The sequence below is a fragment of the Sinohyriopsis cumingii genome, chromosome 1 (genome assembly GCF_028554795.1).
Source record: "Sinohyriopsis cumingii isolate HCF-2022 chromosome 1, ASM2855479v2, whole genome shotgun sequence".
In the NCBI taxonomy this organism is placed as follows: domain Eukaryota; kingdom Metazoa; phylum Mollusca; class Bivalvia; order Unionida; family Unionidae; genus Sinohyriopsis; species Sinohyriopsis cumingii.
In genome coordinates, this window is record NC_142961.1 from 111,826,639 (window position 1) to 111,960,612 (window position 133,974).

Below are 133,974 nucleotides of genomic sequence, written 5' to 3' on the forward strand. Positions count from 1 at the left end.
TACTTTAGCAAATTAGGGACTATATGCACATCAGCACGTTCAATATTGGAATTTAATTGGAATAACACTCGAATTCAGTTGGAACTTCATGCATTTGAACTTGTAATAGAACTTTTGGGATTCTTTGGGATTTAATTCACAATACTGTAAGTTCACTTTTAAATGGTCACTTTGTATTCTAAGGAAATTAATTATTTGTTGAACTTAACAAAACTTGTTGGTTTTCGTTCTTTTCTGTTACTTAGTGTAAGACCATAGAGTCGTAATTATATATATATATATATATATATATATATATATATATATATATATATATATATATATATATATATATATATATATATATATATAATTTTTATTTATTACACAAGAAACAGTAAGATACCTATGCTGGGTATATCTTGGACTTGCCGTTAACATGCTAACTGAATGTAAATGTGAAGTATTTAATGTAGCGCTTCAATAATAGTATAAAATTATCAGGTAAATCAAGCAGATAGTAGACTATGACAGCTTGCTGTGTGTTTCGGTTGTTTTTGTGGCGATTGGTTAATATCGGCATAGTATTTCTGTCTATTTTGTTCAATCCATTATTTCTATCATGTTTTTGATGCATTCTGTAGTTTTCTTTTCTTATTTTACTGTATTTCGTTTCTAACATGCTCTGAAAAATCTCTGTATTTAATGCGTTTCCCACATAAACACTTAGAAGTGTAATCATGCAATTCTTCATGCAATTAGTGTTATCTTTTCGACTTCCAAAGTCAAGTTGTTTCTTAATGTGCAATATTTCCAGAACTACAGTAGTAGCACTTTGTGAACTCAGTTTATTGTTGTAGAATAATTTCAAATATTTTCGAGTCTGTCTACAACAGCAGGTTGGGGGAGTGGGGGGTGGGGGGTGGGGTAATTTCATTTTAGAGTAGATGTATGCCGAGAGTTTGATAATTGTGATGTTTCGAATGATTTATTTATTGTTGTGTGTAGGCGGAGCCCACCGAACAAGATGTGAATTGCTAGCATATATTTATTTACTATGGTTTAGAATTGTCAGAATATGTACTGATAAGGCCTATTGTGTACTACTTATTAGTTATGTAACATTTTGTCGTCGGTGATATACATCATTTTTTCTACACAAGGAAATCAGCTGTTTAAGGCAATGACAGCTTATCTTATCAGATAAGATATAGGAAACATTTTATTTCCTTATTCTTTTTTAAAGATTGCCCGGTGCGTATGTAATCATGACAAACCATAATTGTGTGAATTTGAAAAATCATCATACAGTCGACGAACACGTCTAATCCTACTAAAATATGTCAAGCCATTTGTTTTATTCTTTCTACACACGGCCTTCAGTTTTAACAAGAATCAACGGCTCTTCATTTCATGGCTCTCAGAACTCTATTTTTCAGGAAGGTTGTCGTGGTGGTGGGGGTCACATTTCCGACGTATTGATTCTATACTACGACTTAAGGTTTAGGAAGTAAACTTTCCAGAAAATTCGCTCATCAAAAATATGTATTTGGCAACATAAACATGGCCGAAGGAGCTACACAGATTGTGAGAAGCCAAAGATCCGATATATTAACCTACCTACGCCTTGACGGATCGATCAGGTATTTCCTTGTTTTGTCATAGCGACATCGGTTGGATTTCAAGAGCTGCCTCCCTTAGAATGTAATGCCAACTGACCAGTAGGGTGTAACATTGTACATCGGCCAAAAATTGTGGAGGCAAATGACTTCAAAGAGATATTTTGTAAGATTAACATCAAAGTATGATTACATACCAGACAGAAGCCATAACAGTTGTATTTGATAGAAGGGGTGTATTTGTACAAACACGGACCGATAATGGAAAGCTGCTTATTTATGACTCCATTCAAGTTGTGATCCGCCAATGTGTAGATACGTTAACATATCGGAACCTTGGATAGCGAAGATGGGTTAGTATATGTATATTGCGGTCTTGGAATTTAGACTCAGCTCTGGGGATTGTGAGACCTTCGGGTGAGAGCACGACCCGGTTAGAAAGTCGTTATTATTTATTAACTGTAAATGTTGGAGGTGGAGGGTGATTCTAAGAGTTTGGCTGGTTGTAGACAATCAAATGGGCCACGGTGATTTTTTTCGAAATGGGGAGGGGGCAATTCAAAAGAACATATTAAGCGTCAAGCGGATTTGAATGGTAGTTTAGCACGGGGGGGGGGGGGGGCTGGGAGAGACATAAATCTTATAGATCACGCAAGTGCGAACTCCAGTCACGTAATGGATTAGTGAATGCAAAGTGTAGAACAAATCTGATCTTGAAGGTTAGAAAATCTTTGTTCATCTAACCTTGTATCAATTGCTGCTGCAAAAAAAAAAAAAGATCATGAAAGTAAATGAAATTCAGGTGAGTAAAATCAGATTTCCACAGTCCTATGTCGAGATCTAAGAGACACAGATAAAAGTCATGTTCTGCTGACCTTGTGATTCATCCTAACAAATCACAGCTTTCTACTTTCTGAAAGTGATACTAGTCATTCGGAACACATCAATACTAACGGTATCTCTCACTTAAACAGAATGCAACTCTTCATCATATATGCTACTAAAATGAAGTAGACTGGCAATTTCATAGGTCACAAAACTTTTAACTTTTATCGGTGTCTGTCAGATCTCCGCGTAGAAGTGAAAACGTAAAATTTCCATAATATTCTCCTTCCTGTCTCGCTAACACAGCGGAATACAATGATGCTAATAAAATATATTAATCCTCTGAAATGTTATCAACGCTAACTTTTCCAGATACATGTTCTATGCTTCTATTTCTTAGGTACACGTCTAAGCCGGTTTTTATCAGAGATATATTGTGTGTCATCTCCCCCCATGTCAGTGTAAACTTCAAAGGGGCATCATTCCAACTCAGTGAAATTGACTTGGGTAGCTTAACACGGTCCTTAGAATGTCAACTTTTCATTTTTTTCAAAGAGAAATTGTTACGCACTGTCGTTCACAGATTCCGAGCTGTCTAAATCTGATGAAAGGAATTATGTCTCTGGGAAAAATTAGAGACCGCTGCCTACGATTGGGCAGAATATATTAGGGCTTACACTTTAGAGCAATCAGACTTTAAAGTGACGACCTTAGTCGAAATTATTTAGTCTGAAAATTTCCTGGAAGGAGGAACTGTAGCCGACTCCTGGGAGGCATAAAGAGATTAGTGCTTTCCTCTTTAAACACGAAAGGGACCAGATGGCCGTCTTGTAAAAAGAAAGACAGGGTTTAGTGCTATAATGCACAAGTTCTGAAAGAGAACAACAATAAGGTACGCAATTGTAGTTTTGCGTAATATTCTATTATTTGATTGTTTGTTTTATGCAAATGGGTTTGCTATGACTAGGTTTCCATATTATGTATAGTTTATTCAATTTCATGGAAATGTATTGATGCCAGAGTTGTTATGCAATTTATTTTATTTAATTTCATGGAAAGTGTTGATGCTAAAAATTTTATGCAATTTACCTTTTAATTATACAGTTATTAGTTCATTGGTAGAATTGATTGCATGCGATCCGCTGGAAGCGAGATCAATGTCCTACGGTACTAAATCAGAATTTACGCAGTGTGTGGAGCCAGCATGCTCTGAGTAACGTAAGTGAATTGTATGTACCTCTAGAGAGTGGGGTATACAGAATTAAGGGGTAATTTTGTCCTTTAAGGAACAGCTTTCTGGGAGAGAGACGATACAGTCTGAAGACATAAGTCCAGGGGAAAGAAGGGCGAGGTCAGAATAAAAGGACCAGGAAGTCCATGAAGGGGAAAAGCACAGAGCTTAGGAAGGATGAACTAGGGGACGTTGATATACAGTCAAAAGAGAGGAAAGTGATGCAAATTAATCGTGGACATTGTGCTCTTTTCACCTGTCGTTATGATGATGAAATAAACCTAAATTAGACACACCTGTTAAATTATATTGACATAATCTAACTTGAATTGGAATTGTCGTTATTAATTTTTTCCGATTTAAAAAAAATATATTTTCAAAGGAGGCTTGTATTGCTTTATTTCTTCCAAGTATTCTCGTTCAGTTCTCTCTTGAAATTCCTTTCTTCTTTCACTCCCGCCGGGATATAATATCGATGGAGGTCATCATCTAGATAACGCCAGCCAAATCCAATTAACCACCTCTCTTACTAAGAGAGCGACGTTACATAATGTAAGTAGCTTTTCCAAAGGTACCAGATTTAAAGTGCCCTTTCCTATGCGTACATTATAAGCCACTTTATTCCCACGTATACATTATATGCCGCTATATACCAAGTTCACACTTTAAGTCGCTCTTTCCCAAGTATACGTTCTAAACTGATCTTTCATAAGCACACAATAAGAGATTCTCTTTCCCAGGTACACCTTCATGGCTGCTCTGAACCGCTGTTTCACGGGCATAAGCTGCCCTTTCCATGCATATCTTGTACGCAGTTCTTTCAATGTATATATTATAAGCCATTCTTTCCCAAGCATTCAGTTGTAAACAGCACTTTCTCATAGATGTCCTTCTACATTTTAACATGCTTTTCTATGTATACAGTGTCAATCGCTTTTTTACAGTATAAGTTGCTCTTTCGAATGCATAAGCAACTTTTTTCACAGGTATAATTGTAAATAACTCTTTCCCAGGTACGTATTCTAAGCCGCTCGTTCTCAGGTATTCATTGTAAGCCGCTCTTTCCATGGTATACATTTCGGACTGCTCTTTGCAGGGTACACATTCTAGACTACTCCTTGCAGGGTATACATTCTAGACTGCTCTATGCAGGGTACACATTATATACTGCCCCTTGCAGGGTACACATTATATACTGCTCTTTGCAGGGTACACATTCTATACTACTCTTTGCAGTGTACACATTCTATACTACTCTTTGCAGGGTACACATTATATACTAATCTTTGCAGGGTACACATTCTATACTACTCTTTGCAGTGTACACATTCTATACTACTCTGTGCAGGGTACACATTCTATACTGCCCCTTGCAGGGTACACATTATATACTATTCTTTGCAGGGTACACATTCTATACTACTCTTTGCAGGGTACACATTCTATACTACTCTTTGCAGGGTACACATTCTATACTACTCTTTGCAGGGTACACATTATATACTACTCTTTGCAGGGTACACATTCTAGACTGCTCTTTGCAGGGTACACATTATATACTGCTCTTTGCAGGGTACACATTCTATACTACTCTTTGCAGTGTACACATTCTATACTGCCCCTTGCAGGGTACACATTATATACTGCTCTTTGCAGGGTACACATTCTATACTGCCCCTTGCAGGGTACACATTCTATACTACTCTTTGCAGGGTACACATTCTATACTGCCCCTTGCAGGGTACACATTATATACTGCTCTTTGCAGGGTACACATTCTATACTACTCTTTGCAGGGTACACATTCTATACTACTCTTTGCAGGGTACACATTATATACTGCTCTTTGCAGGGTACACATTCTATACTACTCTTTGCAGTGTACACATTCTATACTACTCTTTGCAGGGTACACATTCTATACTGCCCCTTGCAGGGTACACATTATATACTACTCTTTGCAGGGTACACATTCTATACTACTCTTTGCAGGGTACACATTCTATACTGCCCCTTCCAGGGTACACATTCTATACTACTCTTTGCAGGGTACACATTCTATACTACTCTTTGCAGGGTACACATTCTATACTACTCTTTGCAGGGTACACATTATATACTACTCTTTGCAGGGTACACATTCTAGACTGCTCTTTGCAGGGTACACATTACATAATCTAGACTGCTCTTTACCAGGTATACATTTTAAGTTGCTCGTTCCCATGATTACATTATAAGCATACTTACATATGCGTCTGATTTTATGGGGGTTTCGTTTGGCTTGTTTGTTTGTTTGTCTATTATAGCCTGAAGTTAGTTTTTATGTTTAGAAAATCCAATGCCATTACTACTACTAAGTCCTCTGGCATCCAGGCAACCGCCCCGTCTGCCTTCCCCCCGTTAATACGCTACCGACAGATGCCATCGTGTACTATTTCTGTAGTTGTATTCGTTGTGTGCTATCCGTCCTGCCTGTACAGGCTCAAGTGGCTGTGAAATTGATTTCTTAACATACATATACAATTATTCTTTGCGATAACAATGATAAAACAATGTCGATTACAAAACTAACAGCATATAATAGGGACTTCTAAGGCAGGTACTCAGTGGAAGGTGGGTGGAGAGGGTAGAGTACCCTTTCAGCTGCAATACTGTGTTCGCTCCCAATTAAAGGCAAGACAAAAATTAATCAAATAACATGGGCCGTGTGGACAGACAGAGAAAGCAAAATGAAGCGACAGTATTTGAGGGACTAAAATCTCAGCCTCTTCCGCTCTAACCTCTTCAGGTGAGGTTAACATAGTATTTGCCTCAGTTATGCTAACATATTACAAGCGGAAACCATAAGGGAAATTTTTGTTTTACCAAATTTATTCAAACAATTTTGAAGAAAGTTAAAAACAAATTCCGAAATCTGTCCATCTTAGATTTACGTCCTTACATTTCTGCTAAATTTTGTTGTTTTCTTTTTCTTTTTTTCTATTTTTTTTATAAATGATAAATCTATTACTTTTAATGGAAAACTAAGTGCGGATATAGCTGTTAAAAATTAAGATAAATCATATATGACACGATATAAAGCAAAGAAGTTCTTGCCGTTGAGGGGCACCTGGATCGTATTATGATCGTGCCTGTTCATTGATACACAAAAAAGGTATGGCGTTTCCCATTGGTCCATTCAAGTAACTCATTTAAAACACAATACAACTACATCATAGACTGGTACTAACAGCTTCCTCGCTTGGCGCTTAGCATTAAGAAGTTAATGGTAGAACTGGTCAGACTGGTGTCAGGATAATATGACTGGGTGGGACATCATGATACATGTCTGCGGCATGATGTCCCAGTGCTAGACATCACAATAAACTGCCACATTGCAGACATCGTAGCAATATGACTGAAAAAGTGTTAAAGCTACGTTAAAAATCCAAATCACACACACACACACACACGCACGCACACACACACACACACAAATCATAGACATTGATAATTATTAAAACAGGTTTATCATTCAATGGCACAGTTACGCTGCCCTTACATAACGAGAATTACCTCTTAAATAAACGAAACAAATTGTGTTCGATCGAAGGACATAATCGAAATACGCTTTGTTTATTTTATGACGTACGTATATCCAGGTACTCAGTGGAAGGTGTTATTTCGGATTAGTCTTTAAAATGTTCAAGACAGCTAATAAATTATACCATGCGAGATTTCCTATTTTAGCAGCTGTGAGCAAAAATAGCAAAGACGAATTTAGAGTTTTCCGAATATAGAAACTATCCAAACATGAATAGATAAGGGTATACAACTATTGAAATCCGCTTCAACGCCTGATTGTTCCGCGCTCATAAGAAGTTAAAGGCGCATATTGTTGACCTTCTTGCCGGAAAAAGAAGAGAATTCAAGTGATTGTAGGATATGCCTTTTGATTTCCTTTGCCCGCTTTTTTCCTGATATGCTTTCAAATCATTCAATATTAAAATGTGAATGTAAAGGATTACTTGGCTGTATAGGCATAAACAAGAAGAAAAAGTACACTGCTTCTTCAGCCAAGGACGTTGCTTCCGGATGTAGAACCATTGTCTTGTCGTCTAAACAGGTTGTATAAAAACGAGAAAGTCATTGATTACATGAACGTTAGATTAAATGCCTTGATAGCACATTCATAATCCGCTTTTTGTTGCTGCGTTGTGGACAGCCAGTGGCTTTCTTATCAGTTACATTACAGGGTGTTACATTCAATAGCATAAGTACAGTATATTTGTTTCTTTTAAATCCTCAGGTAAGTGGTTGTGTTTAGTATTTGTCCTTACAAGCAACGTTATTAATTGGCATGACCTGGGTCTATCATATACATTATACAGTTGCTGTACATTTATATTCCAAATATAAAGCTAGGTCATAAATAAGTATGTATAACACGTCCAATTCCATTTATTTTGTATATATATCAAAAATTGGACTGAACATCAATGCGAAGGGGGTGGGGTGTGACACTTAATTCTCTCTATCAGTACGAGTGAATCCGCCATTCAAAGATTATCACATGAAAGTCATGAACATTATTAAACCTTTAACCACCTTTTAAAAAATAAAAATCAACATGTTATTTCGTTTGGTCTGGTTGTTTTTCTTCAAGTAAGATTTTTTAAAGTAATTTTTTGTGGTGGAGGGTGTGATGCAAATTTAATTGACGTAATAAAATTAGACCTGAAGATAACATCGTGATTAAATGATCCAACAGGACACAAGAGAATCTCCTTTTACAATAAAGGTGCACCCACCCCAATGTGATAATAACATTAATATATCTCCTATTAGATCGATACGTTTCTTTTATATATAGTCGTGATAAATGTAAAAATTCGGGGAATGGTGATGGTACAAACTGGTCTGACATATCACTAGCAGCGCAGAGAATTTCGTTCAAAACTGCAAGCTCAATAAATCTGTCCAAAAGAAAAATCAACAATATAGTCAGACCTCAACCACGTGCCTTCAGACGACACTTATTTTGCAGCAGAATTATTCAATTAAACCTTTTCTTTTCGAGTCAAAACGTACAATTTTAACTAGTCATTTTCATTTGAGCTTTTCATTAATCTTGTCAAAACACTCGACTTATAATCCAAGTAACAGACAGTTCCCCGGTCCCGACTGTGTCAAAATAAGTATAGAAATAAATACGTAAATAAATGTGTAAATAAGAAATTGAATGGATGGTGGTTGGGTGGATGGATGGATGGATGGATGGATATAGTTGTTATATTAAAAATTAGAACATTAAACCTTCGGCTGAAGTAAATACATTGTAACCGTCCGGTGTTCGTTCACTCGTTTATTTTTTTACTTTTAAGAAAGCCTGTAAATAATTAATCAATGAGTAATTGAGTAAGTAATTGGATAAATAAATAAAATAAATAAATACGAATAACTGTCTTAGGTGATGTAAATACTTCTCAACGATCCGTTGTTCGTTCGTTCCTACCTTCCTTCTTTCGTTTCTTTTTTTGTTTGCTTTTGCAAATGAGAAGCTTCAGAGACGATAAACATGCCGGTGTCTTCGTCTCATATTGCAAAAGAAAATGTCACATGCAATAAGTTGGAGAAATAATACATCGTGAGAATATAAATTATGTGAGCCACTTCACAACTGATTATGATAAAGTTTTTGGATGAGCTGGGAAATTACCTGGGAAATATAAAAGCTACTCAGATCAGTGATAAAATTGAAGTATGATATTTTGGATTGTTTTTAATATGTCACAGGCACGAATGTATTACTTTACATACAGAAACTTAATATGTATATGAACCATTGCAAGTCGTTCCTAAAATGGTGAATAAGTCCTACGCTTGAATCCAACGTGAACGTGAACGTTTGCAATATTCGGAAATTCGAAATAGCGGTGTTCGTTATGTAATGTTATTTTAACTGTAGTATTTTTTTTGTCTCCATAATGATACACCACCGTAAATGTTGACAGACGTCATGACTAATTAATACTATCAAAATAGTGGTGTTGAAGTATTTATGAGCGTTGAAGTGGTGTTAAATTAATTAATAAAGTTTATCTGCTTAATATTATAACAGTTTATTTGCGTACATGCCTCATGTACTATTATCACAATCGAGCGAAGTTGGCCACAATTTTTACATTGTAATGAAGTATCACAAAACTGAGTACGTGCCTAAGCAGCAGAGAGGGTGAACAGACCATAAAATTCCGACAAAACAAATAAAACAAACAAATAAAATCATCTCGTAGAAAGGTCAAGATTTTTACAAATGAACTTTTCCTTGAGATGTTTTATTTCTGTAATGACCGATTGTACTAATAAAACCTCAGTTCGAAATACTATCTGAAAAAATAAAGTACTCTACGTGTTTATTTATTTCTTGTTTATTTTTTTGACGACCAACGTTGGTAGGTACCCTCTCTGCTGCTATTAATTTACCACCATACCAAGTTTGATGAATATTTTTCAACGCGTTCTCGCTGTCGTTTTTCCTCATCTGTTTCATTTTCATCTGTTTCATCTTTATTTGTTCTATGTTTCAAGTAATATTCAAGTTCTGATGGTGGTTTTTCTATTTTTGGATTTATGTTCTTTCTTTTTCTGTAATAGTTCATCAAACTTCGATATCGATCTCCACCGCAATTTTTGCAAATCTGATATAATCCTCTAACGCCGTTGTTACATCCAACACAACTTCGTGGACCAGCATGAGGATTTTTCTTTATAAGATAATTATGTTTCTTGCAATATTCTCCACGGCATTTTTTATTACATTTGTTAGTGGTTCCTTGACGCAGCCACGCACAGTTGTTCATTATATTAATGATATCTGTTTAATTAAATTTAATTTTGTCATCACCCCTGTTACCCAAATATTTTATCAAGACCCACACGATATCTTGTTCTTGGATCATGTAAATTTATTGTTATAAATCCATGTGGAGTAGCTTGCGCTCGTGAGAAGAAATTTTTGAATTTAATTATATCCATGTCACCACCACACCAAGTTTGATGAATATTTCGCAACGTGTGTGTGTCTACGCCATTAAACACAACTAAAATGTTGCAGTTGTCTCTGATCACCTTCGGAATTTGTGTATATCGTTGAGTAACATAGATCACGTCTGTATTTTTATGTCTACCTCGGAAAATATTCTGGCTGGATTTGATTGTTTATCTAGCATCACATCGTCGTATACAACTAAATTATTAATAAATCCGTCTATGGAATCTACGGATGGTGCTTCATCAATATCGGTTATAAACTCTATAACATCATTATCTTCATCCAGTAATCGTGCGTTTTCATTGAAATCTTTAAGTACATCATAACATCGTTGATCATCAACGGATGGTGCTACTAAATATAATTTATCCCATTTCAACCATCTCATTATCAGATTAAGTAATAATTGCGTCTTACCCGATCCAGATGGTCCTATGATAATCATTCTGATGGAGTTCGGTAGCGCAGGATGGTGCTTAACTGGCTGTCGCTGCCGAGTTGCTGAGAAATCAATTATATCCATATATGTTATAACATGAATCTATATTGTTTACGCTGTAAAGTTAAAACTCCAACCACTGATTTAGCTACGGTTATAACAAAAAATAAAAAAATAGCGTACGGTGGAAAATGTTCTGTATGCGGTAGAAAGAAATTTTCGTTTTTACCTAATAAGCGCGGTGGTGATATTGCTAATTTGATGTCAAAGTTTCCAGGTGCTCCATGGGCTAAATACAGTGGAGAAAAACATCTACCCGGATATAATTATTGCGGTCCTGGTACCAGACTTGATATCAGGCTCGATAATCAGGATCAACCAAAACCAGGCGAGGAACCAATAAACGCTATTGATCGAGCTTGTCATGCTCATGATGTAGCTTATAAAAGTCAAAATCTACAAGATAGGCATATTGCAGATGTGAAATTAATTCATGCATTAAATTCTATAAAAAATAAAAATATTAGAGAATCATTAGCTAATTGGTTAGTAAGATCCTCGATGAAAGGTAAATTAGCGCTTGGAGCTGGTAATTAATAATGGAATTAATTTATTATTCACCAAGAGGATACTGGAGAGGCAAAGCAGCAATTGGTAAACTCGCTGATGCAGCAGCGGTTAAACATTCTACTGCTAAAGCGTGGTTGTCCAGGCAGGCAATATGGCAAATTTATCTACCACGTCCTAAACAAATTCAGTACGCGTATTTCGAAGTCAGTGTTCCTAATGAAGTTCATCAAGCTGATATTCTGTTTTTACCGCATGATACTGTGCGTGGAAAAACGTACAAGTACGCGTTAACCGTAGTTGATGTTGCAAGTAGATATAAAGAAGCAGAGCCGCTATCAGCGAAAACATCATCTGAAGTAGCCGATGCGTTTGAACGAATTTATCAACGAGGTGGTCTGCGATGGCCACAGCTACTACAGGTTGATCCTGGTAAGGAATTTCTTGGTCCAGTATCATCACTGATGAAACGACATAATACCAAAATACGACGAGGTCATACTGCAATTCACCGTGATCAAGCAATTGTTGAGCGATTTAATCGAACACTTGCTGAGCGGTTATTTGGATATCAATACGCGAGGGAATTTATTCAGGATAAAAGATCTCGCGAATGGGTGGCAAGATTACCAGGCGTGATAGCTGCATTAAATAATGAGATCACACGAACAACCAACATGAAACCCATTAGCGCGGTCACAAAAATAAATATACCAACACAACGAAAAGATGTTGGAAAACAAAAAATATTAGGTGATGTCACAGTCAGATATTTATATGAGCCTGGTGAACTTGAAGGTGGTAAAGCGAGAGCGACTGATCCTATTTGGAGTGTTACCACACACAAAATATCTACCGTGACAAGATCCACTGGGAGAAACGCAGGCGTTTCCAGACCTGCAATCTACAGATTAGATCCGGCCGCTCCTCAACGTGGATTTACACGTGAACAACTACAAATAATTCCCGCGGATACACAACTACCACCGCGATCACTTCAGTGATTTCGATCACTTAACTAGCGCTAGCGCTAAGGGTGCCTGCACCCCGACGTCGATTACACTCAAGACAGGTCAACATGGTATTTTCTCGTATATGACCGCGACTATTATCTTTTCTATCTACGGTAAATTGTCTTGAATCATTACTCGAATATCGCCATAACATTATACAATTACAACTGGTGCAATGATTATTCTGCTGCTGTTTTAACTCAATAATAAATTCAACATCAAGATCAAAGTCGTGTTTATTTTTTTTATCAGATTGTTTGTATCCGATTAATTTTTTTCTTATTATATCATCATCGATGATGTTAAATTTATCAACGATTTCAGGAATTATGATTCTACGTAATTGAGATATATTTCTGACCCTCGATACCGCTAAATAAACTAAATTTGACCACTCGATGCGATCGTCTACAATCCAGACTCGTGTATCAGAAATAGTTAATCCCTGAGACGAGTGGATTGTCATAGCGTATCCCAACACCCATGGAGATTTGTCAGCGTGTAATGCATCTTCGACCACACTGATATCAACGGCGACAATATCATTTAATACGAGATTCTGTTTCCTTAACTCTGTCAAGGGTCCTGGAATATCAACATTAATATTCTGTTTTCGTGTATCTGATGGTCTATAACACAACGGTACGGGTAATTCTGAATATTTTTCTTTATGTAGTTGAAATAACTGCTGTTGTAAAGCGTCTCTGATTATTTTTCTACTTGCTACGATCAAATCGGTGGGTCTCCATAAATTCAAAAAATCACTCATTGATGTCTCTGAGATCACTCCACGTATTATTTCACACTGAATTTTGTTTGATTGTAATCTGATTAATTTTTTAAACTCCTTCAAATTTGCATCAAGAGCTCTATGATCATCATCTATTTCTTCGTAATAATCAACGAAATTTTTTAACCAATCATGTGGAGATGGTCCAACAAAGGGCGGCGGTTGACCATGATCGCCACACATTATTATAGCGGTATTTTTCGTCAACAACCAATCAAGAAACGTTTTTAATGTATCCAATGAGACCGTGCATATCTCATCCCAAATAATTATTTTAGGTATATATTTTTCTCCCATCCGTTCAGGAGTCCATGTATCTCCGCGCCACCGAAAGAAACTATGATACGTACACGATTGTACTTGCCGCTGTTTCATCTCACGTGCAAGTCTATGTGTGGGTGTCAGCACGATCATATCTGAATTTCTAAAAACATTAATCGTTCGAGTTGTTTTGCCGCATCCACCAGGTCCATTGAGATATACTGTCTTATATCTAGTTATTGGATCACTCAACGATGGTGCTTTCGACATTTCTGATATTTTATTACCCTCACGATAAAAATCTCTCATTGGAACATCTGCTGATTCTGTATAATTGTGTAATAGTTCCTTTTTTATTCTCCACGAACCCCATCGTTCATCATTACTTGTAAATTTCATAACAGATTTTAAATATTTACTCGAAATATAAAATGAGTCTGTTGCGACTCTGACTGCGGTCTCAGGAAATCTATTAATCATCGATAATAAATTTATAGAAACATAAGCCAACATGGAAGATCTTAGATGAATATATTGCGGGGATACGTCATTTATGTAACTAACGATCGTACCCAATTTTGTTCCGTCGGATAAATAAACACTTTCTCGATTTACAAATATATTTTTCGCTGTTGTATCAGCGATTATAAAATCGTACTCGGCATCATCTAAAATTAATCGTGCGTGATGTCTTTTATAATCATATGCACCACCTTGAGTAAATTTACCTATAATTTTTCTACCGAGATCTTTTGCGGTTTTGAGTTTATTAGGAATATCATCTTCGGAAACATCAGGATATTTTTCCTTAAACTCGCTGATAACTTCAGAATCTGACATGGGCAACCAAACTTTGGTCTGTGCATGATATGATATAATTGCCTCACTGACCACCAACGATGTCAGTATCATACAATCTAGCATATATCGCAACAAAACTACAGGTGCCCAACGTTTTTCACAAAAATGTCTACCAAACCAAACATAACAAATCTTGTGAAGATTTTCGTTAAACTCGAATGATTCAATACAGGCGAATCCAGTCAGATCAAAATCAGGTAATGGTCCATTAATTGCCACTCGCGTCATCTCGTTTGTTGGGTGACCAAATCTTTCAAAGTACACAGAACAATCTCCGTATCCCAGAAAACTTCCTGGATAACATGCAACCATATCAACCGAAATAACATCATTGTAATTATATTTGGTATTCCATAATCCGCCATGTCCATATTCGACGCAACTTGCGCGTACGTCCTCGAGTAAATCAAATCGTGTTGGTTTCCATGAATTTCGTTCTCTGGCGAAATGAGCCGCAACAGATGGAACGGTAAAACAATTAGTTAGTAATTTGTCAGTATTTTCTGCGTGCTTGCACTGTAAAAACGTCGCGAGATTTTTCATCTCGTCATGGAGGGATTCTGTTCGATATATTTCACCGTTTGGTTTGACAAACTGATCAAATTCACCTTCTTCATTACTTTTAAATAACCATACCGATACAGGATCGGTTTTACTTATTTCGTTGATAAAATCAAACATACTATCTGTGGGGTAAAATCTAACAGTTCGATCACGTGGAAATATTGTTACTGCGTTAGTCCATGCGTGCGCGTTATGATCGATAATATTTATTGGAGCTCCTTTCGATTTATATTTCGATTGGTACAGTACTTCTCCCGTTATTGTTGCTACGGTTATTGGAAATTTTAATATTTTTCCTAACTCAGCAACATCTTTTATTGTAGCACCGGTATCCTTAACTGAATCAGCCCACGAGTTTATTTTTTCACGCCTTAAATCAGTTAATCCATTTCCACGCATCGCGTTTGTAAAGTGTTCTATTACTCGTTCGGTTACACAATTTAACCTTGAAAATTTCATCGGCGCTAGTTTATCAACGTTGGGTTTTTTATTTATCTCATAGATTCCATAAATAACCGCTGTTACAGGATACGCTCGCTCATAATACGGTTTGTCAATACCCGTCAGTAGACCCGGTCTGGAATTTTTTCTTAATATGACAGTTTTATTATTGCCAAGGACAGGATCATATTTGTCACGGATAATCCAACTACCTGTTTCTGTTAATACAATAAATTTTACTCTGAAGAAATATTTTTGATTGCCCTCGTATTCAGCGATGTAGTTAATGATAGTTGCCGCTCGCTTGTCGTTCATTGTGGCGTCCGTGACTTTGTCAAGGCGTATGATCTTGAACGTTGACCATGTATGAGATGCACCATCCGTGTAAAATTCTTTCTTGGCGTCGTGAATTTTCGAGATCAGACTTTTATTTTTCGGATCAACCAAATCTCGTACTGGCAAGTCAGAAGATAATCTGTCAAGGTTGAATTTATATTTAACAGGCCTAGTTTGAGATAATCTCTCAAACTCGTTCATATAATTAAAACAAATATTTAAAATAAAAAATATTATATATATATATATATATACAATGTCTCAATGCAGATGGTTGATGATCGGCTCAGTAAATCGATGCAACAAATCCTGCAGAAAGGAATTTTGTTGGATACACTCACAAAACATACGACGAGGAAGTCTAGGACCAATACCATGTCTGCGGTGTGGTATTGGAGTGCGAGGAAAAACAGAATTATGTGGAAAGTGCGGCGGAAAACGGTTCAGAGAACTTAAAAGATATTATGACAAAAAAAATAATAGCGGTGAAAACGCTATAAAATCCGTGGAGGATTATATATCAAGATTTCAGACAAACAATGATTTAAACAAATAATATTATTATAATGGAGCAAAATATATTTGTCCCACATCCTGTCATAACAAACTATGAATCAAATATTAATGGTATCATCAGACACTGCAAGTTGAAGAGACCAGTTGGCGTTGTTTCTAATACTGGCTATCTAATGTTTACTGTTGGGAAGAGAAAACATTATCTATGTCATAGATTTACGTATGAATGTCATAATGGGATGATCAATGACGGTCTTGTTATTGATCATATTGATGGAAATCCTCAAAACAATAATTTATCCAACCTTCGTGTTGTCACACGAAGCGTGAACTCTGCATGTGGTAATACAGGAAGATGTAAGACATTTTCTAGAAGGGCGGTAAATTCCACAAACATAGAAACTGGCAAAGTAATTATATTTCAGTCTATGAACGCGGCTGCGAAATATTTTGATATTAACTCGCGTGTGGTAAAATACGTCGCAGAAAATATAACCAGATCTACTTTCTCGAAAAAATATAAACAGAAAATTACCTTTCAGTATCAATAATTATCATCACCACATTATTAACTATCATCACCACATTGAATTAATTTTTTTAATTTATGTCACAGTATGTCCTCCATACACTACTGAATTTTTGATTATATAAAAGGGAGATTACTTTGTAATATATAGTTTTCTTCGTAGATTTTTGATTTTTTATGATCGTAATTAGTCAGTTTAACTAATTACATCGTAATTAATTACTCGTAGAAGTATTATTTATGGTTTTTAAATATTTCCCATCATACAACATTACGAGAAATCATGATAATGTTATTGATCCGCAAGGAAGCTGTGTAGGTACAGAACAGAAACCGTTGTCATGGTAATCGATCTGCAGGTGTGTTCATGCCACTGTTATTATTGATTCGCAGTCTGCTTAGGAAAAACGCTGTTTTATATTCAGAAACTGTTGTTATTCAGAAACTGTTGTTATAAATACAGAAACTGTTATTATTCAGAAACTGTTGTTATAAATACAGAAACTGTTATTATTCAGAAACCGCTGTTTTAGTGTAAATATTGGTTCCTTAGCTATATAGCTTAACTATATGTTAACTTCCGAAACATATGTTCGTAACAAGGTTTGATAGCTCAATCAGTATGGTATTGGACTGTGACGCTCGCGGTCCAGGATCGAACCCCCATGGCTGACAATTTGTCGGTGGTGTGCGCATAATTGCGATTTTTATAATAGTGGGGGAACCGCAAAACCCCCCGCTCAGCAAAATTCAACCACAATATTGACTTGTGGTTGATACATATTTTCGTATCACCCACTGGATTAATTATTGTGGGTGGGATTTTTGCTGAGCGTATATGTTTGTACTGTCCTTAGTTAAGTTATATGTTTGTGCCGTCCAATGCATAATCTGAGCTCGCTAATACACTCGATAGGGGCTCTTCATTCATAATCTGAGCTCGCTAATACACTCGATAGGGGCTCTTCATTCATTGTATATAACCATTTCATTGTATATATCCATTTCATTGTATATGTCCATTTCATTGTATATATCCATTTCCTTAGTTAAGTTATATGTTTGTGCCGTCCAATGCATAATCTGAGCTCGCTAATACACTCGATAGGGGCTCTTCATTCATAATCTGAGCTCGCTAATACACTCGATAGGAGCTCTTCATTCATTGTATATGTTGTGCTGTCCCTGAAACATCCCGACGAACTCGCTAAACACTCGATAGGGGTTCTAGGGATATTTTTTTTTTATTTTAAAGATTTATATATTATATAATGAACCATGAAAATATCAATTATGTAATTGTTGCTATTAAAAAATTGAAAAAAGATGGAATTAATATATCTGATGAACTTAATCCTGAAAAAATAGTTTCTGACTTTGAGATTTTACAAGAACGTAAAACCCAGGGGACACACACACTATCATCTGAATACAAGCTCATGAAACGGATTCAGGCGGCAATGTTTCAGTCGCTAGCTACCGTAGAAGATGATCATGTGAAGGAGTTCGTTCCCCTCTCTGCCGCCGTAGAAAGAATTAAATCGTTATTATCCCACGAGTATGAGGCAAAGAAAACGATTAGTACTCGTATAAGACAATTAAGAAAAATTATGTTAGAAAGTAACTTCGTTACTGGTGAAACGATCCAGAGTAACTTCGTTACTGGTGAAACGATCCAGAGTAGTAATTCCGATGAAGATGACTGAGATCTTTGATCAGAAATATTATTTCTGAATTTGATGGGTTAGTTGGTACTTAGATTTATGCAATTTATAACTCTGATTGGCTAGTTGGTACTCAGATTTATTTATTCATAATTTTGATGGGCTACTTGGTACTCAGATTTATTATTTACTGAATTAATTTGTTTTTTTTTACTGAAATTTAACAAAATTGTGCAAATTTCTTAATTTTGACTACCATTTACCCCATCAAAAGCATAAAATTGTACAAATTTCTTAATTTGAGTACCATTTACCCCATCAAATTTACAAAATTGTACAAATTTCTTAATTTTACAAATTATTTATTCACTGAATTAATTTATTTATTTCTGAATTAATTAATTTATTTACTGAATTAATTTGTTTTTTTTACTGAAATTTAACAAAATTGTACAAATTTCTTAATTTTGACTACCATTTACCCCATCAAAAACATAAAATTGTACAAATTTCTTAATTTGAGTACCATTTACCCCATCAAATTTACAAAATTGTACAAATTTCTTAATTTGAGTACCATTTACCCCATCAAAAACATAAAATTGTACAAATTTCTTAATTTTACAAATTATTTATTTCTGAATTATTATTTATTTATAACTCTGATGGGTGAGTTGGTACTCAGATTTATGCAATTTATGACTCTGATGGGTGAGTTGGTACTCAGATTTATGTGAAAATGATCAAATTTTCAGAAAAAAATAAAACATTTTAAAAAAGATGAATTACCTCATCAGATATATTTATTCGACTTTGATGCAGGAGTGCGCCGGAGTTCATCTAACTGTTCTTGTGTTAATAAGAAATCCTCGTTTCCGTGTTCATCAATGACTAAATTGCTCTGTGTTTTGTGAAAACGCGCGTTTTCAAGTGTATAAAAACCCTCACGTGCTGGTACATTACTGGATCTTTAATATCAAAGATCTACGATAAAGTCTTACGACTTTACATACAGATTTATTACAAGTTCTTCTCCACGTATGTCAATTAAGCGATTAAGGTGGTCTGTGAGCTTAAAATTGATTCGTGTTAACATATTATTGTGACACCGTAAATACACAGGATTAGTTGGTTCTTGCACGATTAAACTTCCAGGGGGAACTTGTGGTGTGAACGTGTACAGGATGTATCCTTGTTGAGCTTGATTTGATCTTCCGAGATCTATTTGATAGCTGCCATCGATTACGTCACAAACCAGATTGACCGCGACCGTCGGTGTTATATTAACGATTCCCGGAGATACGTGTCTTCCGCCGCCATGTGGATCATTATCATATCTAAGAACAGTTGGATATGGTGCTAGTTTTCTCCATGCATGGAGTATTTTAGGAAAAAACTCATCAATGACATCATTGACAGATTTTCTTAACTCGGTTACACTATACCCGGGAAATTTAAAATTTGGTACATCTGCTTCTGTTAATTTATATTTTTCTAACCATTTATATGCATCAAAATATATAAATGATTTTAAACTAACCATCGCTTGAACTATTCGGTTATTAAAATATTCCATATCTGATATAAGCTGATTTAATATTTCCACACGCGTGATGATTTTTTCACGTGATGACGCTGATATATCAAAAATATGTTCGTTAAAATATTGATTTAGTTGATCTAGTTGTTTTTTACATTCTTGATTGATTTCCTGAAAATATTCAATAATATCACCTCGATGAAGACCAAAAACATTTCCTGTTTCCACCTGATTTATAAAAATCCATGCCTCAATATCATCGTGAAAGATAAAATGGCTAAACATTGATTTACTTTTTAAAATACGTAGTTTTTCCCCGTATGATGGATTAATTTCATGATATGATTGCCTATCCGTGACATAATCAGACTTTTTCGGTTCTGGTGGTCCTTCATACACCCGGGGAATTTCAGGCCAACCTAGTACGGATCTTATCGTGGATTGATAAATATCAACGGCATAATCAGGCGAGTTTATTTCAATCGTCGAGGACAGGGTGGGTTCATGAACATTAATTGATATTTTTGATTCTTTTCCTGTTATTGATTTTATTCTACGTTGAAATTCCTCACTGATCTCTTCAATCTCATAACTGCCAGTTGGTATTCCAACAACAACCCAGTCAGGTGTTCCATCGGGTTTATTTTTACTAGCGAATACAAGCGAATTATTTGCTGGTGTACCATTAAATGATTTTGATCTGATATTTGGCCAGCTGTAATATACTCGTAATTGTGCTAGTGCTATTTCTTTTACTGGAATTGCAGTAGGAAAATTAACACTAAATTCAGGATTAATTGAACTTACCGAGATCATCGTTATCTTTGGCGGAGTTGTGTTGGTCACGATCTGCTGGAGTAATTCTGTCATTATTGATACTTGTATCTTTAATACCGATACCTTCGTCGTATATTTTGGTTATCATTGAAAATTCGAAATCAGATATAATTCCATCACTGAGACTTGCTGATAACAACGAGGATAATTTCGAGTATGCTACCGTCGCTGTATGTAATTTTATTTTGTAATCGGATAATTTTTCGTTCGTGCAAGTACATATTTTTTTTGTGATGATATTAAGCACACCTGCAATAGTTGTTGCTGCTGAAATACAAATAGTTACAGCTACTGGTGCCATCGTTGTCAACGCTGATAATATTACACCGGTTCCAGCAACAACAGCGGATACTGAATAAACAATCACATCAACGATAACCAATCGTCGTCGATATTTTTTTACTTTTACTGTATATTGATCGACTTGATCTTTTAGCGCCGCCTGCCATTCACGCTCTTGATTGTACCTGTATTGTGCACCATCCATATATTTGTATGCAGTAACCAATTGAGGTGTTTCAGCTACAAATTCCAAACACCACCAGAAGGATGTTGCGGTTAATTTCTTATCAGCTGCTTCCAGAATAAATATTTCCTCGTTTGCGCTATTTAATACAACAGATACAACCCCGGAAAACCTGTCGGTGGAATGACGCCATGGAAACGTTGTAAATATTTCAAATTTTGCAGCACTAAACACAGACAGCCTGTACACGCCAGTGACTGTTGCGGTATATTTGATAGTATTATTTTGTTTTGACCATGTTGCAAATCCCGATGATACCGTGCATACGATGTTTGTGATATGCCCGGGAGTTATTTCAGCTGGAATTTTAATCAAATTGGTTTTATTGATAATCTCAGGAATTCCCGCTATGATGTCTAGCTGTGTTCGTTTGATCGTGTCTAGGTCAGTTTTGATATCAGAAAGTTTTATATCGATGACGGAAGGAGTTCCAAAGAACTTATTTATGGCATCATCGGTTTTCTGAAAATTTCTTCGAAGCCTTGTAAACGCGCCCGTGTGAACGTCATACTCGGCCCGCAGCGTGGATAGTTTTCCATCCACGTCGTCGACGTATAGTTTGTTTGCGACGTCGTTGTCAGATTTTGGAGCTGTTACAGCTACTATTTTGTTCCCGTTCATGCTAAGTTCACCTGTCATTGTGTCACCGGTGTTTCTCACGCGATTAGCAACACTTTTTGCAATTTCATCTCTGATGGTTTTAAGTGACATACTTGAATCTCTGATCCTACCACCGTCAGTAAACACGGGAATATTATCCGTAACTGCACCAAGTACTCGTCGAACTATATCATTCCATTTGATATTGCTGGTTTTTAGTTTACCATATCGATCTTGAAAAATAACAACTTCATCTGGGTCAACTCCAGCCAGGTTCATGATATCAGCAAGGTCATCCTTAGTCGCATACTTTGACAGATCAACGTCGCCGGGCTTTTTCTTAACGCGTGAAGATCTTCCGTAAATGTCAACCATTATAATAAGACCCGTTGTTTAAAACGCCTTACGCGCAACAAATCGGTTGCTTGTATAATCGTGCACGACTTTATGTGGCGGCCTGGATGATTTTGATATAGCGTCGAGTACATTAATTACTTCACGGCCGCATATTGGCGGATCTGTCATTGTTTGTGTGGGTAGCGTTGAATACCAAACTTTGGAACCTCTGGTTGTTGCGTGAAGTGGTGCGACATACTTGATAAATTCAACAGGTGGAGCTAACCCGTGCGAATCAAAATAAACAATTCCACGTGGATCAACCGCGTATGATACCCAATGAGTACCAGGTCCAGAACGTTCATCGAGATTAATAATACCTGTTTCTAGTTTGTTTGGTTGTTTCGGTAATTGATCTCGCATAAAAACACCTCTAAAGGCAGATATTTTTAATTTTTTAGCGGCATTAAGTAAATCAAAATTTGATGCTGGAACGTCTAACGAAGTGACCCTGGAAGCCTTAGGCCTCTCCCCCAACGAGATCCTGGCAATCTTAGACCGCGTCCCTTTTTTTTTTGCTATATCGTCCACCAGTAATTTTATCAAAAATTTTTTTACCCGCCGCTCCAGCAGCACCTAACGCGGCTGCTTTTGCTACGGCTGGAGCAGCTGCAGCTATTAATGCCGGAATGGCCGCGAGAAGTGGGAATATACCACCGGTTTTAACCATGTCTTTGATGGCGCTCGGGGAGAGATGGAATTGAACTCCAGTTTTTGATTCTAGGGCTTTATTGAAATGTTTAATCTGATTATTTGTCAACGATAATTTGTTTGGACCACCACTAATCTGATCTCGTTTTAGTGATATTTTAGTTCCGCATTTGTTGGCGGTTTTTGATTGAAGCTTTTTTACCTGACCGGGGGTCAGAGTAACATTAACATGACTATACGACATTTTTTATATAAATAATATTTTTTCTGAATAATTAAAGATTTTCCACTGGTGCATCAACGACCCTCATTCGACCACTACCACCTTCAAGTAACATGGCTTTGTCGCTAAGTATGACCGCGATCGCTCTGTAGAAGGCACCACCAGGTGCTGGGTTAGTAACATGAGCTCGAAAGTGTATATCAACAACAGATTGTTTGGATAAATCAAGATGTTCTAGTGAAAAATAATAAATCGGATATAGACCTGTAAAATCTAATTGTGATATTTGCAAACCGGTATCTATATTTTGATCACGTCCCATGAATGACATTAAACGATGATATGCGCGCGCTACATGATTTTGTGCATAATTTAGTTGTATATTTTCTGTTGGTTCTTGATGTCCATTTATCCGTAAGGAAACTTCATTAACTCCAAGGTTATCAAATATCATATGCGAATGTTCTTGATCATTTATCCGGTCAATATTTTGCAGCGCAATAAAAATATGTCGTGGTGCAGAAACACCCTGTTGTGATGCTATATGCCATGTAAATAAACCATTAATATTGCTTTGAGCAGCATCTGTGGTTACTGTTAACCATGATAGCAATGATTTACCACCTTGATCCATAAAAGATAGTAATTTTTGTTCCTCAGTAATAGATGGAGTCATTACTGGCATCCACAATGAAAGTTTTGATATATTTACTTTACCTTCACCAACAACATCACCTCGCCAGATTGCATCATTATCATCACCTTTTCTTACGAGCACAATTGTGTGTTTAGCTCCAAAGATGACTTTTCTAACATTTCTGCAAAATCCAAAGATGTGAGATAATGGAATTGCACACGAAAAATTTCTATCATTTCCTAACAGCGTTGCTCGGCGTGTTGCAAATCCTAGGTTGTAAGTCGTACTAACACTTTTTATAATATCAAAATCAGCACCCGGTCTGTCTTCGTGTTCAAAATCAACCGGTTGTGGATTAGATGCAGTAACTTGAGGTGTCTGTAACTTAATATACTGAACATGATCAGCGTTGTTGGTAATATCCTTGGCAAACATCATTGTTGGACCAGCTGATCTTGTAAAGTCGTCAGAATATCTCGCCAGACCAATTATTGTTGTAGCAACATCAACATCCTTCTGAATTGATTCAATATTTTTTCCATCAATCATGTATGTGGCGCTATCAAACAACGCCATAATCCCGTTGTTGACAAAACCAACACGTAAATTAGCAGCATATGGCGTATTAGCTACAACATTCGTTACAAGTCTACCTTCTACTTCAATAAACGCCTCAGCGGGCAAGAAATATCTACTTGTATCATGAACCTGTAATTCGATTCTCCCCCGCTGATTTGGTAGTCTTGCGTCATAAGAATAAAATTGATAATCACGTATAGATTCATACTTAAGGACAGGTGCCTCCATATCAAATGCTGGGTCTGATTCGCGCCTGAACATTTTTATTATAGTTACCATTTTTCCAAATGATGATCATCGTCGACGAAGACCGCTTCCTGCTATTAAATTTGCTGTTATATTTTTTTCTGCTTCTTCAGATATCGCCGCTAGTTTTTGATTTGCAGCTTGATTTATTATTTTACTAACACCTGCAGGCATCACCTCAGTACTTGCCAGTTTCACCGGTGGTTGTTGTTTTCGTCGCAATAATCGTGCTAGTCTTTCTTTGATCGCCGAGAACGCCTTACCAGCAACATTGACAATTGCACCAGGAGCTTTATCACGAACAATATCAATAGCCTTCATCGATAATTGTTTTGCTACAGGTGCTACTTTTGGAGCTATCCTTGTAAATAATCCCCGAATGACATCACCAAGTCCATTTCCGTAAATAACACTATAGATTGGTAATCGTGAGTTTACCGCTCTGACCTGTGCGGGTTTGCGATGATTATTATGCACAATCATCTTATTTTATTTACCATTTATCTAATCGCGGTGACTAATCATCAACGAGCTCATCAATAAGTTCTCGGTAAACGCCGATATCCATGATACCACCTTGAAATAGTCGCCGACAAATATCAGCTGCTTCATTAATTATTTCTGGTGAATTATTTCCGGCACGTTTTCCTCCTATGAGAACTTCTAACCGTGACACGTCATTGATGATATTATCAGGACATAAACCAGATCCTGTTTTAGGTTCATCTTGAGGTGTTTTAAATACTGGTGGTTGCATTACCGGAGTAAGTACTTCAGTGGTGGCCGGGGGTGAGTCACCTTCTCGAAATCCATGTGGTGAATCTATCGGTGCAAATGTTATATCCGGTGCAGAAATTTTACGTAAAGGTGAAGGAAGTTTCCGCTGGGGTGATTTAAGTGACTCTTTAGCCCTTTTAATTTCCGACTTCAACCTTTGCTGCGGCGAAGAAGATTGCTGTTGTTCTATTTGTTGCAGAGGTGGAGGAAGCTGATACTGGGAGGACTCTCCTTGTCCTAGTTGTTCCCGTCTCCCTCTAAGTCTATTTATTTCTTCATTAAATCTTTTAAATTCTGAACCTCTAGCTTGTTTTTTTATTGTAATATACGCGATATATCCATTTAATGAAATCATCATCATTTGTTTTTCCATAAAAGGGTTTTAAAAAATTAGATTTATCAGATATATTATCTAATATCATCTTAGGTAATTTCTCTCTTTCAGTTTTTCTAATTTCCTCAACAACTCCTTCGTTAAATCTTGCAATTAATTTTAAGCTTTCTCCTGCTGATTTGGATTTAGATGCAAGTTTTTTTCTCACATCGGCGACTTCAGTACGAAGTTCTCCAATACCTTCAAGTATTTCCTCACCAACAGGTGGAGGTTGAGCTGCAGCTATGTCAGTTGGAAGGTCTCGTAAAATCTTCTTTGCCTGTTTAGTTCTTCTTGCTATTTTTTCTGATACCGGAAGAAGATCTTCTTTGATGACTGTTGTAACTTTCTCAGTAGCTGCAGTGACGGGCTTAAACAGTTTTTTAGTGTCTTCTTCGTACTCAACTCGTGCTTCTTGCTGCGCTTGTAGATTTTTTCTAAATGAGTCTCTGACAGGAAGAAATTTTTTACTTGTTTCTAATCGTTCTCGTGCTGTTCTTGCAGTATGAGATTCTGGATGTATCATTTTATTATAACATAATAATTTAATTAATATCAGCAGAAGAGGAGCAGCAGAGAGGGTACCTACCAACGTTGGTCGTCAAAAAAATAAACAAGAAATAAATAAACACGTAGAGTACTTTATTTTTTCAGATACTATTTCGAACTGAGGTTTTATTAGTACAATCGGTCATTACAGAAATAAAACATCTCAAGGAAAAGTTCATTTGTAAAAATCTTGACCTTTCTACGAGATGATTTTATTTGTTTGTTTTATTTGTTTTGTCGGAATTTTATGGTCTGTTCACCCTCTCTGCTGCTGCCTAATTAGAAACTGAATCATTTTTACATGGGCTACCCGAGGAAACTGACGAGGATAAAATGGCAGCTAGCATACAATGAGGTTTTCACAGTCAGGCATTCCAAGCATCCATCTACACTCTTCTGATGAAGGCGAGCTGGATATGTTGCACTGGAGAGGGGAAGCAGGAGAGAGTTAGCTATAGATGATGAACAGGAGATGGCGAGCTGGAGAGATCGTAGGCGAGCTGCGTAAGGTGATCAGAGGACGAGCTGCAGACTGAGAACAGAAGAAGCTGAGCTGGAGTAATCGATAATTATTTTTTATTTTTTATTTTTATAGGGGAATAAAATGATTGATAATTCGATGAGGAAACTCTAAATTAAAAGGATCGATTTTGTACCTTCATTTTCAGCTTACTCATTTTTTTGTATTTTATGAATGGACTACAACTGTTTGAAGAAGTTTATGAAGCTAGTTTTATATTTTGCTGAATTAACCAAGGACCACGTGATTAGTTCAGGTTTCTTTCCAGACATTGTATTATACTCTCGATGCACCTCGGTACAAGACTTGATGCGAATCAGCATTTTGGTGTTAGAGATGATGCGCAGCTTTGTGATGTAGGCAACTCGTATATGAATACTCGAACATCTCTAGATCACACCTTGTATTTGGAATGTGATTAACTAGTGAATGAGTACAAAAAGATCATTACCCTACACCTTGTATTTGGAATGTGAACATTCCTGTGGGTGTGCGATAACTTTTTTAGGTCACACAGACTCTTTGGAATGAGACTGTCTGTGCTATAGAGATGATATGTTATTGGCTATTCATTTTATCATTGTTACATTTTGGTTTAAATCTTTAAGAACTGTGAGAAATTTGTCAGTCGAATTGATGCTTGCGTAGCATCAAAGTCGTTCCAAAATCTTTAAATGTTCTAAACTCAGTCTGTTTTACTTTATCACTTTCGAAACTTTAAAGTAGGGGGGGGGGGAAGCCTAGAATTCACCATCTCTGTACTACTTGAGTCCACAGTATGTTCTAGTTTAAGGATTTGTAAGGTAACTTTATCAATTTGAGTCATATTGCTTCAATGTCTGCAGTGTGTCAGTTTATACTGACGTTTAGCACTGGGGCACCATGCCGCAGACATGTAGCATTATGTCCCACCCAGGCACAATATCTTGACACCAGGCGGACCAGACCTAACAATAGTCTCTTAATGCTGAGCGTCTAGCGAGGCAGCTGCTAGTGCCATTTGTATGTCTTTGGTATGACTCCTGCATCCGAGGCGGATGCTCTAACCACTAGGCCACTTGATTGGTTCCATAATGCTCTGCCGCCAAAAGTATTTATTGGGGGTCCATCGATTTTGTATATGTACGTAAATACTTTCTTCACAATAATCTGTCGTTCAGATGAAAGAATTTTGGTGAAAAGTTGAACTGAAAGGAAGTGTATGGATTAAGCGAGTCCAATAATCGAATGTTGGACTGTGCATGTATTACAGTATCCGTAACTAAGTAAATATGACTATTTTGTAGATATTTGCAATGTTTAAGGTAACGAAAAGTTGAAACGATCCAAAATATATTTTACAATACACTTTATTTAAGATGAGATATTCACGATAGGATTTTCATTTTGGCGCATTATATATATCAGAGGTCTACTCTGATTGTCCACAATAGAATAATAACACAGGTGTGATGAACGGTCATTTTATGTGTGATATCGTGTACAGATTTTTGATCAAGGTAAACGCGGCTGATATGAATTCTGTTGACACCTGTGTCGGTAGGTAAGCTGCCAAGCCACAATTGATTGCTGTTAATCAACAGTTAATTATTAATGCTTGGACTACAAAATACCTTTGATTAGACAGTTAGAAGTTTTTAATTATGTTTGATTACTAGAGATTTCTGTGAAATTGATATCAACATAGATTTACAATTGCTGATAATCTAATAGACATTTTAATGAATTTAAACAATAAGTTGTTTGTAATACCACTGTAATTATAATATGCACGAGAATATATTTGATTATGTTTATTTGTATTTTCCGTTGCTTTGTTTTACGTTGCCGCCTTGATGTACCAAATAATTAGTTTTATTTATCGATACTTATACGTGAACGGCAGTAATCCGCAGATAGGTATATTCACGTTTATGGCTTCTCAGTAGGATAAGACATTTTCTCCTTGAAAGACACAGCAAACTATTTTATAACAGTTACATACAACCCTATTTAGACTACTGTTATACAGTTTGGGGTAATTCAAATGATAAAAACATAGCAAAGCTGGCAAATCTTCAAAAAAGAGCATTAGCACTAATATCAATCCAGAATGAAAGCAAGGAAAATTGAGCTGGTAAGTTAAAAATAATTACCTATTGAAGACAAAATCAGTTTGAGAAAAGCTAAATTAATGTACAGGATATCCCATAATAGTGCTCCTGGATATTTACAATCAGTATTCCAGTATAGGCTACCTGGTAATATACTCCCCACCTACGATCCATGTCTACCAAACAGTATAAAATTCCCAAACCAAATAAGGATGTTTTTTAAAAAAAAGTTTTCAAAACTCTGGAACTCTGCTCTGGAATAGTATTCCAGTTGAGATTAGAAATGCCCACTATATTTCTTTCTTCCAAACCCAATGTATCCAGTGGCTTCGGAGATGCAGCTAAAATAAAAAAAATTCCTTTGTATGAGGGCCTCAAGGTAGATTAGTTCTTAGCTAATAGTTTTACCTCTTTAAATAAGGTCATTATTATGACGGTGGTGATGACGACGAAGATGATGATGAAGGAGATGTAGGCGGTGAAAAAAGAAGAGGGTATTATTTCAGAATTACAAAATTGCTAGACCAGTCAGACAATGAGCGAAAACGAAGTGATAATTACTTTTCATATCTTAAAAAAAGTACAAATCTAGATCGTGTCCAATTCAACAGCTTTAAGAGAGGTGATAGAAACATTGTATGAGTTTAACATGAAAGAAACCGTGTCAGCTACAAGAAACACTTTCTATATGCTTTCAAGTTTGACTAAGAGTGTTGTCAAAGCTAGTTGTGTTAAAGACGATCAATAAAGAGAATAAAAGTGCTATTTTGTTTTATTTCAAACATCAAAAGATTTACTCCAATGATTCAGAAAAGATATATCTTTATAGATTACTTTCAGTAACGTGGCTAAATAAAGAAATCGGTTAACTGCTAAACGTGCAGTACAAACTGAAGAGCTCGTAACTTAAATCTACAGTGTTTCGACGGAAAGAGATAGAAAATTCATGGAAAACAATGTTCGAGTCAAACCAACATAGAGTGACCCAATATATATGAGCATGCTATAACAGAGTCAACCGTAGGTATATATCTGAAAACATTGATACACTTGAAAGGATACTACAATAGATGCACACTGCTGACAAGGAAAGTACCTGCCAGATGTTCGACCATAACGCTTGTTGATTACACATCAAGATAATTTCCCAGGCATTAAGTATGATCGGAAAGTTTTATTTTGTCTTAATCAGATGACACAGAACAGCAATTAAGACATCCTGATTACGATTCCTAAAGTTCAGTTGCCTACACAAATATTAATTAATTGATGTAGATCAAATTAAATGGACAATAGATGAATAATATACTCGGAATTGAAAGAATGATTAACTGGACATAAATTACACAAGCAGAAGAGAAAAAAAGATTTACCCGCTGTTAGACACACATATGACTTTGGATAGGCAGACGTTATTGACATGAAAACATATATAAAAAAGAAAACACAGGAATCCAGTGATATATATTTTCCTACAATACACATAAGATGAGAAAGTAAAAACACAAATGGGAAATGACGTATTTGGTGTATTTATTGAAATATTCAGAGAGAGAGAGAGAGAGAGTCCCTGAAAAGAAACAGTATAATGAGCAAAACGAAATTTACTACAGGAAAGTGAAGAAATTGCTCGAGGAGGAAAATACTGAATACCTCTCTACATACTGTGACAAAAGAGACATATAAACTCGAAAGGTTTAACCGAATTTGGAATATATATATATATATATATATATATATATATATATATATATATATATATATATATATATATATATGTATGTATGTATGTATGTATGTATGTATGTATGTATGTATGTATGTATACCTAGCCAATTATTACTCGACCTTGGGGCCCCGAGTGGTCTAAAGCGCTCTTAGTTACGGATCACTGCCATCTCACCTCTGTCTGCGTAGGTTCGAGTCTCGGAATCGGCCAATGTGGGTATGTGAGAAAGCTTGCCAGTAGCTTCTCGAGGGTCTTCGGTTCTTTCCGGGGATTTCCCGGGTTCTTCCTCCACCATTTATACTGGCCGCCATGTATAGCCTATCGTGTGCTGAAAAATGGCGTTAAAACCTACAACAACAAGAACAACAACAACAACAACAACCTTAGACCTTAATTCATCCTATTTTGGGGCTTGTGGTTATGGTACATAAGAGGTAGACGATAGTTACTGTTAGTCGTGGCCTGGGTTCGATTCCTGGTTGATACAAATTTAAGCTCTGTTAGATTGTATTGGTGTATATATCTGTGAATTTTGTACATTTCTATAGTATCTGTCTAGTTTGATTCTTTTATTCATTTCCATGACCTACCGCCAGACATGCAGCTATGAAATGTTAAAAATGTTACAGAGGAAATTATTTTTAAATCAACGTTATTAGATGGATTAAATCTATCATCTCCAACTGATTCACTAATCTGGAACTAAACGTAAAATCTGTCAACTGATTTTATTAGTTCTAGAACACCTTGCTGTATTAAAATACAAGTAGGTAATCCCACAATCGTCTGTTGTTATTCACACTGGGTAGCTAAGCTAATAAGCTAATTTTACCCAAATCGCATGCCAAATTATACTATGTATCTATCCAGACAGTCCTTAGTATCAAATTAAAGTGTAGTTATTCAAACTGTTTACCGTGTGAAAAACATGTTTCTTTTCTTCTCCACATCTATCACACGCAGGAAACTCGTTATTTTTCAGAAGTCAATTTTCATGCTTCCTAATACCGTTATGGATGCCGATTTCTTCATTTGTCCTTCCGATAGAGAGATCTTTTTTTTTTTTATAGTATTGACACAATGATTTCTGCTGGTACCAAGCTGTTAAACAATTCATCATAATCTTCCCATTTTATTCTACAAACATTTAATCGGTCACTTTTTAGCGTTCAAACTCTGTGCAGATCATACGTATTTCTTATAACGGTTAGTTTTGCTAGTAAACCATGACCTCTTCATCCTTCACTTACAATCTTCCAGTGTTTAAACGACTGGATCACCTAAATTTAGTGCCTGATTTTAAATATTTTAATATAAACAGTTCTGAAGCTTGCAATTTGGAAACACTGCTTTTGTATTTTTAAATTCTTAATTTTAACTACTTTATATGTACGTGTTTTCATTATATAGATTATCAGGTAACATATTCGATTGATTGACTATTTTGATATCTTTAATTCCTTGGTTTCTTCAACTCGAGTCATGTCTATTGATCGGTGACGAGGGTTATTGCTTCAATTCGAGTCATGTCTATTGATCGGTGACGAGGGTTATTGCTTCAACTCGAGTCATGTCTATTGATTAGTGACGAGTGTTATTGCTGCAACTTGAGTCATGTCTATTGATCGATAAAAGGTGTTATTGCTTCAACTTGAGCCTTTCAGGGACGATATATATATATATATATATATATATATATATATATATATATATATATATATATATATATATATATCTATAGAGAGAGAGAGAGAGAGAGAGAGAGAGAGAATTACAAATATACACCAATCAGAACTGAAAGTGTTATCCCTACATGAGATTGCCTGATGATACTAGGCAGAAGGTTAGAGAATTTTAATTCGTACTCTACGGAGATTCAAACCAATGTCCGCGGGTTAACGACAACCATCGCCATGCCTGCATGCACCAGTCCATATTCCATAATGACTAAGCACACATCACCAAATAATGATTCTGCTGGGTCGGTGTTTTGTGCACTCTACGGAGATTAAAACCAAGTTTGCGGGTAAACGAGTGCATATAAGACCGACTCATTCGTGATGGAATATAAACTAGTGCGTGCAGGCAAGGCGATGGGTGCCATATACCCGCGGACATGGTTTCGAATCAAACTTCTCTAACCTGTATGATAGTATTATTTGTACAAAACTAAACACATGTGGCACAGAGACTGTTTCGAAAGTATCAAACATTGTAGAAGTTATTTGAGAAACCTTTGAAAAGATTACGTATGATTTCAAAAATATATGACAGCTTAAAAAGTGAAATTTTATTATATTCTTGCTTTTGATAGAACCTTTCTATTACTGAATGACACACTGATTTAACGAGTGATATCGTCGGTCAAAACAACCACTTAAAGAAATCCAAAGACTTAGTTAAAAGTGGATTAAATCATGTCATTATTACTTGTGTAGTAAGGATGGTATTCCAAAGGCTAAAAATAACCTCTGATAGTACGACAAGAATAAATCGCAGAAAACACAAAAAGAAGACAAGTGGGTAAACATTATGTACTCGAGAACGATAATCCCGCTAGGTCTATTGTCAACCCTACTAATTCTATCCGATGCTGGGACGTTTAGGTTTAAAAACCTACAAATTTAATCATGGCTATGTTTACAAATCGGATAGAAATGCAAATAAGAAACCAATTATTGATAAAGTAAGTAAAAGAACAAAGACCGAATAACCCATCGAACAGTTTTCAAAATATTACCTATTAAATTGTATACGATTCCAGGCGTCTACTACTAACTTATTAGACCTTTGTAACTTTTTAATGAACGAGTGATCTTTTAATTATTATAGACTACTTGTTCTTCCCCTAAGCATTTACAAAATTTGATATATACAGAGATGTTGTTAATATTGTCATATAAATAGCAGTGGCTGTATCAACTGTTTTCTCGATTTTTTCTTTTAACAGTTTTTTTTTCTTCAGGTTTTCGCCTAATGGTAATATGTTTCAATCTTTTGGATTGATTTTTATCAATGCTTTCTCTAAAATGTCTCTCCAACACTGTTTGATATCCAGTTAATCGATCTTCTTTTTATATACTGAATACCTTCGAACCGTTTTTACATCATTTTTAGCTAGGGTTTATTTCGCTAATAATCACGTTTTCTTAACTCTCCCGTCTGTTTGTCTGACCTTTCTACGTCCGATTTCATATATTCAGCTTTCGACCTTTAAACTTCAACAACGTTTAAAAAGGTCTCAACTTTAAATTCCTCCATAATAATCGTCTGTCATAGTCTTAGTTTCCTGCATCTTTAGGTCTCAGCTCGTTTGCGTTTATTGTTTGCATCTCAGTTTCCTCGAGTCATTTTATTTATTTCTTTTGAACAATATTATCTTCTAACACATATTTAGGTTGAGATTTTACCAGTTAAAATATTACCGCGGCGACTTTGCTTCAACAATTACAAAGAACAATTATAAACAGATTAACTATGAGCATATAGGACGAAACAGTAATATACTTTCTCGACATGCCTGTAAGATATGCTTTATAGTCAGACAAATAATATGATGACTGAAATATCTTTGAAAGGTCGTAATGAATTTGGTCTTAATTTGTCATTTGAAACTAAAGCAGAAGAGAAAGATGCGGCACTAGGTCAAACGATTAACACTGTCTTAAATCTTTGACGTTCATCCATACCTGGTAACACCATGCCATTCTGAAATGCACTGATTGCAAAGAGCATTATGATGTTGTGAAAAGAAAAGAAGCATGCAAGAATATCAGACGCGATATATGTCAAAGAAAGAGGGATATCTCAAAATGACAACTTCTACTGATCCAAATGATCCTGCCATCGATGAAGCTGAAACAGAAAGTAAATGTATTTAATCAAGTAATGACACATCTTACACCAAAGCACAAATTATTGATTTACAGGACGATAGGCACTCCATCCAAACATCAACCTGTGGAACCTTCACCTCTGAATCTAACACCACACAAAGATGCTAAATACCAATGTCCGAAACGAAAGAAGCTTTCTCGAGGAAAGATAGCAAATCCACGCGAGTGGAACGTAACTATTCGAAGTAAAAAAAAGGAGGCCAATATACATAGGCATGGAGAAAAATTGCAGCAAAAACAGTAAAATCTGTAAAATGCACCCACTGCAGATTCAAGTGCTCAGGAAATATAACAGATGATCAACGAAAGAAAACTGTTGAGACTTACTTGCATGAAGGTCATTGTGAAGCGATGAGCAGTTTTATACCAAGTAAGATAAGCATGGGAAACAGACAGATCCTGCAGGAACTACAAAAATGGAGCAGAAGCAAAAGTCATTTTATAAGACTGTTAGGAGAAATGCCATTTTCTCCATAACTATTTTCAAGGACAAAAAATATTGGCCTTAATAAAAGATTAACCCATATGCTGCAATTCCATTGAACACCAGGGGTGGTCTGTCTTTAAAGATATAAATATGGAAATTTTCAAGAAAAATGAAAGTAGACAAGAGAGAGAACTGGCTAAAGATAAAAATGGACCCAAGTCAGGATGGAAACACCAAACAGCATCTTTGTGAACAATACATTTAATCCATAGGATATCAGAGAGCTTCTGGTGACCTCTGACATAATTAGATATCGCGACCAAAATCCATCAGTGTCATAATCCTGCCTCAAAGGTACAAGATAAATTTGTCAGTTGTTATTAAGGAGGTGGATATCATGTACCGATAGTCTTCATGAACAATAAAAGATTAAAGTCATAAACAGTATCGGTCCCTTATATATAGTAGATCTGTAGACAAACTTCTGGCTTCCGATGCGACGGTAAGGAGGACACCAATTTGTCTGAGGTCTTTCATTTCCTGTTGGAAATGGGTTTGCATAAGTTCCAGCATTTTTTAATTATCTTGTTGCATGTTATTCAATATAAGTAGTTAAGTGGGATACCCTAGCCTCAATGGGAATTAGCATTACAGAGACCCCTGGGACACTCTAGCCTCAATGGAAATTTAACATGGAGAAAAATCGTGGGACACTCTAGCCTCAAGGGAAATTTAACATGGAGAAAAATCGTGAGACACTCTAGCCTCAAGGGGAATTGAACATGGGAAAAAGTCTTGGGTCACTCTAGCCTCAAGGGGAATTGAACATGGGAATAGATAGTGGGACTGTATAGCCTCAAGGGGAAATTAACATGGGAAATGGAATAGGGTGGGACCCTATTTTAATACGGTCCCGACCTGATGGATCTATGGAAATGGAACAGAGGAGAGGGATATAAAACACATACACACACACACACACACACGAATTTAACATGGTGGGCCTGTCTAGGGACAATGATGGTAGAGGGCCAAACACAACGGAGACAGAGACATACATACAGTAGTACAAGCGTGAGATTTATATATAAAGCATTACCAAGACCTGAAATCTTGATGGGGTGTTCAAAAATTTGCATAATTGTAATGATGCTATAAATAGCTATAATCAAGGAAATGCTCAACGACAAAATGGATGTGACTAAAAGTAACGTTAAAATGACGAAATTGTCCCAGAATTTAAAGGAAAATAAACATATCCCCGAAAATTAAGTTACAATGGTTTAGACTAAAATGGATAAAATTAGTAACTACTTACAATATCAACTTCTGTGACGATCGTGGATAAATACCTATGTATCTATAATCAGCTGAAATTCCTATGAAACCCCACTATCTATTTATAGCTCCAACTTGTGGGTTTTTCCTTTGGAAAATCCCACTATCTTTTTATAGCCTCAGCTTGAGTGACGTTCCTGTTTATGAATTCAAGTATATATGTATAGCTACAAAATGTGGAAATCCCCAAGTCGATATTTATAGTCTCAAAATTTCCAGCGTCAGTGACGTCACTGTACTGAACACTAGGGGATAAATGGCAACAGTGTTGCAAGTGGCTGACCTGAATACGCGCTACTGTAGGTAGGTAGGTAGAGTGTATCTGATAGGGATAAAGTGAGTTTTATAGGGACAAACAGAGACCAATACACACACACACACACACACACACACACAACATACGCGCGCAGACACTCTCACACACACACACAGAAGGAAGAGGAAAAAACAAACCCCAAATATACTATCCACACTCGGGAGGAAGAAAAAAAAACAACCAAATATACGATCTACACAACGTACGCGAACACACACACATTCACACACACACACACACACACACACACACACACACACACACACAGAGGGAAGAGGAAAAAACAAACCCCAAATATACTATCAACACAGAAGGGAGATAATACAAACCCCAAATAAACTATCCACACAAACGTACGCGAACGCATACAAACCCCAAATATACTATCAACACAGAAGGGAGATAATACAAACCCCAAATAAACTATCCACACAAACGTACGCGAACGCATACAAACCCCAAATATACTATCAACACAGAAGAGAGATAATACAAACCCCAAATAAACTATCCACACAAACGTACGCGAACGCATACAAACCCCAAATATACTATCAACACAGAAGGAGATAATACAAACCCCAAATAAACTATTCACACAAACGTACGCGAACGCATACAAACCCAAAATATACTATCCACACAACGTCGCTAACGCATACAAACTCCAAATATGCTATCCACACTCGGGAGGAAGAAGAAAAAACAACCAAATATACGATCTACACAACGTACGCGAACACTCACACATACACACACACACACACACACACACACACAGAGGGAAGAGGAAAAAGCAAACCCCAAATATACTATCAACACAGAAGGGAGATAATACAAACCCCAAATAAACTATCCACATAAACGTACGCGAACGCATACAAACCCCAAATATACTATCAACACAGAAGGGAGATAATACAAACCCCAAATAAACTATCCACACAAACGTACGCGAACGCATACAAACCCCAAATATACTATCAACACAGAAGGGAGATAATACAAACCCCAAATAAACTATCCACACAAACGTACGCGAACGCATACAAACCCAAAATATACTATCCACACAACGTCGCTAACGCATACAAACTCCAAATATGCTATCCACACTCGGGAGGAAGAAGAAAAAACAACCAAATATACGATCTACACAACGTACGCGAACACACACACACACACACACACACAATACTCTGACGCTAAGACACTCTCCTTATATACAGGGACCTGCTGCGTATGAAACCTAGTCAAATGTAATTTTGCAATAAGATGAAACGATTTCATTGAGGAAGTAAAAGGCAATGATGTACCGTATCGCCTCACACAAAACCTGAAGTGTTAGCTCAGATCCGTGTCAGCAATTTCGAAGACGACATAACTGAGCTTTCATCAATGTTCTCCAATTATGCCACAAAACCACGAGTCCTGATTCACGCCAAAAGAAATTTTGTTCGGTCCATAAAAATTAGTATCACATCTGAGAAACGCAAAAACGAACTTCCAGAAAACTGAGAACGACGGCTTACACCTACAACGTAAATGTATGAGTTCAAGTAGTGCGTACAACTTAGTCAAATTAAATTTTTATAGTCAAGACGAAACGATCTCTTTTCGAACAAGAAAGCAGACACCAAGCGACAATGGCAATCCGTGTCACACAACACTTTTCAAAATGTATATGATCAGAGGTTTGTTCTAGCGATCTGCACGGTTAAATTAAATGTTGATATCTTTTGCAATAAGACGGACACAATTTCCATGGGATCGCCATTGGTACGATTGTTCGTGCATTAGTTTAATTTTTAAAAATATTTTTTATATAAATCGCCTATAGGATAGACCCAGTAAAGCATGGCCATTCTCGTCACTGTCTGAATAGCTACTCAAGTCAATTCGAAGTGAACGCGGTAAGAAAATAAGTATAGCCAATGAAATGGCTTACAACGGGTGATGCATTGTTTTGTTCTAGGACTGTGTGGCATAATAATCCCTATGTTCTTGCGTTGTTACCATTACAGTACAGACAGACTGAAATGTGAACTTACAAGCCCTCTTTGTCTGTGTTGTACCATTTCTTCTTACCACATCAAAATACTGAGCGTCACAGTATTGGTTCGCGTTTTCAAGCTGACCATTTTTTTTATATCTCACTTAAACATTTTAACATAAACACTCACACTCACATCGGTAGAGTCAGAACAGATGTCTTACAGTATTGAGGGGCATGTTATCTTTTTTTTCAAACTAATAAATTTGGGGTTTGTATGAAGTAAAGAACCGAAAGTACAGTGAAACTCAAGGATGATGACCCAATCTGTCTGTCTATTGATGCATGTATTTACTTAAGAAGAAATACGACCTCTAAAACACAAAGAGATACGGCAAGCATGATTAGAATGAACATAACGATGTTTTCCTTCCCGCCCGTGTAATTTAGAGCTTCAATCCTCTTTGAAGACAAACTTGGTCTCCTTTTGTAGGGCTTGAAATAATAAAAAACCTGAAAAAATCTTAAGCACTTTGCTATAGATAATTTCATCAACAGACTAAACAACATAAATACCGTTACAACACTAGAAAGCCTTAAATCTTCTATCAAAAAGAAATGCATCAAAAAAATTAAAGATTAACGATAACTAACCAGTGAAACCGAATTTAACAAAGGCAGTGACATGTGAAGAAATGGCTCTCACTTTGGAAAGGTAGGCGAATGTACTCTGTCATGCACCATCAACTTGAAAAAAAAATTATAAACAGAGAGAAACCTGAATTCAAAATTCAGTTGTTTTTTCTTATAAATTGTTTCGTTTCTTTTTTCTTTTTTGGAACAAATCTAAGTACTAATATAGAGTGGAAAAGGGAAAATGCACATGCAATCTTTGATATTTCTGAAAAAATGAGGGGATATTCCTAACGTTCATAACCACCTATGGACTTGGACTTGTCTGTGACTTATCCACAAAACAAGATGTACATATTTCTGGTCAAGCTGCAAGTGTGTGCGTGTTTTTGAAAATGGTAAAAATTGGATATACAATTTTCTCGTGACACTTATAAAGTGAAGAGTCTGTGCAAGTGTCAAAAGCCAAAGTCATATAAGTTTTGTATTTTGTACGGCTTGTAAAGATTTCCACTTTAGAAAATGTGAAGTATCACAAGTTATTATCACAAACAGAAGTGGAACATAGGGGCTTGCAAGAAAGAAAATAACCCATACAGTTGGTGTCATCAAGAGTGCTAGAGACGGTACCCGAACTTGCTTGCTTGCTTACTTGAATTAAAGTGATTTTCGCTCTAATGGAGCATATATCACTGGTTTAATAACGCACCGCGTGATTTTTAATTACTCCTGGGGAAGGAAAGAGAGCCTCATCCCCCCATACTTTTATGTACTCACAGACTACTTTTAAATTTAGCCACTCAGGTGTAGGACTAACTAATCCTTAACAACCTGACTGAAAGGCTTTAAACATGAGTGGGAAGAGTACTTAACACCCATGGCTGTCTTGCTGAGCACCTTTTCCCTCCTTTACCACGCTCGGACAGAAAAATGAGTGTGTGGTGAGACTATTCCCACTCATGTTTAAAGCCTTTCAGTCAGGTTGTTAAGGATTAGTTAGTCCTACACCTGAGTGGCTGAATTTAAAAGTAGTCTGTGAGTACATAAAAGTATGGGGGATGAGGCTCTCTTTCCTTCCCCAGGAGTAATTAAAAATCACGCGGTGCGTTATTAAACCAGTGATATATGCTCCATTAGAGCGAAAATCACTTTAATTCAAGTAAGCAAGCAAGCAAGTTCGGGTACCGTCTCTAGCACTCTTGATGACACCAACTGTATGGGTTATTTTCTTTCTTGCAAGCCCCTATGTTCCACTTCTGTTTGTGATAATAACTTGTGATACTTCACATTTTCTAAAGTGGAAATCTTTACAAGCCGTACAAAATACAAAACTTATATGACTTTGGCTTTTGACACTTGCACAGACTCTTCACTTTATAAGTGTCACGAGAAAATTGTATATCCAATTTTTACCATTTTCAAAAACACGCACACACTTGCAGCTTGACCAGAAATATGTACATCTTGTTTTGTGGATAAGTCACAGACAAGTCCAAGTCCATAGGTGGTTATGAACGTTAGGAATATCCCCTCATTTTTTCAGAAATATCAAAGATTGCATGTGCATTTTCCCTTTTCCACTCTATATTAGTACTTAGATTTGTTCCAAAAAAGAAAAAAGAAACGAAACAATTTATAAGAAAAAACAACTGAATTTTGAATTCAGGTTTCTCTCTGTTTATAATTTTTTTTTCAAGTTGATGGTGCATGACAGAGTACATTCGCCTACCTTTCCAAAGTGAGAGCCATTTCTTCACATGTCACTGCCTTTGTTAAATTCGGTTTCACTGGTTAGTTATCGTTAATCTTTAATTTTTTTGATGCATTTCTTTTTGATAGAAGATTTAAGGCTTTCTAGTGTTGTAACGGTATTTATGTTGTTTAGTCTGTTGATGAAATTATCTATAGCAAAGTGCTTAAGATTTTTTCAGGTTTTTTATTATTTCAAGCCCTACAAAAGGAGACCAAGTTTGTCTTCAAAGAGGATTGAAGCTCTAAATTACACGGGCGGGAAGGAAAACATCGTTATGTTCATTCTAATCATGCTTGCCGTATCTCTTTGTGTTTTAGAGGTCATATTTCTTCTTAAGTAAATACACGCATCAATAGACAGACAGATTGGGTCATCATCCTTGAGTTTCACTGTACTTTCGGTTCTTTACTTCATACAAACCCCAATTTATTAGTTTGAAAAAAAAGATAACATGCCCCTCAATACTGTAAGACATCTGTTCTGACTCTACCGATGTGAGTGTGAGTGTTTATGTTAAAATGTTTAAGTGAGATATAAAAAAAATGGTCAGCTTGAAAACGCGAACCAATACTGTGACGCTCAGTATTTTGATGTGGTAAGAAGAAATGGTACAACACAGACAAAGAGGGCTTGTAAGTTCACATTTCAGTCTGTCTGTACTGTAATGGTAACAACGCAAGAACATAGGGATTATTATGCCACACAGTCCTAGAACAAAACAATGCATCACCCGTTGTAAGCCATTTCATTGGCTATACTTATTTTCTTACCGCGTTCACTTCGAATTGACTTGAGTAGCTATTCAGACAGTGACGAGAATGGCCATGCTTTACTGGGTCTATCCTATAGGCGATTTATATAAAAAATATTTTTAAAAATTAAACTTATGCACGAACAATCGTACCAATGGCGATCCCATGGAAATTGTGTCCGTCTTATTGCAAAATATATCAACATTTAATTTAACCGTGCAGATCGCTAGAACAAACCTCTGATCATATACATTTTGAAAAGTGTTGTGTGACACGGATTGCCATTGTCGCTTGGTGTCTGCTTTCTTGTTCGAAAAGAGATCGTTTCGTCTTGACTATAAAAATTTAATTTGACTAAGTTGTACGCACTACTTGAACTCATACATTTACGTTGTAGGTGTAAGCCGTCGTTCTCAGTTTTCTGGAAGTTCGTTTTTGCGTTTCTCAGATGTGATACTAATTTTTATGGACCGAACGAAATTTCTTTTGGCGTGAATCAGGACTCGTGGTTTTGTGGCATAATTGGAGAACATTGATGAAAGCTCGGTTATGTCGTCTTCGAAATTGCTGACACGGATCTGAGCTAACACTTCAGGTTTTGTGTGAGGCGATACGGTACATCATTGCCTTTTACTTCCTCAATGAAATCGTTTCATCTTATTGCAAAATTACATTTGACTAGGTTTCATACGCAGCAGGTCCCTGTATATAAGGAGAGTGTCTTAGCGTCAGAGTATTGTGTGTGTGTGTGTGTGTGTGTGTTCGCGTACGTTGTGTAGATCGTATATTTGGTTGTTTTTTCTTCTTCCTCCCGAGTGTGGATAGCATATTTGGAGTTTGTATGCGTTAGCGACGTTGTGTGGATAGTATATTTTGGGTTTGTATGCGTTCGCGTACGTTTGTGTGGATAGTTTATTTGGGGTTTGTATTATCTCCTTCTGTGTTGATAGTATATTTGGGGTTTGTATGCGTTCGCGTACGTTTGTGTGGATAGTTTATTTGGGGTTTGTATTATCTCCCTTCTGTGTTGATAGTATATTTGGGGTTTGTATGCGTTCGCGTACGTTTGTGTGGATAGTTTATTTGGGGTTTGTATTATCTCCCTTCTGTGTTGATAGTATATTTGGGGTTTGTATGCGTTCGCGTACGTTTGTGTGGATAGTTTATTTGGGGTTTGTATTATCTCCCTTCTGTGTTGATAGTATATTTGGGGTTTGTTTTTTCCTCTTCCCTCTGTGTGTGTGTGTGTGTGTGTGTGTGTGTGTGTGTGTGTGTGAATGTGTGTGTGTTCGCGTACGTTGTGTAGATCGTATATTTGGTTGTTTTTTTTTCTTCCTCCCGAGTGTGGATAGTATATTTGGGGTTTGTTTTTTCCTCTTCCTTCTGTGTGTGTGTGTGAGAGTGTCTGCGCGCGTATGTTGTGTGTGTGTGTGTGTGTGTGTGTATTGGTCTCTGTTTGTCCCTATAAAACTCACTTTATCCCTATCAGATACACTCTACCTACCTACCTACAGTAGCGCGTATTCAGGTCAGCCACTTGCAACACTGTTGCCATTTATCCCCTAGTGTTCAGTACAGTGACGTCACTGACGCTGGAAATTTTGAGACTATAAATATCGACTTGGGGATTTCCACATTTTGTAGCTATACATATATACTAGAATTCATAAACAGGAACGTCACTCAAGCTGAGGCTATAAAAAGATAGTGGGATTTTCCAAAGGAAAAACCCACAAGTTGGAGCTATAAATAGATAGTGGGGTTTCATAGGAATTTCAGCTGATTATAGATACATAGGTATTTATCCACGATCGTCACAGAAGTTGATATTGTAAGTAGTTACTAATTTTATCCATTTTAGTCTAAACCATTGTAACTTAATTTTCGGGGATATGTTTATTTTCCTTTAAATTCTGGGACAATTTCGTCATTTTAACGTTACTTTTAGTCACATCCATTTTGTCGTTGAGCATTTCCTTGATTATAGCTATTTATAGCATCATTACAATTATGCAAATTTTTGAACACCCCATCAAGATTTCAGGTCTTGGTAATGCTTTATATATAAATCTCACGCTTGTACTACTGTATGTATGTCTCTGTCTCCGTTGTGTTTGGCCCTCTACCATCATTGTCCCTAGACAGGCCCACCATGTTAAATTCGTGTGTGTGTGTGTGTGTGTGTTTTATATCCCTGTTCCATTTCCATAGACCCATCAGGTCGGGACCGTATTAAAATAGGGTCCCAACCCTATTCCATTTCCCATGTTAATTTCCCCTTGAGGCTATACAGTCCCACTATCTATTCCCATGTTCAATTCCCCTTGAGGCTAGAGTGACCCAAGACTTTTTCCCATGTTCAATTCCCCTTGAGGCTAGAGTGTCCCACGATTTTTCTCCATGTTAAATTTCCCTTGAGGCTAGAGTGTCCCACGATTTTTCTCCATGTTAAATTTCCATTGAGGCTAGAGTGTCCCAGGGGTCTCTGTAATGCTAATTCCCATTGAGGCTAGGGTATCCCACTTAACTACTAATATAGTTCTACGATTGAGGAAAACTAACTCTTTTAGAGCGGTAGTATGCTCCCCTCCCCAAATACAAAAACCTATCGCCATTTTGGGCTTTTATTGTCGTATTACTGAATATATATAGTGTTTAATTGTGAAATAAGGAGATGATAATTATGTTGTCCAATGAATTCCAGGAAATATTACCAGTCTGATCATTTAACTTTAAAATTCAGCAACGGAGAAAAAGAGTTTCTTGGTCCTGGCTTTATTGGAATTTCTTATTTAATTTGCTGCATTCTTAGCCAGTTACAACAATAAGCGATATTACAGTAATATGACTATTTCTTTTGCAAATCCATGAACACGCTATCCCACAGCTTCATTCTAATATAAAACCTGACCGAGTCATACCAAAGACCTACAAAAATGGTAGCAACAGTTGACTCGCTTGGCGCATTATGAGGTAAGTGTTAGGACTGATCGTCATGGTGTCAGTATAATGTGACTGGGTGGGACATGATGCTACATGTCTTCGGCATGATGCTCCAGTGCTAGACATCATTATGAACTGCCACATTGCAGACATCATAGCGATATGACTAAAATGGTTTAAAGGTTACCTTACAAATACGCACACAAATACACATATTCTAATGGGCAAACTAAACACAAGACAGTTTGCTTAGTATTCTAAGTAGTGTAGTGAGGAAATGTACTATATGTATTTGCTAGCTTAATGACCTGGAACTTTAGGTGTTTTTGCGTAATGCAATGTTTTTACACAACATGTCACCATTTACCTACCAGATTTTCGAATGTTTCTGAGGGAAAGAGTGCTAATTGCAGATATCTTTTTACTAACCTGGAAATTGAAACGAAAGAATTTATTTAAAAAAGGGAATATGCAACTTACTTAAAGTGGAAACATTCGATTTCTCGACTGATGCATAGAGAGAAATGCTTTGTTTTTAGAAAGATATTACAAAGGAATAGACAGAGAAAGTGTACATTTTTTTAAAATAACCCACTCCAAAATTTAGCGTCCTATATCACAAAACATGAAAAAAATTATATCAATTTTACCGTTCATCTAATCGAGTAAAATAAGATTGCTGAAGCCGTGCTCAAATAAATGACAACACTTTGTTTCCGACCACGAAAGGATGGGTAGCGTGTTGGTTGTTCATAATACGGAAGAGTAATACCGTGAGATGCATGTCAGTAGTCTGTGACAGTGATTTAATGTACATTGCTGTGGGCCAAGCCCGGAAGCATTATGTCCTCGGCTTGTCGGAAATAGGACAAACATAGTTAAAACTCATTATTAATTGAAGAGACAAACTTGTCCATTTATCTAATAATATACTCAGTATATGTTAAACATGTCGTCACATGCGTATTATATATGTAAATCACAAGATATATTTCATTTACGTGGCATGCAAGTGGAAACTATTTATGTTATCAAGCGCAAGGCCAAGACGAAGATGACATCATTTCTAACCCATTCTAAGAACCAGACCGATTCCATGAAATAGTCAAGTAATAGAAAACATTTGCAGTTCCGAACATGCATAGATGGGCAACAACAACAATACATTTAATGGGAAACCATTTTCACATTTTCTTCCCTGTATGTCATAAACTACAGACGAACAAGTAAATAATCTGATCTACATGTAGGTAACTAGGTAAATGGCCTATATTGTCTTTTCGTCTATTTCTCACAAAATGTAACTTTACCGTTTTAGTAGGTCAAGTTCAGTTTACACACATTTTGCAGAGAATAATGCCAATCAGATATAAATAGTAAGAAAAATTGAAAGATTACTCGAATTTCAGTACTCGAGCATTTGTATAAATGCCAAACAATAAAAAGCAGAGGATCGTTCTTAGGCCTTGCCTATTTGCATTTGACTTAAATACCTTTCAAGTAAAAACTTGACTTGGGTTGACGTTATTGGTACATTTGCCGCATCAACAAAGGAAGTGATCCCTAACTTTCGCGTGGAAGATGACCTACGTTCAGGAAGAAAGTTGTCTGTGATTGGTGAGTGGGAAGTGTCTGCTGTCAATGGAACAGTTGATGTAGATTCTCTATGCACAGTGAAAATAGTTATATTATCACAGGCATTAATTCGTCACTTGCTTTTAATATATTGAAGAATCATTTGAAGCTCATAAAGGTTTGTGCAAGACGAGGTCTGCATTTGTGGACAGCTGGTCAAAAACAGACTTGGGTTGAAATCGAAAAAACAGCTCGTTAAGTATGAAAAGAGTGACCAGAAACGTTTGAATGAGATTGTCATAGGTGATGAATTTACTATTTTGAACCAGACTCTTGACGAGATAAGAAAGTTTGAAAAGGAGACAATGAGCAGAGGCCAGAAAATCGCTCGACGTAGTCAGATTGTTGTTGTTGTTGGGTTTAACACCATTTTTCAGCACACGACAGGCTATGCATGGCGGCCAGTAATAATGGTGGAAGAAGAACCCTGGAAAACCCCGGGAAGAGCCACCGACCTACGAGAAGCTACTGGCAAGCTTTCTCACATACCCACATTGGCCGAATCCTAGACTCGAACCCACACAGACAGAGGTGGACGTACTCAGATAGCTAGTTTTATACGCTTTGTATTTCGATGCGAAAGGCCTGGTCGTCAAGATATCTTTGCCTAACTAAACTGGTGTCACTGGACATTTTTATGCTTCCAACGTGTTGCTTAACATTGTGGAAAACAACCGAACCACCCTTCTGCGCATTTGGTACTAGAGGTGTCCATCTATTCTTTGACAACGCAACCATTCACAAATCGTCCTTAATGAGAAACGTCCACAGCATCCAAACTTTGCTACATCTTCCATGCAATCTTGATTCAGTTCCAGGTGATTTTTTGGCTGAATTCCGTTGTCAAATGTTCGCTGATTGTCAAAACATTTGAGAGCTGCCATGCTGTTTGATGTGCAGTTTTCCAGTGCATGAACGACATGCTAAAATGTGAAAACAAAATGGCATTGAATAACTGGATAATCTCACTGAGAAAATGTGAAGAGGTTCATGGGAAGTACTTTGAGAGATGCAATGGTCGCTGGGAAAACAAAACAACAACCACGTGGTTGTACAGCACACTAACCCTGTTCATATTTGGTAATATTGGCGTTTCTGCTTCCCCATGGTCAGAGTGTTTGGGTTTCGTTAAGCGTTAGACGTGGCTTGCACAATGTATTAGCATGACATTTAGTCAGTTGTTGAAGAAAACATGCAAGTAGAAATATGTATGCCCCTGCTCTGTCATTGTCTTTCTCTTCATATGCAAGTCTGCATCATTATGTTGCCTGTTTGCGTATGTCCTAAGGTATCCTTACTTTACTAAATATGGGTATTTGTGTGTGTTTCATTTAACGATAGTTTCAAACACAATGTCAAAGAACTCTTTGAGTATCAAGACTTTTTTCTTTATATATATATTGCTTTAAAGTTTTTTAGTTTTTAGCAGAACTAGTTTATTTCGAGGCAAGTTAGTCAGTGTTGCATAGTACTTAATTTTTACAGTAATCAATTAAGTAAAACTGTAACTGTAATCAATCCTGCAACAACAACAAAAGAGTAATCATTCATTTTAATTGATTATAAATTCTGGAAAAGGAATGTAAAGTTATGGTTACTTTAGAATTACAATTAATATCTGTCATAATGTGTTCTGAACTAGCTATACATTTTAGAAACTGTTTTTTTGTTCAGAAAATTAATTGCTTACAAATTTTGTAAAATTATTTCTTTATTATAGTAGTCAATGTGTTACGAAGAACATTGTTTTGTGCAAAACTTGAATTAACCAATGAGAAATGAGTTGTGAAAGAATAAAGAAGTTCAGTGTGACAGAGTAATTGTAATTGTCATCAAGTACTACAATCTCATTTTAATAGTAATTGGAATTTTAATTCATTATCTTTACAACAGTTAGCTATACAACACTGAATATATAGCACATGTAACCTACAAAAGCTGAATCGCAATTCTGATGAGAAAAATATGAAATATCTCGCTTCTTCGCATTTCGTGATTAGTAATGAGAGTCATTCAACTTAAAATTTTAGTCCTGTAACACGAGGACGAGTCATTATTAATGAGCATTTGACAGGTGAAAGCAATAGAAAGAACATCAACATTTTCTTGTAGCTAACCGTTCTTTGGGCCTAGGGTCGCAAACTGTATGATTCTAGGCAAAACAAGGAAGTTAGATGTGCGTAAAACCCCATATTACGCATATCTTCCTTGTCGCCTAAATAAATCACCAAGTTGAAAATACCATTAAATGCTATATAATATGTCACTTCTCTCAACTTGGTAATTGCATGCACTTCATCAATTGAGACACCTTTAAGTTTGCCTTGAACCAAATAATGGAGCCCTAGATCATAGTTGAAAATTCTGAGTATTAACTCCTTTTATGCGTGTATGGCTTACAATAAAGAGACAGTCTTCAATATGGCTAAATAATTGATAATTTACAACTTGATCAGAAAGAAAGATACAAAAGTGACACTTCCTTCATTTTGCCTGCCATTATTAACTTCTTCCTATTTTATCTCTTGATTACGTTTCAAGGAAATTTTAAGAGATTAGATTTTCGGGATTTTTCAAAATGCATCCGTGTTCAAAGTCATATAGCTAGGACGAATCATTATATTTTTGTGTCAAAGTTTGCCTCCGGATCTAAACACTGCTTCCTTAAATATTGCATAGTTTTACTTTTGAGTACAACGTTATCCCTTAGCAAACAACCCTTATTTTTCATTTTTAAACTTCCCTTAAGAAATGCTTGCTGTTGCAGCTGTGCGCTACTGAATTCAAAGTAGTTGAATTAGGAACAATATTATAAAAAATTAAAAAGAATACAAAATGTATTGATATGAACGAAATATTTTACAACTGTAACAATTTTTGTCATTGTTTATTAGTGTGTGAAAATCTTTATCTGTAATGTTTATCCTGTAGTCAATCAACGTATACCCTCTTTTCCAATGGACATCTAACCACTGGGTGGGGGGAGGCGAGGGAAATGTATTTTTCATTTTAGTGGCATTATTAAGTAGGTTTCTACTATATGGTGCCCTATTTTGAGACGCGGTACAAAAAGTGAGCAAAATATATTTATTTTAAGACCCACCCATCTCTCTCTCTCAGAGCAATGAAGCACTTGTCGCTTATCTTCAAGCCAAAACAAGGTCTTTCGTATGGAAAAATAATTGTGGTTATTTTTATTAGCCAACAGACCCTACAATAATAGCTTCCTGTTTGGCAGACCACAAACCGGCGATATCACTCTAAAAAAAATACCACGCGAGTCAAGTGTTTTATTTTTCTTGCATTATTGGCGCAAGGTTGTCTTTTATATAATCTTGAAGAAAAGTCAAACGTTAATGGGGCAAGGGTACCAGCGAAAGCTCTGTCGTAAAAAGGGATATTTTTGAAGAAATTTGAACACCCCCCCCCCACCATTTAATTAAATGCGTCCTAGATATGTAATTATCATATGCACGTTAACCATTTACGCGGATTTTTTTCAACTGTGCGAATACATACACCCGATTCCTTCCTGTATATCGGCAAGATATCATGACTACCGACGTTATTTTGCTAGCACTGATGTACTTTATTTCCAAACAGGTAATATGGTTATTCCAAAAACACAGTATTTATATATCACTTTATAAATTAAGACATTATCACAACAACAACAACAACAACAAAACTACCACCCCAACCCCCCATATATAAAAAATAAAACGATATACTGTGTCAGTTTTTATATTAAAAAAATCTTTCCAACAAGCAAAATCATGACATGTTTTCAAATATGTTGATTTTTCCAAACTGCATATGAATTGCCCAAATATATCGAAATATCTGAGTTTAAACTTTATTAACTTTGCAAACCTCGAAGATTTTCAAAAGTCATATTGGTCAAGCAACAATAACCTGACGTAAACAACATTTCCACGAGCAGGTTTTTCCATTTACTTATACCAGTATTTCGTTTCCCTGACACTGTCACATGTAATAAGATGTCCAAATTGTGGAAGGAAGGTAGACATCCGTGAATATAACATTTCATGTACGTTTCAAGAGTGAAGGTGAAATAAAACATGGTACAAGAATACAAATAAATCATTCAAGACACTTCACTTGCATAACTTCGGTATTTTAAGAAAATTTCTTGGACATATAAACGTACATACATACATGAGATCACCGATAAAACAGACATCTGATAGACTCAGATTAAAACAGACATCTGATAGACTCAGATTAAAACAGACATCTGATAGATACGAGGTCAAGTCCTATTCAACTTTCGATACTGCCAATTAAATTACAGATTTCATTGAGGAAAGTGAAACACGTTATTCAAACACAAAGTTTCTAACACCAACTCTATTATACTACAATACTTTATCTGAATAGTTACTTAAATTAAGTTGACATGGAATTCCAAAGGCCTGTAGAACATGTGCCTTTATCGGTGTATGTCAGATCTCCATCTTTTACTTCGATCTGGTTTTTTTTTAAAAAAAATCAGATTAGGGAGGTGAGCCAATGACTAATTATTTCAATAAAAAAGTGGTTGGTTCGTAGATTTAAGATTTGTAAAATTTATTGCGGAAAAGACGTAGGTCCCATAGAAGGGAAACAAATTAGCTTGAACGCCTTATCCTCTCAGTAGCTTGGCCAAAGCGCGAAAAGATGGAAATTCTGTTTTTTTTTACTGCGAGGTCAATATTAGAAGATACAAGTTCTTGATGTAGTAAGCTCATTACAGAAAAATGTAATTAGCTCAAGATGAAAAACAACTTGTAGCCTACATTACACTTTCGTTCCTCTATTTTCAATGTTATGATTTTATTGTTAGAAATACTAAGTGGTTTTGTATTACTTCCTTTTGCACTCCATGACCAATATTGAAACTGACTTTATGTCTTTTACTTTCAATTATATATAACTACATATTGATACATGAAGATCTTACATTTAAGGTTACTGTTTTGTGTTCGTTTTGGGGGCAAACAAAATGAACGATTTCCAGACATATAACTGATTTTGAAGTAAAAATGAAACGATACGTATGTGTAACATTTGGTTCCCAAACCGCAAGCTATAACTGAACAAAATCCACCTTCGCTTTCCAGTCACTAAACTATCAGAAGTCAAGGTTATTAAGAATTTTATGGTACAGAGAAATCGTGGCACATCTCTTACAGCTAGACAGGTTCAAAAATGTCACGGCGTGTACTCAGATGCACTGCATTGCATTTAAATACTGGAGTCCGACATAATTTTCCTAGAATCACATAGCCCACCAATTGTCCACAAAAAATGACCCCCACCCCAGAAATTGCTTATAGAACACGAATGGATCAAATCAGTGACCTAAACGTAAAACGTATCCAGTCTTACGTTCCCACGTACGAACAATGTCATACTTTATGCTTTTGTTTCACATAATTTTAATTATTATATGAAAGATTTTTAGAAACCACAAATAAAACTTTGCTGTAATGACATGAAAATCTAATCAGGTCATCTACTTATGATCATGATAATGCATGCAAAATATCATGGCTATTTTCGTGACATGGCGGCATACATGACACGTATCAAATATATGATTAAAGGATCATAAAAAATATAATTGCATTTGTAATATTCAAAATTATGACAAAATTCAACTGGTAAAATCATACTTCTTGTGTTTATTTTGTCATGAAAACATGCCATTAATATCACTAAAAATCACATTGGAAACTACCGAAGAATCTGTTCAATGGAAATGTACTGTGGTACTGACCACCGGAAAAAAATATACCGTGGTAAACCGGTAATACCACCCACCGCTACATTTCAGTCTTCAAGTAAAGATGAAAGTATTAACTGAATTGATTAATACGATATGAATTTAGTCCTGGCACATATTTGTTCTCAGGACATAAATGCTGGTTTATTAACAATTTGTTAGAAAAGCTTTCATAGGCAAGACTGGATATTTTACTCAGTTAACAATTTGTTAGAAAAGCTTTCATAGGCAGACTGGATATTTTACTCAATTAACACTTTGTTAGAAAAGCTTTCATAGGCAGACTGGATATTTTACTCAGTTAACAATTTGTTAGAAAAGCTTTCATAGGCAGACTGGATATTTTACTCAGTTAACAATTTGTTAGAAAAGCTTTCATAGGCAGACTGGATATTTTACTCAGTTAACAATTTTGTTCGAAAAGATTTCATAGGCATACTGGATATTTTACTCAACAATGTGTTAGAGCTGCTTTCATGGGCAGACTGGATATTTTACTCAATTAACAATTTGTTAGAAAAGCTTTCATGGACAGACTGGATATTTTACTCAGTTAACAATTTTGTTCGAAAAGCTTTCATGGGCAGACTGGATATTTTACTAAATTAACAATTTGTTAGAAAAGCTTTCATGGACAGACTGGATATTTTACTCAGCTAACAATTTTGTTCGAAAAGCTTTCATGGGCATACTGGATATTTTACTCAGTTAACAATTTTGTTCGAAACGCTTTCATGGGCAGACTGGATATTTTACTCAATTAACAATTTGTTAGAAAAGCTTTCATGGACAGACTGGATATTTTACTCAGCTAACAATTTTGTTCGAAAAGCTTTCATGGGCATACTGGATATTTTACTCAGTTAACAATTTTGTTCGAAACGCTTTCATGGGCAGACTGGATATTTTACTCAATTAACAATTTGTTAGAAAAGCTTTCATAGGCAGACTGGATATTTTACTCAGTTAACAATTTTGTTCGAAAAGCTTTCATGGGCAGACTGGATATTTTACTCAATTAACAATTTGTCAGAAAAGCTTTCATGGGCATACTGGATATTTTACTCAATTAACAATTTGTTAGAAAAGCTTTCATAGGCATACTGGATATTTTACTCAGTTAACAATTTTGTTCGAAACGCTTTCATGGGCAGACTGGATATTTTACTCGATTAACAATTTGTTAGAAAAGCTTTCATGGACAGACTGGATATTTTACTCAGCTAACAATTTTGTTCGAAAAGCTTTCATGGGCATACTGGATATTTTACTCAGTTAACAATTTTGTTCGAAACGCTTTCATGGGCAGACTGGATATTTTACTCAATTAACAATTTGTTAGAAAAGCTTTCATGGACAGACTGGATATTTTACTCAGCTAACAATTTTGTTCGAAAAGCTTTCATGGGCATACTGGATATTTTACTCAGTTAACAATTTTGTTCGAAACGCTTTCATGGGCAGACTGGATATTTTACTCAATTAACAATTTGTTAGAAAAGCTTTCATAGGCAGACTGGATATTTTACTCAGTTAACAATTTTGTTCGAAAAGCTTTCATGGGCAGACTGGATATTTTACTCAATTAACAATTTGTTAGAAAAGCTTTCATGGGCATACTGGATATTTTACTCAATTAACAATTTGTTAGAAAAGCTTTCATAGGCAGACTGGATATTTTACTCAGTTAACAATTTTGTTCGGAAAGCTTTCATGGGCAGACTGGATATTTTACTAAATTAACAATTTGTTAGAAAAGCTTTCATAGGCAGACTGGATATTTTACTCAATTAACAATTTGTTAGAAAAGCTTTCATAGGCAGACTGGATATTTTACTCAGTTAACAATTTTGTTCGAAACGCTTTCATGGGCAGACTGGATATTTTACTAAATTAACAATTTGTTAGAAAAGCTTTCATAGGCAGACTGGATATTTTACTCAGTTAACAATTTGTTAGAAAAGCTTTCATGGGCAGACTGGATATTTTACTCAGTTAACAATTTTGTTCGGAAAGCTTTCATGGGCAGACTGGATATTTTACTAAATTAACAATTTGTTAGAAAAGCTTTCATAGGCAGACTGGATATTTTACTCAATTAATAATTTGTTAGAAAAGCTTTCATGGGCAAGACTGGATACTTTACTCAGCAATTTGTTAGAAAAGCTTTCATAGGCAAAACTGGATATTTTACTTTATTAACAATTTCTTCGTAAATTTTTCATGACATTATAAAAAATAGCATGAATTTTCTTGAACTTTTGAAGGCATAAAAAAATCACTAGTTTTTTCACCAGTTTTCTGTGACGGGGAGATATCAGACAATAGAGTATTTCAACAAGCAAAGAAAATCAGAACACCATATTCTTTGTTTACCAAATTGCGGACTCAATCTTAAACGTCATAGGTTAATACGCTTAGTTTCTCTTTTTGAACATTCTGCGAACCGTTAAGACTGGATATTTCTACTTAGGTACCGTATGTACTCGCTTATAAGTAGCATCCGTCTGCAAATACCATCGACCTTGATATGTCTGCCGTTGCATAATGGGATAGAAGATCAGGATTGATGTTGTCTATCGCACTTATTACTTCTATAAAAAAAAAACTTTTTATTGCACTTAATACTCCTAAAAACAAACTGCATAGACCCAGACCTGACAACGCTTGATATCACCTGTGTTGTGATCTACTCGGTCATTTTCTGGATGCATACATGCATCATTTGCCGCACTTTATGTGGCTATAATTGACACGCCGCACATACATAAACCAGTTGTACATTTATAGATTATAGCTTCCCTTTGATCCATGTTTTGTACCATGGATATATGGTCATGTCCGTGGAAATGCCATGCTATATAAATTATTTGCTTTCGTATATTCACGTTTGCTCTAACATGTACACATTTCAGGCCATTATGTTTTTTTCTTCATTTTTCTCGCGTTGAGGCGTGCACAACACGTAACGGGCTTCTGAGTATAAAAAAAACTAAGTGAAAAATAAGAAAACTAATTTAAACTAAATAATAAAACCCAAACTACTTGCGATTTAAGTTATTGTAATGACACGACTGCGCCGTCACAAACTACATTTGACAATATTGATGTGTCAACTTTAGTAATATCTAATGGCGAGGGTGGGGGGTGTGACGAAAAAATTGAACTTTCGATGACTAAACTAAAAGAGTATTATTTATATATAAAACAAAATTGCAGCAAAGATGGATTAAGGCCTCGGTCCCCGCCTCCAGTCATGGTCCCCACCCCCACGGTTTCTGTGGATACAATTTAAATAAACCACACAATAAGTTTAAACCGTCCAATTGTTAAGCCTAAAATAGTTATACTAATTATACACATATAAAGGACAGTTTAAGGACCGATTTCTAAAGCACCCACACCCCACTTCAATGCCGCGGGTTCACGAACGCCTTAATACGGCGCTGGACTGAACTTTTACGAAGTGGCATTTCCAGCTTAAGGATGTGAGAAATTAACATTTGCTTCCTCAGACTTAAATTTAACCCGAATACAAATAATTTTAACCAAACGACCAGCACGCTTTCTGTGCCATCAGTTTGTTTTTATACATAAACTATTATAATAAGTGAGTTAACAGTTTCGATATTGACACAAGAAAGTGTCATTCCAGCACATAATTCTGCTTTTCAGATATTGTCGGACATCAGATGGGACACAAGAAAGAAAACTATTTTTTGACCTTGAAGTCGACAAATTTCTTTTGTCTTATGAGAAGTTGTAGTGGATAGAGCATACAATAAGGAAATAACTCTTACATATTTTGGACAGTCATAAATTTGTACTCTCCCTTGAGTATGTAATAGCAATAATGACAATCATAACATCAACAATGTAACTGGGAAGCACCAAAAGATTCTAACGCGATATTTCTGAATATATCGCGATATGTGTCACAGTATACCACGATTATATTAGGTATTGGCAACATACTATTCTGGGGCAGGCATCAGACACTTTTATTTAAATTTCTGTCTGCCGATAGCTATTTAAACATCCTGCCCTGGTTTATACATGGTTCCCATACTTTTCTAAAGATAAATTTCCAGGTCATTTCCAGGATGAAATTACTTTTTTCTAGGTTCACATATGACCATTAATGAATAGAATGAAAAAAACATTTTAGATTATAAAACATGCATTTTCTAAATCTAAAGATGTTTTTCTTTTAAGGCTCTCCAAAAGCATCGAAGTCAGAAAAGATGATCATGTACAAAACCACAAAATTTATCACACGAAACAAGTTTTATTATATTCCTATAAACTGTCTTGTAAAGTTGTTTCAATGTACAGAATACAAATTCTAACTTTATTATGCTGTATTATGTTGCTAAGTGGGAACAACATATTGAACATAAATTATGTTTTGTTTCCTTTCAAACCTTTAATTCTAAAGAATTCTATAGCAATATATATATATATATATATATATATATATATATATATATATATATATATATATATATATATATGCATCTCATAGAAAGTAACATCGTATCACAGTATAAAAAGCAATAAACGTAAATAATTAGAATGTTGTCTTGTAATGAAAACAGTTTAACCCTGAATTTATCTGTGTCAATAAAATCCCAAATAAGATTTTTCAAACAACCTAATCTCCTTAAGATGATCTGGTTAAAAATCCATCATTTAAAAAAACATTTTCAAAAAGGTCGATTTAAATTTTGACAAAAGACCTTCAAAATTATATATTGTTGTATAAACAAGCATAGAGTTTTCTGTAAAATCAACTTGTCTTCTTGTAATTCATTAAACCAGTCCACAAACCTGTATTGATACAGGGGCTTGTATCATTTTTTAATTTATAATACAAGGGACGACAATTTCTCATTTCAGCTCTGAGATTCAACAGTTTGGACTACAAATTTGGCTTAAAACGAATAGCAGCACATTTTCTAATCCGAGTTTTCTCCAAATATTCCCATACCATTTTTCATATTTGGGCATTTATGTTGGGGTGTGGGGTCATTGCAACTGCATATAGAAAATTTGGAATTTGCTGCAACTGTGCGGTAGCAACATATGGAAGTTGCTTACCAGCGGGCCTAGAAAATTAAAACTTATGTTATATTAATTCACACCTGCATGAAATCGATAGGAAAATGATTTATTTTCTCAAAAATGGCAACTATTATAATCGTTATGTCATTATTCCACTGACAGACAATAAGAAACTACAGCATAGATGAAACCTGCCCCAATACTCGCCATTTGCATTAGTAGTCACATGACTTCACAAATCTCAAATGACGACATCGGGAGTCCAATAGTCACATGATATCAACAACAAACTCCGTTATAATGTTGCTGTACAGAAATTCAATTATGTTAAATGAAAGTCAGATACTTTCTGTAAAAACCAGCAATCTGGCCAGTCTGATTTATCAAGCAGAGAGCACATGTCAACGTGGTAGTCACCTGATATAACAAAACTCCAGAACTCGGAATATATAAATATGGAGAATTTTGCGTTCTTTCGATTTTGTATTTTTATTACAACCAGTATACAACTTTCATTTAATATTTTTTTTTATTTGTTTCTCTACAACATTTGAAAATGTGTGTTGTTAGATTTGTGTACTCATGCGACTAGCAATGCAAATTGCGAGTACCAGGTCACATTTCATCAACGAAGTAGTTTTATCTTGTCCTTCAGCAGATTAAAGACATAATGATTTTAATACTCACAATTTCTGAGAAAATAAGTAATTTTCATATAGATTTTATGCATGTATCACTCAATCTAATGTTTAAAGTTTGCTAGGTTATCCAGTAAGTGGCTAAGCTTTGCCACCACCATGTTGGCCTCTTGTGATGCTAGACTGGTTTTCATACCTTCCATGTAAGGAAAGATACAGATATTGAGCTGACTTGGAAAATAAAAGCCTACTAGACGAATCTAATCCACTGGGCATTTGGATTGACTCAGCATATATGTTTACTGCAAGCAACCAGATGATCCATACTGCACCCTCTGAATATTCTGGTTAGAACTCGATAAATTTAATTCATGATCAGTTTAGTTACGACTCAATTACGTGATTGTTTCGGGCGCCAAATGGTGGCAGAAAATTTAAGAGTTTTTCCCAACTTTCATCAATATTTGCGAAATTCAAGGACTTTTCAGTCAGGATTTTTTAAAATCATTTCTCCTGACTTTTTTCTGATTTCCCAGTAGTGTGGGAACCGTGTTTACATCATAATAACGCAATATTACAGATAATATTTTTGCTTTTGATTTTTAATTATTTATCTTGAGATAAAAGAAAATGAAATATCTCAGCTTGATAGAAAATCACTGATGCCCACCCCATACAATTAAATGGTCAGTACCTTTTTGTAAATGAATTTGGCATGTGTATGTTGTTGCATAAATCGTAATCAAAAAACTTTAGCTAAAGTGGCATGATTGCACTTACACTATAGCTGACACCCTGTAAAAGACGGTGTACTGACATTAGAGAGCTTGTTGATTAAATAGAAAGTGTTGACATTGAAGCCTACAATTTACTGGCTACACTAGTGATATAAAATGCATGGAAATCTGAGTGGGATGCCAACATTGATGCAAAATATCAATCAGAAAGCAACAGTAAACAAAAAACACTCAACAAATGAGTATTTAGTGGACTAAAATAATTTAAAAACAACTTCTGTCCTAAAAATCTAAGACTGTTTCGCAGTCTTATAAAGGAATACATGTACTTAACACATTAACATATGGTAGTAAATAACAAAAAAAATTACTTTTATTTTTTTTAAAAATCCAAAACTTTTCTAAATGTTGGGTTTTGCCCAAATATCTAACAGATCATCACATCTGGCCACCATGTTGGTGTATGTGACACATGTTAAACCTGTGAATAAAGGATCATAAACATAATTGTAATATTCAAAAATAATTTGTGACAAATACAACTCCTTTGTGAAAAAAAAAAAATATTTTTAATTATTTTGTCGTGATAAATATAAACATGCTGTTAATATCCTACAAGTCATAATAAAAGTACTTTGGAATGTCTGTACGTTCCTTACTGACAGAAACACGAGATACTGGTACAGTGAAAAAGTACTGTGGTTTGTACCACCAGAAAATATACCACAGTAAACTGGTAAGCATGCATCTCAAATCAACAATAATGGCATTAAAAAAACAACAGGTAGAGGTGGTCATAATGTCTGTAATGAACGTTAACAGCAATTGTGAATTTCCACACAAACTGAACTTTTTGATTGATCAGGTTGATACAGTGTTGCTTTCTTGTATAAATTCTCACACTTTGATAAATGAGATAAATAAAGAAACAGTTACCCAGTGCAACGATTGAAACAAAACATAAAAAAGGCAATCAGATCTCCACTGTCTACATGAAAATCTGACAGTGACTGCTAAAGAGTCATGTCCATATTAGTACCATAATTGCAAATTTTATCAGCCAATCAGATGAAGTCTTATATATTTGCATTTGGGAGACTGAGCAGTATGACTGAAGAGCATCAATGTGTGCTGACAGAATTGATTCACGTTCACATTTCTGAAAGCTGCATTTCCATTGTCTAATTCAGAGGTCACCAGAACATGACACCTATGTGGTCAATGTCACATCTTCACACAGGACAGTGGACTGATTAAAAAGGTCAAAACTCTGTCCAAAGTGATTGAGAATTAACAAATAAAAACACGTACAAATCTATGAGACCATTTTAATATCAAACTGCATCAGATTATGTTAAATGGTTCCTCACCTTTGCCAGTTCCAAGCAACATCCCATGTAAAGGTATATATATAGGTATTTGTTGAGGGCCATAACTCTATCCAAACTGAAACTGACAAGACAAAACCAATAAAAGAAACATCAAGATCTATGACATCATGTACACACCAAATTGAATCTAAATATGTTGACTAGTTCATAAACTATGCTGCTTATAAAGATTTGCTATAGAGGGGATCTAAAATAATAAGAAAAAGGGAGCAATAACACCTTCAAAACTGGATCTGAAAAGATGAAACTTTAAGAAGGCACATCTACAGACAATTCGCCAACCAAACTGGCATCCAGTCATATGTACAGGGTTGCAGGTTTAAGGTAGTTACAAGAAATGTGAATAGAAAAGTGATTGCAATAGGGCTCCTGCATTTCACCTAATAAAACTCAACTTCAACTGCTTGATACTTCAAATCTGACTAACAGTTCTAAAAAATTCAGAATTAACAATTCACCATAAAAGCCAAAACAAAGGAAATTACAAGTATGTCAAAATAGTTTTATAAATCTATCTTAGCAGATCTTACCTAAAATAATGAGAATAAATTATAATTTTGTTTCATTTCCCCTCTCCATTGCCATGTTTCAAACTTTATATTCAAATTTCCTTTGTATCTATCTTTGCACTTATTTGTGTACTAATTTTTGACAAAGAAAAGAATTCAAGTTCCACTGTATTAGATATATTTCTAAAGAAGTAGTGTGGAACTGAAATGGAACTTGCATCTTAAAAAACGTCTTACAGTATCAATATTTGATTTGAAACCTGTGTAGCTGCTAAACAAACTGGTTAATTGATCAGTGAACAGTCTAAGGGAAGTAACCCTTACATCTTGGAAGGAACCAACTTTTCCTCTGGTTTCCATCTAGTGCTTCATCAAATTAATTTTTGCAAAAAAATTTGAGCATTATTACATTTGAAATTGTAATCACAGCTGCCACAGGTTACAGGAAACAAAATTCATTTCCCTTAGTATAAGCAATTTTTCCAATACCACATGCATCATACTGAACAACAGATGCACACTTTCCATTTTTAAACAAGTACAAACAGGAACAGATTTTATTTTTTCCAATAATAAGCTGCAAGGTAACCAAAGGTGTACAGGGCCAGAAAAAACCAGCATCAAAACCATTAAATTAATTTGGAGGTTACTTTTGTATCTGCATATTACTTATATCCTTAGTGCATTATTGTTAGATCTATTCCGGATGTTCAATGCTTTATTTTTCAAAATTTCATCATGTTATAATATTTAGTAGCTGCAATTTGTATGCATTATTCAATTAAACACAAATTCTCACCACATAAGCAACAACTCTATTTCATTATTTAGTTAAATTATAAGGAACCAATACTAGTCTTACAGAAAATGACCTAGACTGATTTCATGCATGATACCAAATTCATGATTGCAAGCTTTGATCTCCAAAAAATGTCAGACAAAAAAAGCAAGCATGGTACAACTAAACTCTTTTAAAGCTGCCACCTATGAAAAGTGAAAACGATTTTGTCTTATGACATGAAACTGCTTAATATGCGTCATACAGATTTATTCCTACAAAAATTGCATACGAGACCTTTATAAAGAAGGCTGCTGAAAACAAGGTATTGCTTATAAGCGAGAACAGTAAAAACAGGTTTAAACGTATCACCTTGCCAGATGTTTTGAGATATTTAGAGTCTGACACCTTGGTAAAGACATAATTACCACAGAAGCTCAAGATTTGCTTCTCTGGTTCAGCTTAAAATAGTGTCTGCAATGACATATTTACCTGATAGATACAAAATTTGCTAGTATGTGACGAAACAATGGTAAACAAAACCCATGAAGCTTTGGGCAATAAGATTTACAATAAAGACAATATATATATACAAAGAAATTTATTAAAGATTCACATAGTCTTTAAGCAATATTTAGTGCACTCAATTCTTTAATTTCTATCTGCTGAACTACAGCTCATTACAACTCGAAATATCACTTGGGTAACCTGTAAACACCCCCAGAATACATTAGCTGTTGCTCTTTAACCTTCCTGTCAAGAAAATGTTTCAACTCTTGAATACTGCACTCCATTGTAGAGGTCCCCTGCATTGTAAACATACGCAACATACTATGTATACGCTCTATTGGCAGACTCTCCAGATTTGTCAGCATGCCCACAATGTACGACCAATATATCTGAAAATAAAGAGGAAAAATACTATTATCTATACCGTTGTGTAACTTTGAGCTTGACCTCCCCTTTTTTGAGATTGTCTGTAAATGTGTTTTTAAAAAAAGGTAGCAAACTATAGATAGAAACAGAAAACTGCTTTTCAAACTTTTACTTAAATGGGTTTCATATGGATTTATGTTTTGATATGTTCTAGTTTTTGTGTTTTGTGGCACATCAGTACTTTCATGGTTATATCATGGTGTGGCAAGTCAAAGAAAAATGTCTTACCCAAAGTCACACCAAAACGACCTCATTAGCTGTTCATTGCTGGTTGGATGCTGGGATTTAAATCTACACCATTCTGGTAACATGTCCAGTGCCAAGATCACTAACCCACCATAACTCTCTGGATGGATTTACAAAATTATAAGTCTTATGCCCTATACGTTATATACATAACAGCTGAGAGCTGTGATGAAGAATACAGTGAATGTCAACCATGTACAATTAGAAAAGAATTTTAGATCCAAAGAAGTATGAAACGGGCATGTTGTAGATGGGTAGGAGCAATTAATGGTGTATCAAAAACAAATGAGAAATGAAAAAAAGACAAACAAAAACAGATGATTCCACAGGCTCTTGTACCGCTGATGAAGTGAGCAAAGTGAAACATAGTAAAGTAAACAACACCTACCAGAACATGTTGCCTTCAGAAAATAAAAGCATTTTGTGACTCAGTAAACATTTTTCTCTTGATAAATTTCAGGAATGGAGCCCAGTGGCTCGCTGATTTGATTCCTGGCCAGACCAATTTGGGCTGGCTGAAGTTGTTTGTCTCTGGACAAGTCATTTTAGTCCCATTTCCTCAGCACTAAATATTTTCAGTTCTAATATGCCATAAAAATAATAATTATCAACCCATCATCAACATCTGATCAAAGCAAATGTAAAGGCTCAGCATAACAAATACCACCTGTACTCATTCCACCTGCATTCATTACACCCACTCAGACAGTAATCCTGGGGTTATAATGCAAAATCTGCCAGAAATATAATGTGTCCTCCAGCTATGATTGCATATATAAATTTTGATTTAAATCTGACAGTTGATCCCATTTCAGGAACCTCTCAGACTTGAGCTAAGTGATGACACCCCTTCATAAATGGTTACCAAAGTGACAATGTAACTAAAGTAACTACAAAGTGTCATGAAATTCCACCCAGCAGTTTATGATATGGTAAGAGAGAGATGGATGTTGGTACAGACAGACTATGATAAGTATCACAATATCCTTGATACTATTTAAAAATGATAATTAACATGTTCGTTAAATCATGCAACTAATAATTCTATTTAAGAATCACTGTAACAAGATTACGGCTAAAGACTAATTGTATGCAATCACATCTGATGAACAAATATCCAATAATATTATATCTTTAATAATATTATATCTTTAAGTTCTATAATTTTCAGCAAGTATGAAAAATCCCATATTTACTTGGATAGAACACAAACACAACTGTAAACAAAAATAAGATTTCATCACATAAAGGACTGTTAGGTCAGGGTCTGCACTGTTTACTTAAGGCTGTCCACATCTGTAAAATCAACACTTCCACAACATTCTGAAATAATGTGATCATTATATTAAATAGAAATTGTATTTAATGTCTGTGGGTAAAAATACATAACTCTATTGAACTATTTTAGAAACCATGGGTTGTGTTCAGGTCCTAATGTTTTATGCTTTATGCAAGTTTTATATCCTGTAATCTCACCACAATACAAATATCAGCACCTTTATTTAGCATTTTTATGTTGCACATTCTTCATGGCAACAGTTTCTTTCATCTACTGTATGGGTTATTTCAATCATGTGGTAAACGTTAAGGTCAGTTTCACATTTTCTGCCACAGACGTGATGAACTGAATATTTACTATTAAAAGCAAGTTGTGACAAATAAGGAATAAATGTTTTATCGAATCAGTTGCAATGTAGTTTTAATATTTGTGTGTATCAGGAATTAGTCAGCTTGCCCAAAGTTAGCCTTTTGTCAGATTGCCTACTTGCTTGAAACATTGGCTTTTCAAAGACTGTTTTGATGCATGTCACCAATTTTATGGTGAGCAGGTGTTACCTGCTAAAATCCTGAGATTTCTTTGTTGGTGTGTTTGGAAATAAAAGACACTCATCTGTGACAATTAACTACCAGGAGCATTTTATTCCAAATGTGACTGATGTAGGGAAAATGTGACACCTGCAAGAGGCATTTGATATTTTGTTTGCAAGATAATTACAGAGACTTGATTCATACTTCTTGGCAAACAATTATATACACAAAATAAGTGTTCTCAAATCATTCTCAAATGAGTCTTGATGTGTGCTGCCAATTTAAAGTTGATTTCAAGATAATTGTTAAGTAAATGGATAAAATAAGAGTTCACAATTCCTGGAGTTGAGAGCATGTGAACAGTCTTGCTTTAATTCTCTCTCTCACTGAAAAATATAGCTATTTATAAAATCTTGTCTACCTATTCCTTTATCTGTCTATACACACCTACATGTTTGTTTTTGCTCTTTCAACTCTTTACATTCCAACTCTTTCTAATCTAGATAACTATGTGTATTATTTAAACATATATTTTGGGATAACTTGAATTATCAGCATTTGGTATAAGCTACCAACAGAGATACAAAAAAATAAAAGAGTCAATAAATAAAATGTGATTTCCTTGAATTATACCATACATTTATCATATTGTTTTATTTGTGTTGTGATATGTTTGGGGCAATCTAAAATTTTTAAAGGGCAAGTTCAATTTTCCAGTCTGCTTGCCCAGTGCAAGCTGACTTTTATAATTATATAAATCCCTGATCTTTAAATTTATGGATACCTGATATTCCTCCTCTTTCTGTGCCTGTGCTGATGCCATTGCCGACTCTGTCTCATCATCCTCAGTCATCAGATAATCATGAGTACGCCCACGATGATCCTCCACCAAGACAAACGTGTCATTACTCTCCTCTTTCAAAAGCCCCTGACTCTGCCAATAAGCTATCTTCCTCCTCAAAGCTGTAGCTGGCATCTGTAAAGCCTTGCTCAGTTCTTCCACAGTCCATTTGTCTGAAGAGTTTAACTAGTATAAGAATCGGTCATAAAAGTTTACAGTTCAACACAAGACATAATTTTTGCCCAGCTCAACTGTTATTAAGCTAGCAAGTACAAACTTCAACACTGAGCTCATTATAAAAAACTTGAACACTAATTAAATATAAGTTGTTGCTGGAAACATGGAGGGAAACAAACTAAGAGACAAAAATTACTGTTTTATCTAGCTTCCTCCAGGGGAAGCTCAACAAAAATCGCAAGTAACAACAGAGCTATATCCTGGCTAGGTTAACCAGATATTTGTTCCTGATTTGCAGCATGTATCAGAAATTGGAGTTAAGCATAAAAAAAGGATTACCGATGTTTTAAATGAAAACTTCTCATTGTAATGAATCAATACACAAACCCACATTACTGCAGAATCAACACTGTACAGCACACTGACCTGCACATAAAAGAACTTCAATGAAATGAGAAAAACAGGTCACAGTAACCTTTTTTTGATCATGGTAAGGTACTTACTATGATAATCCCACACAAAGATGGTGCATGAAATTGTCTTGGTGGACAAATTTCTAGGAATTTGTGGCACATACAAAGAAATAATCTTTAAGAGATAAAAGAAAATATGATCCCTTCTCTCTTAAACTCATATGCACATATCAATTAAAATACCATCTTTTCATTAGACACAAGCAAGAAACCCATGTGGACCTGATTTTGCCCGCAAGGGAAGTTAATGCAAGTCTGCCTACAAATGCAAATTCACACACATATTGAAACTGTAGAGAGGAAAGAAAATGTTATGGCACATAGCTGTTACATTTTCCATTTATTTTGGTTTTCCTTATATTTTTCCATGACCATATACAATCAGTGGACCACTTCCACAGCATAAAAAATAAAAGTAATTTATACATCAGAGTTGTCCGATGGTTCTCTTCCAGCCCCTTTGGGATTAGGCCAGTGTTTATTACTTAGAAACTGCTAAAAGTCCCATCCTAAAAGTTTATACACTTACATAGCATTACAATGCATGTTAATTTGTGCAGTAAATATGGATTCCTTGTTCTATATTGACCCTCTTGAGGCCCTGCCACTAGAGTTATAACTGGATATCACTGATATCCCATAATGAAAAAAGCTACAGTGGCTCAGTTGCTAAGGCGTTGGGCACTGGGTTGCCAATTCAATTCCTATCAAATGATACACCTGAATTGACTATCAAATTTTTCAAGACTTTTGTCAAGGCCAAGGGTTTTTGTTATAAAATCTGAAGTGCTCCAGGAGGAAAGAAAATAGGGTTATTATTTATTAAAACATTAAAATACAAAAATTTGAATTTATTTGTAATTAATGGCACTGAATATAAGAAATGCCAGAAAATAAAGCATAATACATGTGATAACATAAATGTAAAATATTTCAAGCACTTAAATATCTCAATACCAGTAACTGGCAAACTATTTTATTATGACTCGATGGTCTTAAACTAAGTAACAGAAAAGAGTGAAAGCCAACAAGTTTGGTAAAATTCAACAAATAATTTACTTCCTTAGAGTACAAAGTGAAAATTTAAAAAGAACTTACAGTAATGCAAATTTAATCCCACAACAGTCCAAAAGTTGCATCACCGCTCTAATGAATAAAGTTCTAAATAAATTCCAGTGGTGTTCAAAATCGTTTGCCCATGGGCAAAGTAAAAAAATATTGAGTTAAGGAGTGTTAAGTGTTCTGTTTGTAATGCCATAATACATATTTCCATCTTGTAGTCAATTACAAAGTTCACTTGTACTTTCTTGCACAGGTGTGATAATGTGAATATTTTCTAACCGAAGCCACTTTTGACACATAAGGAATAAATATTGGCATTCTAACTTATCAATACATTTTATTCTTAATATCTGAATGTATCTGGGATTAGCCAACATTCAGGTCCTTAACCTAGCCTTGGACTGTTTTTTTTGGTTCTTTCTATCTCTCTATTTCTCTTAAGTTAATCAGAAGCCATTTTCTAACTGAACATTATTGGAGCAAGCTCAACTTTCCCTGGGCAAGTTCAATTTTTAGAAAATATGTAAATCCCTGCTGCAGAGGGTCCAAAACCAAGTGCTGACAGACAATGAAAAATAAATGAAAGATAGTGGCCATGCAAGCTAAAAACAATACCTGCAAAATAAACGAATTTCCCAGCATATTCAGGAGAAATGTAAGAGTATGGAATTAAAATCTTTGTAACTGATATCAATATCTGATATACAATTAGCCATTACTTACTTTTCTCTTGAAACTGCATGATAATTGCTGCATGGACTGGGGACACGTTAAAATTAATGGTTCTGTCCTTTAGCTCTATATCAATGTTCATCAAACCTGGAAAAATAATATTTCATGTAGTTTTACATCTTAAGGAAGAAGATATCTTTGAATGCATAGGCCAATCCAGACAAAGCAATAACAAATTTTGTATCAATGATTTAAAAACTCATCTCTTCACATCTTTTAGTAGTCTCCAACAGTAATAGAAAACATTATTATTCAGAAAATAAATTAAGACTAATGAGATCTTGACCAATGAAATATTGGCTTTTGCAACACAGTATAAAAGACATCAGTAAGAAAATAGAACATTTATTTTCCTATGATATCAAAGTTGAGGTACAACAATGAGTTCTTAAAAAAAGTTTTTTTTTTCCTTTTCATGTTTTCAAATCACTGTTTGTAAATCTTCTTTAGAAACTATTAACACTGTCTACCCCCAAAAGCCAGATTTTACTGGGTGGAAGTCAAAGGATTTGAGTGACCTTTGAGTGACGATCAGTATGACCACTATTATATGTGTGGTTCATTGACCAGTAATTACCTTGATTAGCCACTGTAGCTGGTGCATGACTTCCAATGCAAGCAGTCCACTCTTCCAGTATTTACTCATTCACAATACACAGAAAAAAGTGAAATACAGGTCAGTGAGCTTTTGTTTCATAATGTTGTGGTAATGACAGATATGCATGACAACAATGCAAACCTGACAACTTCGTTACTTCCTACAGCAGTTCAACTGGATAAGTGCTGGCATTTACTGCTTGACAAACATGACCCTGCTACCAAATGTAGATTATCAATTCAAAAGTGTTCTTCATGGTACAGTAGTGTTAGGAACCAGCTTTGCACTGCGAAAAGAGAACACCCCAAGGCTGAGAGGATTTGGCTTTCAACCAGCCACACTATTCATAAGCAGATCTATGAAGATGAAAAGATCAATCTCACAAACATAGTTCATGCAGCAAAATCAGCCTACTACAGTATTAAGATAACTGACAGTTCCAGCTGCAAATAGCTCTTTGAGATTATGAACAAGCTAATGTCACTTTCAACCACCTTTTCTCCAGCTGACCTTCCAGACCAGTTTGCAAATTTCATTCTTTTGTGTACCAGGGCCCCTCTACAAGGAATGAATTGACCGATGATCTTAGACACAAGAAAATTGTGATCTCATTCAAGAGTGTCCTTAAAACTCACCTATTTCGACTACAAGAACCGATTTGAAAATTTAATCATGTTTACTACCTTAATTATTGTCATCATGTTTTGTTTTGTAATTTCATGGTGTCTGTGTTTCTAGTCTTGTTGTTTTATATGTTTTTATGTGTTATGTAATATTGTAAAGTGCTTAGCCCTTTAAAGATTAGGTCTTGTACTAAGTCCACATTATTTTTATTATTATTATTAGATATACATAATAATCAAATTTAATTATTTATCTTCAACAATGCTCAAGAATGAACATCAAACAAAATTTAACTCAAGTCAGTGAAGTGTAAAATATGGGCCATTATGACCTGCTTTTGCAAAGATTCATCCCATATACAAAGGCAAAAAGGCATGTTGCCATGAGGTAACCACAAGAAAGTTGTATATACCTGAAATAGGTGAAATTAAGTCAGACAGACCTGCTTTTGTATAAAAAATGTGGTACTCATTGCAGTGAATAAATTCATCTAGTTTGATGATTCTAACATGAACAGTTTTGCAAAATATAACTCCACTTAGGCAAAAACCAGCAAATATGGGTCACAGTGACCTACTTTTGTGGTAAGGGTGCATCCCCTCACAAAGTTTTATAATTCCAGTTTAACCATATGTATATTGGGTGCAAAACCCAACCAGAATGTACAATGTGCACATATGCATAAAGTTGACAAGCACAAATATACAAATAATGCATGTCACATGAGGCAGCTTCCACTCTTTAGGTATACCTAGGCTGAAGCAGAGACCCTATATGTCTTGATTCTAGAAACTCTATATGCCTTAATGACAGAGACTATATGCCTTGGTGTGTTTGAGTGGAAACATTTTTACAACAGAAATCCCGTACAATACACAGAACCGCTTCATTGAGAAGCTGCCAGATGACAAAGGTATCCTGTTGTATTGCTGCTATAAGTCCTGCCAGGAACCACTAAGCCTTCTGAAGAAAGATCTCATAGGAAAAACTAAAGAAAGTTGTCTCTGACCTCGCATCCCAGTCAAGGAAAAGTTACACTCAAATACAATGCTGGTGTTGACTGCACTAGCTTCGTAAGTAGAAATGTGCAGTAATTTCATCTGATCTTGGGTTATTTCTTCCGTGTATGCAGAGCAAATAATCCACCTTATCCTCAGCTGAGATAGCAACCTTTCCCTGTTCCAAAGGTAATAATGAAAGAGGTCTCGCTTGTTGCACCAGCTGTTTGTTTTTTAGGTACTACTTCAAAAGCTAACATCATGTCCTGTAGGCAGCCCTAAGGTGAAGGGTCCAATGTCAAAAGAGGTTTCACCACAAAAGACTGGATGCCCTCTCTTCTGAGAACTGTTTGCCCCTTAGGTCTTGTTTGATCTGATCCAGGCATGCAGGTTCAACAGATCAGGATTCCGATGAAACTAGCTTTTAAGGTTGTTTGAGCTGGTGATTTTCTTGGAATGCCCATTGACAAATTTAATAAGTAATTTATCCATAATAACCATATTTCCCACTGAAAGGGTATAATCAGAACAAGATGGTTTTTCTAATCCCCAATCTTTTGCAAGATTTTTGGCTTTAGAGGTGCTGAAGGATAAGTGTATTTGTCCATACTGTTTCAATATATGGAAAGACTGTCAACTGCACAGGACTTCATATCAGGCATGTTTTTTTTTTTTTTTTACAAAAGTTAAGAGTCTGCATTCCACCTTGTCACAAATAGCACAGGTTACCCAAGTTAACCGGATCTCCTGTCACACTGAGGAGACCCAAGAAGTGAAGGAATTATTGGGCTGAGATGTGATTCTTGAAAGGATTGAAGATATTGTCAAGATTTTTGACATGTTCTTGAGAAAAGAGACCTATTCACATGCATTCTCGAAGGGAAGCATAAACATGGCCTTATGTTTGACTGTCTCAACAGAAAAAGAAGGAATTCACCCCCACACCCAACATATACCTGTTTTAGACAGTCTTTTCATATTCCAAAATAAGAGAGAAAAAAGGGCTTGGCTTTGGGTTTATGGGCCCATAAGGTCTACCTATTTTAGGCAGCCTATTGTGATCCATGATAATTGCCCAGACAGCAGGCAAAGCAAGTAATGCAACTATTCTGCTACAAAAATAGTGGATGCAGCCATATTGCTAGATGTGTGTAGCAAGCTACACTGTTATTGTGCAAGTCATATTACAGACTCTACAGCATGAGTGCCAATGCGATTCTCAATGAAATGGTTTAGATCATTTGTTTAGATTACAGAGAAAAATCAAACATATAATAAGTCTGCATCCCAATCACACTCTGATACATCCCAGAATGACTAGGATCAAGAAGCGATGATAGAGCTTGTGAGTATGAGTTGTGGTACACTGCAATGGTATTTGGCATATGGGACTTTAACATTGCTGAAGTTGGAACTATAATGATGTGTGTGTGATTTGGATTGTTTAATGTACCTTTAACAATATTTAAGTCATACTGCTATGATGTGTGACAATTTATAGTAATGTCTAGCACTGGGGCATCATGTTGCAGACATGTAGCATGATGTTCCATTCCATCCCATTGTCCTGACACCAGGCCGACCAGTCCTAACACTAACCTCTTAATGCTGAGTGCCAAGCTGTTATTACCACTATTATAAGTCTTTGGTATGACTTGGCTAGCATTTGAAGCTGTGACATCCTGCATCCGAGGTGGACGCTCTAACCACTAGGCCACCAGAGCAGTTGGTATTAAAATGGTAAGTCACAATAAATTATGAAGCATTATAACAATGGTGGCAAGGACCTAGATGGATCCATAAAAGTCAATGACCATAAAAATATTACGACTGTAATGGTTTTCTTATGGTAACTGGATACTGTGGCATCACACCTGGGCCCATTGTGGCACTTGGATACTGAGGCACTATGCTGGCCATGGGTCTGTTGTGGTACCCAGGCACAGTGACACTACACTGGCCATAGACTGACATGGGTCTTATAATGGATGGCGACCATTTGGTCTCCAAAATCAAGCTAATATTATGCTGCCAAGGTGGGGTACATAATACTGGATCACTTAAGATGCGTAAGAAAAAGCCATATCCAAATCTGTGCTGACCATATTCACACTTTATATAATCAAGTCCAGTATGGTTGAAACAGAGCCACCGTTTACTTCTTTTGGTGCCAAGGTAATAATGCCTATTTCTGACTGTACTGATCATATACCAGGCTTTCAGGAATGAAATATTTTTATTCTGGTAATGGAAATAAGTCATGAAGGGTTATCAAGGAGCCATATGACATTGGTATGTGATAGCATTGGACTGAGATGCATCTGTAAGATACCAGGCCTAATAGGATCCATAATAGGTATCCACCATTTCATGACTATCGACTGCAGTGGATATATAAAAGCAATTAGGCACAATGGTATTGAACTGGCCATAAAGCAACATAGGACTGCTGCATCACTATATTGGATGTCTTTTCCCTTAAGTGTGCCTGTGAGTCCATAATAGCAACTGGGTACAATGGCACTAAACTGGCCAGAGATTGACAGAAGCCCATCATGGCACTGTTTCTTCCATGTGTGTGCCTGTGTTACAATGTTGGGACAGGATATGTGTTAATAGATCACAGTATGCAGTGACCTCAGGCATACATGTAGGCTAGATCAGACTTATTATTAGGCGTGAGCAGGCTAGATCAGACTTATTATTAGCCATGAGCAGGCTAGATCAGACTTATTATTAGCCGTGAGCAGGCTAGATCAGACTTATTATTAGCCGTGAGCAGGCTAGATCAGACTTATTATTAGCCGTGAGCAGGCTAGATCAGACTTATTATTAGCCGTGAGCAGGCTAGATCAGACTTACTATTGAGCAATCTTATCTGATGGCAGAGTCTGGCCTTAACTCGCGAACCCACTTATAACGTGGCGGTGGGGTCAGGCGTGGATCCCATTTTTTAAGCCAGAAAATACACCAAAAATGTATCCCTATTTGTTGAACTTGAAGAAAATCGTGATCAAAATTGGTAATGGACACTTTGATGTATTGCTCGTTTTATCATCGAAAATGGTAGATAGGACCTGGAAATTTTAATCAACACTATCAAGTATCAAATTTAAAAATAGGTCACATAATTTTTTATATTTTCATTCCAAACAACATTCCTAGTACACCACAATTAACGATATGTAAGGAAATTTTGATCAATGAAAATGTCACTCACGCCAAGTCGAGGCAGTACTTTAATAAATACAAATTAAATAATTTTTTTATCAATTGAAATTTACATTCTAGTTCTATCTTTTAGTTCCTTTTAAGTGTAATCGTCATAAATGCAATGTGTCCTCTTGTAATTAAACGTAAAATGCTTCAATCTACCGTAACAGCTATGTCCACGAGCTTTTCTCTGAGAACCAAATTAAATGCTGACCATGTTTTGATAACTGAGTTTCAGAAGTATTTGTTGTATTGTTGCACTGAATTAAAAGCTGGCCTCCTTTGTATTATCGTGTTAATAATGTCTTTTGAATCAAATAAAGAAGGTTTAATAAAAGAAAATTTAAAAGGCACAAAAATCCTATAAACCTAAAATCTAGCGGGCTCCGGACATATAATCGAATACTTATAAATGTTATTGTGTATGTAACATCAACTACCTTAAATTAACCGACTCTTTCATAACTGTGATCAAAGATAACAAGGCAGCCAAGTGAAATGAATACTTTGTAAAAAGAGCTAGGTTTCACAAATACGGACCATTGTGGGCAAGCGAGTTTCTTTAGAGATATCCTAAAGGATGATAAGAAGTTTCATTATTCCAAATGATTAATTCATGACATCAATATTGTACTAACTGAGCAATACAAAAATTGAGTTTCAACATGGATGATTGTCTCACGAAATAAATGTCGCATGTTTCTGAGGAAAAGGAATCTTGTTTGGTGGTGTAAGAACAGTTAGGCTAGTTCCCTGCTCTGTGGACTCCCAATTTGGCAGGATAATATTAAACACTACTACAGGAACCAGACTCATCAAGAAAACAAAAAGCAGTGACATAATACATAGATTTTTTTACATGTACACACGATGTTTGTTGAAACCAATTGGAACGATCTTTGATATGTTGGACATTTTGAAAATAAATGTTATTTAAACAGAATAACAAACAACTTCATTAGAAAAAGCGCATTTTTAAAAATTATCGACGTAATTGTAAAATGAGGATTCAGTCAATAAACAGGCCAGTTCCCTAATGCCGCTCCCCCCATGGTTTTCTCGATGTCAGAGCAAGCTTTTTCAATTTTTTGGAAGTCTCTCTGTAACTTGTGCCTCGCTTATAATGCGGTATATGTTTGTGGACCCCGTTGTGTGTGAGTTATCGAGGGAGAGGTGTAATCATCCTTAAATATTGTATAAAATGTGTTTAAATCCAAATATTATTAAGTGGCAATGAGATTCAACAGATTAAAAATGAATTTATACCTAAATGAGATTTCCACTGTAACGTTCTATTCCCTTTCAAAGCTTCAAACTTTTTGGTATAGGCTTCCAATAATTTCTGCATCTCCTCTGGCAAAGTTATCTTTTCTTCACGAAAAGCTGGCCAGAACTGGGCCGACAGGATCATGGAATTGACTTCAACAACCTAAAGATAAAAACAATCAACCTATTAATATCATTTATCTTAATCAATAAACATATGCAGTAATGAACATACAGAGCATGTGGATGATACATACATTTATAACAATACTTACCTGTGCATAGTGTATGCTCAACTGCAAAAGTAAAGTCACAGATCTGTCATTAGATAAGATACTGACAGATCTAAGTCCATGCCATACATTAAAATTATGATCATGAAACCCTTGATCCCAAGTATGAGCTTCAGACCTGTGCTAAACAAATTGCAAAGAGATTTATTTTTGTATCATCACTTTTGATTGGCTAATGATGAAACTCAAAAACTCAGGAGTATGTAGTTGTTTTGAAAGGGTGGGGAAAACTACTTTTAATGTTGTAATACCTACCTGTAACTAATCCACAGCTTACCGTTCTGGTACAGAAATTACCCTCGTCTGTATAATAAAAACTCCATCCTCCCATGAAACAGAAAGTGAAAGTTGAGATCTAGAAGAATACAGACCCAGTCTGTTTCCTTCATTGTAAGCCCATGCGCAGTAGCCATCTTCCTTTATATGGACACAGACTACTTGTGGGAAATCAGAGCCAGGTGTGAGGAGAGAATCTGGCAAAAGAGATGGCTAAATACCACATCATCAGAATTAGTTCACCCTCCCCCAAACTAAATTTTAATAACTGTAACATGTTACCTGTCACTATTGCATAGCTGAATTTGCCAGTGTGCAGGGAGGATGATGACCTCTGTACTGGTATGAAGAATGATATTTTGAAAGAAAAATCCACTACTCATATCTGCTTGGGCTACTTTTTGAGCCATGACTAAAGAAAATACATCTCTGCCTTGGCACACCAAGGAACAAAGGCAGAATGAGAAAAGGTCCTGTGTGACTGACAAAATGCAGCTTTCATAACATTATCAAATGATGAATGTTTTTTTTTTGTCATGCCAATAAAGCAGCAATGGCTTGAACCTTATGGGTTTTTATCTCAATGAATAAAAGGTCCCTATCAGTTAGGGACTGATAAGCCCTCTTGATTGTTTGGACAATCCACCTAGAAATAGTGGCTGCCAAATATCAGCAGAACCATTTATGGGAAGAAAAAGATGCTACCTGCCCTTTCTTCTTCTAGTAGCAGCCAAATAGAATCATAAAGCCCTAACTTGACATATCACCACCAGTACAAATACAACTGAGACTGAGATCTCAACAGGCAGTGGAGCTACAGAAGGATGTTGGTTTTTTCTTTTCTTGAGAAAAACTGGTTGGCAAAAGAGATAAACCAACTTGTAACTGCAATTGAACAGTAAACAACATTCTTCTATAGACCTGGCATGAAGCTCACTTCTTTGCCTTGAAGATGCTAAGGGCAGCAAGAAAATGGTTTTGAGTTTAAGGGTTTTGAAGAAAGTTTCACCCAAAGGTTCATGGGGTGGGGTGGGGGTTTAATCAAAGATCACAATATGCATGAGATTCTATCTTAGTATCAGTGAGCAAAACAATGGTCTCAACTGCTAAAAATACCTGATAAGGTTAAAAATACATGTTTCCAAAGCAATGGCTTAAATTTTTTAAAAATATTTTGTTCAGGATAACTAAGAGTAACATGTTTCCTTCTGCACCAATCGCAAAAGATTCTCCACTTGGCATCATAGACCTTGGATGTGGAGCATTTCTTGGCCTGAACAATGTAACTTGAACACAGATTGACTGCTTGAAACAGGTCAACATGAAGGTCAAAAATCTTTGGGATGTTGTGCAGAAGTGAGTCCATGGGCTGCAACATAAAGTCCCTCATCTGAGACAATGTCCTGGCCAGGTCTTTCAAGAGGTCAAAAGATCACTGAACCACTATCACTGTTGTCACAGTGGGACTGTCAAAATGAGCTGAGCAGTGAAGATCCTTTCTACAGAAATCATTAAATTAGGACGATATTTCCTCTCTGGGAAAGAATGTCTGCTAAAATATTGTTCTTGCTGGAAATATGAACTCGGAGGTTAATCCTTCCATGGTTGCCCAGGAAAGAAGGTTCCAAACTGCCAGGAGAATAGAAGGGGCATGTGTGTCTCTTTGTCGCCCAAGGCATGCTTGTTGTCAGAGGAGATGTGCCCCTGTAGGGAAAAAAATACCGCCACCATGTCCAACTTGGAGGATTCTTCTTGGGACCATGTGCCCTTAAGAACTATTCCTTCTAGATCCCGGTGAGCAGCCCATCCTGAAATATGATGCATCTGTGAACAAATAGAAGTTGAGTTTGGGGGCCTGCATGTGTACTCAAGTGAGAAACTGATCCCAATTTTTCCAACAACTCAAGTAGAAGTGAGAAATCTGATATGTCAGAGGATCCCTGTGCAGTTTCTAGTTCACCACAATGAGAAACTGGAGGAGAGCAAGTGTAGTCTTCTTAGCATAACCAGGTCAGCTGCAGAGTTCAAGATTCCCACAAGGTATAGATATAGGCATACTTAAAACAAAGTCTTGACTCTCAGAGTCTCCAAAAGAGCCAGCAGGACATGAATTAATTCCCATTCATGAGGAATTTCTTCACCACATATACAAAATGCCAAGATGGAACGAGCTCAAATTTCTCAGGGTTTCATATAAGGCCTGGCTAGGTCATTATGGACTACTAATGAGGCAGATCTTAAATGGCCAATGTGGATCAAAAAGTTATCATGGAGGATTGGGATCCCCAGTGGCAAATACTCCCATTAATCTGCTAAAGGTTCTGGTTGTGGTGTCTTTGCTGAATGGCAGAGCACAAAACTGGAAAACCTACTGGTCCAGACAAAACTTCATACTAGAAGAAAAACTGAGGTCAATTGAGGCCACCCAGTTACCAGGTCTTATGAATAGTAGAACAGCATGGGGTCATTGCCAAAGGAGGAAGGTCAAGAAACTAAAGCAGGTATCCTTGGTTTATAATACAGAGAATATACATTGTCCATTATGTTATACCAGACCTGTAAAAATAGAGTTTGGAATTGGTGGAAGAAAGTTGCCTTGCAGAAGAGGGAGCAAGTCCCTTGGGTTCCCCCCCCCTCCCTGGGACTTTCTGTTGACCCTGTTTTGCAACCAATATATGGGGCAGAGAATGATATTGTTTTGGATTTTCGACTGGGCTTTTTGAAGAACTTCACTGAAGGTCCAGTAGGCTGATTAGGCTGACCTTACTTCCAGACTGGTTTTGATGGGTCAAGAGGAGATACAAGGAACCAGTGTTGCTGGTCCTTCTAGCCTTGAGATACCATGGAGGGAATGAACCCTATGAAGAGTCAGTCTCTGCCTCCAGAGGTGCAGCCTGAGGAAGGTTCTTACTGTGCCCCAGTAGGACCCAGAAACCTAAACACCAGTAAGACCTTAGGCATGTCCAGAGCAACATCTATACAGAGTTGAAGCAGCTCTGCTGACAGCACCGCTGGCATGGATAAAATGCCTAGAGGTTTTGGTATCCACCTACAACAAGCACTGTTACAGTAGTGAACCTGGAGACAAGAGATTACTCTTTCAGAAGGCTGCTGGGATGCTTCCAAGGAAAGATCTGCATGCAAGGCTATGGTGACAAACAACTTACCTTAAGTTCTAATGCCTCCATCATCTTAACCCCAGGTCCCAATGAAAATGCCAACTAAAGAGACCAGACAGGAAATTATATAATGTAGCTAACCGCAGGGACCAAAGGTGTCAACATGAGAGACTGAACACCCTTAATGCTGCCTGGCAAACTCCTGACCTTTACAAAACCTTGGAGAAAGCTCCTTGACAACATCTGAATGGGGAAGAAAAAGAAGATCTGGCTGTGAGCTAGGTCTGGAGAGTCTCTCTAAATCTACGAGCAGACGCTGGTAAAATTCATTTACCACCTTAAGAAATGACAAGATCTCTTTCTCCTGTGCTGTCAGAGTTGATAATTGGAGGATTCAGGAGACCTAAAGGGATGATCTGGAACCATCACAGGTTGTTTTGCAATGAACTCATTAGAGTCCATTAAGTGTGACAGGACACCTTGACAACTGTTATTGTTTCAGGGAGGCAGGACTTTGTGATGCTGTGTCTCTCTGATGAGGAGGAACCCTGGGTGGTGGGGTGGTGAGCCTCATCCTGCAATTCCTCAAGTGGAGTGAGGGGACTGTCCTTAGCAGTAGACTCGGCTGGAGAACGATCATACTTCTAGACCTTCCCTGCACCTCTTGGGCAAGAAGACTGGTCTCCACCCTTCCATTTTATATCTACTACTTGATGTGCAAATCATATTGGACCATGAGCAACAACATCAATCCTGCTATTAGGTCAAGGCTCCAATACCTAAGGCAGCATAAATGAGAAGGACAATTCACTTCACTGAAATGGATATCTCTACATACTATAGGGATTGAGGGATTATTGTGGTGGTGTTGGTGGCAGTGGGTGCATTCCAATCCCCTTCACTAGTCTGGCATACATACAGCAACTCCCAGTTCCCAACATCTTTCAACATCAGGCTGGCAAGAGCTTGAATGTCCAGGGTGACTTGGTCCACCTGTCACCAACTCCAGGTTGCAAGCCATCCCAAAAAGTTGGTAAAGGACAGAGCCCAGCAAAACCCATTTTCTTCCTTCAGACTCAGTGACCATGACCTCTGACCCCAAAATTGACAGGTGCCTTTCTTGTCTCAAATGAAAGCTACAACAATGTTTGGTCATGGTTTGTGATATAGGACTTTAGACATCTGGTGGAAATCATTTTCCTTCTTGGAATTCCCCTGACTCTAATATTTGACTTTTTAACCCAAAGGTCAAAAGATGTCTTTTTTCTCTTAAATATCTAGCACAGGTTGAATCATGTGGTGCAAAATGTAAGTAGTTTTGTGGAAATCACTTTACCTTCTTTCAGCCCCGTTGACCTTCAGACTCCAATATGAATAGGTGTCTTCCTTCTCTCAAATGCATTCTGTCCACACATTTTGGTCAAAATGGGTGTTAAGGAACTTAAGATATTGAACAGAAGCCATTTTTCTTCAAAGGGTCATTTTTAACTTCAACTCTGATTTTTTAACCTCCCAATCAATTCACATCTTACGGTAATCACACAGGTTACCAGATTTTAATCAGATTGTGCTCAATGTATCTGTCATACATGTCAAGTTGTTTTCTGCAAACAGTTTTCCTACTTTCAGTGGTGTAGCATTGACTATTTTAGTCCAAAACTGAAATGTTTCTTTCCATGTCCACAACACAAGCTACTAACAAAACTCGGGTATGGATAGCCAGTGAGAAATCAAGTTAATGTGCAGAAAGTAATTAAAGAATGAATGGACAAATACAGACAGATGGATGGATAACATCATAACAATCCACCTTCTGGTGTGCGTGTAAAAAGTAACATGCAGTCTTGAGTATGATTTTTACTACTTTTGGTTAAAAATATGGGGTATATCAATAGATCTAAACAATGACCCATGACCCATGATGCAAGTTTGGGTGACACAATTTTTTCTCCCCATACTGAACCTGGGAGAAGGAAGGGGGAGACAAGAGAATAATCATTGTAAAACATATCACAGTTAAATTTAATTTCGAACTGATACAAAACAGTGACAACTAACCCTTTCACAGGTAGGATTTGCATGCCTTTTCTTGATTCCCAACCCTTTATTTGATTTGATACAAAAAATGAATTATCATGATAAAACAAAGCAGGTCTACTTTTAACTGAGGGTAACATTACAAGAAATACTTCCACAAGTCAAATATCAAAACAGGGTCAGCACTTAATTAGGTTCTCAGAGAAACCCTCGTCAATGATAGGATGTATCCGACAATTTTCACTTTTGGGCATATTGTATAATGATGACTACACTAAAACCAAATTAAAAGATTGAACTAAAGCATGAATTTCACTAGACAAAACTTATTTAATTAGGATTTATTTATGAACATGTTGCCACCAGTAGGCATGGGTAACATTTTCATTGATTGATATTTTGTTGAATATTGTTATTCACAATGTATTTGAGAATGTTGTTTGGAAAGAAAATGTATTACCTTTTATTATAAACTGAGAATTTCATGATGTTGATTCTAATTTCCTTGTACCTTGTACCAGCTGAATTTTTCTGTTACCGGTAACTTAATAAATACGTATCTATGATTTTCACAATGAGTGTGGTATCACTCGTTTAGTCAAAAGATCTGAAAAGTAAACTTAGAGCTTAGTGGCCTCCAGTTCAGAACCCCATGGAGATCAATGGTTTCTTGATAGAATCAGGAACCATCTCTCCCACATGGAGATCAATGGTTTCTTGATAGAATCAGGAACCATCTCTCCCACATGGAGATCAATGGTTTCTTGACAGAATCAGGAACCATCTCTCCCACATGGAGATCAATGGTTTCTTGACAGAATCAGGAACCATCTCTCCCACATGGAGATCAATGGTTTCTTGACAGAATCAGGAACCATCTCTCCCACATGGAGATCAATGGTTTCTTGACAGAATCAGGAACCATCTCTCCCACATGGAGATCAATGGTTTCTTGACAGAATCAGGAACCATCTCTCCCACATGGAGATCAATGGTTTCTTGACAGAATCAGGAACCATCTCTCCCACATGGAGATCAATGGTTTCTTGACAGAATCAGGAACCATCTCTCCCACATGGAGATCAATGGTTTCTTGACAGAATCAGGAACCATCTCTCCCACATGGAGATCAATGGTTTCTTGACAGAATCAGGAACCATCTCTCCCACATGGAGATCAATGGTTTCTTGACAGAATCAGGAACCATCTCTCCCACATGGAGATCAATGGTTTCTTGACAGAATCAGGAACCATCTCTCCCACATGGAGATCAATGGTTTCTTGATAGAATCAGGAACCATCTCTCCCCCATGGAGATCAATGGTTGTTTCTTGAAAGAATCAGGAACCATCTCTCCCCCATGGAGATCAATGGTTTCTTGATAAAATCAGGAATAATCTCTCCCCCATGGAGATCAATGGTTTCTTGATAGAATCAGGAATCATCTCTCCCACATGGAGCAACACTCATGTAAATTCAAACTGTAATAAAGTAAATACTTGTATCCAATGTCCATGAAATGTACACCACAAACCTAAAATTTATTTGTGCTTATTTACACAGTACGACTCTCAGAACAAAGAAGAGTGCAAGGAACTACTCTTTGTCTATATGGCAATCTTTCTTTTAGGTGCAACATGGAGCGTGTTCTTAATCTAAGAATTTGACTTTGACCAATACTACCTCCTGTTCATTCCTCCGTGCTTTTTCTTCCTTGATCCTGGTATTAATTCTTTTTGAGTCTGCCACATCTTTGAGCATGACCTCACAGTAGTGCAGCTGTGATTCCCCAAACCTCAGCTTCAGGTGCTCAAGGTAACGTATCTCCCTCTCAATCTCATAGTTAAAGTTTGTGAGGATTCTATCAGCCAGCAGGGTGCGATACTCATTCACAAAAAGCTCTTTACTGCCATAGATATTAACCAGCATGCTGATAATGTCAGAAGCTCTCCTGCTCTTTGATGCTGTGGCTGAAATGTTACAGAAAATGCTGTTACCATTCCACTAAAAACTCAACTTTGACTCTAAGTATTTTTTAAAAAAACTTTCCACAAATTATATATATGTAACTGACCTGAAAGTCCAGTGGATCTATGCTTTGTTACTCATGTTAGTAAGACCATGCAGTTTGTTATTATTATTAGTAATACAAACTATATTTGGTAAAGAGAATGGATACAGGTTCTGTGCCACATACGTGGAGGGACTGAAATATGTCCATGCCAAAACTACACGACTAGGCTATAGTTTTTTCCATTACATTCAAACTATCAAAAATATTTCTCATGAGGATGAGGGATACACACAGTTTCCTAAAAAAAAAAAAAAACAGATCATACGTTTTTTTATGTGCTAACTCTGCTAACTGCTAAAGATTCATACATCTGTGGAAAATTACTAAATCATTGTTTCATCGCATAGGTTGCATAGTGCTGGAAATACCGATATATAGCAATAGCTACTAAATCCCAATTAATAAAATATATAATTATAAACTGTGCTATAATGCTAGTTATATCACCTTAGCAAAAAAAAACAAATGATAAAGGAGTCCTTCAAAGGTACTGAAGCTCTACTGGGCGAAAAGAATTTTCAGGATTTAAAGATAAGACCATTTCTTCCTTTCAAATGTCAAGTGCTTAAACATCTCTGATATTCTTCAGGGATAAAATGTTTTTCAAATTAGCTAATTGTGGTACTTACAGTGGATGTCAGCTTGGCACTATTTTCATTTAGGACCAAGCAGACATCCTGTCATAATAATTATCCAATCAGTGGAATTAGTAACAACAAGATTTTTAAGACAGTTGTCATGGCAGCCATATTTGATCTATGACTGGTACCAATTTCATTCAAAACCAAACTGCATATCATAAGAAGCATACTCAAAACCCCATGTTGATATAGCCATCCATTTGGAGACAAGAGGTAAGAATATTTTTAAGAAGTGACTTTGCATTCAGGAGTAGCAGTAAAAAGATTTTCAAGATGGCCACTGTGATAGCCATAATTTGCATTAAATAGGCACCAGTTTTTAAGACCAACTGGACACCACAAGAAGTACTTCTGGTGAAAACCCCATGTCAATACAACTTTCTGTTCAAATAATGATATGATAATATTTTTAAGATGGCTGCCATGGTGGCCACATTGGATGTCAAGTGTCACCATTTTTATTTAGGAAGACCTGGTCATTGTAAGAAGTTCTTTAGTGAAAACTCCATGTTGATTCAGCAGGAGCAGCAATAACAGGATTTTGATAACAGCTATAATGGACATCAGATCAGTATCATTTTTATTCTGTACCTACTAGACATCACAAAAACACTGACCTCCATCTTGCTGGTATGCAACACTGACCTGTCTTGACGATATGTGACAGTGTCATAATATTGTTGTCTACTAGTTAGATAAAAATCTCTCTCCGCTTCTTTCATAAAAGAATTCAACCTTGACCTTATAGTGCTCCTTGAATTCCACAACACAGTGTAGTACTTTTTTTAAGCTAGATCTTCCAAAGATTGTTTATTTTTCTTAATGCATGTGCAAAATTAATTATGAAAAATGTCAGTTTATTGAAGAGGCACTTCCTAGACACTGACGTCAACCATTATTACTGTTTGACAGGTTCACTTATGATTTCAAACGGATGAAAGAAAATATCTTCAGAAAATATATTTAAAATGTGAATTAGCGATTCAGTTCTTAACACACTTATGAGCATTTACATATTGTTATTTTCAGTTTTGAAGCAAATGTTGGTATGCTTTCATCATTAAATGATAACAAATGAAAACTTTTGGAAATTGGACAGTGAAAACAAATGATAACTTGCTAGGGAAAGGTTAATGTATTAAAAGTGCTATTAAAACAGACCAAAGAAAATGGTGAGGGAGTTCAAGGATATTATAACAATATGTACAAACAGATTTATTCACAATATCCCCCACTTCTAGAACAGTGACAATAAAATTTCATGAAAATATCTTCAGTACTTCAAAAGTTACAGCTCAGGCAAGGAAATGGGTCACGGAGTTACAGACCTGCCAACCCTGACGAGTCCATCTCAGTAAGGCAGTTGATTTTTTTCCATAAGATTGACCAGTTTTCAGTATGGTGTAACAAAATATCAATAACTGCTATTGCAAAGCTGGAAAGTGTAATTAGAAATGTGACGCATCGACAATAAACTTTATGTTCAACTGAAAAGTTTGTAAAGTACATGCAGACTTTATTTACCACTAGTATAGTTGCACAAACTCTAGTTCCAAACCCTATGTAGCTCAATGGCTTGTTGCTGTCTCTCAGATTGACATAATTCTTGGAACTTCTTTTCTATTTCACATGACAATGGCAATCATATCTCCCACTATGAGACATACTCAAATTGGCACGTGATGTCCAATAAATGTAACTGCGTCCTTTCCAGCTTTTATTCACAAGAATCTGAATACTCCTTTTTATTCTTCTGTGTTGATTATTAACACTTTTCTAGAAGCTTATTTTCCCTTTCGTCTTAAACATGCATCACTTTCTGGACACCATTTTTAAAAATTCTTTAGTCAACAGTTTGATTATGCAGACGCTTCACATGAACAAATAAGTGCAGTTTACAGCATCTAGGGTGCTGCTGTAAAGCTAGTCTGGTTCCCTGACTAATTTCACTAATTCTAAGATGAAACCCAGATCATAAAAAAATGAAAAAAACCACAGATGAACCAATTATCCAGATTTTTCGGCAACAATCATTTTCCGTAGTTTTTGCTAGCATGCCATAAGTCTGCATTTTAAGGGTAATTTTCTTAAGACTTACTGCAAAATTGAATGAGTTGGCAGGTCTGGAGTTACATTTTCCCTCACTATGAGTCTTTAAAAAGGGGAAATGTGTGTGTGTGTGTAAAATCTTTCCTAGTGATCACCTGTTCACAATGGCCATTCTAAAATTCCTCCTGGTCAATTTCCTAAATAAAAGTCCAGGGGTCAGAGATTTGGGAGAGAACAACCTATGACAGAATTATGATTTTGTTGTACAGAGCATACAAAACGACCCTGACAATGTAATATTAATAGTAATAATAACAATTTTTGGTGCATAGTATTTGTTCAAAAGCCAATTTTTAAAAGGTGAATCTGTGAGCAATATCGAAACTGTACCTTTCGTGTACGTGTATGTATGTCTGGATAGTTTCATCCAAATCTATATTTTTAGAAAGTAATGGGCTATACAACAAAATATTAACTGATCAACACCATAACAGGCATTTAAAAATCGGTATACAAACATATCATTTCATGCAAAATTGTATAATTTCACCTGGATCAGCATCAACAGGGTCTGGCATCCACTTCTCCCAGTCTTCATCTTCATCATCACTGTGTCCACTCTCATCCAGGACAAGTGGCTGGCCCTTAATCAACTCATCCAACAGTTCTGAACTGCCATCATCTGTCAGGCTTGAAACAATGCACCGAACTGTATCTTCTCTGCACCTGTCGACAAATTGCAAGTTGGTGAGGTTCTTCTTTATAAAGAGACTTCAATGAGAAAACAAATATAACAATCATGTTACACAAAAGATATACAAATGAAACCTGCATTTTAACTTAGGCAGTATCATTACAACATAAATTTTACCCTGCTCAGTCATTTCAAACTCTGGGTAGATGTGAGTCTTTGTTATGTTAAAAATATTCATGTACACACAATTTTAGATACCAAAACAAGGTACCAGTAATAGTGGAAACGCCAGAAAATATTTATAAGAAACACAAATTGTTAATAACACACACAAATTGTTAAATTTACAAAACCCAGATACATTTTAACAATATGGTCAGACATACTTTTCTCAATCTTGGTTATCTCGAACACCCGTGTATGTAGAGCGTTTTGGTCCAGTCCCCCACAAAAATCTTTCTTTGTTATGCTAATTTTTCCCGCTTATTTTGACCCCTGTTAAGTAAAAGAAAACATTATGACAGGCGTAAGTTTTGGTCTGAAGTAACATGTGCACCTGCTTAATTCGATGAAATGCAACTTTTAATGTGCTCTCAGAAATTTTACAAGAAATGATCTGGCGTTTCCACTATTACCGGTACCTTGTAGTGGCAAGGATGGAACAAGACAACACAAGACCAAATTTTACTGGTACAAATGCTAATCAAACAATCTCATCAATGCATGGTTTATCACTTGCACAGAATGGAGAAAAATATCATGCAAACAATAGAGTAAGGAAAATGAATGAATGCATTTCTGACTTTACAGAAGCTGCATTCAAAATGGACATTAAAATATGTCAACACCATGACAATAAAGTTCACCCTACACAGCATCGAAAATTTGATCTTATCTGTAACTCAGAAAATTATCAGGTTAACATCATTAAATGTAGCTAAAAATACCTAATTTGTTTTACATAATATATTTAAAACGAATTTGGTAAATAGTATGGCTAGATCACATGACAATTATCTATAAACAGAAACCTGAAAAATTCCAAACCAAGTGGTCCCCCCACCAAACACTTGGTTATTAATTTGTTTTGAACAAGAGCATATAAAAGTACCAACGGTATTGTAAAAAAAATCCATTGCACCCAGTATTTTTTTTAAAATGAAATTGTCTACAGCTGTGCCATAATTACATATGTTTCAACAAGAATGGAATGAAGTAGAAGGTGACTGATAGGATTAATATCTATCAAACAGAATGACGAGTGCTTCATTTGTATTGTTTTTATCTTGAATATCAAGTCTTGCAACCCATCAAAGAGATTAGCCAACTCTCCCTCTGGTGCTGTATTTTTGCCAATGGTCACTGATCAAAGTTGAGAGGGATATGGGATTACAACTGAATGAATCGAATAAATTGGCTTCATACAGAATTTGATGTTGAGACAGTTAACTTTAAAGACTTAAAACACATTTTACAGTTTGTTGGTACATGAATACTGACAGACTCATCTTTTTCCAGTACAGAGGCAAATTTTATCAGTAAAAGCCAGCATATACTGGTGTAAAGGAACCTCTGACAATAAAAAAAAATAACTGATTTTTACGCACAATATTGGTCAGTTACATTTTGCTGCTAGTCACAGGTCAACTCTAACAAAAGAAAATACTTTTTTTTAAAAAGTATAGTCCTACATGTACATGTACTTAAATTGGCCTAGATTTTGGACAGCATGAGAAAATCATTGTCTTGCTGAGGCTACCAAAGAGATGAGGCTATTCACAGGGAGATAAAAATAACTTTAAACCACTGACATTGTTGCAGTAAATGAAGTGTTGTAAAAAATGTGTGACTTGTTACTTAATCTCATTTAAGAGACCTCCAATCTTTTTTTTTCTGCAACCAGGCAAGACTATTATTTTTAGTGTGCATTAGAAATGCCATTTGTTTTTAGAAACAAAACTCATTTTTGGTACTTCAGATGCATAATCATTGTTCTGCAGTAGATTTCTCAACTAAATCCTGATATCTCAGGACCTGGTTACGTCGACAGTTTTTTTAAAACCCCCAATGTAATCGTGTTTACCGGGTTTGAATGTATTTAAATATCTGTTTGGAAATTGCCGACATAACTGACAATGTCTGATATACATATGTTAGTCTGCTGTTTTATGCAACATACATAATATTTTGGATCCATCATCTTATTCCAAATGAAAAGTCTAATCCAGAAGGCCAAAACAATTTAATTATAGTGGAAATAAAACTTTCTCTAGGTTTTCCTGTTGTATCCTCCTCAAAGACCATTATACTTAAAATTCTGAGCCATAAAGAGTTCTTAATACAAAAATTATTAAAATTTGTTGCAAAACACAAAAATAAAACTGATACAGGTCATTTCACTAACCTAAGGTATTTCCTGACTGGATCACAGACAAGTTCTAGGATAACACCAGCTGGGTCTAACACTCTCAGGGCTCGGATAGCAGATATGTATGCTGTCAGAATGTCAGATGTGTTGACACCTAATATAGTTAAAAACACCATTATTACAATGCCAAACAAACAGAAGGCTTGGATACAAAACAGAGACTCAGTGATACAGTAGAACCTGCCTTGAAAGACCACCCCTTTTGCCAAAAAAATATAGTCTCTCAAGACAGGTGGGCTCTCAAAACAGGTCACAATACTATATAATCAATAAATCTATGCATTGAGAATAAGGTCTCTCAAGACAGGTGGTCTCACATAACAGTGGTCTTTCAAGAGAGCCACCTGTCTTGAGACCATAATTTTTTGGCAGAAGGGGTGGTCTTTCAAGAGAGGTTCTACTGTCTGTATTCAAAATGGGGCCCCAAGTGGCCAAGTGGTCTAAAGCGCTCTCCATTACGGATCACTGCCATCTCACCTTTGCGTAGGTTCGAGTCTAGGATTTGGTCAATGTGGGTATGTGAGAAAGCTTGCCAGTAGCTTCTCATGGGTCGGTGGTTCTTCCTCCACCATTAATACTGGCCGCTATGCATAGCCTATTGTGTGCTAAAAAATGGTGTTAAACCCCACAACAACAACAACAACTGTATTCAAAACAGTTTCTGAGTAATGGCACTGGATATAGGAAATGCTGTAAAATAATGCACAATACATAAGATAACATGCATGGCAATACTAAGAACTGTCAAACTATTAAACCAAAACTATCATGATTGCTTCAAGATATTCAAGAGTTCACATGAACTCAGCTTTTAGCAATATGTGCCTGCAAATAAATGTAAAACTTTACATTTCTTTTTCTCACTATGTTCTTAATAAAGCATGCTCTTTGTTATGCATATTTAAATATGTAAAGAAATTCTGATACTCTGCAACATTTAATGGTGTGCATCAGACATCTACACATAAAAATGGTTTGGTTTTGTTAACCCCCATTTTTATTTGCCTCACCTAGAGATATGATAAGAAATAAGCTCTCTAGAGTGGCAACATGCTCAGCCAACCTCAGCAAATCCAACTCATTAATATGCATGGTTGCTGCTTATAATCCAATCAGATCTTGATGCTACAAGTGTACATATCAAGTCTGATAGCTCAGCCAATCTCATGCAAAACCAACTCATCAATATTCATAGAAATCACTCATCCAAGACCTTGATAATATCAACTTACATATATAAATAAAATCAGAAATTACACTTCTAGAGTGACTGCAAGTAAGTACTGGCAGACAGACAATGTGCAATGGACACAAATGCCACCGAATAAACTCACTTGGTCTTTGGCCATGTTAGATAAAAACAATATTCTGGTTCAAAGACCCTAGTTTTCAACTACAGACTACAGCCTTTAATTGTCTTTGCCATAGATATACCATCTCTTTACCCAAATAAATTATCTTTTCGTTTTCATTTCACTCTCAAAACATATCAAAATTGATGATGCTCTCTCTTTGTGTCTTGGGTTCTGGGATAACTGATTGGTCTAAGGCCCTTCCCTGTACAGATCACTCACATCTTACCTCTGTATGCATGGGTTCAAGTCTTAGCTTGGCCATCATGGGTAAGTGAGAAGGCTTGCCAGCAGCTTCCTGTGGGTTGGAGGTTCTTCCCATGGTGTTCCTGTGTTCTTTCTCCACCAAATATCATGTGCTGAAAAATGGTATTAAACCCACAAAACCAAAACAAACCTCCCTCAGGTTCTCAAAACAGTTTTCTTCTGTACATAAGAGAAATCACCTTACAAACTTACAAAAAAGATCTGTAAAAGTCTCTCTATTACATAATTATATGCACACACTTTTAATATGTATGCTCTACTTTGCCAAATAAACCTATTTCGAAAAAATATGTCACACAATATTGAAAGGAAGATTTTCATTTATATGAGACGAGGAATAAATTGATTGGATGAGGACTCCCAATTTTATTGTTTTTTTTTGTTAAGGACTCTCTGTATTCCAACTCAGAGGTCCTTGACTCTTCACTTTAAAGTCATAGAAAAACCTTGCTTCCAGTTACTTAAGTCTTACCTGGATGCAGTAACCTAGTTTCAAGGGAAGATCTCAGGGTGGATATAAGTTGGGCCCGCATATCTGTCTTCTCCAGGCAGGCCTTCAGGTCCAGTACAGCTGGTCCAGACTCAGGAAAGTCTATGATGATGTTAAAGAGCTCATTTATCTGTACCTGTGCATAGGTTTTATACAAGAAGTGCTGCAATCTGCCACGGAAACTTGAAATACAGTCGGCCCCTATGTGAGTCCTATTTCCTGTGTATATCAGGTTCAGCCATCCCAACACCTTGGTGTCAAGCCACTGTTCATATATGCAATAAAATATAAAGTCTCAATTTTGCTTATCTATCTTTCTACTTATTGAACTAGTAGTTATAAAAGGGGTAACTTTCTGAATGTCATAAATAGCATTATGAATTTGACAAGTTTCTGAATGTCCTTCATAAATAGCATTATAAATTTGACAAGTTTTTAAATGTCCTGCATAAATAGCATTTTGAATTTGACAAGTTTCTAAATGTCTTCATAAATGGCTTTATGAATTTGACAAGTTTCTGAACATCCTTCATAAATGGCATTATGAAATTTGACAAGTTTCTGAATGACCTTCATAAATGGCATTATGAATTTGACAAGTTTCTGAATGTCCTTCATAAATGGCATTATGAAGCTGACAAGTTTCTGAATGTCCTTCATAAATGGAAATCTAAATGGAACACATTTTAAAAGTCATTCATCAATGGGACAACATAAATGAATCTGTTTATCAGGCAAATGGATTTAATCAAAGGATTCAACAGCAATAATTTGTGCATATGTTGTATGAAGAATGAAGAAAAATATATAAAAGTTAATCTTCTTTTTATTAGACCAATCATTATGAAATTAATTACATGTATTCTGCTGACATCAGAGAATACAAAAACTATGATACATTTAGCTGTGATATTATTAATGCATTTAGATAAAGGCCACAAAACAGATTATATTAAAATATCCATCTCTTAATTGTGTAATGTTAGTACTGATGTAGTATATAGTATAGCACAGTTTTGTAAATTAATAATCCTTAACTGCCTTGTCCTGTCAAAATTACATTTATTTTATGCACACATTACTTACTTTAGTGGTTCTGATCTACTGCATTGCATTCTATTTAGTGGTAGTCAAAATCTCTCTAAATTTTACTACTGCTGGTTTCATACCCAGATAGAGATTTATTTCAAGTTTCTTTGACAATATGCAAAAATATTACAATAAAGAGTTCCAAATGAGCCTGATAACTCTCACCTGCCTTATGTTACTGTGCTTATCAATGTAATTAGGCTTTTTTTTCTTCTGGATATATCTCAGATTCAATCATTCTGTATTAATTTGATCAAGATGAACTAATGGCTGTAGTGAAAACTTTACTTTGGAATCCAGGTACAAGAACAGTAATTAGCTCTGGAAAATGGCAATAAGTCAAGTAATATATTTTTCTTAACAGCTTCAATCTCTTTGTAAATGATAACACAGATACTAACAGCAATGTCATAATTCTGTATTATATTAACTCACTGGATGAGTAAACTAGTGTTGGTAAATATGATGTACAAATCTATGTACAGTAAATATGACTTATGTTTTCGTGGCCTAGTAGTCTAAAGCGCTCTCCATTACGGATCACTGCCATCTCACCTCTCTCTGCGTGGGTTCGAGTCTCAGAATCGGCCAATGTGGGTATGTGAGAAAGCTTGCCAGTAGCTTCTTGAGGGTCGGTGGTTCTTTCCGGGGATTTCCCGGGTTCTTCTTGCACCATTAATACTGGCTGCCATGTATAGTCTATTGTGTGCTGAAAAATGGCGTTAAACCCTACAACAACAACAACTTAAGTTTTTTTATCTCAGTGAGTGAGTAAATTAAGCATGGTAAGCATGGTCCACAAGTGTATGTACAGTAAGCATAACTTACATTTTTTATCTCACTGAGGAGTAAACTAAACATTGATTTGATCATTAAGTGTATGTGTGTATGTACAGTAAACATGACTTACATTTTCTAAAGACTCTAGGAAAGCAGTTTCAAAATTGCCCTTACACAGAGTCTCTACATGCTGCTGAATCTTTTCATGAACCAAAGCAGTAGCTGATGTCCCTGACACTTCTTCTAGTATTCCAACCTCATCTCTGAAATAAATGCAGAAACTTCATAGGAAAATTTTACAGTGCTCCATAGAGTAATGCACCCCACCTGCTCTTCTCCTAATCTCCTCCACACCTCCTCTGCCCTTCAAGGATATTTCTCTCTGCCTTTCTTCAAAATATCTCCTAAAAACTATTATAGTTTCTATTAATATATCCATAACTCATTAACCCCTGGTGCTGCAATTACGTGGCAGGAGGTAATAGCCTACTGCCGAGCTCTGTAGTGTAAAGGTCATGTATGATACACTAAAGTGGGTGGTATTATAGAAAGGTAGACTGATGTAGCTCTATAACAATACCAAATAATCTGGACGTTTTAGTTGCACTACAAAATACTGAGGGAAAAACCACATTTTTTTTACTTGTTTTTTTTCCACACAAAATTCACCCGTGGTCGGAATCCAATTTTGTGTTTGGATTTTAGACTTTTTGGCCTCAGATCTAAGGTAGACCGGTCTGAACTGCACACAGACTTGTAAGCCTTTGCAAAAAAGATAAGATGGGCATTTGGAATAAAAAGTGGTCTTGATACAAAAAGGATGGGTCCATTAAGCAAAACAAAAACAAAAAAGAACTCCATCTTTTACTCTTCTGCTCATGTGCGAACAAAATAACCAATGGAAAACAATGTTTCTAACACAACAAGGCATTAGTTAATGGAAAATCTCTTGGAAGTTGATGTTTTAGGATGTATTCAGAAATAGCCCACAAAATGTGTTTCCTACTCGCATTTCAGACAAAAATGACAAAAACCTCCAGGGGTTAATGAGTTAAACCTGATACAGTGTAGTTTCTGTTAATTAATATATCCTTGAAACTGTGATTATTTCTATTAACATATCCTTAAAACTGTGATAGTTTCTAATAATTAATATATCCTTACAATAGTGAGCCTCTACTAATTAACATATCCTTAAAACTGTGATAGTTTCTATTATGTGTAATAATCATATCCTTAAAACTAATAGTTTCTATTAATAAACATATCCTTAAAACTGAATTTCAACTAACATATCCTTAAACTGTGCTAGTTTCTATTAATATATCCTTAAAACTGAGTTTCTGTTAATTAACACATACTTGCAACTGTGATAACTTCTAATAATTAAAATATCCTTAAAACTGTGACAGTTTCTATTAATTAATATAATTTTATTTAATGCTGAGTATAAAGTGTATTTTTATTTTTTCCGATTTTACTTCCAAAAGCAAATAACATCCTAATGTTAATCAATGACTTTAAATAATCTTCTTGGAAAAAATGCCACATTGTTCAAAAAGTGCAGTAAAAAAAAAAAGTGCCTTAATTGTAACATGTGCCTTCTTTTGCCCAACCATTTATTAAAGATATAAATAGCAGGAGCATTACTGCATCTATCGAGAAATCCACATAATGTTGTCTTACTTCTGTTTCAGTGCATTTTATTGTTGTGTTTACCACGAAAAGTAGGGCAATTAAGTCTAGGATATTAACTGAGTGATGAAAAATACTGGACACAAGGTCATGTGACATTAATGCCATATGAATGTGGACCAAATAGTTTTTAATAATCAGTCACTTACTCAATAACCATTTTATTATATACTTAAAAACAAGCACATTAATCTTTCTGTTTTGCTATAGGAATAACACAATTAAAACAAAAATATTTCAAAATCTTACTGAATATTTTACACGTGTTCGTTATATGAATGAAACCTGGACATGGCTCAGTAATGCACACGCGTTTATTGTTATGGAAGCATACACATACATACGGTGATTCTGATTTAACTCTGAATCAAATTAAGTTTGTTAAAGAGGCTGGACTGTCATGTAGACAAAGGAAAACAGATATTTGATATTTGAAAAAAATGAAGCAATACATTAATGAAAATTGATAAGACCATTCTGAAAAGATAAGCCCGAATGTTCAGTCTAAGGTTATCACTGTGACTATCTCAATTCCTGTGGTCATGGTTGTGGATAAATTTGTAAGTGCAGCGTGCATCACGATTGTTGCCTGGGTATTGTTGTCCATCGGTTTTGGATAATAGCTCGGAAAAGGATATAGATTTGTTTTGATGTCACTTTTTTATTAATTAAATTCAGAGTAATGGATAAAACAATGTTATTCAGAGTGAAAAAAGTGCATCACTGGCTTGAAAGTGAAGCTGTCGACTGTATCAATGGTCAGTCTGACTCATTCTTGTACTAACTGCAGCAAACAGTGATCACTAGCCATCCAGTTTCTATATTTTTATAAATCATATTTATTTTTTAGTTTTTCCTTTAAGTCTATGGATGTATTCAGATCTCCATTTAACTTGCATGACACGATATTTTTATTTGGATGAGAGCTCGATTTACTAAGTATCTAGCACTGATGTCAGTAGGGGTAATGCCTATTATATCAATAGTGTAGTCAACATTTCCTTTTTTATCTACAAGCTAATCTAATGTCACAACAATGTCTTTCATTGAGTCTCAGCTATAACATAAGCCTTATTATCCTACTTCAGTTACAGTTTTAGATTATACTACAATTAACACACAAATTCATCCAATAAGGTAATGACCATTTAATGTTCAGGTTTTGGGCTGTGATTTTCTTCTGAGCTGAGATATTTTATTTTATTTCCTGAAAATCAATTTTTTCCTAAATAATATAATGAATATAATGTGTTAATTTGCTATGATGAATATATTTCTGCACCAACAGACAGATGGAATTTTTATAAAAAAAAACAGACATGTCAGGCCCTGGTCCCCAATATAAATGGGGCATACTGTGGTATGTATTGCAGTATGTTAAAAAATACAGTGGTACAAAATTTTTTGTTGTATCAAGCTTATATATATATATATATATATATATATATATATATATATATATATATATATATATATATATATATATATATATATATATAAGCATCTGCAACAAGTTGAAATAAACTAGCTGAAACAATAAATTTCCCAAACCCCAAACACCATAAACATAGATTTCCAAGACCTATTTTTGCTAACATTTTTTATAAAAGTTATGTTATATGAGAAAATAATGAATAAAAACTACTACAATATTGTTTAATGATGAAATGAAACTGAACAGGTCATCAAATGAAAGAAACAAGGAAAACTTGACTACATGAATCTAACAACCTTGGACAATTTTATCTGTGATTATGGAAAGAAATTAAAATGCTTGGGTTTATTTCAATTTTCAAAGACTTTTAAAGACCTTAGGGTCATCTGCTCAATTTTTCTAAACTTTCAAGGCCTTGAAAATGCTACTTCATTTTTCACAAACTGTCAAAGACCTTCAAATACCATATGAACCCTGCTGTAGAAACAGCCATGTAAAGTTTTGCAAACACAACAGTTTTTGTGTTTTATTTGTTTGTCTTGTATTTGCCTTTGAAACAGACTCACGAAGAGTCAAAAGTACTCAGGTTAATTAGATACTAGTTTTGCACTGTTTGTTGTCAGTTTATTGCATTTATCTTAATCAATCCCTGACACACGTGATCCCTTGCTGCTGGATCCAGTGCACTTGAAAGGATTGTTATTTGCGATATAATATATATATATATATAGAGAGAGAGAGAGAGAGAGAGAGAGAGAGAGAGAGAGATTGAGAGAGATAAAGAGAGAGAGAGAGAAAAAGAGACAGACACACACAATACATGCATATAAACATAGTTCTCCAAAGAAGATAGGTCTGGATTTGTATTGAAGCCATTAATGTAACATACAAATATTCATTAAAAAAATTACTAATGTCTGCAAATGTACCATCCACAAGCTAGTTTCTGAGAAGACATCAATATTAGCACAGCAAAAGCAGCATATTCACACAGTGAGTCCAAATGGAACAACTACTGCAATGTCATTAATTTTTTGTGGGTCTGAATTCTTTCAGGTTTCATGGATCCTTAAATTTGTGGTTTTGCCTGTCAAAGTTCACATATTATTAGGCATTTAATTTTGTGCAATAACCTCTACAAATATGCAAAATAGAGAATACAAAAGAATACAACTGTCAACAGCAAATGGCAGTCACTTGAATTGTTAATCAATACTATCACATGTATGAGGACAAACCAAACACCATGGATCTAAACAAGTGTCAATTTCTGCACTTGATAACAAATTGCCGATTAAAATTTTCCTCACTATAAGTAGGTATTCCAACTTGCCCTAGCTGACCAGGTCAATGGGATGCCAGCAGGGCAAAAGTCAAAATTTTGCACATTTTGAACAATAAATTTTATGCCATCACTATTCATAAAATCAATAAATGTATGCATTTGTCACAAGAACAACTTTTCTTCTATCATTTTATGCATCAATCTTTGTGCTTTTCTTTTCATCTTTAAAAATATGTTTGTTTGAGGTATGTAATGGGCATAATTAGTGCAGCGGCGGTTTGTCCGAAGTTGAAATTTTACATACATGTTTATTGTAAGGCTTGGGATTATGCGTAGTATTTCCATGTTACTATATTTAGCACCATTGTAAAGCAGAGAGAATGATCTACATTTTGATATCTTTACTGTGTAACTCGGTTTTGTTTCTGCCTAAAATTTTACACTCTGAAAACTTCAAAATTAAAATTTTTCAGGTAAATCTCAATTTTAAAATTAAAATTTGATATCATTTTAAAGCTCGTTCAATATATTTTATTTCTGTATGAACATTGGAATTTTCCATGACATCATGCAAGATCACCGCACTTTTTAAAGTATGCTGGGAATAAGTCATATGCAATGGCTAGCCTACCACTTTTGCCAAACGACTCAATGTAAATCCAAGACGTAATATGGCCTCTTATATTCCATCCATGGATTATTTATCACTAGTTTGTAAGTAAAATTATTCATTTTTAATGTTTTATATTTATTTTTGTCTTTATATCTGTATTTTGAGTATTCGAAGTCATTAATTGGAGGTCCTATTCTACGGTTCAAGGAAAACCCTTTGAGTCCGATTTCTTCGACTAAGTCATTTTTACACAAGAAATACGCACGCAAAAATGGTCTTGAATGAAGTTTGGCATGTTATTTTACATATTTAAAGTAAATTTGTTTACATTTTTTTCTTCTTGTATATTACCGAGCAGTAGCATGAATTGGATAGCGATAATATTGTGACCTTTGACCTTTCTGTTTGTAAACACGATTCACCAAAAGGAAAATGGGTACTGTTACCCTTTATTTCTTTTGGTTTTTAATATTTAGCAAGGTCCAAAATTTGGAATAAGTGTTTATTAACAATGAAAGGGCATTGTAAATCTAGCTAGATATAGACTGGAATTCTAGTACGTTAAAACGAGACATATCCCCAACTTCCAATTTTTATATATCTACATGGCATTTCTAATTTTTCCAGTCTATAATAACTCGGTACAGTTTCAGGTCAGCATCATTAAATGTAGCTAAAAGTACCTAATTCATTTTAAATACTTCGTGCGAAATGAATTAATTTGGCATCATTTAGGAAATCAAAGAACAAGCAGTACTCAACCACAAAACTGGACCATTTGAAAAAAAAACAACCTATTTTGGGCTAAACAAATCTACATGAATTTATTTAAATTCTTTTCACTGCTTAATATTTTTTTACTTTGCTGCATTCATCAGTTCAAGTGCATCTGACTTAACTCTTTCTAACCTTCTACATTTCAGGTTTATGAATGGATTAAGAAACTGTCCTGAGACTTCCTACCCTCATACTGCTTCACATGGGTAGCTGTGTATTATGATGACCAATATTACAAGTGTTGGAAGTACACCAACCTGATCTGGCACTCATAGTTTTTATGTCAGATGAATAACAGCTGCCTCGCTTGGCGTTCAGCATTAAGAGGTTAGTGTTAGGACTGGTCGGCCTGGTGTCAGGATAATGTGACTGGGTGGGACATCATGCTACATGTCTGCGGCATGATGCCCCAGTGCTAGACATCACTATAAACTGCCACATTGCAGACATCGTAGCGATATGACTGAAAAATTGTTAAAGCTACGTTAAAAAATCAAAATCACATCACATCCCATGTCAGATGAAAACCAAAACCAATTGTTTCAAATGGCCAGCTAGTGATGACATTGCCAAGGTTAAGTTGTGTTTTGTGTTTGGTTGGAACTTGAATGTACAACCAGTTTCAAGCAATGACCAAACATGGAAAGTTAACAATATTGGACTCTTGACCAGCAAAATACAGCAGAATAAAATTCTCAAGCTAAAACTTTGTTAAAGCTGCTACTTCTCTGATTATTGTAAATAAAGCAGTCCTTTATGACATTTACAATTGTATCTGCCGTTTGAAGTGTACATTATCTTCAAAACATTAGTCATAGTGAAAAATGTTGATACTTTGTAAATGGTTCTTTGTAACCTATCTCTGCTTTATCATAATTATATTTGCTTTATTAGTATGTATGCATTAAGGCTGTAATATGCTCCATTTTGGTGCAAAACTATCAAAATCAGTTATTAACTGATGAATTTGTAAACTTTTGAAAATTATTGTTTTTGCCATTTTTTGTCTTTTTTCAGATATTGCTTCTGCTTTAAAACCTATTTTCACACTAATGTTGACATCTTTGTATGTCGCATGAATTCTTCATATAATACCCTGCATTTTGGTACAAGATTTATTAAAATCTGTTAATAAATAAAAAAGTTGTGACCTTTTGAAAATTGTCGTTTTTGCATTTTTTTCGACATTCAAATTTTTGCTCATTTTCCCAATTTTTATGATCTGGTACAGCAAAAGTTTCATACCCATTGGCCCAGAAAAAATTGGGCTTTGTTTTCAGAAGGGATTCTCACAGGAACATACATTAACTTGCATTTAAATGTCATAGTCTTATTATAGCAAGGTTGCAAAGTCATGGAAAAGCTCAATTTCTGGCTTTTCCAGTGAGGCCGCCCTCTGAAGTCTTACTGTTTTAGTGTGAACCTAATAAAAAGGATTTTTTGTGTATGCTTGTAGTGCTTGCATTTCTTGAATAACAAAGAACTTGTCCCTCAAAAACTTTGAAAGGTCATATCTTGAAAAGTATTGGACCGATTTACAAGATATTTTCAATATTTTCATATTAAGGTCTTAAGGATGGTAACAACAGCTAAGTGCTATTAATTGTATTTGCTGATATCCTAAAAGTGCTTGGAATACCTACTATAAAGAAATTGGATACTCTCCTGCCCCAACAGCTCAGTTATGCATGAAAGACTCACAGATGCCTGCCTAAGGATGTAGGCTTGCCAACTATTCCTACTGCCCACGTAGCAACAAGTTCTCCTTTAAAATTGCTGCCTTCTCCAGATCAGAGGACAATTCAAGTATGGAAAGGGAAGTCAAAAGTTAAGGATGTCAGATAAATGAAATCTGAAGGTAAACTTCTAAATGGCAAGTCCAGATTCCTTTTTCTCCCATCAACCTGCATAAGTCAAATGATGGGCAGGTGCATGGATATTATGGGAAAAGATTTTTTTTTATTCTACTGTCCAAGTACGATAGCTTTATCTCAGTGGTTTGCGACTTGTTGTCATACAAAAAATCCAGAGACAACACTATCATTACCATGAAGTGATATCTGTGTCTCACCTATGCTAAAGCTGTTAAGACAAAAATGCTCTCTGCATGACTAGTAAAACTTACAAAAGTCTATTGACAGTGTGAAACCTGTCCATAATCTGGGCACATCTGCAGACATCAGTATCCTCGCCACAACCATTACACTGACTGCTCTCCTCCTCCTCATCTCCTTCTGAAAAATTTAACAACACCAAGTGTCACTGTATCATGACTCATGCATGTTGTACATCTACCCAAAACTCTAACTGAATGTATATGTGCTTTATATTATTTAAATTTGGAAACATAAATGAAGCAAATGTTACCTGCATTCTGGATATCAGTGTTATGAAAATTAATGTGGCTGTTGGTTTTGTTTTAAATCAGTGCAACAAAACTTGCAAGAATCCATTCAATGGGAGTGTACCTATGTTGTCTTGGGCACAGTTTCCATGACATTCATTTGGAGTGTTAATATGTTGATCTGCCTTGGGGACAGTTTCCATGACATTCAATGGGAATGTTACTATGTTGTCTTAGGGACAGTTTACATGACATTTATTGGGAGTGTTACTATGATGATCTGCCTTGGGGACAGTTTCCATGATATTCAATGGGAATGTTACTATGCTGTCTTGGGAACAGTCTCTATGACATTCATTTGGAGTATTACTCTACTGACCTGTCTTAGAGACCATGGCTTTAACCACATATATTGAAGAAGAAGGGAATTTTTAAATCTGATGCCACCAAAGGCCTTTCTAAATAAAGAAAGGCCCCAGTGACGATGTTCTAATTAAAAACACTGGTACTGCTATATTAAGTGTAATTTTGTGACCAAATGCCTTTTTGAAACAGCACAGTGCCATTTCAAAATCAGATAAGGTCGGACTTTCTACCTGGTCCTGAAACAGCATGATGCCATTTTGTAACTTAGCAGTTTACCTGGTCCTGAAATGACACAGTACCAATTCATGATGGTCCATACTTAGTCTTAAAAAGGCAACAGGCTATTTAATAATGTTTAAGCTTTTTATTGCTCTTTTTTATTCCGAATAAAAAAAAAAAAGATGTGGTGGTGGGTATCTTAAATTCATGGATTGGAGAAGAGGTTTCTGCAGATGAGTTTTTGCTTTTTTTTGGAGTTGGGGGGGGTCTAAAAATTCATATAAAAGAAAAAACACTAATGTTTCCACAGACGAGTTATTGCTTGGGGGGGGGGGGGCTTTAAATTTATGGATTGGAGAAGGGGTTTCCACTGTTGAGTTATTGCTTGGTTGGGTGGGGAGTCTTAAAATTTATGGATTGGAGAAGGGACATTAATGTTTCTAGACAAGTTATTGCTTGGTCAGGTGGTGTCGTTAAATTCAAGGATTGGAGCATGGACATAATGTTTCCACACTTGAGCTATTGTTTGGATGGGGACTGTCTTTAAATTCATGGATTGGAGTATGTGAAGTGATTTTTAACGTAGCTTTAAAAAATTGTCAGTTATAAACACATGGATTGGGGATGTGACACAATTGTTTCCACAAAAGAGATCTTTAAATTCTGCTCTGCAGTTACCAAAAAAGTCATGAAAATAGTCAATTACCAATATTTGCAAATTAAATCCTGTTTTGCTTCTATATTATTACTGTTTCCATTATTTTATATCTACAGAAGGAATGGAATTTTATTAACTCATAAGAAATTGTTAATTCGCACCTATGCAGTTTAAAAACTTCATATTATTTATTCTAATTACTTTAATTTTCATATGTGAACAAACAAGATGCAGAGAGGAATTATATTGTTCACCTAGTTGAATTTTATAAATTTCTGCAAATTTGAAAGGCCCAATGCCAAGATGCTTCTTGTCAAAATCTGTGGAGCAAGTTTTTAGCAGTCATTTAAAAAAATTTATATTTTTTTGAAACTGCTGACACATTTGACAGCAGTTTGTATTAACCTGAAAGGTTTTCAAGCAAAAATTATATAAGGCAAACTTGGTTTGGTGGTTTTTGAAATGAAGTCACTTAATGTTTTTCTATTTTAAGTAATAGCAAACATGATGGCAGATCTACATTCATAAAATTGTTCAAGGTCTTCACTGAACTGTGAAATATGGTCAAAAGAAGCTGTTACGGAGTTACCTTTGTGTAGCAAAATAACCATTTTTTTTATTCCTAAGTTTCTGAACATTTCACAAGGTCTTCATCAGAGGAACGATGACTGGATTGGAGAGGAGCAGGGATCGTCCTGGGCTTCGCCAATGTCGCAAATTGCGATTTTTTTTCCTTACTGGCGACAAAAATATCCCATCTGGCGATTTTTTTGGCGACAGACTTTTTGGTTATTTAATTTGTACATGGATTTTGACTGGATAAATTAAAAGGGAGAATGAAAGGAAGCCACAAACTTGACTAAGCAATGCATTGGAATCAATCTGTTACACAAACGATCCTTTGTTCGTATTGACAACCCTATCTTTAGAGTGCATTGTTACATCATAATCTGCTTATGCTGACATCTGGGCTGAGTATGCTGTGATACAGTCAATCATGCTACCGAACAATACCTACAACTGACCGACTTCTGAAGACGCGAATAGAACAGATACAATTAATTGAATGGCTAATCCTTCTGTTTTTTTTTATGTTTTTTTTTTACATATACCAATACAATAGTTTTGCTGAACCTTCATAGAAAACTGATAACCTTTGAAGTACCGACTATTGCGTATAAATACAAAGCAAATGGAAAAAATCTCAATCACAATTATATCTGTCGCCAGTGCAGCATTTTACTCATTGATCTTTTCCTTTTGCCATCAATCCGTGTTTTGGCTGCAGAGACTTAAACTCCGCAACAATAGATAGCAAAAAAAACAGTTTTGCATAATTAATAATAATTATTTATTTCTCAAAATACAGGAGTGAAAGAATCCCTAAATTGGGTGTGAATTTATGCTTATATATACGGTCCAATATTGCCAGGTGTTGACTCGTGCAAGTTTCATTCGTGGGAATGGAGATCCTAGTTTGCTTGTCGAGAAAATTTATACAGCATTCAGTGATCATTCTTGGGATTTAGGAAGCAATTCACTTCAAGCTTTGTGAAGCTAGCCATAAGGGGGGGGGGGCTGCCGAGAGACTACTGGTGTCACCTGTCAGCACTGTAGACTGTGAACGTGGATTCAGTAAGATGAACCTCATAAAAACTGACATCAGAAATAAACTCTGCATCTCATCTCTCGAGAATTTAATGAGAATCAGCAAGTACAGATGTGAAAAATTAGATTTTGAAACTGCATTCAACAAGTTGGCAGCCCTAAAATCGCGACGGATCTTCATATAACACTTTGTAACATTTTGTTAATGCTTATTGTAATTAGAGTATTAACTAACCCATCTTTTGTAATTTTCATTGCCTGTTACATTAATAGACTAAATTAACACTTCAAAAAGTGTACACTACTTGTTCTGGTGACACTTTTTGAAAATTGGCGACAAAATATTGAGGTTGGCGATTTTTTTGGCGACAGCTTTTTAAAAGCCAGGACCATCCCTGGAGGAGTCACATGATCCTCTAAATGTTGATCATGTGACAAAATCCTTATATATAACTGTGGCAGTTCCAATCTGGAATCACAATTCAACAATGGCTCCTCCTCCATGATTTCAATAGCTTTTCCTTAGGGTGTTATTCTCTCTACTGAGTACTCTGATGTTATCCCAAGAAACAGTATGCCCTAATTCTTTGCAATGTTCAGGGATTCTCTTTTGACATATAAGTGTTCTTTAACTCTTATATCAAGGCTTCTAGTGGGTTCTTCAACTTAGTCTTTACCACAATTATCACACTGGAGCTGACAGATGATCAAACACTACTTATTCAAAGGAGTGTGGTCTTTGGGATCTACCAAGATTGAGCAGATGGTGTTTTAGGTTTTGTAGACATTAGCTCCATGCTTTCAGAAGATTTCGGAGAGTCCATCAATATATAGTAAAGGAACCATTACACATCTTTCTCCTTTTTCCTTCAGCATTTAGATGATCATGTGACTCCAGTACAGATGTCACTCCTCAGATGAAGAACTAGTGAAAAGGTCAAAAGCATGGAAGTCAATAACTTATTTTGCTACAAAAAGGTTTCTAGTTTTAGCTTCATAAACTGCAAATGGGTGTAGCAGGTAACAATATTCATTCTAGCCGTTTATAGGATTCAATCTTTATTAAAATATGCCATAAGTGACAGGAGATCTACCTTAATGTTTTCTGTCAAATTTGGTCAATTTTTGCTGACAGTTACTGAGAAATTGCTTTTCGACTTTTAGCAATGGCAGCCATTTTTAGTTGTGGATTAACATTATCCATGCAATTGTGAAAGGCTGATGCCAGAAGGACTGCTGTCATATTTGCTCAAAATTCTGTTTCTAAGAAACTTTTTAAAGGTTTTTCTATTTTAGTAATGGCTTCCGTATTAACTGGAAAATCTGTATCATAACTTACAAGGTTTTCATATTAGTTATCTTTCTGCCAAGTTTGCAGAAATTCTGGTCAGACTGTTGCTGTTGAGGCAAACTTATTTGCATTTTGCTGGCGTTCATCCATCTATTAGTGCACTTGATGTGAAAATACCTAGCAGATAAATGAATGAATGAATCACTGTGTCTGTTGTTCAATTCAACAAACACATAGGTGAATACAATCAACATGTACAACTTACTAACTGAAGAACATGCCCACTATGACTCAGATAATGTGTGTGTGTGACTTGGATTTCGAACTTAGTTTTAACAATTTTGTCAGTCATTTCACTATAATATCTTCACTGTGGCAGTTTATATTGATTTCCAGCACTGGAGCATCATGCCGCAGACATGTAGCATCATGTCTCACCCAATCACATTATCCTGACATCAGGCCAACCAGTCCTAACACTACCACTTAATGCCAGGAAGTTGCTAGTACTATTTTTATAAGTCATTGGTAAAACTCAGCCAGGCTTCAAACCTGTGACCTACCCCATGTGAGGTGGATGCTCTAACAACTTAGTCCACCAGAGTGGCCTTTCAGATAATATGAAAAATAAACATTATCGGAAATGTTACTTATTACTGATCCATGAGTAAAGCCAGAAAGACGTCTTTGTGACTGTCTTCAATTAATTCTGTATACAATCGTTGCTCAAATAATAGTCAACATGTGTTTCTTCTTTAACTGCATAACAACCAAGCAACAGATAATGCGGTGGTCGATAAAAGATTCTCATAATTTAAAAAACATCAAACGCTAAAGCCTCCAACATGTTTGCTGGGCTTGGCAGTGTTAGTAGACGCAATCAGTTGACCAGTAAATAATGTCCATTTTATTAGCTGGAAATTGTAAGGGTATGAAATTGTACATGCATTCAGCTTAAAAATCTTTATAAAAGTATTTTTCACATGTTTCTTTAGATATTCACAAAATCTGAAGTAAAAGTTATATGCACCCTGAAAGCATGTGTTGTTTGTTAATTATTCTTGCTGTAGTCATTCAAATGAATAGGCATACAAGTGTTAATTATTGGGAATTTACAATGGATAACAGTACACGGTAACGCTTATGAGAAAATTTTAGCAGTATGAAATTTGTACAGACACCGTTCATAGACCCTGGAACGTAACGAACCATACATGAGATTTGTCTTTCTTAATCTAATTTTGCTGTTAAATTTTCCCATTGAATTCAGACACATAATGATCTATGATAAAATTAGTGAATAGTTTAAATATGTATGCAATTTTTGCAATGGAATTACATGTATTATGGATTAACTGCATGCCACGATGGGATGAGATCAAACTGTAGGTAAACGATGTTAATACTCTGTTCATGCTATATATTAGACGTTGAATTCAGACACAATGATCTGTGAAAAAATTATTGAATATTTTAAATATGTCGGCAATTTTACAATGGAATTACATTCATTATGGATGAATTGCATGCCACGATGGCACGATAGTAAATGGTGTTGATACCATATTCATGATATACATTAGACATGAATAAACGTATATGTACCAGATACGTTCTGCTCTGAAAAATGTAAAATACTGTAAAACCCCGCATTAATGCAATCCAATTTTTGGACCCCAATTATTGCGTTATAGCAGGGTTCCATTGTAGTTGTTTTGAGCTGATGTTCATGAATAATAAATGCTGAATGAGAAACTAAACTGGCTTCTGTTTGATTTTTAGCAGGATCAGTAAAAAATTTATAATGGTGATAATCTGGGTTTGTGAGAAAAATCCTAATTTCTTGCCCTGTAGTTCTGCACTTTGTCTTTTATTCAAGTTTTGTAGCAATTACACAGCTATAAAATTACCACACTCTGAAACATCTGACATTATAGTCATTTTCTTACAAGTCAGTAATGTTTCATATCAACATGAAGTGTGACATCAGTTCAAACAGAATCATTTAGAGACCATCAATGCAATTTCTGATGTTGGGGGTGGGGGTGGGGTGTCACTATGAGACTATTTTGAAAACGATTTCTAGCAACAAAAAATCTTGAAAAAATAATCTTGCTTCTGATTCAAACAACAAAAAAAAAAGCATCATATAAATTATATCAGTTAAGCTAAAAGAAAATATCTTGGCTTGAATCCCAGCCCCCAACCCTCCCAATTTAAGGGTTGGCCTCTAGAGTTGATGTCACACGTTTGATGTTACAATGCTTCGATTTGTGCATGGATCAATTTGTTTGTGTATGGGTTTCACTTAAAACAATTATTTATGAATTCTGAATAAAATTTCTTATGGTTTAGCAGAAAATCCCATTGTCCTATAGTCAGTTTAAAAGTCTGTCCTTGCTGAAATGTCAGGCATATACAAATTTCAGATTTACAATCAACATAACTAAAACGAATTGAATTAATCTGGCCATATGTGCATGTGTGATTCTGAGTGTCAACCGATCAATTTTGCAAGAAATATTTGGAACAGTCCCCACATTTAGCTAAACAGGTAACTTGGATTCTGTTCTATACTGTATGTCTTCAGCACTTATGGAACGTTTATGTTTGTACTGAGTTTGATGATCACCAAGGAGAATAACACCTACATTCATTTGATTTTTCACATGAATCCTAAAAAAATTTTAACACAAGACCTCTACAATGTCATTTACTAGATTTAGGTAACTTAGTTCACCATGTTTTGATGGCTGGAAATGGTGGGCGTCAATAAATTCTAACAAGAAGGATCTGACGCCTTTATTAATACCAGCAAATGTCTGAATCCAATTTGAATACATTCAATCAATATTCAATTGGAAAGGTTTTTGGTATTTGTTTCAGTTTTACCCATCCATAGTAGCAGTCACAGCTAAACCAACCTATTACCATTGTAGTTTGCTACAATATTGGACATCAGAAGGAAAAAACTAGAGGCCTAAACAGAGCATCAGTCATGTTTGGCTTAGGTTGGTGTCTTATGGCACAGTATGACTTTCAAGCCTACATCATAATGATGCAAACAGTAAAGTGCCTTGCCCAAGGTATATGATCATGGCTGATGGAAAGATGGAGATCTAACCAGCACCCTTCTGGTCATGAATCCAATACCTTAACCACTGAGGGCAGCCATGGGAGATTAACTGGTAGCTTGTTTGACTAATAATCCAAGGGTTATGGATTTAATACCAAAAATTACCCCAGAATGCGTTGGCTGCCTCAGTGTCCTTGGGAAATGCAATTATCTTCCATTTCTTCAGCATTATAAGTCATAAATATGTTAAAACCCAATCGAACCATAACCAATAAGCAAATGCAACTCCAGAGTAATGTGCTAGCCCAGCAGTTTCAAAGTATCAGGTTAAATGCCTGGTCCTGGCATGCTGATGGTATGGAATCTACCATACAATTTACAATGTCAATAGTACCCAAGTTATTCATTTTCAACCATCGCAAAAAATAACTTTAGCTAACATTTAAGCCATCAAAAGTATGTTGTGCAAACTGCAAGCATTTGTTAAAGAATCAATATCAACAAAGTTAAATATCCTTTTACCTTGCTCGTCACTGTTTGTATCATCAAATACTTTAAATGCTTCTGAGTAAAAATGATCCAGTCCTTTCTGATAGTCATTTGGAACTTGTGCAAATATGATGGCTTTAAATAAAGTTATCAGAACATCAGACAATTTTTTGGCACCACAAAATGTCTGTAATGAATTTTGAAGATGGTCTCCCTTTGGGATACTCTCTAGTCTTTGAAGGCTGGGTTTATATTCTTCTGAGACCTGATGCAGGAACTTCACAGCTTTAAGCAGGTTATCTGACCACTCAGATGCATCTTGACATGAAGTGGATGTATAATAGTTCCAGAAATTTGGGGCCACTCTCTGCCGGATATCTCGCTGAACATTCTCAAAGAACCAATCTTCTATGATGTTGACAATACCATGCTGAACAAGAATCTCCACTGCACTTTGAAGCTGTACTTCTGGAAATGAAACTTCCAAAATCTGGGAATAGAGAAAAGTTCCTTAAATATAAACTCACAAATAAAATTTGAAAAATATAAGACAAACGTCTGTAGAGAAAGCACATTTTGTACCAATCAAATTAATGCCTGGAAATATTTCTGCAACTAGTAAAATAAAGTTGTGGTTTTTTAAAATATCACATACTCCAAATTTGTATATACGATAATTTCACCAGTATGTGGAGACATATGATGGATAAGTGGATTTTGATAAAAAGCACATTTTTATGTAAATTATGTTTCGCCGAGAATACTTACACATGAAATTAATGTTAGGGATTTAAGCCTACTACCTCGAGAATACAGCGCTACCAAAAGGCAAAAATTGCCTTTTCTTTCTATCTCATATAGACAAAGGGCAATAACTCTTGCACATTACTTCTACTTGCCACAGCTAGGAGTCACTAGTTTTTGAACTGAGCAATATACTAAAAAGAATGCTTGAATGGTGGGGTGGTTATGAGGGTTTTTAAGTACTGCAATAGGGTAAGTATTCTCTGTGAAACAATTTACTTAAAATTTGCATTCTCCTTCAAATACATTCCCCAAACACATTAATTTTGGGAGAATAGGTAATAGCAAAAAATGAACATCCAAACTCCATTTTTATTTCATTCTAGGAAATAATGGCTGGATTCCCCAAGCTAACGATAACCTGTTCTCCTAATTACATAAGAAACACAGTCTAGGGTCACTTGATCAGTGATCCCGACATACAGTTAAGAAGATAATTACTGAAATAACCTAAAAATTTCACTGGTGAATCCAGCAAAACTGATATGCTGTGCTGATTGTTTTATTTGGGCCTGGTGGTCATCTGGGCTGCTGCAACTCGGACCACAAGATTCAAGGCTTGCCTCTGCGAAGCTAAATTTCTTGTTGCAAAAACATTAATCATCAGGTGCACCCAGTGTGCAGATCCAAAAAAGACCAACTGATGCAGAGACCATTCTGTGTCAATGACTTCAGCACTGAGTCTGCCGGGAATGTATCTGATTTGTACATTGATATGGAGGTTGTCACACCAATATAGAAACTGCCAAATCATAACACACAGATCAAGTGTTTTGCTGCTTCCTGTTTGAGGAGGTAGGTCTCCACCATCGAGTTGTTGGTCATAATGAGGACTGTTTTGCCTGAGAGTCAATCCTTCCAGAAGTGAAAGGAATTGAGAGCAGCCTTTAGTTCTAAAAGACTGATGTGGAGAAGCCACTCTCCAGCCAAGATCCCCATGGTCAGCCAACCTGTGTAGCACTACCAATGCAGGAATGATCGTATTTCAGGTGTGATTATAAATGTTTGATCATGGGGACTTGAAAAGGGGTGCCATTGTGCATGCAACATCATTTGTGAGGGGCACATAAAAAGATGGCAGAGAAGGATCAAGTCTGCCACTGCAATCAATAATCAAAGGAGCTGCAAGAACTCTCTTGCCTAAATCAAACTCCTGCTGGAAATGGGCTCGATGACTTCAATGATCCTGATTACACAAGAACAAAGGAGCCATACCAGAATGGTGAGCTGCCTTGTTAATGGCTCTAGCAAACTTGGTCATTGCCAGATTTCATTGTGAGATGGAAAATTGCCAATGAAGCCAAATCTAACATTGAAGACATGGTGACAATGTTCTGGAGTAGCTTTGGCATTGCATGAAACACTTTTCCCCACTTTATAAAACAGTGGAGTGGACATGTCAGCTGTTGCTACATTTTTATCAAGGGCAAGGAGATCAGTACTGAAGGGATCTGAGTGAGTTTTGTACCAGCGAGATGAGAACGTCAATTGTACTTGGAATTCCCCAGGTTACCAATTCTACATGACAGCCAGTCATTGATCTTAATTTTAGCTAATTGGGGAAGGAGTCCAAAGTCTTTTCCTCCTTGTCAAAATCTACCAATGCTTAAACTTTATAGTCTTGAGTAGTGGTAGCAGGTGAAGTTGCCGTTACCCTATAAATCTCCTAGACTGCAGCCTTGAAGCTATGGTCAAATATGATTATCGTTGATTTGTAGAAGCTTTTAGTTATACTCACTGTGTCAAGTCTTGATCTGGCTCCACCTGTAGCCCTGGATAAGTCACACCAGTGACATCAATGGTCCAATTTTAAGGCTAAGATGGCTTGGATTGTTAGAGGTACAATGCAAGAGTTATACCCCTTTGTCTGTATGATCTGTGAAGAGACCATTTTTTTTTTTTTTTTTTAGTAGGGCTGGATTCTCAAGGTAACAGGCTCATATCCCTAATGTTAATGTGATTGGGAATGTATTTAAAGGAGAAACTGAAAAAACGGATCTTCATAGGAATCAAATGGGCTATGCCAATTTAAACTCACATAGCTAATGTGGCATAATAAATGGGTGATCAACCCATTCTTCTGTATCATACATTCTAACTGAAACTATTTAGCTGTTTTCATTGATATCCATGCATCAATATTCTTCTAAGCATCAAAAATGAACTTAAGCACATATATCCCAATCTGTTTAAACTTCATTCACAATGTGTAACTAAAAATCTCCAGGGAGTTTTACAGTTTGTAACAAATACAACTTATCCTTCATTTCAATTCTGGGGAAAGAACCCATCTAATATGATGTATGAATACATGTATGTCTCAGCATGATGAACTAGCCATATCAAATTCGTTCTTACTGCTGACTTGGAACAAAAAGTGTGGTTTTGCATATTTAATCTCAAACGTTGCAGCATTGTACACTCAGTCTGAAACCAATCCAGTTCCTTCAAATGATCAGATAATTGGTTTTGGCATATAACAAGAAATTGTCTCATGGCCCGCATGACAAACTCATTCCCAACTTTTTGAAAAACTTCTGTTGTACACATGCTGAGGTATTCACATATCAAGTAATATGGCTTTGTGGCCAATGGTACCTGAAAAACTGACCACATCACTAAAGTATAAAAAATAAACAATCTTTAACAGAGGTTACCGGTAATCCAGGCCTGTGCCAGAAAAGAGTTTAAAAGTCAAACCCTATGATGTAAATATGGGGAAAAACTGGTCGCAGGCTGTAGTTTGCACATGCTGTAGGTACATCTTTGTTAGATTCTCAACTCACAAAATAATAAAAACTAAATAACACATTAAAACATAACAAAAACTAAAAATCAAGCATGTTTCACCCCAACGTGATACAATAGATGGCATTCCTACCTGGTTCATTCTGCTCATGAACAAGCCCAAAATGTTATACGAGTCCAGAAAGCTTGTGGAAAAAAATCCCCATACCATTAATATACAGTACCATATTTCATGTTATTTTTTGTATCCTTTAATTTTTCGTACACCATCAAGCCATAAAAATAATAATTAATTAATTCTATCACATTTTTTGGTACACAAAATTTTTAATATTTTTTCGGTCATCCTATTATTTTTTGTACATAAAACGATCTTCTGTGAAGATTTACTTTTGCCAATGTGATAAAAAAAGTACGGCCCTTTAAATTTTACAGCCTAGAATATGAGATAAAATCATTGTTTTAGTTGCATTTTTATTTTTTATTTATCCATTATATTTATTTCATTTTGTTAAAACTGAAGACAGGTTCCCATTTCAAATGGATTAAAAAATATACCAAAGTTCGATTTAGGTACATCAAATGACCAGGGTATTGTTTTGCTAAGCAAGTTATGAGTAATGACTAACTTTGGGCATGTTCTTAATTGAGGCACAAGTTGCCAATTCATTTTCAACTGGTTGAGATATTTTGAAGAAGGAGTGTGTCACCAAACATGAATCCAGGCGGGGTAAGTAATACATGTTAATTTTGCTCATTGATCTTTTACTTTTGCCATCAATACCATGTTACGACTCCAGTGTCTTAATCTACGCAACAAGAAATAGCAAAACAAACAAGTTTTGCATAATTGAAAATAATTTATTTCTCAAAATACACAAGTGAAAGAATTAAATTACCTTACAGCATGGTGGATGAATTCTTGTTTCCTAAAAGTACTTTCAATTCCAATAATTAAAAGAAATCCGAAAAATGCCCCTTCTGTGTTGAAGTTTCAAATGTACAGAAAGATTTCCAAAGAATTCACCAATTACAAGTGTGTAGAAAGCCCGTTGCTCAGCTTACTCAGAAAGGGCAACTGTTTTGTTAACTGAGAATCTATTCACATTCATTTTATTGACCTTAGTCTTTTGTATCGGCAAGAAAATATAATGATTCATGTATTTGTTCTGTTGTTGTCATTACAATATATACTGCTATTCATCAACAGCTGGACAGCGTCGTTAATGAGCGCTCTTGATTACGTCAGTCAGTGTAACAAAGCAAAGTGCACACTTGAAAACGAGTTCAGATGCCATTTGAGTTTATTTATCCGGTAAAAATAAAAATTTCTCAATACAGGAAGACGCGAAAACCACAGACCATTTGGCAATTAATCTTATTGGCTCAATATTAGTAATGCAGTAAAAAAACTATAAAACCCGTTACTTTTAATCATAAATGCAAAAGTCACTGACTCCGTGAGTTCGAGTTATATATACCGGTAGTTAATATCTTCAAAGATCTTGGTCTGTTCATGCTTGGGCATGTCTTCATTATTAAGTTTCTTCAAACCCCTGCCAAAGGGAGAGACTTTTATCCCACCACCACCTAAATGCAATGAACCAGCAAACAAAAGGCGGAAAATTGGACCTGGATGGCCCAGAAAAGACAAAGGTGAAACCCATCACTTGTCTGTTACCACTACATAAGGTGCGACAATGCAGCTCCATTGGAAAGTCTATCCAGTGATGAAGAATGTGAATGGTTTGAGGGTTTTGAGCTGGAAGACTTGTAAAACTCTTGACAATTATGAATGTTTCATTGCATCATGTTTTTGTATTTGTTTTGTGCATTTGTCCAACTTTGGATCACAAATTATGTCCTTGAAAATAACATGCTATGTTTATAATACAAAAATATTTTTATATACACGTTGCTTTGTTGTTCTCTCTCTCTCTCTTAAAATCATTTGCCCTTTTTTCAACTGGCTTCAGAACAAGTATCAGTAAATTAATATTTTTCTTGAGCTAACACACTTGTACACATTTTCAATACCCCATGGGTAGTCTCATTTCCCTATGTAGAGCCTCCTTAATTTGATCTGTAGAGGTGAATCTGGTCTTCAATCCAGTATTTACTGGAAAAGACCAAGCTAAAGGTCAAGCGTATTTAATTAGCATGTATATTACCTCTGCATAGCCATGTGGCACAGTGACAATGGATCATAATTACAACCAAAACGATTTATTTATTCAGGTTTTAATTGCCAATGGAATATAAAAGTGTCCTTGTAGTGTTTACATAAAGAATAACACAACTAACAGGTAACTGAACAATAAAGATTATTTTCTGATTTCTCTCTCTCTCTCATAATAACAACAGATTTTTCTTGAGCAGAACGAGACTGATTTTCTCCTTAAGTTTTGTACCTTAGGTTGTCGAGTGTCGTGTGTTCCACAGGCCTTGTCAGGTATGATCCCTTTATTTTTCGTACATGGTAATTACCACAAAATGATAATTATGTATTTTACATATAATTTTTCGTACATTGAAATTAATAATTATTTTTTCATGTAGGAAAAATAACATGAAATACGGTAGTATGATTTTCTGTGCATGATCTGTACGCCTTACTATTGTCTGGGTGACAGTGTTTGGGTTCACACAATTAGAATTTATATTTTTCTGAAAGAAAAGCAATTAATTTTTTCTGGTTAAAGTAAACATACCAACTGTCCTAACTTCTTGCTAATTCATGATTCATCTGACATGCTTGTGGCAACTACACATGCTTGCTTGAGATCCTGATGTCATGAAATAGGTTACAAGCATTCACAGACATGGGCAAAAGATGTTGATTCAAAAAATATTTGTTAAATATGATCAAAACAAGTATTACAATTCAAATCAAAGAAAATAGAATGAAAATGCACAACTGAACAAAATGCCATAATTGCCACAAATCTGGGGCCCTGGAGTGTTTAGCAGTTTATGTCAAAGCCTCTGATCACATGTTAGTTTTCTTTACCTTTTTATTAGCTGGAAATCCACAAAAGAGATTTCTAAGAATGCAACGGCAACAGAAAATCTTGGGTACTATAACGAGTACATCTAATATCATGTTAAAAAAATTAATCAAATGGAAGACTATACACTAAAGATTTTTTAAAATTTAATTACTTTAACAGAAGCAGAAAAAATAAAATCTGTTATGAAATAGAATACAAAAGTATTACAATTTCACCATATCTATAAATATTATAGTTTTATGGAAAAGGATGAAAAAAGTTTAAATTTTTTAAAATTTGTTTTATTGCAGTCAATATGCATTTGAAAAGTAGTGAAATATATCACTGATGCAAATATTAATAATAAAAGGACACCCAGCATGATCTATTTCTACAACTTGACCAATCACTACTTATCAATCACACTGATCAATTAACCAATCTGCAAGTGTAAATTAGAAACACTTCCAGGCATTGCTTATGTCTGCCATTTTCCTCTGACAAGCTGCTTGTGGGAACAACGAATCGATTATGAGAAGTATTTACAAATTTTTCAATGACTTGCTGATTTCATGATCAATAACGGTGAAAATAAGTCAACTGGAGCCTTATAATCCTGACAGTCCATATCCAGATTGTCTAAATGGAATAATTAGATTTATTCCTTTCCCAAAACATAGAGGAAACTTCGATGGATGAAGCCTTGTGGCAACATGTATGATCAGCTAAATATAGATACAACTAACAATTACATCTGATGAACATAAAACTTAAAAATGATTATATACTTCAATGATTTTATTAACTTTAATTCATTTAAATATTGTCTACAGCAGTATTATTTATGCAACTTTGTCCTTTTACAATTTTAAGAATAATCCAAATCACTTTTAATACATAAAGATATCACTTAAACTGAAGCATATTCCTTTGTCAAATACTGCATGTTTATCAGAGGTTAACAGGTCAAGTGATTTGGCAGGTGGAGTGAACTGTCATCTCAAGTAAGGTCAGTTTGACACATTCTAATCCTGCAACACATGTTCTTGCATTCAAGGGCTCTACAGCACAAGTCACATGGTTCATGTATGCGCATTTACCCATTTTAAATTAAATATTAACTGTTCCTTTAAAATTTAACACTAATTTTCTTTAACCAAAGTCTATTCAATCCTGATTATTGAATGTTCTGCACATTCACAGCTCTGGTGGCCTAGCGGATGGAGCATCTGCCTCGGATGCAGAAGATCGTGGGTTCAATCTCTGGCCGAGTCATACCAAAGACTTACAAAAATGGTACTAGCAGCTGCCTCGCTTGGTGCTCAGCATTAAGAGGTTAGCATTAGGACTGGTTGGCCTGGTGTCAGGATAATGTGACGGTGGGACATAATGCTACATGTCTGCGGCATGATGCCCCAGTGCTAGACATCACTATAAACAGCCACACTGCAGACGTCGTAGCAATATGACTACAAAATTTTTTAAAGCTACATTAAAAATCCAAATCACACACTCTGCACCTTCACTTTCACCAAGAAACTTCCGGATGCAAATTATTGATTGCCATAGACTTTTATAATGGTGGCCATTTACTAAACCTGGGTCAAAATAAATGTGCATAGAGTGGAATCATCACAATCGGGGGGAGTATAAATTTGTTTAACAATAAGCATATCTTTCACTGCGAAATCACAGCACGTGACATTCAATCCAGATTGTACTGGATCACACCTTTATGTTCATTTCGTCCAAATATGTCTTTGTACTTTAACATTGATTTTACTATATGTACCTCTTAGGGAGTCTAAATAATGACCTTACAAAGAAATATAGATGTATACGAACATGTCAAATAAAGGTATGAAGAATCAAAGTCTAAAAATTGACACCCATTTCTGGAATAATCGGTGTTGAATACCACATGACCTGTGTTATGTATAGGACATGAAAACTTAAGTACCAGTTTTTACAAGTAAACCAAGCAATTTTTCAATGGAGATGCATCCAAGAATGATAAAAATGAAGTCTCAACCGTCTCTGTGATGTCGCTCAGTATGATTTCGGGCCATGAAAGGAGTGGGGGTGGGAAAATGTTCAAAATGCATTTTTGTCAATTTTCAGAAAAACATGGTCCCATTTAATTTCATGAAAATGAACAGTCTATAACTCTTGATAGTGCCAAAAAATATGTTTATAGCTTCAGTGTTAATTAGGACAAAAAATGAAAGCTATAGCAAGTCACATTTGTCGTCAGCCTGCTGAGGAATGCACATACCCTTTTCCCAACCCATATTTATTTTCATAAAATCTAACAACTGTTGAACTGTTATTACAACTGTCTCATATGTTTGTGTAAATTATTTCAACACAATATAGCCATGTTTAATAAATGCTAAACTTCAGAAATGAAAAATATTTGTAAAGGCTCCATCATAAGGGGGAGACAACTCAGTGGGCCTCTTTCTATTACCAACAATGCAATAAAGTAAGCTATTGGCAACATATTGAAGAAAAACCTCTTAGCAGGTGGCACATCAAACTTTTTGTACTGAAGGTTTCTAGTAGAGAAGAAAAGGAGATATGTGAAACAAATCCAAATCATCATTTACATCATTCTTTGTCATTTATCTGTATTATTTTGAATAGAGAATGTTATGACTAAATTCATATAGCTATAATCTTGCCATGACACCATTCAGTTAAATGAACTGAATACATACATTTCAAGAGAAGAAACAAACACTATAAGTTATCTGACTAAATCTAGTTTCACACAATAATGCTGTTGATGACAATGGGGTCAATGCACTAGAATTTAAGGGAAAACTTGGCCTATGCACCAGTCATTGCAGATATGGCTGAAACGACTAGATAGGACTCCTGAATTTAGTAAATAGAGGTAACTCAGAAATATGAAATACACATGGATACATTCAAAAGGGTTGGCAGCTGAAGACCTACTGTGTTTATGATTATTATCTCCTCTTAATGTATGGAAATAAAAATTTAAAAATTGTCAAGGTTCTAAAAAAAACCAAGTATTTTTCCATCCACGGGCCGCTTAGTGACATAAACATGTATTCGGATAGTCCTACATGTAAGACATCGACGCTGATATTTATGTTTTGTACATCAAGGTCTTACAGCCTAATTAACGGCGCTGTGTAGCATGTTCTGATGTAGAATAACAATGTTACCAAAGTAAAACTTTCAGGAATATTTCACACAACTGACAACTAAACTAATGACGCCATTGTACAAAGTAAAGTCATAATGTTTTAGTCAGACTTTACTTACTCTGATGTCTTTTCTCTAACAAATTCAAATTCTCACAAAAGAAATGGACCTGTTTCGTTGGCTGGAAAGTGATGAAAGCCAGGAATGCCGAAATCGGGTTAAGTTGAAATATTATTCTTTAACGAAACAAATAAAAATATATTATGCCTATTGGAACTGTAAGCAATGGTTCGTTTCGTTCAAGAAATATATCCCCAACATGAACCTACTTCGGCATACCTCAACTATTGTCACATTGCAAGAAATTCAAATGTATGTCAACGGAGCATGAAAATGCGTCCATTTGCTAGTATCATATTTTCATTTCACCAGGCTAAATACAGCACAGTAAGTATACTAATTACACATAAATTAGTGGAAGATTGTTGATATAGGCTGCAAAGTGTGTGGGATGTTCCTGAAACTTTGATTACTCATTCCGATGTCAACGACATTGGAACACGCTATACAAGGCCGTCATTTGGATAGTAAGACAGCACTAAAACAAAAACAGTGTGTGCTATGTTTTACATTGTAGGACTAGTATCCAGGTATTTATTCTGTTTGGTTCAAACGATTCTACATTAAAAAAATTCCAAATTTATCACAAAATATGTTGCAAAAGCAAACCACTGATCTGTTATGCCTCTTGACAGTCCTATGTCTACCCGTGTGACTTGTACTATCAAGTCCGGAAATAATTTTTGACATAATCCGCAAAACAGTAGCTGCAAAGAATTTGGAGTTTATAAACATTTTTGAACAATGATTAAATTAAAGATATATTTTAACACTTTCTATTGTGATTTTAATGCTTTATCGCAATATTATAATGCAAAGACTATGAGTACGAACCCACAGGTGCTCAACGCGAGCTTGATGTTAAGAAAATAATAATAATCTAAAGGAAAAAATCATACAGTGTCAAACTTACCTTAGATTACCCCCATGACCCGTTCTGACATAGGACCCTCTCTATCATAATATATAAGAGAGAAGGTATGGAACTTCCAAATACTTCGCTCCACCCATGACCCTCGATTTCCTTCTGTTATTTCCGTCTTTAAAGGCATGCGACCATACTATAAGGCTTGTTTTACTTCTGAGATATTTTTCTATCCATCAAGCCATACTTGACTTTTCTGCCTTGTACCAAACTGAAGTTACAGGCTCCGAAACGTGCGATTTTCGCGAAGTTTTCCTTTGTGGACACTTTCGTGCTCATCTGAAAACCGGTGACAGGAGCGATATGGACAATGTTTTCAACTCTATGGTGCATCCCTTCTTAAATTACAGAACAGCGGTAGATGCAAAAGTTTTTTACTTACCATTAACTCGATTCAACTTTAGGAATCCTGTTCCATGCAAGTATTATACATTGTCTTCTTCACTGCACAACACATCGTATACATGCATCTCTATTTTCAAAATAGGCGGCACTAACGTCAACGCCGAAATATGATTTGCTCAAAAGGTTATTCTTATTATCATAGGAGCACGGAAGTGTCCACAAAGGAAAACTTCGCGAAAATCCCACGTTTTGGAGCCCGTAACTTCTGTTTGGTACAACGCAGAAAAGTCAATGATGGCTTGATGGATAGAAAAATATCTCAGAAGTAAAACATGCCATATAGTATGGTCGCCTGCCTTTAAAGACGGAAATAGCAGAGGGAAATCGAGGGTCATGGGTGGAGCGAAGTATTTGGAAGTTCCGTACCTTCTGTCTTATATATTATGATAGAGAGGGTCCTATGTCAGAACGGGTCATCGGAGTAATTTAAGGTATTTTTGTCACACTGTATGATTTTGTTTCCTTTAGATGATTGTTTTTTTTTCTTAACATCAAGCTCGCGTCGAGCACCTGTGTACGAACCATGACAGGGCTAATATTTATAACACTCTCATTCACAATTAAACCAATTCATATTCGAAACTTATATTATATTATCTGTAACACACGATTAAACCTGACCTCAATAGTATCTCTAATTAATGATAAAACCTACAGAGCGCCCACCAGGAGACAAGAAATCTACAATTGTTTTCCACGCTTTGTTTAAAGCTTCTGCATTTGCCGCCATTTTGAAAAATCAGGCCTAATTTCCGGTTTACCTAACATCCCGTCCTAAAGAGTCAAACCGATCCAAGGACATGGTTTAGAAGTATAAAAAAAAAAAAATTGAAAAAATTCATGAATAAATTTCCCTTTCTATCTGATGGCCTTACAAACATTATTATCGAACTCATAATTTTTTTTAAAAAAGTTACATGAATTTTTAGCTGTAAAAAGTGATTTTATTTCTTGAAAAAGAAACAAAAGCGACAAACGTTTTCTCAAAGACATGACTGACAAACGTTTTCTCAAAGACATGACTGATCAGGAAACACTATATATATAAATATATATATATATATATATATATATATATATATATATATATATATATATATATATATATATATATATATATATATATATATATATATATATATATATATATATATATATATATATATATATATATATATATATATATATAATGCAGTGGGAGGGGGCACCGAGTGGCCGAGTGGTCTAAAGCGCTCTCCGTTACGGATCAATGCCATCTCACCTCTGTCTGTGTCGGTTCGAATCTCGGATTCGGCCAATGTGGGTATGTGAGAAAGCTTGCCAGTAGCTTCTCGAGGGTCGTTGGTTCTTTCCGGGGATTTCCCAGGTTCTTCCTCCACCATTAATACTGGCCGCCATGTATAGCCTATCGTGTACTGAAAAATGGCGTTAAACACAACAACAACAACAACACACACACACACACAGATATATATATATATATATATATATATATATATATATATATATATATATATATATATATATATATATATATATATATACTATGATTGCACAGACAGATACAGAAATAAAGAAAATAATAGCTAACATTAAAGTAGTTGAAGTTTCGGATCCTGGTAAAATACGATAACTAAAACAAGTTCTTCACGGACTTCTTAATTAGATAAGCCTTTCCCCTTATATAAGCATGCATATCGTGCTTCAGCTAAAGCAAGTCACACAGCAGCAGGGGAGTGTTTTGGGTCCCATACTCTTCCTGGTGTTCATCAATGATCTACCTGCAAGCGTCAAATCCAACACAAGACTTTTTGCAGACCAAGGCCCAGCTAACCATGATGTACAAGATTGCAAACAACCTAGTGGACATACCAGCAGACAAATACCTGACCCTGGCATATAGCCAAACTAGGGCAAACCACAGGAAAAAGTTCCATTTAAAGTCAGCATCGACAAATTGTTTCAAGTTCAGCTTCTTCCCATGTACAATAGGGACTTGGAACAAATTACCATCAATAATTGCAGAAGCTCCTGATTTGGTATCTCACAAGCAGGAGCTTTCCAAAATCACATTCTAATGAACTAGTCAGCTACAAGTAAGACCTAGTGATTCTCAGGGCTATGCCGGTTGAGGTTCCATATCTCATTGCCGCTACGGTAGCCGGATTGGTCTGAGTATGAAGGGACGAAAACGTACACTGACACACTTTTACTTATTTCTGCCTTTCCTATCATTACTGTTCTGACTGTCCTATCACTTCCATCTTTACTTTATCTTTGACCACATACCACCCGTTGCTTAATAGTCAAGTGTGACTGTGTCAACGTATTTATAGATAGATAGATAGATAGATAGATAGATAGATACCAAGTCGCATGCAAACAGCTGACGTTCTTCAATTATTGAGACATATACTTGCACTGAATGAAGCTGCTCCACCAGTAGTTGCCAATGAAGCAATGGTAAAACAGCTGAAACAATTTGCACGTGGGAGTAATATACAAACACCAGGAAGTGCAAGAAAAGCTGACATACTTGCGATATTAGACGTATCTGAACAAAATCGTCATCGTATTGAGGATGAATAACACCACCGTCGTCGTATTAACGATGAACGAAAACCCACTGCATCTGATACTGCTACTGAAGCTGCTGAGTATATTCATGCAAAGGTACAGCAATCACAAAATTACCTGAATTCAAATTTCATACGCTTAGCGGTGAGTTATCAAATCACGTGGCAATTATTCCACCCTCACACAAACTGGGCAAAGACACTCGACAACAGTTTAAAAATATGATTCCTGGAATCACATCGGTGTTAAATTTGAATTTAACTTTGGAGTTAAAACCGATATTGACCTTAGCCTGCATATAATTATGTCGCTAATTCAAGACAATAGAAAACTACTACACTGTCACGAGGTGGTGGCATATATGTGATCCACCACCACCCCATTATGGGTTTTGGTTATCATTATCTAGCAGATGATCGACCACAGTGTTATTGCCCGGATCCAGTAAACAATACAATAAAATATGAAATTAAGGGATATAATTAAAGAGATCTGAGCAAAGATATATAATAGAACAGCACGAGTCCCCGAATGTAACAAAGAGTAATTCACTCAGTTACATAAACAAAATGAAATCGAATATGACATATGAATTATTGACTTTCTCTTACAGAGTTATACAATTTAAGCGAAATTCTATTAGCCGTTCTGATATACTGAAAGAACAAATTCCATCATATAATCGAGTGACTGAACGAACTCGAATTGCTGGCGTGACATCATCTCCTGGTGAATCCGATCTTTTCCATAATCGTTGTTGGTGAAAGGTTAACGTTTCCGTATGTCTTCTCTCTCTCTCTCTCTCTCTCTCTCTCTCTCTCTCTCTCTCCTGGCCTCTTCGGGTCATCAACCAGTCGGTCGCAGACTATTTTCCTTCAAATAAAAATATAGTATCGAACGTAAATCCATGTCAAGATTTTTCTTACCCTGGGATTAACCAATGTTCCTACTCCTTTTTACAGATATCATGTATCGAAAGTCAAAAGAACTAAGCTATGGTCAATTCGCAACATAGTATACACTTACAAGCCTATTACTAATGTAATGTAATTCATGTATTTTGTAGCTGCTCTCGCATTCCTACTGAGACCATGACATAATTAAAACTCATACCCGCCCGTGGCTATAAATTACCAGCTGAACTGTGCCTGTCTCTTCTTTGGATCCAGGTCTCTCATAGTTTCAGACCTCTGTTCCTTGGACGATTTATTTAACGAGATAAATTACTTCTTAATGTTCTTCGAAGTCTCTCAGAATTTCCATGTTGGCAGGAAAGCTTGGACTGACTGTTATTGCGAGAGAGATTAATTTGAAACATTGAAGTCTGGCCTATGAACACTCCCATCATTTAGCTCAGCCAAACAGGATGACTTTCTCAAACCGCTAAAACTTTTATCACTCCCGTCGAAGTTAGAAAATTCTCTATAGTTCAGCTTTATTAATAACAATTCTGGAAAATATCATTTTATGACACTGTTTCAAATGGCCCACAAATGCCTAAAGTGTCACCATGGTTTGTCTCAACTCTTGCCATTTACCGCTATGGACCTTGCGTCAACATTGCACTCTCTAACCGTTAACCGAACGAGTCCTAACTAAAATTCAATTCATGCCCCAAACAGAGTAGATTCCATCTCTCGCAGTGAACAATTTATGGCGAGTCTAACACATATGTCAAACTTAAAGGCTACGCAACATGTTAAACACGACAGAATGTACTGCGGAATTATTCTACCAAATTTTTCACCAATATATACACCGTGGATTCACAGCGTTTACCGCGCAATCCTGAACCGTAGCGACATCAATAAAGAAAGCGACAAGGGATTTAAAACGATTCTTGAAACATTGAAGAAATATACCAATCCAGTAGCGGGATGGGCTCTTGAAAGATGTTGGTAAGTCGAGGTACATATCTCTCCATCTTAATAATTTTGTGGAACTTGTTACATACCAACAGCAGAGAAGGTTCCTTTAAATTCAGTTATAAACGTAAAACTAGACAGATGTTTTGAATCAGCAACATTTTCAACAATATACCCGACAAGTGAACATAAGGTAAACATAATTTTGGTGATATGGAATTTTCCCTGCAGGTTACTAAGGCTACACTGAACAAATCTGAAACACTTAACCCATGTATTCCTATTAATGTCTTCACTTGGGATAAACTCTTTTATCTACTTGCAATATGCCTACATGGGCAACATGTCCGAACTCAGACTGCATGACGCGCCCACTTTCTAACTCTCCTAAACATGGACGAACTCAGATTGATTTGTTGGTGCTGAGTGAAACGAAAAACAAAATCAGAATCGGCATTGCACTACGTATGGACAAAGAATATTGTTCGATTGCTTACGCGACACAATACGCATCCTGGTAAAAATTATCCATGCAGACGTTGCATGCGTGTCTGTTATGCCCATCAAGTGCTTGACGAATATGACATTTTACTGTTGTGGGATTAATGAAAAACGCAGTGGACAATAATGTCACAATACGGCAAAAGCAGTTTGAAAGTCACCGCTGTGCAACGAAAGATGAAAGTTCCTTATATCATCTAGGCGAACTTTGAATGTCACAACGTTCCAGTGGTCGATGCAAATGCTTCTAGCATTGCTTTCAAGGCACAAACGTGTCCAAACAACAAAAATATCGTTGACCAACCACACTGCGGATTTTATTACTCAGCAGTCAGGTGTGACGGGCAAACTGACAACGAATGTCATATCATAGTAAGGATTCAGTTGAGTTGTTTCTTAAAGCGATCGAGTTTACAGCGAAATCGATTCTACAGCAACTTTATTCATCAGCAGTCATGATTATGATTCTTGATAATATTCCTATACCCGATGATTCCTTTGGTAAAGGGCAAAGCCCTCGAGTCCAGATCACTGTCACATCACTGGCGCAAACAGATGAGCTGTGTACAACGCAAACAATCTTTAGCTGAGAATGTACATTAACAAAACAAATATGTATGTACTGTTTCATAACCTGCGTAGGTATGATGGGAACTTAATAATACAAACAGTAGCCGCAACACTCAGAGCCAATACACGTGATACCTAGCAACATGGAAAAATACATGACGTTTAGACTGGGCCAACAACATTTTATCGATTTGTTACAGTTTCTGCTTTCGTCCTTGGGCAAGTAAGTGAGCAATCTAGTGACAGAAAACATCACAATTATTAGCAGGTATTGTCCAACCAATACAGACTTGTTAGCGAGAAAAGACATGCATCCATACGAGTACTCAGTTGTCACCGATCAAACGTTTTATTCATCATAGTCACGTGAATGTATCTCAGAAAAAGATAACGAGCACGCAAAGTTTGGTCCGCATTCAGATGCAAAATCATGGGTGACTATCACGATCTCTATCTGCGCACTGATATGTTGTTGCTGGCTAATGTGTGTGAGAAATTTCGTGACACTGCCATGCACGTGTACAAGCTCGATCCTGAACATTACTTTTCATCACTGGGAATGGCATGGGATGTGTTGTTGTCCAAAACCAAAACTGTGTTGGAATTACGCACCGACATTGGTCAGCATCTGTTTATTGAGCTATCACTTTGTGGCAGGATTTCTATGGCAACTTACAGATATGTACCTGCCAACAACCCAAAGGTGAATGGGTATGACCCAGCTGCTCTTACAGTTACATCATGTATCTAACGCAAATAATCTCTACGATTGGGCAATGATGAAATCGTTGCCGGCTGGTGGCTTTCACTGCATTGATCCTACACATATTGACGAGCCAAAACACATAAACGATTACAACATAAACCTTGATCACGGATATATCCTTGAAGTTGATATAGAATACCCTAAATATTTACACGAAGTGGACAACGATTATCCGCTGATACCAGATGTTTTATCGGTGCCTGGTGCGTGGCTGTCCTAGTATCAATGCGCAATCGTCGATGAATCCGGACAAAAACACAGTGGATGTACCAAACTAGTACTAAGTCTTGGGACCAAACACAGTTACGTAATTGCATGTGTTAAACATCCAGTTGTATGTACGATTGGTTATGCGTGTAGCTAAGATCCACTGAGTGATTAAATTTCTCCAGCACACTTGAATGGTCCCGTATATACAAATGAAAACGGATCTGAAAACTAAAAATCCACAAATGAGTTTGACAAAGACTTTTTCAAGCTCATGAAAGACTCTGTCTTCGGCAGAACCATGAAGGACCTGGGCAAGCGAATTCTAGTCGACCTTGTGATAGTAAAAAAGAAAAGCTTCGAAGGCTGATCCCGCCTTTAAGACTCTGAAGATCTTTAATGGTGGATTTAATGCCGTTCACAGTATACAAAATTCGAAACTCAAGCTCACAAAATCAATATATGTTGGTTCGTCTGGGTTGGACTTGTCAAGCTGTTTGTGTGCGAATATTAGTATAACAATATTAAAGCGTTTTACCAAGATCGAGTCCAGTTGCTGTACATCGACACCGACTCTGCTGATCCATATCACAACCAATGACGTGTACGTGGACATGGTACACATATGTTTGGTAAATGAATTTGATACAAGCGATTAATCGAAAGAACATCCATTGTGTATGAACACCAATAAATAGGTTGTTGATAAGTTCAAAGACGAATACTTGAGTAAATCAGTCGTAAAAAATATACAAAATGTACTTGACTGTAGATGGTGGCTCTAATAATATTTAAAAGGCCAAAGGTGTCCCACGCAGGGTTGTACAGAAAGATCATAGACACGTAATGTACGTGAAATATCTTCGAAATCGATGTGAAATCGCACATATGGCAAATCAGATACGGCGCCAGAAACATCGCATGGGAATTTACCGATGTTCTAGAGTGAGTTTGTCACTACTTGATGTCATGCGATGGATACTCCCCCGACCGAATAACCACTTTGCCATAATGCTGCTGTGAATCAACCTAGGGTTGACACATCAACCTAAAGCATTTGCCCATCAAAACAATCTTGGCTGCAGTTCCGTATTTGCTGAAACGACTTGCAATTCCTCTCGCACAAATGTTCGGCTGGGCCTCTTCACCTCTTGTTGAGTCCACCCGATGACTGACACAAATGGTAATGTAATGGTTGTCTTGCAGCACTAATCCGCTCCGAAATCATAAACACATCGAAGGACCATACCGGGTCAGTATCACGACGTTGCCCACATTCTAACTCTCCTGTGCATTAAAATACAGAGTAAACTTCAATTTCTAAGTAAATGTAACAATCTTTTGTTGATCATATTAGCTGGTTTTAATCCGACCGTGAGCGCAGAATTGAGTGTTTAGTGCTCCGTTAACTAAAGGAAAACGTAAAATTCTCCAAATGCTAGTACTACGAGATCTCATCAACAATCCCTGTGCGTAATGACGTCCGAATAACCGTTCCGAGACCGTGCGATTAAATCGTTCTACAATAGCTTGGTCACGATGAATATTGGCATGTCCAAAAAGTACTCTCACACGGTGTTTTGGTCAACAGCTCAGCCACAAATCCGAGAACGTTTCAACCAGGGTTCACTGGAAACAGCCCTGGCCATGTTAGTGGCGAACGTTTATAGATACGTTCGAGTGCATCTGCGACACTTGCATAATTTTTTGACGTCCGCTTCTTTGTATCTGCTGACAACATTGACAGTGGTTAAAACGTACGTGTAGGCGCGGAACGACCCTGTCGATCAACCACGTGCAATCTATTTTATTAATGGTAGGTAAAGTTGCCACAGCGTTTGTTTGGCAAACTATGTTCGAGCAATCCCATCAGTTAACTTTGCTGCACTTGTTATCTATTCTACAGCTGCTTCACCTCTCCAGTACCTACGCGGACCGTTCAACAGTTTTGATGATGTTCGGCTTTTTGTATCCATTGATTTGTTTGTATTCGTATTATTTGCTTTTAATGAGACGACCTTTGCCCACGGGAGGCAGGTCCTCTAAGTGCAATATTGTCCTTCACACCTCCTTTAACTATCAAGTTTGCGAATGGTTTACCCTCACCTTGTTCCGCAATCTCATTCAAGTCGTGGATAAGATCAACGTCGACGTTTTGACACCTTTGATATCTTATACGCAAGGTATTGTCGGTAACAAGCAGCATCAGCAAAATTTACTTATGTTTCACCAGGCTTTGGTTGATTGTTGAAATCAAATCATATATCAAGCCGTGTCCCTGGCCCACGGTAATTGTATCCAGGGATGTGTTTTTCATCGTAATATTTACTCCAAGGTGTTCCTGGTAACATTGTTAATGCAGATACCATCTACTGATAGAGATGCAAATCCTCATAAACGTGAATGTTTTTGCCCTAAAATGAACACAAATTCCAGTAATCGCTGTTCATTGTACACAGTATCAAGACATGCTTTTATTATAGACCGCTTCTGTGGCATAACTAGCGCTCATCATTAGGAGGTTAGTGTTAGGATTGGTCGGCCTGTTGTCAGGAATATATGACTGGGTGGGAAATGATGATACCTGTCTGCGGCATGATGACCAAGTGCTAGACAGCACTATAAACTGCCACACTGTAGACATCTTATCGATATGACTAAAATTGTTAAAGCTACGTTAAAAATCTAGATCACACACACTCATTGTATTATATACTGTATTATTCAATAGCATTACGCAAAAATAAATTCACAGATATTATAGTACAAACACAAATATGAGACAAATCAATGATTTTACCGCCATTGACTTTTCCGCGCAGGCAACACCTAAACTGTACAAGCATGGTGATATATTTCCGAACTCAGTTTGTGCACTGATCATTGGACCCTCTGGATCAGGTAAAACTCAATTGTGGTTGAATATGATTTTACGATGGTTGAAGAGCCATCGGATGCAAGTGATTGCTGAATCAGCTGATGACCAGCCGTGTTATATTTTAAAAGATTTTCAAAAAGAGTTGGGTGAGAAAAGATCATTGAGAAGTAAAACTTCTATCGTTGATTTCTTTTTCACTATCGATGAAGCACAACATTGACGATTTGGATGCAAACAAAACAATCTTGTGGAGTTCGGTGATTTGATGCTTGAGAACCCGCGTAAATATTGCCAAGAGCTCGGCTTAAAAACACAGACTTGATTTATCAGACTCAGCAATACGCACATGTCGTGGTAACTGTAACATCTTGATGATCTTTCGTAGCACTGATGCTCGTGGCCTTGGAAATATTCATTCGACTTGCTGTGTTGCTGACCAAAAGTGGAAGGAATTTCGTCGCATGTCTGGGCGGATCACTAAGGATCTGAATAGTGTTTTACCATTGATTTGACTGAAACTTGCACGGGTAAATATCATGTGAATCTGGACGCGTACGCGCAAATTTAACAATCACAATAACTATATAAAATGTCTGCCAGTGATATCATAGAAGATTAGAAAACGCAACCTCGGAACTGATTCAAAATATTATAGAACTCCGCAAAAGAGTCAAAGATATGTTGCAGTAGCGACAAACTACCCGAGAAAACCTCACAGTGGGCTTTGAACAAACATTTGCACCGCTGATTAAACCAATGGACGGAATTTCCGCACGTGTCAAGGATATTAAAAAGACCACAAAAGCAACAACTAAACGGATGGCAATTCTTTTTGGAACAGAAGAAGAATCGGGTCTCGTTCGTAATATAGATCACTAAGGATATTAAAAATGCAACAAGAGCAGCTTAAAGAACTCTTCCGCGTTTGCAAAAGGCGATTGAGGAAGTCAAAGCAGACGATGCAGCAGCCGTTGATGTACTTGCAAAAGGTACCCATGTACTTGATAAAGACGTTAAAGAGGCAATTGCTAGGGTACCAGACGTGCCATCCGTGTACAAATCGGAGATGCAAACACCGGTTCAATACTTTGAATTTATCAGGCTATCTTCATAATTCCGTAACGTGTTGCTCATCGCAGATACGACATCTGGAAAGATTACATGATAAAACCATAAAAGACACATGATAAACACATGTATAAAAATTGGCCTAAAATGGTATTCAGGGTGTGTACTTGAAAGAAACAGGCTATCTGTGAACGGTGGAAGCATTTTGTACAAACGTATAAAACATGCGAGCAATAGTGCTGATGAAGTTAAGCTTTATGGGCAAAATTTATGGGGAAAAGGTACGCACCTCAACCACTGATGCTAACACAACCATAATAACATCATTGAGAGTCGGACCGTGAATATATTACAGAGGAAGATCTGTAACGTATGCAAGAAGATCAATGTACATATTAAAAACAATTAAAACAGTTGCAACAACAGCAAAACGCAGCACGTGTATCCCCAAATATCCCTATCTGCACATCCAAAACGTGTGTCACCATCAGAAAAATTAGGACAAACTTAACATGTATACCAAAGACCTGCTGAACCCAAACCAGAGCAACAAAGACGTGTAACACCATTACTCGAAGAGTTAGCTACAAACGTTGCACAAAAACACAACCAAGACAAGGAGAAGCCCTTGGTGGACCTGTGCATTATACCTGGCATAATATCCGATTATCGCCGTTTGGTTGTCAGCCCGCAAAGAACTCGTTTGTGTTTTCGTTGGATGATGGCGCTACATGGCAAAAGGTTCAAATTTCTGCCGATGCATACGACAAAGAAACGCTAAATTAAAAAATTCGACGGAGAATGTTATTGATGACTGGTAAAGACTCTATAATCTTCATTCGCGAGAATGAACTCACACTTAGCTTCTCTGTTATTATCGATTAAATGTGTACCGTATGCGGTTGACATTGCACGATCACCAGTGAGATCAGCTTTAGGTTGGTCTGACAATTTCTCAAATAACAAATTAGTTTTACGCATGGGATATTATATAGCGCCTGACATTGTGAAGAATACCTGAACAACACAGGTTAATTTAACTCGTGACACTGTCAGTGGTAGTTGTGAAAGCGTGTCTGAAGTACAGGCGCGGTAGTTCAGGGTTATATACTGTTTGTGTTTTCACCAACCGTGGAACCAGGTGATTTGTTATCAAAGACGCCCACAACACATGTACATCATCTATGTCATATTAATCGGTTGAAACTTATTCGCTTTACCCTTGTGGATCAAGAGAGTCATGTTGTTAATCTGCGTGGTGAAACATTGACGGTACAACTGTACATTAGAGATCGACCTGATATTTAAATATAATAATGACAGTCGTACGTAGATATGTGAAACCCGTGCGCTTTGTTAAGGCGAGAAAACCTATTTACGTTTCATAGAACTGGCTTTGGTGGTACTGTTCGTGGATTATTTACAGACGCTTCAAAAGTGTTCGTGGCTCTAATCTCACTGACCAAAGTGATGCAGACGACTCAATCGCTTAGCGATCGACCACGGCGATTAGCGATTCGATCACCACCAAAAGAGGTTACGCTACCATAACAGACCCTATGTCGCCTGTAGTTGGTACAATCATTACTTACGCCGCTCACCAACGATTGTCAGATACAGTGATTGCAAATATGGTTATGGAAAGTGGTTTGGGGTTGAGGACGTGAGCGGTAAATCTACCAAAGTCGTTACGCAAAGGTATTTGACAAAAATTAATAATGTATTAACAATGGCTTAGTTCAAAAATATATCTGACACGTCTTTGATAATGGGTCAAAGTAAACTAGATTTTCAGTATTGCTCATACCCAACCAAAGACTCCAATCAATTAAAAATAGAACTCAAGCATAAGACACGTCTAGTTTCTTTTTTCCATTGTCACAGAATTAGGCAAAGAAATAACTTGGTTTTGCCTTAGAACTATTCGTGTTTTTCCAGGTAAGCGACTGCATTAACATGTACCTCGCCAGGAATTACTTGTGACGAAGTAACATTACCAACATGATATGCACGGGTATTTTACCCTGACTTTTGCTCACTCTCCTATGGATTTAAGCAAGATCAATTTCTAAAACCGACACTGGTCGTTTTGGATTACGTCAAGGAGTGTACGTTCTCCATTGTTCTCCAGCCGTATGGGTAAGTGTTAAATTTACATTTTCATTTGATATGCGAAGCTTATTCGGTTTGTAATGTCTTATCGCGTAATAATGCATTTATTACAACGCAGATTTGAACTTTGAATTACAAGTCACTATTAGAGGTTAAAGTATTGTCATATATCTAGAGATTATACAGAAACTATTATTATGACCAATTTGGTTTTATTTTAGCTGATTGTGTCTGTCGCTGTGATTATGACTGTCACCATGATTGTGAATATGACTAGAGCTGTCTGAAGCTGTCTGAAGCTGTCTAAAGTTGTTTAGAGCTGTCTGGAGTTTCCAGAGTATTTAAGGCTGCGTGCTGTCGATACATATGTATGTACGTATGTCTGTGCCACGGACGTAGACGTAGCAAATTAAAAAGGGTGCTATATGCTGTCTGTACGTGTGTATACGTATGACCGTACACGTGGTGGAGCCATAAAGGGTGCGAGCGGGCGATAAGAGTGTGGGCCAACCCAAGGAATCGTGCGACTGTACAAGGGGTCTAGAAGCATACGTTTGGATCAATTGTTGTTCCAACTGCATTTTTATATTCATAAGATTATTTTGAATCTTCGTTGTGTTCAAAAGATTATTTTGAATCTTAGTTGTGTTCATAAGATTATTTTGAATCTTAAAAGAGTTCATATTCGAGATTATGTGAATCTCTTTTATAGTGTAAAATACTGTTTGAAGCGTATCTGCAGTCCATATGGTTTCTTGGATCTGTACTTCATATTGATTTAATATTTTGGTTTATTTTCAATGTGTGAATGTTGTGTAGAGTGATTTGAGTCAATCGTATGTTGAGAGCGTTCTTTATTAATTCATTTCACAAATTTCCATCTTTCTCACAAATGTGTTTGTCTTATTCATTTAGTCCAAAAACCCACTCGGTTTCTATTCTGCGACATCCATGTGAGACATTCTTGGAAGCGGATGGAAGTCTGATACAGACAGACGATTACAATTATCCTGCCACTACCACAGCTTGATTTGTTAATAACTGAGTCGTGATTTCTTTCAACAGTGCACGTTATTCCATCAATGAAAAGGAAATTGTATCAATTCTTGGCATCATAGAGGTAACCACGACGATTATTAGACTTCCCAGCTTCAGCGTTGCTTACACGAAACCAGTCGGTCTAACTATGATGTTTATCAAAGATACATTTGAAAAAAGCGGATTATCTACTGTATTCAATTAGGCGACCTAAAACACACCAGCCCTGCTCATGATGAAGATATACCAGCTGTAGTCTTTGACCCTAACGGTACTTTCAACAATGGATTCGCATAGTGTCATGGACTTCGTGGAGTCTCCTTACAATTTGTATGCGTAGTTGGTCTCAGTCACATATTTAGGTTGCGTAGAGATGTTCGCAACTTTATTTTTTGGACCAAATATAAGGTCACATTACCCAGTAACATAAGATTAACTCCAATGATGCAAGTCGGCGTGGTGCAGGTACCGTTGAAGGTAAACTTGTATTAGACACATTAACATTGTGGATGCCTGTGTTATCAGCTTCACTCACTACGGAATCACGTTTGTTGTTGTTTATGCAATTTGGAACCGCTTCAACGCAGTCGTTTTTAGCACATGCAACATATGCGTATCAAATAAGTACTAATTTGTGAAAGTTTTCATGGCAAATATGTACTTAGCATGGCCTTACCACACCAAAAGATGTGTTTGTGTCCTTTGAAGTTTGAAGCGACTGCGATTTCGTTTCGGTTAAACGGTCATCAGGAACAGTCTGAAGAGATTCGGTTACTTTTGGAAACAACCGTACAGCAAAGATCGGTCTTAGTGAAAATCAACTGGCAAAAATGAAACAAGTAACTAAAAATGATTTTGTGATCACATTAAAACTTTTTATGGCAATATTGACCAGAACCATTCTCGTGTATGGACCTAAACATAACGCGCTCAGTTTAATTCAGACGAATACAATAACACCTTGATGAAATTTAAATGATCTAAGTCAGAGGTAGCATAGATGCAAAAGACACATGGAGTGTTTCCATTCCTTTACGCTATTTCAGCAATATTATCAGCAGCGGCTCCAACGGCTGAAAAAGCTGAGGAGATGGGCTGTCGTAACTGCATCTGGGATGGCGCTGAATAAAACGATGGGTGCTCATATAAAAGAAGAAAAAGGCCTTCTATTACCAAGAACAACTGGTCCAATACCATCGGGCAGAGGTCTTCAATTACCGAGTAGAACACGCAGAAGATCACGCCGTTGACAAATCTTGATTTACTCG

General features: G+C 36.1%; 1 protein-coding gene across 1 annotated transcript; it reads right to left on the reverse strand.

Annotated features, from left to right (window-relative positions):
* Window positions 1-62,119: 62,119 nt before the first annotated feature.
* LOC149807623 (anaphase-promoting complex subunit 2-like) lies at window positions 62,120-119,857 on the reverse strand. Its single transcript, XM_089968937.1, has 12 exons — window positions 119,780-119,857; window positions 107,989-108,445; window positions 100,030-100,138; window positions 92,230-92,362; window positions 90,213-90,495; window positions 88,098-88,215; window positions 85,550-85,725; window positions 81,919-82,205; window positions 74,511-74,673; window positions 67,803-67,898; window positions 65,311-65,540; window positions 62,120-62,434 (listed from the first exon to the last, which is right to left on the reverse strand). The coding sequence occupies exons 1-12, from the start codon at window positions 119,852-119,854 to the stop codon at window positions 62,231-62,233; spliced, it is 2,331 nt and encodes a 776-aa protein (XP_089825063.1). The 5' UTR covers window positions 119,855-119,857; the 3' UTR covers window positions 62,120-62,230.
* Window positions 119,858-133,974: the final 14,117 nt, after the last annotated feature.

What these genes read in the sequence shown, in the direction of transcription:
- LOC149807623 (XM_089968937.1), bottom strand. Translation starts at nt 119,854, where the DNA reads ATGGCGGCAAATGCAGAAGCTTTAAACAAAGCGTGGAAAACAATTGTA. An exon ending in TACAAACAGTGACGAGCAAG is followed by an intron (nt 100,139 to 107,988) that starts GTAAAAGGATAT and finishes TAAATTTTTCAG; the next exon opens with AAGGAGATGAGGAGGAGGAG. An exon ending in ACAGTGGAAATCTCATTTAG is followed by an intron (nt 67,899 to 74,510) that starts GTATAAATTCAT and finishes TTATTTTTCCAG; the next exon opens with GTTTGATGAACATTGATATA.